The 113,521-nt window shown below is 38.5% G+C and overlaps 1 protein-coding gene across 3 annotated transcripts; it reads right to left on the reverse strand.

Moving 5' to 3' along the window:
• Positions 1-6,603: 6,603 nt before the first annotated feature.
• On the reverse strand, positions 6,604-111,934 carry FGD4 (FYVE, RhoGEF and PH domain containing 4). Of its 3 annotated transcripts, none has more exons than XM_005144388.4 (17): positions 111,814-111,934; positions 42,580-42,744; positions 35,636-35,816; positions 32,112-32,607; positions 24,298-24,387; positions 22,155-22,300; positions 17,336-17,492; positions 16,079-16,217; positions 15,078-15,136; positions 14,320-14,466; positions 12,490-12,662; positions 12,136-12,166; positions 11,866-11,961; positions 11,341-11,466; positions 9,501-9,641; positions 7,757-7,897; positions 6,604-7,577 (listed from the first exon to the last, which is right to left on the reverse strand). In XM_005144388.4, exons 3-17 carry the CDS (start codon positions 35,725-35,727, stop codon positions 7,320-7,322), a joined length of 2,292 nt encoding a protein of 763 aa, XP_005144445.2. In that variant the 5' UTR covers positions 35,728-35,816; positions 42,580-42,744; positions 111,814-111,934; the 3' UTR covers positions 6,604-7,319. The 3 variants fall into 3 exon arrangements, with proteins under 3 accessions (XP_005144445.2, XP_030900814.2, XP_030900815.2); XM_031044954.2 differs by lacking the exon at positions 111,814-111,934 and adding an exon at positions 57,268-57,483; XM_031044955.2 differs by lacking the exon at positions 111,814-111,934 and adding an exon at positions 57,268-57,482 and having other exon boundaries at positions 11,872-11,961.
• Positions 111,935-113,521: the final 1,587 nt, after the last annotated feature.

Here is a 113,521-nt window from a genome sequence, read left to right on the forward strand (position 1 = left end):
AAGAATAAATCAGATACAAAACAAGTTTATTGTGTACAGACGATAGAAAATGGAGGTAACTGCAGATGGTTCTGTCTGTTAAAGGACACTTAGAAAAGGAGTAGCTGCAGTTTAAGAGGCACTTCCATTAACTAAATGTGTGCTTAGCTAGCAAATGAATTTAAAGAATCAAAGGTGCCTATGCTTAGGATGAAGATCCAGCTAATTACCTGATCATTTTTGCGTGGCAGCACCACTTCAATTCAGTGCACGAGAGATTACACTGAGCAGCTGCTCTATGTTTGTTTCAGTCTTTTGTTCAGAGCAGTACTTGAGTAACAGCGAACAAGACATAGTGCTATGCTGACCATGTTCCCTTTCTGCATCTTTCTATGGAGGTGGCAGCACAGAAACCCATAAAGTGCTCTGATAATGTCCTGGTTACAGGAGAGAACATTATTATTCCCATTGCAGAAATCTGTATTTAAACTGTGAAGGATTGCAGAGATCACTTTATCTTCCCAACCTAAGATGTCAAAGCATTATATATAGTCCTTTATATATACAGAATGTATCTTCCACCAACTTAGCAGGACTTGCGTGTAGGCAGCACTTCAGCAAATTAGATACCAGTGTTCCAAAGCAGAGAGGTGCCTACAGTCACACACAATTGGAAATGTAAAGATTTCATTAGTGAAATAAAGAGTAGGTAGACAAAAAAGTCAATCAGCAATACTTATTTAATGATGCTTTTATTTTACAGGATACAAATTTCTTTTTAAGTACTCAACAGGAATTAAAGTGCTTAATTTTTACAATTGTCCACCCATCTTATGACCAAATATACATATATTACAGAAAATATATACAATATCTGCAAAGTCTTTACATTCATATATTTCTTGACCATAAAAATGACCACTTACATGTGCACAACTTACAACAGCATTTATATTTCACCTTTTTAATACTCTTCACTTTATTACAAAACCAGAACAAATATACAACTCTTCCAAATATTAGGGGTTTTCTTTTAAAAAGTGTTTTCACAACTCAAATCAGAAATATTTCCATAATGAAGGGGAATTAATGTGTAGACTGTAATTCTGATGTCAAACATTACAGACGATCCACTAAAATTAACGTATTAATCTACCTTGAGGGCTGCAGAATAGAAAACATGCTAATAGAAAAAACCAAACCAATACTTCTATTGCAAACTGTTCCCTATATGCAATAAATTTCACTTCTTTCTTAAAAAGACTAGGGCACACATAGATGGAAAAATGCTTTGACATAGCCCCCTCTTTCCTGAAGATTTCCACCATGAATATTTAATGCATCTACAAGGGTCAACTGTAAATAAAAAAGATTGGTGTTATGCCATGGGTGAAAACATTTTATTTAAGGAAATCTGCTTGAAGATCTTAGAAGAGGAAAACCATATTCTACATTCATTTATGCTAGGCAGAGGGAGGAGTGAAAGCAAAATGCCATAAAGTCTGGGAAGAAATTTAATCACAAGGCTTTAAAGGAGGCAGACTGAGAGCCTTGCTGAATTTAGAGTGTTTGGGGTTTTGTTGTTGTTTGGTTTCTGGGTGGATATTTTTGTTTTGTTTTTTAAATTTTACAAAGGCCAAAATAGTAAACATGCCTACTTTTGTTGATATTTTTCTTATGAAAAGCATACTCAACACAGTCAATATACAATATACATTATATTTTGAATGCAGCACAGTGTGGTTTTTTGATTGTAAAATACTGCTTGAAAACAGGTCATCTGAATAATAGTCTCAAATATATAAATACACATATATACATATACACACACATACATGTGTATATAGACACACATATACAATCATTAAGTTAATGTTACGTTGTGTTAAGGGAACAGGATTTTAGGAAACAATCTGACTGGCAGATTAAAAATCCTACCCAAGGAGATTACTTCACTACAGACCCATGGGACAGAACCAGATAGGTTAGTTTCTTTTACCAATAGGGCCACAGACTGGAGAAAAAAAAGTAACTCCGTATATTTAATTTCAGATTTCAAACAGTACACCACAGACTAAGAATGCCCATTTCACCATTAGATTTATGTTAAGGATAGTTAATTCTACCACAAAATCCTTTCTTCAGTCATTCATTTTTGGATATATACTTCCAGTTTTTACATTCACCCCTACATCAATTATCTCCAAATAAAACCCAGCTGAAGTTCAACCGAGCACTGTAATTCCAGATGAGACACCGTAAGTCAGCAGCTCTCAAACTGGTGAAATCTTGATTTTCTACAAGTGTACCTATATAATGAATTTAAATCACTGAAGGTATAATAGCTCCAGCAGTCCTGTGCTAGTTTACACCAGCTGAAGATATTTATGGAGAAAACTCCTTTTTGTCGCTTCAAATTATTTCTACATGGAATGTTTATTTCTTTCCTGAAAGCCTTCCCCTCAGTATAAAGAATCATTACTCTCTGTTCATTAATTTTATCTTGAAATGAATAGCTGACTAGCTTTTATACTAGCTGTGGTGATGTAGGTTTAAAAAAAAAAAAACCTTCAACGGACAAGAAACCAACAAACTCCAAAAGAACCTGTCAAGTGTTTCCATATCTTTACCACTTACTTTTATATATATTTGTTGGGGCTTTTTTTTTCCTCCTGACTCTACTTGCAACTCTTTGGAGCATACTTCTATAACCTCCTAAAATTACTTAGGTGGTGGTGTATTTATTCAACATTTAAGCAGTGCCTTGGCTTCATCCACAACTCAAAAAAAATGAATAAAAATCTCTTTTCTACAAAAAGAATTCAGAATCTTTGATGAGATTTATAGAGCATTTTGAGATGGTTCTGCATAAAAAGATGCCATTATGTATTATATGCATGTAAAGTGGTTTAATATTCTACTCCAAATAAAATACAATGTTTCGTATTCCCATATCTATTTTGCATATTAAAATTAAATACATGTTAGAATAAACTACTCAGTGCAAAAAGATTTAAAAGGACTAGATGCCACAGATTTTACAGCAGCTCTTCAACCAAGCAGTGTCCCTGATACCTGTAAGCAATTTTTAGAGGATCTGGAAGAATGGTGATGACATGCAGGTGCCATGATACACTATTTTTTCATGTTAGGGGAAAAATATTAAGTACTTCTGAAAACTACATTAACATCTTCCAAACATATTGATGATAAAATGAAGCCATTGTTCTAGTTGAACACAGATAAACCCACACAAAATAATTTATCTACTTTAAATTGCACAAACATCTGATCATTTCAAAATTGAGAAACAAGAATCTCTTAAACGTAAGAATCACAAAGCTTGAATAATTCAGAAGAGCTATTCACATACATTACGATTGAATGCTCAGTTATAGTTTATTTCTTACACACAGAGCTTTATGTTAAAAAATTCAATAAATTAAAAAAAAGAAACAGCTGAAGTGGTAACAGCCTATACCTTGCTAGAATGATAGTTTTAATTCGACTGCTCTGGTCATGATACTTAAACCACAGCAGTTACTACTTTGAATTCATTCCTCTGAGGTCATAATTTACAACTCAAATTTAAAGTTTTGGATGCTATAAGAGGGTTTGTCTGTGGAGAACAGAGTAAAACAATTAGAGTGGTTAAATCTAGAAGCAACATCTTCATCTTCTCATCCCCTTTAATACTGTGGGTACATACTTTCCTTACAAAATACACACAGAACCATACATTTAAGTGCCAAGACATTCTGAATCAGAAGACAACAATTCTGGCCAAGCATCTGATTATATGAACATGAAATAGGTTTCACTAGGGTAAATAAAATATCTCACGCTATCTAAACTTAAAAAGCTGAGAGCAAACATGAGGCTAACATCCAAATAAGTAACTCACAATGCTATGTTCATTTCAAATTGTTTACGCCCAAATGCAGGACTTTGTCTGAGAGATGTTGAAACCATTCAAGCAGCTTCAGCTACTCAGTACCACTAAACAAATAAAGCAGCCCAGAAATTGCTGCTTCTGATCATTTAGCTGAAATAGGTCTTCCTACTTGGCTCAAAATTAAATTTACAGGAGTTTAGAAAACAGAATGTAATATGCAGCACCAACTTGGCTGGGAGTGTTGATCTGCTCTGCAGAGGGATCTGGACAGGCTGGATCAATGAGCTGTGGCCAATTGCATGTAGTTCAACAAGGCAAAGTGTCAAGTGCGTGTGGTTCAACAAGGCAAAAGTCTTACATTTGGGCAAAAACAGCTCCATGCAATGCTACAGGCTGGAGGAAGAGTGGCTGGAAAGCTGCTCAGTGGAACAGGACCTGGGGGGTGCTGATTGACAGAGCTGAACATGAGCAGCTTGTGCCCAGACAGCCAAGAAGGCCAACGGCATCCTGGCCTGCATCAGCAACAGCATAGCCAGCAGGGCCACAGACGTGATTGTACTGGACTGCTTGCTGAATCTTGGACAGCAGAGATGTGCAGGACTCAGCACTTCATGTCCTGCACAGTATTTGAGGTGCTGAGGCCACACCTCAAATACTGTGTTCAGTTTTGGGCCCCTCACACCAAGACAGACACTGAGGTGCTGGATCATGTCCAAAGAAGGGCAACAAAGCTGGTGAAGGATCTAGAGCACAAGTGTCATGAGAAGCAGCTGAGCGAAAGGCAGTTGGTTAGTCTGGAGAAAAGGAAAAAACCTTATTGCTTTCTACAACTACCTGAAAGGAGGGTGTAGCGAGATGGATGTTGATCTGTTTTCCAAGGTAACAAGCAGTAAGCAAATAGCTTCAACTTGTGCCAGGGGAGGTTTAGATTGTATATTAGGAAAAATTTCTTCACCAAAAGTGCTGTCAAGTACTGGAACAGTTTGCTTAGGGAAGTAGTTGATGCTAAAGGTCTTTTCCAACCTAAATGATTCTATGATTACAGTGATACCATCATATTGTTTTCAGTACAGCCCAGTCCATCTTATCTGGAGACTCCTTTAATGCTTCTTCCCTTACACTCAACAACTTGAACATGAGAAACAAAGGTTTTGTACACTGGGATGTGGCAAGATGATTCTCAGATCTCACAATTGCCCTTGAGACTCTCAGAAAATACCCACTCTCAGGAGATGACCATTGAAAGCAAGCTAGCCACAAAGTTGTTCTAGCTTACTGAGTGTTCCCCCTTCCCTTGCCAAGATATACACAAGATAACACATACTAGCTAGGGAGACCTTGGTGAAGATTTGATTGTACTCACTGGTGTGAATCAAAACGGGCTTGAACTGTCTGTAACTAAAGGCAAGTACAACTGACAGAAGTAACTTAAAGAGAATTACAGAAGAGCTTGCATATCAGATAAAAGTAATAGTAGGGTTACATGCAGAATAATCTGGGCACATGGAGTACCCAAGGAAAAATCCAGAAGAGACAGGCATCAAGTCAGTTGTAGAGTTACTCTACAATGCTGTGTCCTGATAATTACTAGAACTAGTGTGAAACTTTGAAGTCTAAAGGCAGATTTGTGCAGATGAAAGCAAAATCCAGACCACTAAAATTAAGTTGCATGACATTCTTCTTACCAAAGAATGATAGACACCATTGTATGCTTGACACTAAAAACAGAGGTTACTTTAACAATCCCTTGTTAAATGCTAAATGAGCTGGGTTTGATGTTTTGTTCTTTTCCTACTGTGTGACACAAAGAGTAACTTTGGAATTCTCACTATGAAGAAGCAACAATTTAAATCTGCCCTCGTGTTACTAACAAAACTGAACTTGAAATTGAGCTTTTCAGCTTGACATGATTTAAAATACAGATTGCAGTTATATCAAGAAGTAAGACTCCTTAATGTTCTTATGACAAATTCATGATAGAAGCTATGTATTTTCTTTCCTTTCAGAGGTCAGAAAAAATAGCAATGATTTTGTTTACTTGATAGTCAATCACTACCTCTGAATTTGTCATATTTAATTCAAGGATGTTACAGTAAAAAAATTTCAGGAGGTCATTTACATGTATTTATAAAAACCCTAATATGAATGAAAGTTCATAAGGGACCTAATACCATAAGGACAACAAGTCCTTATTCCCATAAGTGTAATTCAAATAATGTTAGTTAAATGGAGATTTGAGATTGCTAACTTGATAGTTAACTTGAGGTTTGCTGGCTCAGACTTCATACTAAATTTGTACAAAGCAGATTCTACTTTACAACAATAATTCTTGAAGATTGTTGTCATAAATATTACAGTATCTAATATTCTGCAAAAATTAAAAGGCTTCAGTTGAAAATGTTCTTTTGTTCCAAAAACCATAATAGCCAAACCTCATGTTCCCAGAAGGTTACGAGAATGTGTTGCTCTTCTCAAACCACATACTGCATTTGAGTAATGAACTACTGCACTCTTAAAGAAAAACAGTGATAGGACACTGAAAAAAAGTGACTACTCTTTTAAACACAACTGGAACATATTTGTCCATTGCATGCCACTTACATTACTGCTATTTTTTCTGATGCATAAAAATATCAAGATCATTAAGTGTCAGCTATTAAAACAAATCACTGAAAAGTATTTGTTAATTTAGAACGGTGTTTAATTTCAAATAGAAAACATGCTTTTTAAATAAATTATTCACTAACAGGAACCCAGTATCATGAAACCAAAGCAATGATCAAGAATTGAACATTTTTAATACTGTACATATATTATATATTGTTTTCTTATATTTTAGGTATTCATTTCTAGATTGAAAAATCAATAGATTGTTTCCTTGTTAAACTGAAACTTTAAAAGCCAATATACCTGTGAAAGCAATTTGCATTACTTTAATTAAAAGAGACAAGTGAATACAACATATGTACAGATCTGTGGAATTCAATCTATAGACTGCATACATTAAACCAAACTGTCCCTGCATATTTAACTACACATCTATTTTTGCAATGTGGAGGTATATCTTTTATCCTGTTGCAAGTCCTAACGTGTAAGTAGGAAGCTTCAGTATTTGCATTCTTAATGAAAGTAGCAAACATTAAACCAAGAGCAACTGGATTTTCAAAAATCCAGGCTGTATCATGACAAACAAGAAGTTAGTAAGTATTTTTAAGAACATTCACATTTTTTAAAAAAGTCTCTGAAATGGACCTGTACATCACCTTTATTGACAGAACATAAATATAAGAAAAAGATCCCTAAAAAGACCAGATTTTTTTTCCCAAACATAAAGTGCTAAGATGTGTATGGTTGTAAGATTTCTTGATTGAGCAAAGAACAGTTAACACAAAGGTTAACCACAAATTCAATTGAAATCTTTCAAAAATACATGTGTTCTTGAGCTTCAGCATTCACAAGTTTTAGAAGATTCAGGTTGCTCTTCTAAATTCACTTGCAGTTCATTTTGACATTCTGGTGTCTCACCTTTTACAGCTAAATGGATAACTTTCAGCCATTTCTGTTTTAGTTCCTCATTGTCCGCAGCAAAGCTGTGCACAGACTTAGACTGGGTCAGTTTGAAGCTATGTGGGAGGTCAGCACTTCTTGGAGTGTCATCTACTGTGTAGCCCAGAAGTGGAATTGTAGCCAGAGCTTTAACATCCTAAGAAGAAGAAGAAATTCTTGATTAAGAATAGACAACTAATTTGCCCGCTAACTCTCATTTACTATACAGGTTGATGAAAACAATAGGGTCTTTCCTCTATTCCTAAACTATCAGGCTTCTCTTCCTCAGATGGCAGTGATAGTTACTAAAATCTTTTCCATTTTATCTGCACATACCTGTGGAGCACCATACATGTACAGCACAAGAGCTTCCTGCTTAGGTATAACACACCATGCTTTCTGCCAGGGCTTTGATTTTTCCATGTACTGAAGAAAGCTGCATATAACACTATTTCCAGAAACTTCTGCAGATTCAATCTAGGAGAGAGTACACAGCATAAAAAGGAAAATAAACTTTCCTGAAATACAGACTAAAACCATAGAAAACAGAAAAGGAGAACTTCATCACCATTCATATCCAATCTTGGACAGAATCTGCAAAAAAAAAACTTTGAGCAACTACCCAGGTAAGATCATGAAGGATTGGGTTTATGGAAATTACTTATGTATTACATACTTACAATCAGAACATGTACTCCCTTAACATGTGTAATCTGTGCCTTCTTTCATTGATAATTCTGGATTATACACTTCTAGATCACCCTGAATTTAATTCTACCTCCACAGATAGCCTTGCTCTGTATCTTAGTATCTACAACATCCCATTTCTAAATAACATCATGTCAGGCATTTAAGTGCTAACAACTGTCCAATATGACAACTACGCTATTTTGGCATCCAAAATATTATGGCAGGATCAGATGCAAATATATTTTTAAGAATAGCATAAGAATGCAAGCACTTAGGGAAAAGATTAGGTGAATTGCTTAAAAACTGAGACAAAGTGACTTGCTATTTGGGTTAAATAGTGATCCTGAGAAGATCAGAAAGAACACAAAACAATCATTTGTTAAAGTTGCCTTGAATACATTTTTTTCTCTCCTAGTAGTGGTGCTGTCTGGCTGCTGCAACATGGTACTAACCACTCTGCTGTCATGAGACCCAGCAAGAAGATGGACTAAGAGACTCTATAGCTCCTTAGCTACCTAAAAAAAGGCACCATGCCAAGAAAGAGCAGACTCTTGACTATAAGGTAAGCTAGTGGAGTTTTGTAGTCCTTACTTTCTCATTTAGGAGAGTGTAGTCAAACCAACATGGAATAAGACCCGTATATGGAATCACAACCTGTGTCTTATTTTTGTCTTCTTTTACTGTTATTTAGCTCAAGGGTCAATCCCTCTCTACTACATCTCAAGATAAGTATATCTTAATAAAATTAGGATGATCAGGTGTTCTGAAACGGCTTGTAAAGGGGGATTTAAGAAATGTGAAATTGGTTAATTGCAATTGTAAGGTGCCTATTTCTCCAGCAGTTATAAAAGAAACATAGCTCTTTATTGTCTGATTGAGACCTTGAATTTTTAGATGTCAAAAGGTGAGAGCAACTTGATGACTTAAAGGTACATTGTGTACACTGATCAAAACAGTATTTTACAACTCAGACTTCGAATAGCAAAATTCTCCCTTATTCCTCTCTCTTCCCTTGTCAGTTCTTTCAGTTTGGGTATATGTTCACAAAAATCATTGCAGTAGCAGTGGTTTTTATTGCTATGACAGCTTAAGTGAAGAAGAACTGAAGATTTGTAAGGAAAAGTAATGTTTTATCACATCTGCTGATGGAAAGAAGTAAACAAGCTCTAAGGCTCATCATTCCCACTTAAAAAATAAAATAAGAGCAAGAAACAATGCAGTACTGTAAAAGATTCATGTTGAAAATCCAAATATTTTGGACAGGATGAATTTGGTCCACATACCTTTTATTTCTCAAACAGAAAATAGCCCTGCAAGAATGCTACCAGTTTTCACTTACTGATGAGTTGAAACTGCATGTATGCACATATATGATTTTTAAATTACATACCTCCAGGATCCCTTTCTTCTTCTTTTCTTCACTGTCTGTACAACCAATTATAACATGATAGCAGTCTTTACAGACTTTGTTCAATTTATTGCCATCATATTCAAGATGTGCCTTGTAATCAGAACATTTCCAGCAAACCACCTTAGAAACAAAAAAGATAACTTACATATAAAAATCATGAAAACATAATTGGATTAAAAACTAGTATTATTTTCTCTACTTAGTAATATATTGTTTCATTCCACAGAACAAGAAGGATAATGCCTTTATGACATGTCATTACAAATTCAATTGAAAATAATGATTTTCCAAATCTGTGCCACTACTGCTTAACTAGCATTTTTTACTATTTACCTGATGAAACTTCATACTTTCCATAAAATCACATTAGGCTTTCACTCCTATCTGTAGGTTAAAGTTAGAAATAGAATCTAGCACAAGCCATGCTATAGAAATAAAATCCTCCAGCTTCCTGGAGGAAAATCCTTTCCAGTTTGTTAAGATGCCAACCTGAAAAGCTCCATTTACCTTCTTTCTTTTTTTTATCTACACAGCCTGAGAAATGTACAAGTGAGATGCACATTATTGCTGAAAACAATAATAAAATAAGAAATGGATATTTTTTTAACCTGCTATTAAATTTTCACTTTATAATCCATTCATAAGTACACAGAATAAGTCAACATCAACAATGATTTTATTGTGGACCGGGGTTTTCACGTACTAATTTATACCACTATATTCAGCTAGTATCTCTAGAGAATACTACTGAAGTGTTCCCAATTAGTCACTGTTGGAAAAACACAACTGACTCAATGTAATTTACATGGAAAAAAAAATAGTTTTAAAATTAAAGTGCATAAAATGTGATAGAACTACAACAGAGGGAAATTAGGAGTCTGAACAAGAGGGTGAATAAAAAGGAAAGGTGTGATCTTAAGATTAACAGACGAGTTCTAAGACAATGATCTGGGGGAAAAAAAAAAAATAAAACAAACCCCACAAAACAGATTACAAGGTATAATCAATTAAAAATTAATGCAAAAAAAGCAAAAAGCAGCACTGTGAATGGAATGAGCCTTCATGCCACATAAAAATATTATAAAGAAATCATTCAAGATAACCTGTAAGAGAAGAATTAAACCTGGGCCTGCACTACCATCTGCTGGAGAAAGGCATTACTGCTGGATGGCAAGAACAGAGCATGAGGTGTTTGCTCTTTTGTTAACTTCTGAAAACTCTCAAATCACACCACTAATTCACGGTTCCTTTAAAGCAACATACATTACCATAGCATCATACACAGAAAACAGCAGTAATACGCTCTCCCCATCCTAAGCTCTCTGCTTCCCTGATGTTTTACACATGTTCGCACAGTTACATGCTGAACCCAGCTGGGAGCAGCTCCAAGTTGGCCCAATGGGAAACTGCAGGGCTACATGATCTTTTTATGAATAGGAAAGAAAAACTAGCAGAATGGGAAGAGGATGCAGTCAGTGCTGCCCAGCATACTGCTGCCTTATTCCAGTTCAATATGGTCTTGAAAATGTTGAGATCAGTGGAAGTCACCCAGAAATAACAGTATAGTAGGTCTAGGGGCGTGGAATATTTTACAAACACATGCATCTTCTGTTGCTCCAAATGACTTCCAAATTTACAATACTAACTAAAGCAGACAGAGGATTCCTTTGTGGTATGCTATACACAGCTTCTCTCCTTTCAGCCACAAGCACAGCAACAAACTCTGCAGAATAACAAGCAGGCACCACAAGTCAAGTAGGTGCTTAAACCCATTCCCAAGCCTGCTCATGAGCTACTGCAGCTGGGGTTTTGCACTTACATGTCCACATGCTCGGCAGTGGTGTCTTCTCCTTGTCAGTGCATTAAAGGGCTCCTTGCATTTCATGCACATGGTTACTTCATTGTCTCGTATCCATCTTGGTGCTCTCTTCCCAAGCTCAGCATTCTGAATGGGGCCAGGGGGAGGGTGGGAGAATAAAAAAGCCAGTGTAAAAAGTTGTGCAATACTTTAAATAGAGAAAATTTTTATTCTCTTCCTCTGGAAGGGAAATGTTGAAACAGAGCTCAAGATGCATTTTGAAATATATACAAGAAATAACAAAGAAAATCATTATGCCTCAATTGAAAGGATGTTCTGTTACATGTTACAAATAAAAAAAAAAAAAAGGATTGTTTATAAGATTTGGCATTATGAAGAAAAACAGTTACCAACAAGATGACTACTTCATAATTCCTCTGCTATAAGAGTGAAAAGCTTGCAAACAAAGTTTCTGCCAATATTTTCCCAGTTATTGAAGAACAAAATGGGTACTAAGAAGGTTACAAAAGAATAACAGCAACTTACAGATACCTCAACAGGCATGTCTTCATATTCTTTAGCAATAGCATTTCTGAAGGTTTCATTCCTCTGCTGAAAAGCTTCTATTGTATTCTGAAGTGCCTGAGGAAACAGTGGAGAAATCCCTCAAACATATTACATTTTAAACAGATTCTCTGCATTCTTACCAGTTATTAAGTAGCAGAGGGAAGCTACAGCTAGAAAACATGAATATTACTTTTTTGATTGCTTCATTGATAAAAATGTTTAGAAAATATAGAATTCAGATAAATTTACCTTTATCCATTCTTCCTTATCTTGTTCAGAACTAAAAGAAATATTTGAAACATTAGTCCAAAACTAGTTCAGGGAACATTTTCTCACTATCAAAAACTACTTGCAAAAGCTTCTGAAGTAATTCTCAGGAATTCAAATTTAAGCAATATTAACTGTCCATCTTAAAACAGAAAACAAAAGCATGAGTTTAGGCTTTCACAAGTTTGCAAGCACTAAGGAGTGAATTCAAGTGGTAGCCTAGGCTATTTTCAAAACACTGATACTAAGATGAAGCTTCTTTCTCTAAATCTATTAGTCCACTCTTTTTCATGCATATATTTAATCCTCCAAAAGCTAGATAAAAAGACTGCTTACCTGGCCTGCAACTCCAGTGTTCGCTCTTTTCCAGACACTTGAAAAGTGTGTGGATACTCTTCATTATGAGTTTCTATAATCTTCATACCATCTATGCCAACTCTGGTTCGAACTGAGAATTTTGATCCTACCAGGCTGAATCTGGGGACGCAGTAGAGCAACATGTTGTTAAACTGGGGAAAAAGAAAAAAATGCATGGGTTTGCATTATTGCAGTGTTTCGCAAAAACACTGATAAAGCCACATTTTCTACTGACAGCAGGATGATATCAGGAAGCTAGACTTTGTGGGTGACAAAGTAGGTTCTTTCCCACTCCACTGATATACAAGAAAGCCAAAGTTCTAATGCAAGACAATTTCTTTTTCTTACTTGTTTAGAAATAAGATTAAAGGACACCTTCAGTGGATGAATGATGGTTTATGCAGAGTAATCTTCATAGCATTTATTATCAACTATTCTCAGACTGGGTATTTTATAGCACTGTACAGCTTCTATTAGAAAACCCCATACTTATGCCACAGTTCTGCAACACCTACTTTAAACTGAAAAATAAGAACTGTTTTCTTCAGTGTATATGTTTATATTTACCCTAATACCCAAATTGGGTATTAGGGTATTATCACCTAACAAGTGATACCAGCATGGTATCATCTATTTGAGCCAGGAATGGAACCCAGCCTGTTCCATCTTCCACTTTAGAGAATTAGGTACCAAAATCATTTGGATTTGTAGAAGCTGTAGCTAATATTATTTGAGGAAATTATACGTCTTTTCTCCAAGACAGAAGAACATTTCTTAGAGTTTTTATTCACTGAAACCCACAATATCACAGGAAAAAATAATAATAAAAAAATGAGCAAGACAAAGATATATTCCTTTATTAAAGATCAGAACTTTAAATAATATGTAAATGTCTAAAGCCCCAGCCTAGAAGCACAGCCATTAAATCAGATCTATAGCATTTCATTTTCTCACATTTTCCCCAAAATTAATTACTAAAAAGAGAAACTCATTTTGGTTAAATCCTAGTTCATAGAAATCCTGTCTAGCCTATTGCTTAATCTGTATCACAGATAAAGCACATTTGAACTTGTCACATCTCATATGCAGTGCACATTGTTTTAATCAGTCGTCTAGCCCCATCTTAGGTCTTACTATTCAATGGTTTCTACTTTTGTTAGAAGCACAGATAAGCAGTTGTGCCTCAACAACCCATTACAAGTCTTTATTAATCAGAATTGCAATGCCAGAGGTTTGTAAGCAGAAATGTATTAGCAGTATTTAATGCTAATACATTAAAACTGTATTAGCACACAGCTGAACTATGCAATTTTTTAAACAATGAACTATAGCAAAACTTTTGCAAGCGAGCTGTAAGGTGGTATGGCTGTAGTTTTTTATAGTTCCAAGACACAACACACACACCTGACAAGAGGATGACCTGCCATGATAACAAGCTCCCACAGGACCGTAAGACTTTACTGGGACCTCAACATACAATCTATCAGGACTAGAACATTAAGCTTTTACATTTCAGTTTCATGAGAATGTCAAAGTTCTTGTGCTCTAGGACCTGTATTTATAATCAGCAGCCACTTTAGATAAAAGTGAGCTGCTGGACACTGGTTTCATTTGTTTAAAACCATGTATTCCATTCTAGCCACTCCATTCAAGCCCTTCTGTAAGCAGTGTAAGTTTTACTCATGCTCTAACATCACTAGTGGAAGTGCACTGACATCAACTAGAGAGGATTTCCTTGTCTCTTTGGTAGTTCTTTTATGTTTAGAAAGATATACAGCCACTCCTGCAAACACAGGCCATCATACTTACTAGAAAAAGATACCGCTCTTGAGCAGATGTATTGCGAGCAGCAAGTTTAAGGATCTGTCCTTCTTTTATCAGTTCATTTGAAGGGTTCACAATGTCTTCCTCTTCTCCCAGCATCTCGTATATCTCTAACAATTTCTTTAGATTCTCCTTTACAGGGAAAATACAGTTATAAAATTAATTAAAAACACAGATCTTAAGGCATATTTAAATGAAATTATGGGAGCTTGTGTAAGCCTGGAGAATGTTAGGTTTGAAAACCATATATATACCTGTTATGTATAGTCACACATACAAGCTGATTAAATTAGTTGATGCAGTAACAAGTACTTTTAGGAATGTTACCTCCTTGGTAATTCTAAAAATGTAGTTATACATGCAGCCTGTATTATCTCTTGTCCAAAGCATCTTACATAATCAAGTGCCTATCATGCCAGCCTAATATCATAGAGAAGCAGTAACTACTCTTTACAAACACCATCCTTCCACTGATGATCAGAGATGAAACAAGGTTAAGCGTCCAGCATCATATCACCTATTTGAGCAAGGAGAGGAACCCAGCCTGTCCCACCTTCCACTTCAGAGAATTTGGTGCGATGCTAGATTTTGTCTCATTCCCAGGAGCTGTATAAATACATTAAGTAGGAGCAATCCCTTGGACCTAGGGAACCCTTTTTTGGGTAGCTTTGCATTTCACACTCCTAGCTTCACCAAATACTCAAATATATTAAAAAGTGACCAGGGAAACAAGGATAATTTACCATTTTTCTTATTGCACTATTCGAGTGACTTGCTGCAGTGGATATAATTTCCAGGGATTCTAGACAGAAGGAAAAGAAAAAAGTAAACCCAAAAAGCTGCACTTTTACATATTACATATGAGGAAAAAAAAAAGAAGGATCAATCTACAAAAACCATTTGCCATTTTTATGTAAATTACACACTATAATAAATTTTATAAGTTAGCAACAAAAAAATAACCAAGGTAAAGTGGAAAGCATAAGAAAGTCAAGTACCAAATAGAAACTATAATCTGGAAAGATCAGAAGATAATTATTGCAGATTACTTTAGAGCTGCAGCACTTAGAATCATGTTTATGACATGACAACTCATGGTTCTTTCCCCTCTTTTTACAAAGTAGTCCAGAATATCAAACTGTGTTTTTTTAGTTGAAACAGCTCACTAACAATGAAGTATTAAAAAAAAAAATAATTATCTGGCCAGTGATTTTGAACAATCATGGAAATATCAGGAACTTTCCTTGTTTAAATACAGGGAGGTATAAATTTAAAAATGGGCTGTTCCTTTTCCTACAGGAAAAAAATACAATCATGAGCATTAACTCTGTTTTTTTTTTTTACAGACACACATTACAAATGTGCATAAAGCAAACCAAAATGCCAACAAAAGCAAAAAAAAACCCAAACCAAACACCACCAAAGAAACACCACCACAACCCCTAATCATCCGCAAAGCAAACAAATCCTGTGTGCTAATCCGAACTTACAGCAAAACTTATGCACTCCAGGAGGAGAACACTAAAGGCTTTAGAACTTTTAAATTAACTTCATCCACTATTCAAACACTTTTTTTTTTCCCCCAAAAGAATCCTACAATCCTACATCCCCCCCTAAGAAAATCTGGCATTCTTTTCAGAGGGACTTTGCCTCTTCACTCTGTTTTTCCTGAGAATATCTCTAACTTACAGTATTCTCTTACTAATATCTTATTTCAGCTCTTTTAATGCTAGAAGATATTTACTTTCAGCATCTTTCCAGTCTAGAGAATCCTGAGGCAATTTCCTTAGGTAGTCCTTTAGAAGCATCTCGTAGCGTGGAATGCGTTGTACTGGTTCTAGCATGTGATGTTGCAATGTCAAATTTCCACACACTTTTTCCTTCTAAAAAATTGTAAACATATTTCAAAGTAGCAGGCAAAAATGTTATTACGATATAGTAAAATAAAAGTTATGATTGATGAAACATAAATAACGTATTTTGAAACATGCGTGATAGATCTTCTGAAAGAAAATAGAACTACTTTACCAAACCAAGTAATTAGAAATACTTTCCTATAAATAATTGTAAAAACTTTCCTAAGTATCTGAAAGATCTCCCAAACTCCAGTGTGTTTTAAATTAGGTTTGTAATGACTCAGACAAGAGAATTACTACTGAATTAATAAGAACAGTTCATGACCACCTATTGAAAAATGTCGCTTAAATGGACTGTGAAGGTGTATTTTACCTGTCTGAGGAAAAGCTTTCTCTGAGCTTCACTTATAATGTAAACCTCCTCAGCAGTGTTTTAAGATGCATATTAATTTATGCAATTAAAAGATTTAATTCAAATGCACATCACTGTCTTCCCTGGCTTCGAATCATGAGACCCCACTGAGCAGTAAAATTTAAGCAGAAAAACCTTATCCCAGCCTTAGCTGCTCAGTCTGCCCTGACACACATACCTGCCAATTCACAGAGAAACCTACAGGGAGCACTAGAGGGTACAAAAAGCACTTTAAGATTTCTGCATTGCTGAACTGCTAAGCTTTCTTTACCTTTCTTTACCATTGAGGGTTACCTACTTTCTTCCAAAGCATAAAGCTCTGTGTTAATAGCACTGGTGAGAACCAACACAGTACTTAAAGATTCAGTGTGAGGATCTATAACTGCACTGATAGGTCACTTGATACACATTTTTGTTGCAGATACCAAAACGAAATGCTGTTTTAAGGTAAATAATACAAAATAGTATTATTTCAGTCTTCTCGTGTTTCAACCTTTTTACTTTGGTCCTCTATTTTGTAGTTGAAAGTCTGGATTTGTGGGGGTATATGTGCACATATGAAGGGAGAAGGTGAAGAAGCAGAATGCAATATGAAGCAGACAAAATGAACAATCCTTCATTCTAAGGAATTTAGTATTTTACTTTCTCTTTAATCCTTTTCTCACCCTATATAAGCGATGTATTTTCATATATGCTTGTATTACTTGGAGACCTACGTTATTCTCCCCATTACCTGAATGTCTTGAATAATGAATTTGAATTGAGGTGACCGTTCAGTCCACGTTTTCACCAATTCCATGGCATTATCAAAATTCTTTACATACTCTCCATACATCTTGAGGAAAGGAGCTAACTTTTGCAGAATGTCTCCAATTCTGGGGGTGGTAGTCCTGCAAAGTAAGAGGGTGGAATCTCAGAGCAAACAGGAAAGAAAAAAGTCACACAAGGTTATATAGAGAATTATAACACCTTTAATAGAGAATCCTTCAAGCATTTAGTAGAGAATCCTTCTGTTTGGGATTGCCTGCTACAGAGTTCCAACATAACCATTAAAACTGACCAGAATTAACATAGAAAGAGTGTTTGTATCCTCTTTGGTGATGTATAAGCATTATAGGTCATGTAGAGCACTAAAGAAAGAAAAGCCACCTATAATGAAAAACTTTAAAGGTTTTGTTTGCAAAACAAGGCCTAATTTATTTTATTTGCAGTTCCTTAAACTTCATTATATTTTTTTGACCATACGTAACCCTTCAAACATCTAACCTGTGGTTTTGTTTGAGGACTAAATCCATACTGCATAGCTTCCCTTCTGTGTCTTATATAAATACATGTATTGACAGCTTTCAAAAATCATTATCTAAGAAAAACTATGAAGTAGAAAGAATTCCTTGGATTCCAGGGGTTTTTGTGAGAACTACAGAATCAGTAGAGTTGGAAGGGATATCTGGAGATCATCTAGTCCTACTGATAGCATCTTAAAATAAAACAGAATAGCAAAGAAACTGATGAGAGACACAGAGAAGTGTCACTCCTGATGCACACAAAGAAAGCAGAGCAGCATGCAGGCATCTCTGAGAACTACAATAAGAAGCAAATTTCCCATTTCATTTTCAAGAACAGACTCAGAATCTCAGTATCTCTGGATTTCTGAAAGTCTGCAAGCAATGTTGTAGTGGTCTAAAGTGAAGCAACCTACTGTAATTTCTTCATCAGTCTACTTCAACACTCAGTTCCAAAAGAAAAGCTCTGCAGAAAAGTTATATATAGTGAATATTGCCAACTGAATATTGCCAGGACTGGCAAAACCTGGCCCAGCTCCAGCTGCCTCTTGCAGGGGGAGAGGGAGTAAAGGAGGTGGAGGCTCAGAAGGTACCTGTGCAAGACCTGGCAGAGGCATGAGCTACTGCTGGGCCTGATAACTAGAGAAAGAGAAAAGATACAGTGGGAATCTGGCCTCTGAAATCACCTCTGAAGGGTGAGTGTTCTCTCCACCCTTAATTGGTTTGATGTATTCGTTCAACCACTCTATATGCAAGCAGACACATACATTTTCAAACGCAAGCTAACAATTTAAACCAAAAAACACTCTTTCAATTCACTAAATGTTATTTCCCTGGCTTATAATTTTATTGCAATGTAGCAGCCTATTTTTTAACCAAAAATAAATGACAAATCACATCAATTCCAACAGAACTGAAGGAAATGTGATCACATTTCTAAAGGTCACCAAAAAAAACAAAATTACCCACAGACATTAATGTTTTCTGATAAATTTTACAGATAAGTAATTATAACATTTTACAATTAAAAAAACCCTTAAAGCAGAAAGTCTTTTTATCCAAAGAAACTGGCACAAAAAAAGAAATGATTCCACTTAAGTGTTTCACAACTATTTTAGACAGGCATTAAAAGCAAATTTTACAACTTTTATAAACCAAGAAGTATGGACAGTTTAGTTAGACAGCTATGTCTGCTCTTTGGAACCTGTGGCTGCTCATATACACCGAGCACTGCCATTTCACCATCAATAAAGGTTAAAAAATTTCTAACTGCTTTCGCACAAGACTCTTTGATGTCCAAAGACTCTGAAGTCATAAAAACACAAATTCATAGAATCATAGAATTCATCATCATTACAGGTAAGAAAGACAAGGTCCACATCACAGAAAGAGCTCTGGAAGAATAGGGAGGACAAGGGAAGTCACAGAAAGCAGAATCTTCCTGAGGACAGCATCCTCCCTTGATGAACTTACAAGTATAGACAACTAGTTCATTCCAAATTCAAACACTACACACCATGAGACAAAATATTAAATTCTACTAAGTGTCGTCAGGCTCAAGACAATTACTGTTGGGTACAAAGATCAGAAAGAGAACTAACACCACTGACGCAAACCAGCACCACACTGCTACCAACAACAAAGAGATCATCATTACATGGGTCAAGAAGAGGACTTTATATTGTAATGTAGGTACAGAAATACAAAGTGTTTCTGTGTTATCAGACCACAGTTGTATTCACCTTTATATTCCAAAAACTCAAACGGGAAACAGCTGACTTACTAATGATTTGTAACATCTCATTTCAAACCATGGCTGCAAGAAAACTAAGGAAACGTCTGTAAAGGTGACTACGGAACAACTGCTTCCGCTTCCAATATATAAGCTAACAGGCACCTAACAAAATTGGAATTTGCAATTTCAAAGCAAAACAAATCATATGAGTAGGTCTGGTTTGCAATTGCTGTAGATTCCAAAACTTTGTGTTGAAAGAGTGAAATTATTTCTTCACACCCCCATCCTGAGGCTATCATGCTGTGCTCTTCTGTTCCTCACCAGATACATGCTCTCAGTCATCCCCTGGTACACAAGACAGAGTTAGATAGGCATTTTGTTTGATGTGGGATCACTGTTATGCTCTGTTATGCTTTTTTCATGGGAAATATGTTACAACAAGGCTGCTTCTAGTGTTTTCAAGCCATATGTTGTAAAAAATATTTGGCTCCAGCTGTTGCTTAACTCATTCAAAATGCAACCACCAGTCAATCTTATTTCTACCCAGAAAGCTTAGATTCACACTTCCTTTTCTTCTAAGAAAGAAGAATTTGCTTCTGATCTACTTTCCCAGTTGTAAATCCATATGTTTTTCATTTCAATTTTCAAAACAAACCCCAACTCTGGGAAAGTGTCAGAAATTTTTATTCAACTATTTTTAGTGGAAGCTAAAGAATAATAGAAGTGGTGCATAAATCTACCAACAGAACATGCTTAAGTATGTTCTATGTCTAATTAGGGGAACTGCTGAGGAAAGTGTACTATCTAGCAGAAGCTGTTGTGCCAGACAGTTCATAGACTGGTGATGCAGAAGGAAAGTTATCTTTCCCTTAATTTTTTCCTTCAGCAATGATCAGAAATAATTATCTTCAACTGCACCCTTTCTTCTAACTTCTCTCAGAAGCATAATGGTGTATCGACATTTAAACAGGCTGTCTCAGATACATCACAGAGGTTGTTTCCAAGCTATGTGGAAAGATAATATCTGTATGATACTATTTATTAGTTTTGCACTAATAGTAGTGAAAGCACATCTGCAAAAGCACTTTTCAACTCTTGAAACACAGAATTACACACACAGTATTAGTCAGCAATTTAGAATTTTGCATATACTTAAGATAGTGCAACCCATCTTCTGTGCTCTACAAAGTACCTAGAGCAAAATTTTAAGAATACATCACAAATTTCATTTCAAATATATACAGCACTCACATAATGTAACATAAGCGGATTTGTAAACGTCATTACATTAAGTTAAATCCACTTCTCATGAATATGCACTCTATTTTAATCTCAGTATTCATATTCCCTAACAGACTTTACAGTTGATTAGAAGAAAAGGGTGGGGTTACTTTACATGGTCATTTTGCAAGGAACATAAGGTGTCAGCCTTCCTATATCTTGCAATGCTTACATTTTATTTACTTTCTTGCACTATCAGCTATACAGGGCTATCATGTGTTTGTGGATGGTAACTATTTTCAAGAATGATTATTTTAAATGGAAAATCATCTCACAGAGTCAGGAGACACACAGCCATTGTCTAAAGCACCATTGTGTGGTTTAAGAGTTTTGTATATGACGAAACTACGTTATTTCTCAATTTTTAAGTGCGATTTTTGACAATTAAGGAGTTATAAGAAAGTGTAACTGCAAATTATATATGAACAAACACTTGGATTCCTCAAAATAAACCTAGATAACATGGAATACAGGACCCAAACAGATGCTGAGGTGAAACAAGTGGATGAATCAATATTTGTATGGTTTTGTGGGTTGGTTGGTTGGTTGTTTAATGAGGTGACCCTTTTCCCAAAAAAAGTAGGGAAGCAGCAGTGGTTTGGGACTTTTTTTTCCCACAGTTACATACAGACCAGAAGTATGTAGCTATATTTCAGTATCTCCAGAATCGCATATACCAAGGATAAAAATATTACAGTATCTTCAAATGATCATTGCACAGTGTATTTACACCTTGGCTATCATTGCTTGCTCCAAACAGAAGTCAAGAAAAGCTAGGGGGGAAATGGCCCCAAAATATACCTGACATGGCTTTTTATTCCAAACAAGAAACCAAAACACAGAAAAATAAGAATGTATCTCTTACCCTTATTGCAGAAAGTGGTAATGACAAAGGTTACTGTGCTACAAGCATAGCACAAAAAAATGTGATTTATCTCAAGTTTGTATTCTGTGCAGTGAATTCACCAGGTAGCACATAATTTCAGTCTGAACCTCTAATTCATCAAGGCATTTAATCATGAGTAATCTCACTGGCTTCAGTGAGCTACATGTCCTTTATTTTGAGCAAATGATGCAAGTCCTCTACTGAGTCAGATCATAACGAAGAGTGGAAGAGCAGATGTCCTCCTACTCACAGTACTTCCTGAGCTTGGAGCACTTAATTATGAAGGTACCTTCTCTATCTCAATCCTGTGACAGAGTTTCTACAGACACAGTTTTAGTAGTATATTAACCAGTGAATTGCCTCTTACCATTCTTGCATTCTTTTCTCGAGTTCTGGAAGTAAGAATTTACTGTGAAAGGCATTTATCGATGAAATGTTAGAAAAGATTTTGTTAATCACTTCAGCTGGAAATGAACCTCTGTTGGCTTCCTCAAGCAGTCTGGAATAGAATAGCTGTAATACAAAAAGAGAGCCCCAAGCATATCAGCCTATAATCTTTAATCAGTGAAAGACCACTTATTTATCCCTTTTATTCCAACTGAAACAAGATTAATATTTCAGTAATATAGACAGGTAATGCCAAACTCATTTACTGTCTTTCCCTCACCAGAAGTAAAAGCTTCTCCCCTTGCACCACACTTTTTTTTTCCTTGTGAGCCAGGAAAGCTCTGCAGGCAGAGCAGACATAAGGAAAGCCAAACTGAAGCAGTGCCATTCTGAATCAACTCCAGGCATCCTGTTTGTTTTAACAAATAGATCATCTCAGCTTTCCCAGTTTTCTAGTTGTATTTTCCACTCTTGCTTTCTTTTCACTAGCATGATCTCTGATCACCATTAGTACAGCCACTCTCCTTTTGCATTGTATCCCCTCATCCTTTTGAAATCAAAGTAATTGCAGACTATAAGCAGTCTTCACACACCATTTAAAGCAAAGGGATAACATTCAGATTGGATTCGATTATAATTTCTTTAAAAAAAAATTCTTTCCCTATCAATGGGATCTACCTGACTAGATGCAGCTACAAAATGTCTAGAGACATGTGCAGGTGTTAACATGCACATAAAACAGTGCTTAAGGGGAGCTCTGGTCCTTTTACCTCCCTCTCCCATGCTTGAATAGACTGCACCTCCCTAGAGAGAGCTTCAGGAGTTTGGGTAAGGGCTAGGGAAAAAAGAGTCTAAAGACAGGAACTTTGATCATCCCGACTGAGATAGCGGAAGTACGTTAAAAGGAAAAAAAAATCCATATGCATTTTCATATCCTTTAAAACATACTTGCCATGCTACACCTCCAAGAGGAGGATTAGTTAATTTTGACAAGTTACTTTGAAGACCATAAAGGTTACATAACTTTTTAACCAAGTTTAGAAATGTAACAGTCATTTCCAAGTCTCCTGGTTTCCTCTTGTTAGTAGCAGTTGAGCAGTTTCAGAACTCTGTCCAGTTAATATTTGGAAAACAGGCATAGGAGTGATGCACTTATGCTCGCACTAAGGAAAATAACTGTACGTTACCCATCAGACAAAACTATGAATTAAGTAAACATTTTCTTTTTTATTCTTAAACTTCTCTAAATCAGAGCACTTTTTCTGCAATGCTTAGTCTTTTCAAACACGCCATATATCCTTCCTAGTGTGGATCTGCTAGGTAAATCCTATTATTATTATTATTATTATTATTATATATTATTCTATCAGTTGAGACTTACTTTCCATCAACCATTTTTACAAGACTTACATGTTATACCTGAGAAATATAAACAGCAATGTCTGAGAAAAATATCATGGAGTAAGACTGCAAAGTTACAGGCATTCACATAACTGATGTGTTATGTGAAGACTTTAAAAGGAAAATACTAAAACCCTACAGACTTTCTTGTTTAAGAAGTGTCAATTTCATTCTACAGAGCACAAAAATTCAACCTTCTTCTTGCAGGAATTTCCTTGCAGAGTACTTTCTGTTCACTTCAATGAGATACAGTCTAAATATGTAGTGGGAAAGTAGTCTACTATGGGCATGTTCCCAGGTTCTTAGGCACTAAAGCAAAACTCTGATTGGGTGGCTCAAGTTTGAAAGATTTAGTAAGTTTTCAGTGGGTGGGTGATTTCAGTATTATAAAATGATACCCTTCTCCATTTCACCAGAAGCCAAGAAATGGTCATCCATCCTCTGCTGGAAGGGCTATCGGTATGCTCTACTATTGCCTATAGTGACATCTACACACAGAACATACTGCATTCATATCCACAAAATCCTAACACTTTTAAGAACACTACATTTTTAAAAGAGAAACATAGGCAAATTTATGTGGCAGGAGCAAATGATTGACCAAAAACTCGGCAAAACATAAAAAACATTCCACCTTTTATGTAATTTAAATACACACTTATACATAGCTGTTCAAGTGAATTCAAGGCAAGATAATAAACACAAATTGAAGAAAAACATACCCCATCTAGGAGGTCAAGTCGGCTGACGTAGGCTTTTTCTGTCTGCAGAAGTTCATTGGCAATTTTATGACGTTTTTGCTCATCTGTCTCCTGGAGGAAAACAAGAAGAGCTCATAGGATACTGGAGGAAATGTAATTTATTATTTAAAAGATTTGAAAAGACATACAGTTACCTTACGGTCCAAAGAGCAACTGAAATCCAAGTTTCACAGTTAGTAATAGAGATCCCACTTTGAAAAAATACAAACTCTTCAGCAGTTTAATCAATAAATACAGAAGTCAGAGGCAGGTAGTATCAGTCAAAGAGCAGAGCAAAATTCAAAGCCTAAAACTTTTCCTATTTCCCTGTTTTTACAGGGATCTTTGCCAAAGCACCACTCAGCAGATCAGCTCACATCCTAGTAATCGAGTACCACTGACCTTTCAAAGCTGGAAGAACTGATTCGCCAAGTAAGAGGGAACAGATGGGATCAGTCGGCATTTTCCCCCACCCCCATTTCAAAAGGCATTCGAACTGTGTGTTCTTTGCATGACAGAATTATTGAAAAATACCATGCAAAATGTTTATTTTCATCGATACACTCATTGCTGATTAATTGTTGACTGCAATTAGAGGGCTCCTTCGCTCTGCCTTTATGGAATTCACTTCATCTTAGGGAAAGTTTTCACTTTAAAGTCTTTCATTCCACTAAATAAGTTTTTGATTCTTCTGTTGAATGGAAACTTAAAATGTTCATTCAAATTTCAATTTTAAACTAAACATGTTTGAATATAAAATTGTGAGTTGCTGTGAGAAGTTACTTCAAAAAAACCCAAAAAAACCCCAATGAAAGCACAACCTTCTACAATATTAAAATATTACAGAAATGCCTCAGGCTCACAAGTGTCAAATTCAACAAAACAACACTTCCATTACAAGATTTTTTCTTCCAGATTTAGAAGTGTTCACATCTAACAACATCTGAGTCTTTTCCTATGTAAAGAGCAGTCTTAGCATAGTGCTTGTGGGAAAGTGGCAACTTACTAGACAAACAATGGAAAGACTTCATTAAAAAATAAAGAGGAGAGCTTGAAAGAATAATTTCTGATTTCAAACTGCACACTGCTTTCCACAAGTGTATGATAAACATTTGTAAGTACATTTATAGGGGTGGTTTGCAGAATTCTGAATACTAAAGTACAGTCTTCATTTAAGGACTTCGGTGAGGTTTTTATTCCTCTTTTTCAGTATTCAGTAAGTATTTCAAATCTGAGCACATTTCAATTCTAATCTTCAGTATTAACAATCACACTGCTACATGGCAAACCTCCTCCCTAAATACAGGCTTTCAACAGTAACTTCAAAGCTGTTCATTAAATCTGTTTAAATCAGCACAGCAACCACAGTAAGGTACAGAACAGCATTTTAAGTGCTGTCAAGAGACATTGCAGGGAGCTGGAGAATTAGCTATTAATGGCTACAGCACACAGTTTAGTGCAGCCATTTACAAGAGATCTCATATGTGGACTAGAGGCACAAAACCATGGGGGCTACTGGTTTCTTGGCTCCCTGAAGCACTGCTATACAATCAATCTCTAATTTTCAGAAGATCACTTGAACTAATTAAAAGGGGGGGGGAAATCACACATAACAGGCTCAAAGCTGTCACATAAAATGAACAATTAGAAAAATAAAAAAAGCATTTTTAATCCTCACTCCTAACTCAGAAAAATCCCTTTACCCTCCCAGTACACTCTGACCCCATCTTTCCCATTCCTCTCAGTACCAGCATTTCGCATCTTCCTAACTCTTGAACCACAGCTTTCTCTTTACGTCAATTGCACTATCTGACACAGGAATCTTTTATGTGGGCAAAAAATACACACCACGGATGATGTATCCTTTAATCACAGTCTCATGTTCTTATTCCAGCATAAGAACACCCACCTACAGGGTTAGATCAGTGCAAAAATAACACAAAGCTGTATTGACACTTCTATTTTAGGGAAGTCCTGAGTTTCCAACTCCACCATCTCAAGATTTGCCCACATGTTACATGAATTCCCAGCTGGGTTTTCTGCTACTAGCTCCAACCTCCTCACTAGTCGTCCACCCACTTCAGTGTCTCTAGTATCCTATCTATAGAAAAGCACCTGGTGTCCACAAGGTCAGTCCAGCTTGAAAACAGCACATCCGAGACTATTTTGCTAGTAGCGGCATTCACCTCCTGCAGAGCTTTTCCTTTTGGAAGTGGCAGCTGCTTGTCCTGAGTACATGGGGTGAACTGGGACCAGATGCATGAGTGGGCAACACAGGTCCTGGAGCATCATGCTACACAGTACAGCACAGTTGGTGGAAAACCCTACCAATTGCTCAAAATGAGTGCTGCAGCTGGCATACACACACGCATGTATGTATATATAATATGTATATATAGAATCATAGAATAGTTAGGGTTGGAAAGAACCTTAAGATCGTCTAGTTCCAACCCCCCTGCCATGGGCAGGGACACCTCACACTAAACCATATCACCCAAGGCTTCATCCAACCTGGCCTTGAATACCGCCAGAGATGAAGCATTCACAACCTCCCTGGGCAACCCATTCCAGTACCTCACCACCCTAACAGTAAAGAATTTCTTCCTTATATCAAGCCTAAACCTCTGCTGTTTAAGTTTCAACCCATTACCCCTTGTCCTATCACTACAGTCATAGAATCATAGAATCATAGAATAGTTAGGATTGGAAAGGACCTCAAGATCATCTAGTTCCAACCCCCTTGCCATGGGCAGGGACACCTCACACTAAACCATATCACCCAAGTCCCTAATGAATAGTCCCTCCCCAGCATCCCTGTAGGCCCCCTTCAGATACTGAAAGGCTGCTATGAGGTCTCCATGCAGCCTTCTCTTCTCCAGGCTGAACAGCCCCAACTTTCTCAGCCTGTCTTCATATGGGAGGTGCTCCAGTCCCCTGATCATCCTCGTGGCCCTCCTCTGGACTTGTTCTAACAGTTCCATGTTCTTTTTATGTTGAGGACACCACACCTGCACACAATACTCCAAGTGAGGTCTCACGAGAGCAGAGTACATATGCTTTTTTCCCTGCTTTCAGGGAATTCATCTGCAGTCATTCTGCTGCAGCACACACCGCACTATGCTGCACCTTTACCCACAACTGCCCACCCAGCCCTCCTTGAAGCAGGCATGCAGGAGCAAGCTATGGGCTCAGGAGAAGCAGACTCCAAGAAGAGGCTCAACTTTTGCAGATCTGAATTTGGCTGTTCCAAGCAGAAGCAGCAACTCTTACAACATAATTTGGAGATAAATCCTGAATTATATTTGTGACAGTGAGAATGACAGAGCCATTCGTTATTAAGAGCTGTTCAACGAAAAAGCCTTGAAAAACTTTGTAGAGATAATGGAGGAACATTCTTGAAGAAAAAAATATTTAAAAAACATTAAGTTAGTATTCAGCTTTAGAGAACTTCAGTGCTTTCCTAAAGAACAACTGTGTCAAATCTAATAACTAATAGTAAAAGGGAATTTTAATACTCAGATTATAAGTTTAGCTTTATTTTCATGTGATATAACCAGAAAACCACACTTCTCTTCACAAGCAGGGTAATTGAAATGAAAGATATGGAAACATTTTTTTCTAGAAAGCTTTCTATTTCCCTCCTACTATTTCTTTATACTTTTAGTATATTGATATATTGGTTACCAAAAAATAGTGAGACAAAAATTTACTACTAGGTATACGTGGACACATCCTCTATCACTTCATCAAAACTTGTCAATGATTTCAGGGAACATTGCAAATCTCCATGACAATCTGTAACACATGGAAACGCAATGTATAAGCTAAAGAGAAATGGCTATTGCGCTACACAGAGAATGCTCAGCTTAGAGGTATATGATTTTAACTGTGGTTCAAAATATCAGAAATGGGATAGCAGTAGGTACATCAGGCAGGACTGCAAACTTGTACCTCTATATGGATGCTTACAATAAGTATTTCACCTGGGCCTAGTTGTGTATTCTGTACAAAATTTCATGTCCTTAGAACCATTAAGTTTCCATGGATGCTCCAGAAATTCCAGCAAGTAATTTTTACTTAAACTGTTCTTGAACTCTGAAATGAAGAAGTAATATGAAAAATGCTGCTGAGAGTATGAACTGTTTGTACCTGTGCTCATATTTCCAAAAATTGTTTTTTCCATTGTCCTAAAGTTGCAAAAATATGCTAATGTAAAGCAGCCTTCACATAAGTCTCAATTCCAATACAGCCATAACTTATTGTTCAAACCTTGGTAGGAGCTGTCTCCTACCCAGAAAACAATACCTACTGACATGACAGCGATGTTATATACGATTCAATCCTATTTAGGTGTAGTCCTTGCCCCAAGGGCTTTGCACTAATATGTTACGCAACACACGATGAGAGATGTAGAGTATGAGCAAATATCATTCAATCTATGTTGTGCTTGTTTTTTTTTGTAATGCTGAGTTTGGTCTGAAGTAACATGAGCTTTTCTAAAACAATTCATGTTCTGAATGCCATTCATGTTTGCAGCTGCTTCATGACCCAAACAATAGTTTTCTTCCCTAAGTATTAGGAATATAAATGAAAATATCCAGGAGAATTTAGGATTTCCTTTAATCTCTCAAGTCCTCAGTTTCTGAAATCAAGGAAACCACTATATTTTGCAGAACTTGCAGTGAAAATCCTGAACGATACCATCACCTTCTGGCATATTAACTCTATACAACAACCCATTGCACAAATGATGGGTGAGTTTCTTGCACAGCAACCAAGAAAAACAGTAAAGAACCTGGTATCCCCAAAGAAGCAGCTCTTCTCAAAAGGATTTATGTGTTTATATTGGGTGCTAAAGACACACAGCTTTGTTCAGAATTTACTGTTGCTAAAGATGACCATAAAATTGTAGAACCAGTAGGAATTTGGAAAAACCTCTCAAGTGTTGCAACAGTAAAATGTATATTGGCAGGAGATTAACTTTGCAATAAAGTTTCAACCTGTTTTAATCAGAACTTGACCTTACCTTTAGAAATATACCACCTCCATTAGGTTTTACATTTGAAATATCAGAGCCCACAGCATTGTCATTGAAAGAAAACATCAAGCAAAGACTTCATGAAAGATGTGCAATGGATTCTTCTCCATCTGTGGCATGCCTGCAGTCTATATCCCCGTTTTCTACCAGTCTCACAACAAACACCAAAGCATCTGTCTGCTTGTCTTCAACTAGTTCTAGCAGCAGATTTCCACAAGATGTTACTCAGGAAGTTAACTGACTGGGATGTTCTCATACTAGTCAGCCTCCGCATTTTCAGCATACCAAATTTTATGACAGAAGGTGCTTCTGCTGTGAGACAGGAAACTTTTTACTTCTAATTGTCTTTTTGCTTGTGATACTAGAGGTTTGTGACTTTCAAATTAATTCGGTAAACAAGAGAAATAAAGCGTGTCCTGGTCATTTGGGGAAAATGTTTCAGAACACTGCCAAATTTAAGACATTTTGTCTCAACTTTTCCAGAGCCTGCAATAATCTGACTTTAGTCAGATCTACAGTGATAAGTGGGTGGGGGAAAATAGTTGTAAGAGCAACACTATTTCAAAATAAGCTTTCTTTTCCAAGTCTACAAAGCACTTTTTGCTCTGGTTTTGCACCATTCCCCAATTTAATTCACCATTTCCAGCAATGGACTTAGTTTATTCCTCCTGTATGTGTATTTACAAAGATATAGCACCACTTTTTTTCCTCTTCCCTGAATTAGGATATATGGCATGCAAGAGACAAGATGCTTTGCATTAGTATAAAAAAATATATTTATGATGCATAATTTAAAGTTTATCTATGACTCACATGCATCTGCTTCTATTGCTTTTACTTAACTGTACCAACACATACTTAATTAAACAGGTCAGAAAAGTGCTGTTAGCCTGTGCAGAGCAACTTCAGCTGGACTGCATCCCAGTTTTAAGATTCTTTTACTTTAGAAAATGTGGGTGCTTAGCAAAATCACGGACTGTCTAATGCTTCTACTTCTTCTATATTCCTGCTTGGTGCACAAACAGCTTAAAGCTTTAGCAAACTTTTCCTGTTCCTCTTTACCTTCCTATTACAGACAGCATGACAGCAGATACTTAGACCTCCAGAGGGCTGATTTCAAATTATAGGTTGCATTAATTCAAACTAAATCAGTGCTCCATTTTGTAAAGCGTGTCCCTTAGATCAGTCTGTGGTAGTCCCGCTTCTCCATCTCACTAGATTAAAGGGGATGTCCTTGTATCACAAGTAAGCTTGCATCTCAGGAAATACGGCTGTGACCCATTTCAGTTTTAGATTCAACTCTCCACCAATGCTGACTTAAAGAGTCTTGATGGATGGGTTTGGATTATTTGGGGTTTTTACCCTTTAAGCACCATCAAACAATACATCTAGTAGCAGTCACACCTCACAGTTTTACTCTTGGTCAGTATAGGACAGATCACGTGCGGATCCCAGCAGCTCAAAGACAGATTTTGAAGAGATTGCTGCCATTAGCATTTCCCCAGTTCCTTCCTGCACAGCAGGACTGCCTCCCATTTCTGCTCTTTCCTGAAAATACTGCCAATCCCTTACTGCGTGACTTGGATTCAAGCTTAACGTCATTGTCCACAGAGCATTCAGTATGCCTTTTAGGCACAGAGAGGGGAAACAGACACTACCAAACAGCAGACAGAAACATGAGAGGTATGGCAGGTTAAAAGTGCCTTGGATTTGTCTTGGACTCTGACTTGCCTTGGACTTGAACCAGTCTTATTTTTAGGTGGGAATCATAACATTCATTCATTACTGGCAAAAGCAACCCCCAAAATAAACAAGAAAGCCCATACAACCCATCACCTTCTTGTCAATTTCTAGGGTTCTTTACCCTATAATACGTGAGAATTTGAGGTACACCTTTCCCACAGAGAGAAATTATCCTCAAATTGTAGATATTCCCTAGCTAACCAAACTCAAGGGCTTGGAGAGGTTGGTAGTTAACTGATGCAGGTTGCTGACAAACAGAGATGAGCTTCACCAGCACTCAGCTATCTGGCTTTCAGGTGAAGAGGAAGCCAGAAGGGTCCAGCTCAGTAGTCCCTTCCTGTCATGACTTACACAGGACACAGATGGACCAGAACTGTTAATGATGTTCACCAGCCACCAACGTTTCAGTATGAGAAGACAAACTGCTTAATCAAACTTTCAGAAGTGCAAATGCGCACAATTTTTCAGCAATTAATTTCCCAAGACAGATTTTCTTCCACCCACTTATTTCCCTTAATTATTTAAAACCTTCCTTACAAGTAAGCTTAAATTCACCATGATGTATGTTCTCCTTACTAACAAGGCATATCATTATTATATTTTGAACCTTGTGTCTCTCTGATACTGAGCACACTGCCACTGCCTTTTCAACTTTTACTTGACAGCTACCCTAGGTTTAGGATTCAAACTGTAGTTCTGCCTAAGCCCTCTCACTGTAGTTTACTACACATGGAATTTTGGTTTATTGACACCATTAACATGTCCCTTGTAGTCTGGCACAGCTGACTACAACTGTACATCTGTTTCAGTCTGACCTTTTTTTAAAAACCTCAGATAACTAACGGGGAAGGCAAATAATTTTATTTCCTGTCTTTTTTTTTCCAGAGAAATAAAAAAAATAACCAAAAGATTTTCAGCTTTCTGACTTGTTCTTGGAAGCTTATTTTTTGTAAATAAAAACCTAGAGAAAATAAACACAGTAGTAATACAGCAAGAACAAAAGTTTTTTTGTTACCTTTGTTTCTACAGGTTGATCTTGCTTACTGATTTCTTCAGTTGGTTCTTCCTTCATGTTCGTATTAATTTCTAGAGTTTCATTTTCAGATGGGAGCAGTGTGTCACTGCTTGGAGTCCTGTAGCAGCTGTTAAGCATCTGTCCTTCACAGGCAGTTAGACTTTGCAGTGACTCTCTGGAAGTACTTTCTCTTTCCCCATTTATCAAGCTGCTGTTGATGGCATTATCTGGAACTGGGGTGGTCACAGTGGAGCCATAATCTGGTATCCTCCTGTTGTCATCTTCTATCTGGTCTTGTGCTACTACTCCATTGGCTGTGTGTATTTCTGCAACCTGAGTTTTGTCAGTATTACCATTTCCCTGGTTTTGTAGTGGGTGCTTTTGTTTTTGTAGTGGGAGTTTTGGCTGAGGTGCTGGTGTTAATCCATATCTTCCTTGAGATTTAGAAATGTGGAGGACAGAGGAATCTTTCTTCAAATCACTAGGATTTAATGAGCTAAAACCACCAAAAAATAAAACAGATTACAGAGAAAAGATAAACATGGTGCTATAGAAAATCCTTGGTATGGGGACTGAGAGGTGCACCATATAATGAAATCCTCCCAAACCCTTTTTTCTATGTTAATATTACAAAGTTCAGGCTATCAAGACTGAAACTGCATTATTCCATTAACACACACACACAAACATGCATTTCTTACTGATAATTCAGAGTGCCATCCATATCAATTCACTACCAATCCTCATTTGTCTTGAATCTCCTTTGTAAAATGAAAGGCAGTAAGATCAGCTTCCTGTGACAGACAATGGAACTGACACACTGAGACATGAAGCAAAGCGTCCCAGAAGATTATTGGCAGAAATGTAGAAAGACTCACAGTCTCTCAAGTCTCAGCCCAATGCTTAAATTAACAAGCAGCCTGTTCCCTAATTACCCTTTAATTACACAAAATGCATGAAAAACATCCAAGAACATTTAGTATCCCTTTCCTTAGTTCAGCATATTACAGGAAGAGCTTTGAATTCTTATCCGTTTCTTCCACCAGTTTCCTTATTTAGCAGTGTGCTTTCATCTTACTGCATCTTTGCTGGCTTGTTTTTTTTTTACTTCCGCATTTTAACTCCTCTTTAAACGTATTTTATCCCTTGTCCATACCTTTAACCATCTCTTTCTTCATTTATTTTTGAGATTTTTAATTTTAGGCCAGTGTAAGTGGTAGCCTACTCTGTAAAAGTGCCTGCCTTCATTATAATTAAAACAAAATAAAAATCGTTGGAATCAAAACAAAACCTATGCATTTTTTTGCATTAAGTACATTTAACAAGCCATATTCAACTTGCAAACAATAGCATGACTGACCTCTAACATATTGCTCCTAGTATGGACCATTAATCTTTGAAAAGATGAAGACTGCTTATAAACTCTCTGTTTACTCCTTATAGGACAGTTACAACAAATATTATAAAACATATTCTGCATATCCATATTCAGAGCTCAAAAAATATCTTACAACAGGTTCATCTGCTTCTGTCATATAAGAAAAAAATTGGATCAATTTACCTTTAGTTATGTAAAGATCATGCCTCTTAGAAAAATAAGCTTAACTCCAAGACTGAAAAATGTAAATTAATTCTACTGCCTGCACACATCAAAGAGGTTTAATTAACTTTCTGCCATACCTACATGTTTATGGGCTACACAGACCAATGAAAATAAGTTAGCATAACTGACAATCAGTTTGCTGTTCATGAACATGCTATCTAGTCATTTGAGGACCAATTATTTAAAGTGAAGTTCACCTTCACGGAAGACACATTTTTGTGAGCTGAGCTAATTTAAAAAACAGGAATTGCTTCCACAGCCACAGCAGGGTATTCCAGATCTCAGCATGCTAATTGTGGAAGTTTCTCATAAGCAGGGATCACAGAGTTGAGAATTTAATCACTGGACACATATGATTGGATGTACTTAATGGATGATGCTAGCCAAAAAGCAATACAGCTTCCCGTACTCCCTAAAACAAAATGTCCCTACTTGTAAAAGTCTATAAATAAGGAAGTTTTCCTTGCTTTCTTTATCACTTCCTTTAATTGCGCCATACTGAAGAAGTTCCTGTACAACACAGCAAGCACGTCAAGAAAGAAATGTAGTGCTCACTGGTTCTAAATTCTAAGAATTCTACATTGTTAAAAAGACTTGTGTCATGCTTTAGAGAAAAACTAGGAAACAAAGTGGTAACAGGACTAGAGACCTGTGCTAGAATTCACAGGACCTCAAGTGCTGCAGTAATTTCTTTTTCCCATATTTGAGCAGCTGCAATGACAGAGTGCAATTAAGCCCCTGATTAACGACAGAAGCTTCTTCCAGATGAAGCTCTGAAATTACTTCTATTCCACTAGACAAATGTATTTTTGCAATGCTCAGTTTCTTCTGTATAAAGGATTAAATTTCCCCTGTTGGGGGGGGGGGGAGGGGAGTGGAGAGGGGAGAGGAATTCTTCCAATGAAAGCCTTAATACTCTAGCTCCTTAGAAGGACATGCTCTGTTACACATCATTCATTCATTCCCATAGGGTTCATCCCGTCAGAACATCAGTATCCTGAGGAAACATGAGAAAGCTAAGTCCAAGACCTGCAAGGCTCAACTGTCACTGGACTGTTTCTTGAGCTGTTCCTCTGTCGTGAGCTTTCTGGAAAGTTGCTCTCTTTATACAGAGCGGATATATTAGAAACTTCAGTTGCTTTTAATGCTTGTCACATACAGCTAATTAAAGACACACAAGTAACACTATTTTGTGAAAGCCGGGTTCCCTGTGGCTCTTGTTTCCCAAAGCTTCAAATGTTTCCTGTAAGAGGCAGTACCAAAATTCAAGAATACCAAGCTAACCCGCCAAAATCACCAAGTACTACAAAGCAGTTTAGACAATGTAAGCCACATCAATGCAAATAACTTGTACAGTTCACCCTCTTCACACGAATGATCTGAAGAGGTTGAGACTGCATAAAACATCTGGATTTCAGGTTTTTCTATTTACTTGTAAAAGTAAATATTTTTTCTGCAAGAACAAAAAAAATTTAAGATTAGCTTCAATGCTTCATTCTAAAACCAGCAGTTATTTCAAATTGCTGACACTTTTCAGGATGTTTTCAAAAATGCCCCAAGTTAGTTCATGTGGGTTTTTTTGTTTGTTTGTTTGTTGCTTGGGTTTTGGTGGATTTTCTTTGTTTTGCTTTGGTTTTGGGGAGGGGTTGGTTGGTTTGATTTGGTTTTTGGTTTTGGATTTTTTTCTTTTTTAAGAAAAATTAAGACTAGAATACAATCCCCTTATGAAAAAGCACACCTTGTACAGGCCAAGTATGCAAATGGCTCACATCATTTCAAAACACACGCAGTTCTGTCATCAACTCCTCTCGCGGGAGCGTGTTTGAGCACTGCCACAGTACCAATGCTCTTCCTCACAGGTTTAAGTTCCAACAGTCTACACACAAAAGAGCAACAAACCAATTCAAATTCTAACACATACCTTCCTCCCTCAAAACGGTTGATGAGATCTGATACTTTACTGGACTTTTCCTTTGTGACACCAGAAACAGCAGCGGGTGTCTCTTCCTCCATTCTTGGTTTCTGATTTGATAAAGCTTTATGCCTAGGGGTTTGGTATGTAACAGGTGACACCTTCTGCAGATGAATTGGCTTTGGAGGCACTGCAAACAACAACAATAGTCAATAACTCAATAATTGTGTCTTTGAACTGTCAGAACACATAGGAGGTTTCTACATAAGAACATACAACAGCAATGGAGAAAATATGGCCTTGGCTTTATTTAACCTTAGAGTTGCTTTATGGGTACAGGAACTTCATATAGGGTTTTTGTGCTCTGTCTGGTATCAGGCATCATCTTATATTTCTTGGATAAAAGACAAACCATATGCTACCTTAACAAGCTAGAAAATTGAGGGGAATTTGTGTGTTTAGTGTTTTTTAGAGTATACTGCAGCAAACCCACATATGGCCTCCATAAAAGCAGGTTTTGTCATAAAAACCAATTAAGCATAATCAAAGGATCTGGTTGTGCTGTGGAGCTCAAGAGAGAGATTTAAATTGCTGCCTCAAAACTCCTGTGCTTTCATTCTCTATCTTCTCCCTCATGACCTCATTAATAATAGACAGTGGAAAAGGTACTTGTCTTTGAGCTTTCTTTACCCAATGAACCTTTGTCTACTTATACTCCTGAAAACCTGCCCCCCTGAAAGTATGTTTTATTCTTCTTTTTTTTTCCCCCATCCCTACCATAAGTCCTTCTAATTAGACTGTTAATGATCAGCCACTGTTTAATACATCAGTGACTAGAGAATGAAAGACAAGGTGACACATAAAGCAACTGGAATCACAAGTGCTGGGGATCTTTAACTTTTATCCCTTTAAGCAACTCTGCAGCATCAGTGGGCAGCAAAAGCACTTCACAGACTGAGCCAGGATGTGTTACATTATCAGAGCAGTACACCTCTGGCTTCATTAAAAAGAGAAACTTAATGGAAAGCTCCTTAATTCCCAAGAATACAACTCCACTCATTCCCACACAAACTCCCAAAACATATTGTGGGGAGGAGTGAAAGCATTTGATCTGAAATTGAAAAGAAATACTATATCTGCCTTTTATTAAAAGACAGGCATAAATTAGCAGGAGTCACAGCTGGGTCACCTCTCCACAGGTACCACAGTTGAGTGTGCCACAGGATCTTTCCCTCCAGTAACTACACAGACCTGCCACAGAGCAAATATGAAGTGAAAGAGGACAGGAATCGGCATTAGGAATCACTCCTGTAGAACTCATGTGGTAGAAAAGTAAATACTAATACATGATACATAATAAATGAATGTGAAAGTCACCCATATTCTGCACATTGCTGGCTCTAGTTCAGCTTACTGACCTGGAAAATCTGTGCACCACAGAAATTAGCTTAAAATCCAATCAACAGATATTCGAAAATGCTGTTCAAAAACTTCTTGCAAATATACTATCACAGACTGTGAAGGAACACATGATTAAAGACAACTTTCCATCTCTAGCTTGCATTAACTTATAGAAAGTAATACTTATCTGTGCTTTCAATAACCTAATTGCACGTAAGTAGGACTGTAGTGATTGCTGTGATCTGAAAAGTACCATGTGGGACTCTATCAAGAAACGAATGTACTACAAAAACCTCAACTACAACACTGATACATGAAACTATCAGGGAGAGAAGGAAGAGAACTACTGTAGATCAGATGCTTTTACTGTGTGTATCTTTGGTTCTTTTAAGGTTGATCTTATATTTAACACGAGCAAAAAAGCAAGTTTGGGGAAAGATGCAGTGCAGAAAGGATGACATAAAAGAATGCAACTTTCAAATAGTTACGATGCATGAAACAAGTAGAGTATTTAACTGTATAACTGCTTGAACTTCTGTAGTAACTAAAACCCCTTCTAGGAAGCCTCATACATTTGCTCAGCTGCAGTGCAGTGAAGCAGCTTTCCCTATATTTCCTCTTCTCAGGGAGTTCCGAGAAAGTCTGGCAGAATTAGGCCAATGGGCATCAGATAATTGTTCAAGTGTTGAATAGCTTGCTATGCCGACAGAGGTGATAGAACAGCTGAAAAAGGCAACGTAAGCGGGCTGCGGAGAAGCAGGACACATAATTGAGCATGAGCACTGTCATTCCCTCAGGGAGGAGATGGAAGGGGAAGCTGGGTGGATTTACTGACCAGCACTACACTAGCTTGTAGAAACACTTCTTGCTCTTGCAATGGATTTTGTACAGTCCGCGGTCCTGTGAGTTCTCTTATTTAACAGACTCATACATCTCTTTAATTCTTTTGTACATCTCATAAAATGTTAATATCCTCACAAAGATATATTAAGACTACTAAACTGGAGGGAATTAATGCCTACTGATAAAGCAGAAGGAATTAGTTGGAAGCTATTTTTATACTGGATCCACTGGGACAAAAATCAAATTCTAGGACATTCTGTGGAGGTGTTGCAAATTTTGCAGCTATTACTGAAAACCCCCCAGTTTAGCAGCATTGCAGTACAGCAAACACAAGGAACCTCTGATCAACTTGCACAATCCCAGTATACTGAAAACCACTGCAATATCTTCAGAGGAGAACCACAAACCAAATAGCAACGTTAATTAACGCAAGATATTTTCTTCTTTACTCTCTATGACCACCTAACAGTCAACATTTCCCCTAATCAGCTGCTGCTGTAGCTACTATAAGCTTTAGAAATAGAGCAATGGGAAAAGGACAGTCACAAGATGAATGGAAATAAAAGAATCGGTAGTTAAAAAAAAAAAAAACAACAAAACACCCCCCCCCCCCAAAAAAAAAAAACAACCAAAAAAAAAACCAACCAAACCTTGTTGTAAGGTCAGTCTTGTTAACAGCGATTATGGAAAATAAATTCTATTCATTCTCACCTCAGTGTACGTCTGTAGTGCTTTGTTATAATCAGATTATTTTTCAATGTGCACACAGCAAAGGTCTTAAAGAAAGAAAAAAAAGAAAAAAGAAAAAAAAAAAAGACTGGCCCATTGTAATACCCTGCACAATAGAGAGCTCTGTTCAAGTCTATAAACACTCTTGCCTCTATACTGTAGAATTTTGAGCTCATTAGGAGTTACGAACTGCATAGTCTGTCTAAAGAAAACTCCTCACTATACTCAGGTAGCTGCTGCTGAATAATGCTAGCCAAAAAACTTACTCAGGATTTAAGCTGTGATGAGTAATTGTGCACTCAACTTTGCACATGTACATATGGCTCAAAGGTGAAACCACCTTTGCTGACTCCAAAGCATATTAGCAAAGATCGTTTATTTCTCCTCCTAAAAAGTGTGTTCAACCTCCCTGTACATATTTAACTCCTGCTGGTCACAAATGCTCATGCACTTTGATTCAATGAAAATAGACACTTCAAAGTTCCTATGGTAAGCAACTACAACTCTACTGGCTAAATCATGCTTCAACACCTACTTGCATGCTTCATCACCTTTAGGAAGATCAAACGAGCACAGCTGGATAGATACCAAAGATTTACATTCACAAGAACAGTACAAAGTGACCTCTGCAGAAAGAGAGAAAAGGTTTTCTCCTCTTTAGGGTGCAAATTTCCACACTGGTTTTTATCATATCAGAACAAGTATCTTCCAATAATGTAGTATGAAAGACCAATATTGATCAGATGTGTTTTGTTCATTTGTCTTCTCCTGACAGATATAATTTGTGATTTAGCGTTTTGTGGTTAAAACAGAAATTATCACAGGTTTTTTGAAGTACCAATGAAATTGGAGAAATCTAGTTAGAAATAGCTTTCAGTTTTAGTTCAATTCACCTTTAATTGTAGAAATTTCATTTGCCAAAGAAGTACAGTCTACACCCCAGACCTTTAAAAGGCCTTTCGGCTTTTCTGGACCCAGGCCACTGAATACCTTGAAGACCACAGGCTGTATTATAATTGAGAAAGGAGGACAGGATTGATGTTACACAGTAAATAGCTACAAATGACTGCTGAAGTCTGTATGTTGAATGCTTTATGTCCATACCATTTTTCAGTAGCACAAACCAGGCCATCTTCTGGAGTGGAAAATTATTTCCAACCCAAACAAAAATGCTTCTTCAGCCTCAGCAGGAGACTCACAAGTACTCCTAAGCACTCATTAGGAAAATTTAAATGAGCAACTGATGCACAGTCTTGAACTGACAAGACACTTCACTGTTTTGAAGAAGTGTTGACATTTCAACATATTTTTCATCCTACAATAAAACTGCCTGGTACAGACAACAGTTTCAGTGCCCAGTATTTAGTAAATTGGGCATCATCTAAAACTCACACAAAAGGCTGAAAGAGCAGCAAATAGAAGAAATTAGAAAAAAAAACTAGTCAATTTGTAGATGTCACTCTACGTACATTCTGCTATTGCTGGATTATGATTGCTGCCCATGTATTTGCAGTTAAGGGCAAAATCAAAACTACCTAACAATTTGCTTCATCTTTCACAGCTGGTACAGAATGCAATTGGTTTTCTCCAAGGTCCTGGTATCTTTGCTTAGCATCCTTATTGACTTTCAGTCAGTTTCAGGTTTTGTCCCAAACTTACATGTATCAAACTGTATTCAACACACAAATCCAATACATGAATTGCTATATTACTGGTGGAAGGAATTATAGTGGAACAAATAGTGCTCTTTTAATGTGTATCACACAGCTAGCTATTTTGCTTCTTGAAATGCCAGGGGAAAACCAAGAAAATTAACAGTTTTATATTGGATTCTGTGCAGAAAGTTATTCACTTGATCTAGCTACCCTGAATGACCCTGTTTCTAAATATTAGAACTACTTCTCAGAGACCAAGTACAGACAACAGGTTCAGAGTCCAGGGTTCACTTCAAGTGCAAGATTGTGGACATTTTTCCTCAATATTAAAGCTCTATTTTCTCTGTTAAAGCTGAGTTTACTAAAAATAGCTGGAATTCCACTTGTAACACATCTCAAAACTACCTCTATATTTCTCATTTTAATTACATACATTCTGATAGGTTAGATGAAGGTCATTTTGCAATTAGTTCAACAATCAAATACCCTGGCAATACAATTCAGGTCTGTCATGTTGTTTCCTCTCACTATGAGAGAACACTTGGTTATTTGCATGACTAAAACAACCAGTTAGGTAAACACTTTCTGCTACAATAAACAAAAAATATTTCTGTACCTGTACATTAAAAGCTCTTAAATAAATAAGTTAGAACAATTTAACTTGCTTTGATTGTTTGGTCTCCCAAATGCCTATCTCATTCATTCTGTTTTGATTTGCTTCAACTAAATAAAAAGGCAAAAATATATACTATATAACTTCAATATGATGCACATGTTTAACAGAAATAAATGGAGAAAGACATAGGCTCATCAATGAAGTAGACAAAACATTATTTACAACAGTATTATTGAACATAATCTACACAGCTGCATTTCTCAGACTACAACATTGGCAATGTGGCATTTTATAGCAAGCAATTTTGACAAACACAGAAGTCACAGCTAGGAAAGCCCAACAGCTGTGTAACTATTTGGATGAATAGGGTTCAATAATACCAGACTCCTAATTTATCTAATAGATAACATTTATAATAAGTGGGCTGGCTTTGTTTTTGAAAGGCTTAAAATCTTTTTATTGAGTGCCCATTTCTGTTTATCCATTAGCAGATTCCCAAAATATTTTTCTTAGGAAAAATATATGCTCTCTTGTTAAATTAGCTGCAGAGAACACATTTCAGAGACCTAGAAACTGGTGCAGAAAGACTACTCCGATAAGTAATGTTTACATATGACTGATAAAAACAGTTTTGTGAGCAATACTGGCAAAAGTTCTATAAAAACAAGCAATGAAAAACCTACAGCTTTATTTTGCTAAGTAAACAAAATTTTCTTGACAACCAACAAATTTCTTCCCCCTTAACTCTAAAATGAACCGATGCAAAATTATTCAAGATACATTTCCCCAGTAAGTGATACATAGATTATTAAATCCATTATGTAATAACTCTACATGATTCCAGCTTCTATACATGATTTAAATGTAACCTAGTTTTCTATAAGTAATTGTAGTTTCTGTCATATCAGTCACATCCAGTTCACTGAGCAGGATCACAGTCTTGCTCTTTTTTTAACTTTTGAGAAGAATGAAATTCCTATTGCATGTCACATCTAAAAAACATCAGTCCAGACTTGTTTTCAATACAAGATTTCCAGAACTTGCTGACTTAGTTGTGATCAACCTCAGCAGAATCATCAATATTACTGAGAAGACCACATGAAAAACAGTTTTAGAATTAGATATCTAAAGTCAATATGTAGGTGGACCTATTGAGCTTCTAAAAGTGAAGATGCTATTTATGGACAGAAAGAAGGGAAATCTACTTCTACTTTGCAGATATTATTGGTCAGCTTTTACAGCACAAAGTCCCCATTTTTTCACATACTCCCAACAGAAGGGCCGTTCTCAAGCTCCAGTGGAACCCCAAAGGCCCTGAATATCTTTCCCACCACAACCAGCAGCCTACCAAACACATTCAAAAATTGTACCAAAACCTTCCACCTCACATACAGTAATCCTTTTGAAAGATAAACTCTGGCAATAGTTTAATACAAGCAAGAGGTTTGCATGCATTCTCCCATCTCTACCTATGAGACCTATGTGCTTGTAACACATTAGTAAGTCCAACCTTCTGAGAACCTTTTTCAGCAAAATGTTATCAGAAATTACAGATTTATAAAGCATTTATTGAACATTTTTATTTCATGAGCAAGCTTTCATCCCACTATTTTCTTTCTGACAAATACAGTTCTTTCAAGGCACTCTATTTCTCTTAAAGTCTGAGATGAAGAACAACTTCCCTAACAAAAATATTTGAAGCGCCTTACCTTGTGGCTTTGGATTTGAAGCTGAACGTGGGTATTGCTTGACTGGCACACTTCCATTTATTCCCTGAGGCGCTTCATTGTGCACATTCTGCTCAACTGGCCTGCTTGTGCCACCCGCTGTACAAGGTCTAGACAATATTAAAGACTTTGGACAGATGCTGCTGCCTGAAAAACAAATATATAGAAAACCCTTAAGAGTTAGAAACACCATTAAATAAAAGGTAGAATGACTATAAATCCATTTATTAAGTGCTAACATTTTTTCTTCAGAGAAAATTAGAATATTCATCTTCCCTTTAAGAGCGCCTCATTTGAAAAATATGCTCTGCCTTTTGCTGAAATTTACAATCTTGCTTAAAACTTGAAGAGGGATATAAAAGAATATTTCCTCCATGACTAGCCTAAGCTTCTCTATAGAAAGATCACAGTAACTAATAGATTTTTCCCTATTTAAATTGTCAATGTGCTTGTTCAACAGAGCTATGGAAAAATCAGCAGTTCTGTTCAGCAATTCTATTCCTGTAGCAAGTGTTCACAAAATACTATACATTCAAAAAGTTTACTACAGAAGGTAGCATCCAAAAAATTAGCTAAATGTATTGCAACATTTTTTGTACAAAAGGGCTCCTATTGTAAGTGTTAGAAAGTTTTTAAAAAGGAACAAAGCATAAAACCAGCCAACTCTGCTATTTCATTTCTTCCCAACAGAATAGAATTCAATATGCTGCTATTGGTAAAAGAAGCTGGAGGAAAAGATAAAGCAAAACATATTCAAAAATATAAACCAAAATACTCAAACAATGAAAACTGCAATAAAAGCACTTAATAGAATATGATTACACAAGTCTAAACCATGAACTTTTGTTCCAAGGTATGAAAACAATTGATTCTGTAAACACAATAAAAACCTTGAAAAAATAATATGAAGGACCTCGAGATCTCAGGTCAATATTTATTGATCTCTGAATCAAAAAAACACACAACTTGTTTTGTGGGGAGAAGCAAGGGAAAGGAGAAAACCCCATTTATCATCTATTGCAGTATTGTCACAATTATTTTCATTTTTAACCAATGATTTAGGGTAGAGCTTGGATAATTCAATTTATTGTTATTATTTGCCATCATTTACCTTTGCTTGCTCATACTAGGAGAAATGCAAGCATGACTGGGGTTTGCTTTGCATGTTTCCAAGAAAAAAAAAAAAAAAGGCAAATCCAAAACCCATTCAACCATTTCATAAGGTGATCCTCTGATATCTTCTGGACAACAACGGGTCTCCAGAATCTGGACCCTCTGATCTAATCCATCTCTTTCCCATGGCAAAATACATCATATCAAGCCATTCTTAGCAACAGCCAACCCTGCTCTTAAAACAGCAGTGGAAAGAGAAGCCGTAGTTATTGCTCAATGCTGCTTAAAGATTCTTCAATGTTTTGTGTATTCCAGCAATGTTTTCAAGTACCTTTTTTCCCCTCTAATTCTTAAAAGCTTATTTTTCCTTTTAACCACTGAAGTAGCCTCACACCAAGAAGCTGGTCCCAGAATGATGTGAATAATCTAGCGAGGCCCCCGACATGCAGAGTATTCCCAGACAGTTGTGATCCTAGGCAGGAATTCCTCAGCTCTCTTTTGTCAGATATCACTCCATATACAAAAAATTGTATTGTACTATGGTAGCGGGAGCTCTGTACCACACCATTCCTCAATGCCTAATAAGCTGCCTTAAGCCTTCCTTGTCTCCATCAAAGAGATGGAGGTCAGAATAGAAACGTATTTTACACACACAACTTCATCAAGGTACTTACTCCTGTTTAAGGTAATTCCTCATGGTCACTTTAAGTCAAGGCAGATGCAGAACTGCTGCCGAGAACAGGCAGCTCTGTGGCTTGCTGCTCCTCCTCCCTCCCCATCACCATCTGCTCCAGCTTCTGCTTCTGGCTACTCCTTCCCTTATGCCAACACCAGCGTTTGTTCAACCACACAGACAGGCAGCAGAAATTATGCAGTTGAAACCTAGAATGTATTTTAGACTGGTTTGACCTTATGGCTGCCCCAGCACTACTGCTGACACAAGGGGACAAGAGAGCTCCTCTCAGCAGCAGCCTTTACTTAGACTGGCAACCCCAGTCCCTCAAGCAGATGGGATTCAGATTTGGATTGTACTTGGTTTACACATGCACTAGTACAATTTTAATACAAAGTGGAGCAAAGCCAGGAACAGCTGAAAATAGACCTTTAATGCAAAAACATTAGGCTACTTTAAGCATTAATTTGTTGTCAGCATCACATGCTCTCTGCTAGATTGGTTAGTATTAGTTGCATTCAGTGGGCAAAAGCCATTTTGTAAAGCTTGTCCATTGTAAAACAAAACAGTGACACAGTCAATAGAAAAGATTGCTACTCTGTAGCGGCCTCTTTTGCAACTGCTTATGGAATGTAAGAGCTCAGAGATGTATTCTGACCCAAGGTGTGCTCTGGCTTCACACATGGAACAATTCAGAACAGGGCAGGTGCAGGGAAACAGAATGTCTTCAAATTCATCAGTGCTTTACAAGCCATTATACAAAATATTCAGCTTGTCTGGAAGCCATATTTGCTAGAGATGGACATGGGAGTGGTAAATGCTCCATCTGTGGCAGAGTTCAAGGCCAGGCTGGACAGAGCCTTGGGCAACATGGTCTAGTGTAAAGAGTCCCTGGCCATGGCAGAAGGGTTGGAACTAGATGATCTTAAGGTCCTTTCCAACCGAAACCATTCTGTGATTCTATGCTACAGACATTTAACCTGTATTTCAAACTAGTAATTCTGTTAATCATGTCACATTCTCAAGCCATGTGTTTTGAAGATTAATACAGTCAGCTATATTGAACAGCTTGCTTTATATATAAAGCTGGGAGGGAAAAATGTAATGGAAATCTAGCCACAACATACTTCCATACAAAATTGAGTAGGCAAAATCTCTGGATAAAAAGCATCTTTTAACATTCATGGAAATATGAGACCTGGTTTCTAGCCAGTGAAAGATAATACCTTCTAGATGATGTATACAAGACTGCAGCAGAAATACAGGAATTCTCACCACCGTCTTCTATCAAGTGCATTGTATGCGTGTGTATTATAACAAAAGCCCAAAGCATGTAGCTTTCAGCACATTACAAAAACACCAAATACTTGCTCCACAATGCAGCATGTATTTCAGTAAGGGCAGCTCAATTCCATCCATTTAAGTAAGCAGTAACTTAGTCGACCTTTTAGAAATACAGCTGGTGCACTGTAAGTACAACTTAAAATCCCTTCAAGTATGCAAAAGGTCAGATATGCTGCAAAAACCTGCAGCTTTTACTTGGCATGCCATTGTGATTATTTCTGACCTGATTAAAAGAAATACCTGTGTTTTTCTGCTATTCCTATGCATTATAAGAATCGAGAAATTTTACTTGAAATCAGAAATGCAATGCACAACAAAATACTACCCATCAGTTACTGTGTTCTCTAGTACATAATTAATACTACTTCTTATAATCTCAGATGATTAAATACACTGAAGAGGAAAGAAAAGTGTGGAAATGTTGAAGAAAATTTAAAACTGGGGCCAGCTAGAATGTAAGTGATAAAGAGGAGGTCATAAATAACTAACAGAAAAGAGAAATAAACACTGTAAATTTGATAAGCACTTAATTATTTTGCTTATCATCTGCAAAGAAATGAGCACTAGAATGCTCGCAAACATGCTTGCATCTGCAAGAAAGTTTGAAGCTAGGTGATGCATTATCTATTTTTTCAGAGCATTCTAATTAGAAATAACTTGGAGCTATGAACATTTAGATAAACACAGCCATCTTGAAATGCAAATAACATTGAAATACTTATTTATATGCACAAAAGATTAAACTACTGTTTTAGAGATGGATAGGTCCTCCATCAGCAGTTCCATAACCTTCAGAAAGATAATCTCAACACCATTAGGTCTTTCGTTATATTCATTTTCAGTCCTGAAAGGAAGAACATGGCAACCCAGACACAGGTCCCTCATAAATACGCAGCTGTCATGGCACCTGGCTGTAGTGAGTGCCAGAGCCTGCTGGTGATGGTTAGGTGGTGGATGTGTAAGATGCCAGCAGGTTGATGATTTGCTCTGCATGGTGGCAGAGCTACAAGAAGAGGTGGAACGGTTGAGGAGCATAAGAGAATCTGAGAAGGAAAGTGACTGGTGGACCTGCTCTCTACAATCCCTGAGAGAAGCAAGCCACCTACCCAAAACTAAAGAACTTCAGGATCCCCTACCTTCCTGCCATTGAGCAAATGGGAGGGACTTGGGAAACAGGGGAGGCTGGAAATGGGTTACACCTCAGAATAAACAGTGTATTACCCCTCAGCTCATGTCACCGTCCCAAGTACCACTCTGTGACAGAGGCCCTGGTGCTTCAGTATTAGGAAACTGAGGAAGATGATGATAAGGGATCATCCAGCCCAGCATGGGCAACAGGCGTGCCAGTAGGAGCTGTGCTTCAGTGCCAATTGCTTCTGAAGCAGCTCGAACCCCCTCAAAGTCCCTGTGGAGAGATGCCACTCTGAGTTCCTGTCCCAGAGCACCCCCATGGGGCAGGACCCATGGGTAAGGGCCTTTACTAGAAAACTCATATGGTACAGCCCTACAACTATTATCCTTTATAAGTCTTCCAAGTGGAAAATGCGGAAATATCTTCAAGAAGCCTAAGGGGGCTCAAGAAGGACTTCAGGGCCTTGAGGTGACTAGTTCAGGAACCCAAGTAGTGTTTTCTTCCCTCCTGCCAGTCCAGTCATTGACAATGGTTACATCAGAAAAGTGTCACGAATTAATTCCTGGCTCCATGACTAGTGTCAGTGTCAGAATTCTTGGGGGTTTTGACCATGGGTCAGTTTACACAGCACCAGGCCTGCTGGTGGTAGATGGTGTATGCCTGTCCCAAAGGGGGAAAAGGTGTGCCCTTCACTGGGTTCAAAAATGTCTAGATGCGCAAGCCCAAAGAGTGGTGGTAAATGGCATCATGTCTAGTTGGTGACTGGTCACTGATGGTGTCTCTCAGGGCTTGGTGTTAGGGCCAGTGTTGTTTAATATCTTCACTGATGATCTGGATGAGAGGATTGAGTGCACCCCCAATGAATTTGTGGATGACACCAAGTTAGGTGGGAGTGTTGATCTACTGAAGGATAGGAAGGCTCTGCAGAGGGATCTGGACAGGCTGGATCAATGGGCTGTGGCCAATGGTATGAAGTTCAACAAGGCAAAATGCTGGGTGCTGCACTTGGGCCACAACAGCCCCATGCAATGCTCCAGGCTTGGGGAAGAATGACTGGAAAGCTGCTTGGTGGAACACGACCTGGTGGTGCTGACTGACAGAGCTAAACACAAGCCACCTTGTGCCCAGGCAGCCAAGAAGGCCAATGGCATCTTAGCCTATATCAGCAATAGTTTGGCAGCAGGGCCAGGGCAGTGATCATCCCCCTGTACTGGGCACTGCTGAGGCTGCACCTCGAATCCTGTGTTCAGCTCTGAGCCCCCCACGACAAGAGAGACATTGAGGTGATGGAGCAGGTCCAGAGAAGGGCAAGGAAGCTGGTGAAGGGTCTGGAGCACAACTGTGATGAGGAGTGGCTGAGGGAACTGAGGGTGTTTAATCTGGAGAAGAGAAGGCTTAGGGAGGAGGACCTTATCACTCTCTACAACTACCTGAAAGAAGGATGGGCAGAGGAGGTGGCTGATCTCCCACATAACAAGTGATAGGGCAAGAGAAAATGGCTTCAAGCTGTGCCAGGGGAGGTTTATATTTGGTATTAGGAACAATTTTTTCACAGGGAGGGTGCTCAGGCATTGGCACAGGCTGCCCAGGGAAGTGCTGGAATCACTGTCCCTGGAAGTGTTAAAAAACTGTGTAGATGAGGCCCTCAGTGACATGGTTTAGTGGTGGACTTGGCAGTCCTGGGTAATGGTCAGACTTGCTGATCTTAAAGGTGTTTCCAACCTACTTAATTCTATGATTCTTAGAATTACCAAATAGCCAAATAACTTTTTTTTCCTTCTTTTAATTTTTCCTTTCATTTCCTCACTTCATAACATTTATTGCACAGAGAAAATAAATCAAGTAAGTACGGTAGGTACAAATTGTAGACAGCAGAAAAGTGTATTGCTCTTTTAGTTCAATGATCCCTATGAATGCACTCACAACATCTGAGGGAGAAGTTCAACAGATGAAACAATACTGAACTTAAAACTGGCAGACCAAACACTTGCTACGCAATACTTGCCAAGAACTAGAAAATACTCAGCCACTTGGTAGACATGAAACCTTAATATTGTAACACAGAGCAGAGGTGTGGTATGCATATTTGTGGTCCAAACTGTGGTATGTATAACACTGAGTATGTCAACCACTTGCAACAGTACACAGAGCAGTAATACAGAAAGAGAACTGAAACAAACTTCAGCTAGCTTAACAATGCACAATATACAAAAAAATATTCTAAAAGGAGAAACAACTTTGACTTCTGAAATCATTTAATTTCTAATAAACTAAGGCAGGTTATGCAGGTGTTGGTGATAGAACTCAGTGCCAAGTAGATATGTAACCATATCTGTGGCGTTTAAGATGAGACATTACTGCACTTGGTTTGCAGGTATTCACTGGAATCAAGCATTCAAAGTTGCCTTTCTTAGGTTGTGTCATTTTACAGTTTTTCTGGTTGAAAGAAACCATGCATCTTTCCCATAGTAACTTTCATTTTTAGACTGAAATACAGCTTATAGTAACTGCTTCTAAAGAGCTACAGTTTGCCAAGATCTGGATAGCACCACATTTAAATTAGTGATGTGCTTCAAGATTATGAAGCCTAAGCTTTAAGAGGAAGCAATGAAATATTACCAAAGTAAGATTTATCAATAATCTCCTGATCTCTGTCTCAGCAGAGTGTGTATCATGCAAAGTAAAGAAGTGAATGGTGAATTTCACATTCATTACAAATCTCCTGCCAATACTGTCTACAGCAGACAGACTCAGTGTGCCTTAGTCCGTTGCCCAGTCTGGTTGCAATGTTCGTTCTTTTGACTCTGATCTAATAGTTATTTCCATGCAAACAGTTCTGCACATCTGCTGTGAGTCTTACTAAAATGAATAAATCAGTATTAATGGGATTATCTTTCAACGTTTGTCTAAATTTTGGATTAGCACAACATGCCCTGCTGGTGCTGTTCCAGTACAATAAAAAGCATCATACACGACTTCACATGGCTTATTTCCCAAACTGAGCCCCAAAACTTATTTCCCTAGAAGTAATTATGTTTTCTCCAAGCAGCATGCACTGATTGCAGTATGCTCCTCATCAGAGAGGGTACATTCTGAAGTTAGGAATATGAAGACACACATGAGGAAAGGAAAGGCAAAGCAAGTAAAATAACCACCTTCAGCATGTGGACTCTTTAAAAATCAGTTATTTTGATAGAAAACCAAGTGGCATAGACTACAAATGTTAGCTAGTTGTCCAAAATAAAACAGAAAAAGGGTCAGTGGGCAGCTTCTTAAAACTGTATTAAAAAGGCACAGATCTGATCCTTCTGAGAACAACCCCCCCCCCTTAGAGTCACCATCACCTACACCCTTGCCTACTGGGCCAGCCACTGCTTTCATACTGTCATCTATAGCCCAGCAGCACCACTAATCTCCCAGTTTTCACAGGTGATGAAATTGATGCTGTGACATCTCAGTGTTAGGGGAGCTGACAGGCTGATGATGGCTAGAGGGGTGGAATTAGAAAGCACTGCTTACCACGCAGGTGGTGGAGGCTGCAAATCATGGAGAAAATACATGACAACCTTACTCCTGGCCATTGCTGCTGTGGCAATCACCTCATACCTCTTTCCCCGTTTTACAGAGGGGATGCAGAAAGCCTTCGTGCTTGCTACTGACTAAGCAGCTACTTCAGCTGGCAGGACCCCCAGTAACCTGTTGTTACTGATCCCCATGCAGAGGGCAAGAGCAAGCAGAAGTACCCAGCACAGTAGCTGAAGCGCAGCAGTGTCTCCCTTAACTGGAAAACACTGATTTCAAACAGGCTGCCAATGCACAGCTTGCGGTTTTAAAGTAGTAGCTTATGACTGAGGTTCCCTGCCAAAAACACAAAAACACAGCATCTTTTACACTAAGGTTCTTATGAGTCACCTGCTCTTACATACTGGGACAATGGCTTTGCCGATGATGGTCACTCATCAGCTAGTTAATGAATAATGGAGGTTTCTTATATGAGCAGAAACAAACAACATTCAAGCCACATCTCCAGAAAGGCATATGATTGAAGGGAAATATCTGAGTACCAGGAGTTCTGTTTACAGGAACCAAGCACCGCTCTTTCACAGACTTAGTTCCTGTATTACAAAACATTCCCTCAAACCCTTATTTTCACTTTGGCCTTTGAACGTGTATTATCAAGCCCAAAGTTGAAACAGAAAATACACAATAGTGTCCTTTTACAGACTTTTCATGGCTTGTTTTTTGTAAAATAATGTCAATATCTCTTTCAGTGTGGACAATATTTTTTTCTTTTTATTAAATCTATATATAAGACTTAAGGGTGAGCACAGTTCCTGACCCTACAAGTCATGTACCATGAGCTTCATGTAGTTAAGAGCCCCAAAGTTAACTCACAAAAAAGCCCCAAAACAAACGACCCACAAACCTAAAAATACTGAGAAAGAAAAAGGGTACAGTAAGTAGCAGCAGTTTCATCAAACCAGGATAAGGCAGTGTAAATAAATCCTGTAACCAAAGCCAGCTACCCTGCTATTGTCATTTAATTTCTACACCTGTAACTTCAGGTAATTCCTCCTTTCATTTGCTATAACATACGAAGGTAGCTTTCAGCTCAGGAACTGCTTCTCAAATGGCTGTATTTCACAAAGTCACAGGAGTGTCCTGACTATGTACGTCAATCTCTTCACCTGTTGTGATCAGTGGAACATTGGTGAGCCCTGTATGTAAGGGTCACTTCCTCTCCTCCACACCTCATAAGCTATTTACAGCTTCCTACGCACTTGATGAGTGAAGGGGTTGAGTAAGGTTTGTGTAGGTTTCCTGAGCTCCTATTGCATTAATATCCATTCTGATTATGAACCTAGCATGAGAAAAAAAATGAACAGGATGTACCTCCATCGAGTTTTCCCCAAGCTATTTTTTCCTTTTAGTTTTCTGTGTAGACCTGTGTGAGGTGAGCCTGTCAGCTATTCTACTTAACACTATGTTAAGTTTTTTCACCAAGTTTTTAACTGACACCAGTATATTTTGCACAGATAACAATCATCATTTTCTAAATGTCCTGAGCTCCTATCTACTAAATAAGACACCCAATTTGTATAAGCAGATTCATTGATCACAGAAGAACCACTTGTTTTGAGAAAAGGTTGTGGCTCTGAGCCCTGTGTGTTTGTCTTGCTTTATTTGTCAAGTGTTAAGATGATGATTTGTTTTCTTCCTGTTATCATGTGTAAGATAAACAGCATGACACCATGCTGGGCAGCACAGCCTAACTTCATATTAAGGAGCATACCTGTGCTACAAGGATTACATGAAGGAAAACCACAACTGACCTCTTCCATACTTGCTAAGCTATTATGAAATAACAACGTGGTTAAATTTTTAGACAAATACTAACAGGTTTCAAAAAACTTATAAATTTGATCTAACTGCAAATGTCACCATTTTGCTCAGTATACACTGTTCAGAAGACTAACAAGTTAGTCACTGACATTTTCATCTTCTGCTCTCCCCAGTTATCTTGCAGTTATTTCATATTCACCTCAACAGCTATTTTAGAAAACATCCATATGCTCTGAGACATGAAATCAGCCACTTCTGTTGATAAAAGGACAAAGAGAAAGAAACTCTAGAAACAACATGCTAAAAACCCCCAATCAAACAAACCCTCCCCTAAAAAAAACAAAACCCAAAAAAAACAAACCCAAACCAAATCCCCCCCTCTCTAGACACAAGAGGGAGGGAGTGGAGAGGGGAGGAAATCTAATTACAGAAGGTTGAAACTGTAACAGACCTATTATTTCAAAAGCTCTGAGCAGAAGTGGTATAAATATAAATTTCTAGAAGGCTTTCAGTGTATAAAGTTATAAATACATAATTCAATATATCCAAAATGCAGAACAGCCAAAAATCCAAACAGAAGTCAAATCTTCAACACCAGCCAATAAAACTACTGCTGATAGATGGAAACTGCTTCCCCCATCCAAGTGCTGAGGCAGTCTCTGTGTCCAGCCAGCATCTGACAACCCAAAGCCCATCCAGCAACCAGCTGTCATGGACATGTGTTATTCCACCCATGCCCCTCACCCTCCTCCTGGCTGCTGCTCCCACCACTTTCTGTGCATCAGCACTGGCATCGCATCTCACCCCAGGATGCAGCCTGGGAAAGTTAAGCCATCAGAAATGAAACCCTGCCAAAGAAATAAAGCAGCCAGTTTTACGCATTTGTTCACCTTAGATGCACTAGAGTTCTATGTAAACTTATTAATGAGGAAAGACAAAACTCCCCTTCCAGAAGCAAGTAGCCATTAGATAACATTAATTTTGATGAAACACTTCAGTGGGGTTGGAGCAAACAGTAAGTGTGTTCAGGGAATTAAAATCAGAAAACTATTCTTTAAAAAAGCATGGTTTGAAATTTGAAGTAATATACCCTAAATAAAGAACAGGCTGCAGGGTGTTAACTGCAGAATAGCATCACAACAGGCTACTGGGCACTACTCCGTGTTATGTGAAAGATTACAAGGGACTATAAAATTATGAACTTCATAAAGAACAAAGTGAGGGTGGAGAGAAACATGCAGCTGCTTGCCCCTTACAACACTGAGCACTCCAGCTGCTCAGTAGCGAATGCCTGTGGTCCCCGCCAAGCCAGGGGCAAGCAGCCCACTGTCAGGCTCCACAAGCACTTCAGTCTCCCTGCCAAGCAATTAACAACCATCATCTACCAAACACAGAAAAACAAGCAGCTCCCTGGGAATGCTTACTGCACCAAGACAGAAATATAAAGGACCCAAAGCTGGACACTTCACAAGAATTCAAGTGCTTCCTGCTTTTGACCTGGTTGGGGGGGGGGGGGGGGGAAAGAAGGAAAAAGAATAGCCACAAAGAGCCTGATTTAAGTACATTTAAGGCCTTTCTGTGAAATCATTCAAGGAACCTTCTTGTCCAGTCCTGTTAAAGTCGACCTGCTTTTATATCTTGTCCATACGGTACAAGAAAGATATCACCGTTTCACACTAACTCATCAGTTCATTATCATCCTTATGGAAAGAAGGCAAATACAAGTTGTCTGGAATACAAAAGGGGAAAAATCTTATCCCTAAATTGTCAGAGATGACCACATTTCAGGAAAAAGAAAAAAAAAACATTAATAGCACGAGGTTTGTGCAACGCATCTGAAGGATGTGCAATGTTTGACTTCACAGTCATTTTGAAAATGAAATCATTTGAAGGCCCCAGGACAGGGAAAAAAAGGCTGCTGAAACCCAAACCACAGCTACCCCAGAGTGAGACAGCCCCCCACCAAGAGAAGAAAGCTTTGCCTCCTCCATGGAGTTCTGTTCTGTGTGAGTTGAACTGGCTTGTGGATGAGACTGAAAGTCTGGGAAAGTCCTAGTGAGGGACTGGGCAACCTTTTGGCAGCAAATGCCCACTGGATCACTCGAGCAGTTCATGGAACTGCAGCCCAACAAAATGTTGCTGGCTTCTATGCAGTATTTACTGTTTTCCTTACAGCTTCACATTTTGGCGTCAGAAAAAAGAGAATAAAAATATTCATTAAAAGAGGCGGATACCTTGCATGTTGGGAAGAACGTTTTCCAAAACAGCAAATAAAATCTATGAAATTACTCCTAAAACATAATATTTGTTTAAGGCTAAACATTTCATTTCTTTTATAATACAATGTTGGGAAATATTGCAATCCCTCTCTACCTTACACGACTGAACCCAGCTGTTACCTCCCCTTCTTTTTCTATTTTTCTTTCTTTCTTTGATAAATGTCAGGTCATGATTGCAAAGGATTTTTCACAAGCAACCAGTGCCCTCACAGAGTGTTAAATATTTTATGGCAAGCTAAAGGAAATATTGTGTTTCCTAACTACCTATCCTCCTCAAGGTCATTGCCTGTCAAACTGTAAGGAATGCAAAAGCACTTAATTTCCGAACTCTTACTGTTCAAAGAATTTCATCCTTTTGTTTTGGAGTAACTATAAACCCAGGGCAGTGGGGGAGATATGGGGAAGAGGAGCATTCCGTAACTGTTTTGAATTTTTAGTAAAAACTCAACAAATTCACTGGGTTTGTAAGCACTAATATAAACCACTAGACTGTCTGTTTATATAGCACCTACCATGCAAAAGACTAACATAAGACTTGGAGTGCTGCAGTCACAAAACAAAGCCTAGTGATAGTACTAATGAAAACACTTAAATCTCTGGTGGGTCACAAGACTTCTGGGTCACAGTATCATTAAACATCTCAAAATGACATTGCTTGAAATCAGTTTTTCCAGTGATGCTTTCCACCTGCAGGGAATATTACTACCAAAAAAAAAAATTAAAAATTTAGAGTTCCAGTCTTCAAAAAAACATCAAAGCTCCTTTCTACATGTTTTCCATATTTGTTACAGACCTTCAGTACTTTGGAAAACTGCTATGCTCAGACACCTGGACACACTCTCAACCACACATTGTGATAGCAATGATTAAAATGCCATGTGAATTTATACTTTCCGATAGGCAGCATCCCTTCAGGAGTGCTATTCCCCTCTCACCTAGACCCCAGCAGTCTGCACTGGAAAGATTTCCTTCTGTTTCAGACTTGTGGCAGACAGTGCTTCAGCTTTTCCCAGGTACTATTTAGGAGTGTCCAGCGATATTTGTCAACTCCATTTCAAATCAACACAGACTGGAACTACTTACTGTCACCTTTTCTAAGCCTACTGTCACTGTCTGTATATCCATAGGTCTCCTAAAGTCTCCTAAAACATTCTGAGAAGGTGACATTAGGAGATATCTATATCCATTCCACAGACTGGTAGAATCTCACCTCTTCTTACCCTTCAAGCCAAGTATTTGTGCCATAGTCTACCCCTGTATTAACTGCTTTCATACAGCTTCTAACTGTAGTCTGGGAAATATATTGACTGGAAAATATCATGACAGTGTAACCTATGTCACCTTAAAGCACATACAAACATATTTGTACTTCACATATTTGATCTCAAAAAAACCCAAAGATCACACCTTCACCAATATGTTTAGTATTCAGAATGCACCACTATATGCAAGTATACTGTAGACCTCTGCAAACTGAAATAATGCAAAGTAAGCCAAAGGGCAAGAGGGAAGATGAGTTGTAATACCAAAAATAGTACCACATTGAGCTTCCTGAAAATTCATAGGAGTTTAATGTTACATTTACAGGAAAAGCATATGCATTACAGATCCTAGAAAACAGCTCTTAAGAACTAGATCAGTGAAAAAGTTTCCCACATCCACATGTAGATTATGGATACAGCAAAATGGTACATAAAGAGTGGGAAGAAAAGCAAAATCCTCATCCTTCTGGCTGATTATCAAAAACTAGGGAGAAAGGCAATTTCAAACTTGATCATAAAAAAGATAAGCCAAAAGAACTGTTTTAAAACAAGCATCTGTTGTACCCAAGAAAAAAAAATCAGGTGTTCACAAGTACTAAGGTCAGGAGAGCTGGGGCAGAGCAATTTGCATGCATCTGCTCCAAATTTCTCTAGCAAATCTCTCAGAGTCACTCAGCCAGTGACTCCCTTCCTCACATTAGTCCCAGAGAGCTTTCCAGAGGAAGTCCATCCCTCTGAATCTAAGCCTTCCACAGATCTGTTTCAATGACTTCTGTGTGGAAAGCTTAATTCAGAGTATTTACTATCTTATATTAATCTGTTCAGGTTGGGCAAGTCTTAGCTTAACTTACCCAAGTTGAACTTCTCTCAGAACTGAAAAATACACTCAAGTAAAGCAGCACTTTTAACAGTATTCTTAAAAAGACAGTTACAAGGATATTTGCAATGGAAAAAAAAAAATCTTTCACTGGATGGTGCAATAAAAGAAAACATTCTTTAATTCTGGAAGCTAATTCTGTACATGAAATGTAGTGTAAGCATCAGTTAAATGGATTATTGCAACAATAAAGCCGACTAAGTCAGAAGTGTGCACCAACTCCTAAAATTATGAGAGATATAATTCTTAGGGGCAATGCTTGCTTCTATAAATGTCCTAGAGAAAACTTGCAGCTATAAACAGAGCTCAATAAGCCAGGAACACAAAATACAAACAACACAAAACTGATATGCTTTTAAGAAAGTCTCAATTTGGTGAAAGCAGCAGCAAAACAAGCCAGAAGTAGTAGAGTTCTCGATGTAGCAGATGCATCAGGCAAGCGGCTCAAGAGACTGCAAGCTCATTTACTGAGAATAGGAGAAAAAAGCACCACAGCATTCCAGCTGTATTGCATCACAAGGCAGCTGGATGTTCACCGGTTTATTCGCTTCAGACTAAAAAGTTTAACTCTTGGGGGCTCGGGACACAAATATCCCCCAGGTTTTGAAGAAATTAAGGTTTAACAGAAACATCCCATTCAATCTTACCTGTTTCAGAAGTCATTGTTTATAAATATAATCCAGTACCACTGCCCGAGGAATTGATTTCACAATGGTAATAACCCTATGACAGGCTCACATATGTCCTATTTACAACACCTATAAGTTGCCAGAGAGGACTTCTCACCAGATGTTCAGTATATGCCAACAGCTTACATGCTGAGTCTTTCAATTACTTTATGCTCCTCCTCTTTGAAGGAAAACCTGTTTTGAGAGGAAAAACGTAAGCATGCAAACCAGTCCGCTTAGAGAAGTGACTGAAGTCCGTTCACTATTAAAGAGGAAAAACAAAGAAATCTGCTTATGTAACCTACAAACTGCTGGAGAAAGGAGGAGGAGAAGGAGGAGGAGGGACCACTGTAAGTTGTTTTGTCTAATGCCTCTGCTGCTACGAAAGTTTTGTCACTATTGAAATCAAAGCAGTATCAAGGTTAAAGGACAAGTTCGTAAATTTCTCTAGTTACTACATTGTTCTATTTCGCCTTTATACTGCACAATGCTCTAAATCTGTCTCATTGCATAAACTATATTTAGATTTTTGCCTCGAATTAAGTAAATACATGACACAGGATACCGGAGCAGTGATCAAAAAAGTCTACATTAAAGAATTGTCATGATAACATTATCAAATTTGGTACAGATTAAAATTCACTAGAATAATTTAAAATCTATTTTTGAATGGCATAAACTACATATTGTACTCCAGATTAGAAAACAGAGATATTAGAGTGAATTCTGAACTGTGAAAATGCACATTTTTTAGAAGATTAACTGAAATGAAAAGTTACCGCAAGTAACTTTCTTTTATTGTTCACAGCTCTCACACCACGTGATCCCCAGCTGGCATGCTTTCATCCCAGCAGGAGAAAAAATCCAGCCCTGTCAATTCGGATAATATGAATCAGAATGTAGCAGCCAACTTGTCATTCACTGCAGCTGAGGTCATTCTCAACCTCTGTATTGGTCCAAACCGCAGCTTCCTACAGCCCTTTCTACCACTGGCCACGTGTGGTCCTCATATTCAAGGCTATGTAGAAGCACAGCACTGCAGAGCTGCTTTGAAGGATAAATACCAAGGGTTACGGGAAACACACTTGCAAAACAATCCTTTGTTATGAATATCTGTTTTTCACTGAGGAGACAGCCCTCTGGAATAGGGCAGCTAATGATATCCTTTCTACTACAGATGTTGAAGAGAAGGGGTATTGCCAAAAACAATAAAAACAACTATTTTCCTCCAGTTATTTCAACACTTTGCTGTGTTTTTCTTCTTGAGATGAGCAGAAGCAAGTTTTACACATATGGATTTGAGATCTAAATGGAACCCATTTTTAGCATGTTGACCAAGATTTGCACATGCTATTTATTTTGTTTTGACTATTTAATTTTAAACTGCTGGGCTAGGAAGTTGCATTTCTCCATCCCCGATACTCTTAGCAAGTAATCGCAGGCTCCTTAAAGATGCAAACAGATTTCATTCACCCAGATCATCAACACATGATTGAAACAAAAAATAACAGTAGCTGAATAACCAGACTAAGAACTCCATGCATAGATTATATTTCTACTTTTAACTTCATCCCCCAGAACTCAAAGCTTGCCCCCTTGCTTGGGCTTCCACGTGAACTACATCTACAACAGCACCTTCTGTCCCCAGAAAAGCCTTCGCAGAAAAGATGGATTTTCTGCTCAGTTTCCCACATTTGAAACAAACCACTTTCCCCACCAGCCTGGTTTGTCCATCTGCCAGCCTTTCCTCAGCCTTGTGTGTACTCTTCCCAATCCAGGAAAACCACTAATAATGCCCTTTACATAAGTACATGACAAATTTTAAATTCAAATGGGACCAGTAATAAAGTTTGCAATTTTCATAAAAGCAACATAATAGGTTGGAAAACTAAGACAAATGGCTACAAAAGAACACAAGAAGGAATTCTTTCAGATAAGCAGCCACATAAATGGTAGTTATTGATCATTTTAAGCAAAGAGAAGGGATCACACAAGGAGAAGTAGGGGCTGGACAGGAAATCTAGTCTCTCTTCTGGGGAAATGTATATAGTAACTGTTACGAACTTTGTAACATGAGGCATGGGGGAGGGATGACATCTGACCTACCAGACTCTGCTTTCTATCCACTGCTGCCAGAGACAGGGCAAAGAATAGGCAAGATGTCAGAGTCCTGACCAGCCCCAAAAAGTTCGGGAAGACAACAGCCCAGCTTGCAAAAGCCCATGGAAGAGTAACGGAAGCTCTGCTACCACTCATGGAGAGAGAGGGGAATTTACACACATGAAAAACTATGGACTTTATTTCATTTCCGAAGGAACAACATTGAAGCAGCTAAAAAGAGGTCACCAAAGTCTATCTTTAAAACACATGCTTAATACCTCCTTTTTTTTCCTTTTTTCTATTTTTTTTTAAGAGAAAAGATTGTTTTCTCTCAATTTGATTAGCTAGCAGATAAGTGAATCTGAGAGAGATTAAATCTGATACAATGAGGACTTCTCATTAACCTATTCCCTTGGGTGCACATGAGGTTCATACTCAACTGTTTACTGTAAGTGCACAAATATGCAAATTGCACAATGCATATATAACTATATATAACTAGAATATATTGACAAATATTAGTTTAAAACTCATTGACAAGAGGTGCAGCTATGCCTTAGCTGTCACCAGTGCAAGCCTATGAACTTTAAAGTAAAGTTTATTTAAAAATAGAGTTAGTTTTAATAAATTTCTCTAAAAAGCAGATGAAGAGGCATTGATAACTAGTTAAATAAAATTTCCATTAGTGGGTAACTAAAATCACACTACTAAGATCAGTAGTTACTGTCATTTAGTATGAATAACGTAACTACACATACTAAAACCACCATGTCTTTAGTCCAGAGACTTGCACAGCAGACTAGTTCTATGAACTTAAGTTAACTTAAATCAAAATTATTGGGTCATACACGACTTCGTCACTCCCATAATTAAAATCTTTTTACAGCCATCTCATAATAAGTATACTATATAGCAGTTACTTTGTTTTCCACCTCCAAGCACTTTTAAAACTAAATATCATTTGCTTTCTCTCAGTGCTTCCCATATTTTGCAGATAAGAGGACTTAAATTATGTACCTGACTCATTTGAATATTCTTAATGTGATATAGCTGGAGTTAAGAAGGAAGTCATTTGAGTACTATTAGGAAACCTGGAAAGCATTACTAATACTAAGTGTTACAGAGCTCCATGGGCAGCATGTCACACTGACACACACCCCCAAAACCAAACTAGCTCATGTGACAATGAATCACAGGCTAGCATTCAGAATGGCTGTCTTTAGCTGGTTCCTTGTTAGTGCAGACTCACTTCAGGCACAAAGTCTTTGAAGAAGTTTGCTGGGATGCGGCATAAGGACATGATATGAAGTTTCTTCAAGCCAGTGAAAGAGAATGATTTTTGCCCCATCCAAGGGACCACTAATACTGACTGTTCATGATCAGTAACATGTCACCGTGGCACAGAATGCAACATAAGCACATTTGTGCTTATAAATTCAATAAATTGGTGCTCCACGCTGAAAGCATCCCCCGACATTTTTTCCCTGTGAGAGATCTTTAGACATCTCAATGAGTCCAAGAGAGATGTAAACCACAACTAAAAAGGCACCTTTCACAGGGCTACCATAAAGTAGGTGTTTACTCACACTGCTTCCTACCCCTCTCCCTTCTTTACACCCCTGTAGTTCAAAAGCACAGCAGTTAGGGCCTGAGCAAAAAAGAAAGCATCCTTTGTCCTTATCCCAAAATAGTTTCAGGTGCTACTAAAAGTCTCTCTCAGAAGCCCAGCAGTGATCTGCAGAGGGGTTCAGCTTGGCTCCCAACTATTCTTACGGCAATGTGATTAGTTACTGAGACACCACACCCCCTGTCCCAAAGGGACCCTCACTTCTGTCAAACCTTCTGTGTGCTCTACTGCTCACAATTCTTGGGAAAGTCTAAAATCAGTAACAGAAGGGTGAACGGATAAAAAACACACCTTTACAAAAATAAAAATCCAAACACACAACTCACTAAATACTGAGGTTTTGAACAGATACTTCTGTAACAATGAAATAAAACCCCAAAATCTGAAAATTCACTTGGGGTACAAGCAGGCACACAAAACAAAGGACACCTCTGGAACTGCAGACATGCAAAATATACAATGGTCTAGGTCAAAATCTGTGAGAAAGCTGCACTGCCCCAGGCATGCGAAACAGGAAGTGACCATCTGTGCTTCCTACCTGTACCTTTTTGCTCTACTGAAGCATTGACTATCCTCTACTCTCTTTCTGAGCGTTGTGCAAAAACTCAAGAAAGGCCTACCATGTGGTTTTCTGTGGCTTAAAGTATTTCCCATACTTAAAAATAATCCAGGAATATGTGGTTCCCTTTTCAATTAATCTTCTTTGGCAAAGAAAGACTGGCAATTGTTAAAGGATTTTTTGCTTTTAGATGTGGGAAGTGGTCAAAGTCTTTGCTTCTATTAACTGGGTTTGATTTGCCAGTTCTCTTTAAAAGAATGGCTTAACAGTTCACTATTTCTTATATCTCCTTTATATTCATATATAGATAGACCTGAATATATAGATAACTATATATAATTATATATGTAATATATAATTATTATAATATAATTATTATAATTATATATCGGTTGATACGCTGGAGGGAAGGAATGCCATTCAGAGGGACCTTGACACGCTTGTGAGGTGGGCTGATGCCAACCTCATGAAGTTTAACCATGACAAGTGCAAGGTCCTACACCTGGGTCAGAGCAATCCCAGGCACAGCTACAGGTTGGGCAAAAAGGAAAGTCAGAGCAGCCCTGCAGAGAAGGACTTGGGGGTGTTGGTCGATGAAAAAATTAACATGAGCCGGCTTCAGTGTGCACTCACAGCCCAGAAAGCCAACCGTATCCTGGGCTGCATCAAAAGGAACATGACCAGCAGGCCAAAGGAGGTGATCCTGCCCCTCTACTCTGCTCTCGTTAGACCTCACTTGGAATATTGTGCACAGTTCTGGTGTCCTCAACATAAAAAGGACAAGGAACTGTTGGAACAAGTCCATAGGAGGGCCACGAGGATGATCAGGGGACTGGAGCACCTCCCATATGAAGACAGGCTGAGAAAGTTGGGGCTGTTCAGCCTGGAGAAGAGAAGGCTGCATGGAGACCCCGTAGCAGCCTTCCAGTATCTGAAGGGGGCCTACAGGGATGCTGGGGAGGGACTATTCATTAGGGACTGTAGTGATAGGACAAGGGGTAATGGGTTGAAACTTAAACAGGGGAAGTTTAGATTGTATATAAGGAAGAAATTCTTTACCGTGAGGGTGGTGAGGCATTGGAATGGGTTGCCCAGGGAGGTTGTGAATGCTTCACCCCTGTCAGTGTTGAAGGCCAGGCTGGATGAAGCCTTGGGTGATATGGTTCAGTGTGAGGTGTCCCTGCCCATGGCAGGGGGGTTAGAACTAGATGATCTTAAGGTCATTTCCAACCCTAACTATTCTATGATTCTGTATAGAAACAATACAAAACTGAGCGAAAGCTTCATGTTACGATATAGGCAAGAGGAAATTACTATTTATAGGGGTATCCATTCTATTACACTAACACACAGTTAGCAAACAAATACAAAGAGAAGACCCTCTGGTCCTGTAGCTTTGCCTTTTGTCATGTTGTCTTCATTGTTTTCTACTTCCCATGCTTTCCCCCTTGAGGAGGCAGCTTTTTCAAGCCTCCTGCTTCTGCTGCAGCTGCTGCCTCTTCCCCAGTGGCAGTATTACCTCTGACTGTGACATTCCCGCTTGCCACTGCGCTCTCCTGCCAGACAGGATATACATGTAATCCAGCAGAGCCCACAGTGCTAGGTCAGGAGTCCAGCTCTGGTGCCCACACCAGTTAGGGACCATGTTGTAGCTGTTACCACAGAAACTTATACTCTTCTTAAAGGAAGGGTGGAGAAAAGGGGAAAGGAAAATGCTTGTTACCTACCCTGACAGTGTTGTGCCACCCATCTTTATTCCCCTTCACCGATTAAATACATCACTTATTTAACACCTTTGCAGAACAGCTTAAAAGCACAGACTCATTTTCCAGTTAGAATATATTTTGGTCAAACACATACAACACACACACATATCCCTAAAAAACCTCCACAACTCCAACCAAGGATGACCACCACACAAATTTTCCCTATATGCAGCAGTACAGCGAAAACCTGAATACACAACTTAAAAATTACTCCTGCTACATTAGAAATCCAAACAGAACAAAGACTCACAAGTGAAACAGGTCGGAGTGCATGACCATGATTTTGCTTTCATATAAAAAACAAGATTGGGCAGTGATTGATACTAAAAGCTAAGTACAAATTATCCTGATATGACTTCATAAACAACAACATGGAAGATTCACAATAAGCACCAGGGCAGACTACATGAGTACATCACACGCTCTAGACAAGAGCATGCAAACCATAGTCAGGGGAAAAAAATGTAAAAAAAACCCAACCAAATAAATAAATAAATTCAAATACCCTGCTTTCTAAAAAGAAGCAGTAGCAAGTGTTTGTGTAACCTACACAAACCTACAGTAATCTACAACAGAAGGCAATAAACACACAGTGTCCGCAGCTCCGGCATCAGATTTAGAGATCACCCATGTCAGCAGATGCATTTGTGCAACCGTGTTCTACCAGCTACTGGAAAACCTATTTCACCATGAATTTGTCGAGTCTTTTCCTGAATCCCACTTATATTTCTTTCACAGAATATCTGACAGTATAGGCACTTTCAATGCATTTTACCTTAACACTGAGTCCATGTTTTCTCAGAAAAAAAACTTGATGGCATGACACATATGCCTTTCCCCTTCTGCCCTTCTTCATGCCCCTTCTCACATTATAGAAAGCATCAGATTAACTCACTCCAGAACACATCAGTTCCTAAAATCATAGAACCATAGAATAGTTTGGGTGGGAAGAGGCCTTTAAGATCATGCGGTCTAGCCCCCTGCCTGAGCAGGAACATCTGTCACTGCATCAGGTCTCAGGACAAAAAATTCCACTACCCTTTTGTGACTGTTTCCTTCTGCCTCAAATACACAAACATCTTTAGTCTCCTGACTTTGTCCCGCTAGAGCCAATTTAGTGTAGTACTTACAGGATAGTCAGGAAACTGGGACAGTCAGTACAGAGCTCCTCCCTACCATTAATACTAGCTTTTTTCCAGTCCATCCAGCCTTGTGTATTTCAAGCACCCAGAGAAAAGTGGCAAAAATGAATTCCTCAAATCAATTAATTAAAAAAAAAAAAGTAGCAATATAGACAGTGGTGACAAATAAGAGAATATATAAGTTTATTTCAGCTTTTGGTGCCATAAGAGTACAAGATCAGAGACAGCTATGACTCTGTTTTACATAATGAAGGTGTGTGGATGGTTAAACACAGCCTTCACAGAGACTACATCAGCACTAATGAAACTATAATTTCCTCTAAATTATTGCTATCCATACCCTAGACCTCATCAGCCAGACAGTAATAGCTTTTCATCATTTATTTTAACACAAAAGCAATCAATAAGCTTTTTCCCACAGTCCTTTTACTGCTGTCTATGAACTCTGAAAACCTAGAATCGGAGATGCCAGCTATAAAATAGACACAGTCAAGTTTCATTTTTGTCTTTCCTACTGAAATAGATTCTACAATGCCACCCAATTTTGTGACAAACTGGATTAAAGTGGTTTCAATGATCTATAAAGAAAATCTTTATCCGTCAAAACATTACAAATAGACTACAGTATCAAAGAACTGTAAGCAGATCACACTGAATTGAGTGGCTTTTCCCTCTCATCATGACTGTGTCCTGTGCATTGTTTTGCACTGAAAATGTGTAGTATCAGATTACAGGAATATCACACTTCTGTTACCTTTGTGGATCATTCACACAAGCTGAGGACATTCCATAGAAGCCACATACGTACACAAGACCCCCCAGTTCAGTTACCAACTGAAGTTTTACTCACAAGTTAAGCAGCAAGCAAAAAAACATTCTATATTTTTCAGTTTTTCAACAATAAGAAAATTTTGGAATATTCTCAGTCAAGCCAGAGAAACATCAGCAATAACACAAGTAAAATCAGCAGGAAGACAAGTCTGGAAAATCCAAGTCAATTGTTCAGAAAGACTGTATTTTACAGTCAATAAAATCAGCTTTATAAACACATGCACAAATACATACACAAAATTTGCAAGCAGTAATTATTCTGCTATTGCAGAAACCAGGCCACAGCTTGCAGAACAAGTGGTAAAATGTGGAATAATTGGTGGGCAAGAGGCTTTAACTACAGTGTTCTAGACTTGGTTTTTAAAAAGACCATTTACCCAGAATAACAAAACACTAGCAGAGGGGTGCAGCACTGCTGACTTTAGTAAGGGTTATATTAGACATTAGCAGTTGTGTTTCAGCTCTCAAGTAAAGCTCTAATTCCACCCCTAAGTATTCCATTTTATTTTGGCTTATCAGCTATCTTTAAGATTTGCTTGTGGCAGCTTCCACAATTCAAACTGACTTATATACAGAAATCTTTACAAGCCAAGGGACTAAAACACTTGCCAGTTGCATTATAGTCCTTAAGCGGGTGTCCAAGTCAAAACATTAACATAGGGCTCAAAGCAATGGTATGAACAAGAGAACAAACATCAGTATTAGTCATGGAAACTACCTTGGCACATAGACCTGCCAGAGAACTATTACAGCTATAAGGAAAAGTGGCACAGGATCTTTAAAGAAAGGCAGCGGGTAATCTTATATTAACCTTTGAATCATTTCAATATTTCAGGGAGCTTAACAATACTCAATCGTGTTAAATGCAAGTAAAATTAGCATCAAATTATCTTTTCTAGTTAATAGATCTCAGTCTTAATGTAACTGCTATAAGCACAATATAGGAAGCCATCAAAGTATTTGGAATTACAGAAAAGATACTTTATGTTTTCACTCATCTTCCTGAACATCTGTGACCTCCTTAAGAAAGAGAAAACAAAAGAAAGCAAAATAAAACTACTTGTGTAGGAAATGGAGCGGGGCTGTAGAAGCAGACAAGAGATGCTATGATTGCAAAGGAGATATTAGGAAGAAAAATTTGAAGTCGTGCCCTGCAGGAATAATATTACAGAATCAACTTGTTCTTTCAAGTAATATTACAAACTCTTGAGCTAATTTCCCCTCTACTACTCAAACAACAGCTATCTTTTAACACCACTCCAGGGAATACACCACACCACCCATGGCACTACCCAGTGCCCACAAAACAAAACCCTTAACTGCAGAAGAGACTGGAATTCAGGTCTTCTGAAGCTTCAATCCCTGGTTCACAAGCCTTTGGTAAGAAAGCCTGCATAGTACTTAGTTTCAATCTTAGGTATCAAATCAAAACCAGATACTCAGAACTATAGCAACAACACTACTTAATTGGGCAGCTGAACATAGATATTTTTTTCCCCATCTCCAATAAGTGCTGCTACAAGTGTAAGTGGAACAGATAAATTGAAACACTGTTTAATACCAGGTTTAGTTGCATCTGTATGAACTTCATGAAGATAAAGTGCTTCTGCAATGGTGGGAAAACCACAGTATCAAAGTACAGTCCAAAGGATTAACAAGTCAGTAGATGTCTACAGATAGTCAAGGACAAGCATAAAAAAAACCTGCAATGAAGCATCCACCAAAGATCAGCAGTTGTAAACGCACTTCTACTAACCACCTGCCAGGACTAGCAGACAATTCTTTACTCTGATTCAAAATTTGGCTGCTTTGGGTTCCCTTTCCCCTGAAGCACTGGAGACTGGTTGTGGCTCTGGAGTCCAGGTAAGAATCATGCTACTAGTAGAGTTCATTTGTCATGTGCCTGCTTAAGCGTCCTGCTAAGAGGAATTGTATGACACTGGCAATGACTTCAGTCTCTCTTGCTTCAGAAATTATGCTTCAGAAACTGACCAATGTTGGGTTTTGGTCATTTATCACAGTTAAATGTTTTGTTTAAAGTTTGCTTCTCATAGCCAGTAACAATCTGTGATACTCCCTGTACCAGAAAAGTCTATTGAACATCTCAATGAGATGCAAGTTATATGGCGGCGTGTGACTAGGGCTAAGGGGAAAAAAGCCCCTCAGAGACCAAATGGCTCCTTCCAGTCCTGATCTTCACATTTCCAAATATACTCAAGTACTCACTTTGCTCAGATATTCATCAGAAAGTAAACAGTTCCCATATCCCTATCAGTCCAAGTATTTTTTTTTTACTTAAAATGAACAGCTAATTATTACATATGGTAAGGACAACTGGATGAACTTGGGGAAAAAAAAAATCTATATACCCTCAACAACTTAAAAATAACTCCACTTCAAGCTATTCTGTTGCTGGCATACAGTCATCTATCCTTGCCCTGTTCTTTCTCCAACTGTGAATAAGGATTACTTCGGACTGTTTTCTGAAATCATTTGCAGAAAAGCTCGGAGTCTTCAGGTTCTTCAACTAGACACCTCAACCCGAAAGGACAAAAGTACTTCTGTACTAATGCAAGCACCTCTAGAAAATGCTTAAAAAACCTGCCACAATTCATAGGTTTATCATCAATCTACAGATTGACAGTCTCTCACATATAACTACTCATCGTGTCACTGCAGCAGTTTAGAATGGTGAACTGCTTCAGAGCAAAATCAACAAATTTGATGTTTTCTAAAATGTAGTACAGCAGTTTCTAGCATTGTGAACAAAAGTGTTAATGCCTGCATTTTATCCCCACCCATACAAAGCATAAAAGACGCAAGAAATTCCACATTACTAAGGCCCAGTGAACAGACCAACAGCAGCAGTGCCTGTGTCAGCAGGTTTATCCTCCCACATCCAGCGCCCCGAGGACTCCATTATTTCACAGGAGCTGCAAAGAGAACAGTTTGTAAACAGGCACCCGGACTTTGGGGAACAGTTGGCCCTTCAGAGAAAGCTGCAGGCATCAACCTTGAAACAGCCATGCTACCATAAGGAGAAAGTACAGAGCCTGGGCTTGCTTGTTTGTTTTAATATTCGGAATACATACATAAACAGCAAGAAAAAAGTGTATTGAAAATTAATCATATTTTAAAACTCTGCCAAGTAGCAGCCTGAATACAATGTATAAATAAGTCCAAGTCATGTCAAACAGCATTCCACAGTCATGTGTCAAGTGAAAAGCAGAAAGACTTGTCTGTTTGAAGAAAACAATTGTGATCGTTTATATGCGAGCTAGCTTCCTATAAATTCATTCAGGATTTTACCATTTAATGGCAAGTTTCCTGAAAGCTTTGTATGTACAGACATTATAAACAAGATTACCATAAGCCCACTGTTTATTAGCTTGTATTTCTAGACACTACTTAGAATCATAGAATCATAGAATAGTTAGGGTTGGAAAGGACCTTAAGATCATCTAGTTCCAACCCCCCTGCCATGGGCAGGGACACCTCACACCTAGTTGGGTGTTCATTCAAAATGCCTTTTTTTGCTAAAATGATGTACCTGAATTGAACTGTGTCTCTTAAAAAAAACCCACAAGTCACTACTCAGTATGACCCCTTACTTCTGCTGGCTCCCAAAGCTTGCATTTTTGAATAAATCTCCTTCAAGAGATCATGTAGCAGATTATACTGACCCTCATTTTTTTGCATTAAGCATAAGCACCAGAGCCACTTGTAATGATCTACCCAAGATTAAAAAAAGCCTGTTAGAAAAATAATCACTGATTTCAAACAGACATTACACAGTTCCTGTTACATGGAAATGTGATGTCTACTATGAAAGGCCAGATGCTCAAATGGATTAAAGAATGTCTAGCCTTTAAATCCTGCATCCGTAAATCAACACTGACCTAGTGACCTAAAGTAAAATTTAATAAGAAAAAAAAAGTATTTATCAACCACCTATAGACCATTCAAGAAGGAAATTAAAAAAAAAATAGTTTGCTCAAGACTATTTGGACATTTACACAGTGCTAGGCAGGGAATATACTAAACTGGAGAATGCCAAGTGTAAAGTCCCTTATTTATCCTTGAAACAGGTTTAGCAAAGTCAGTAGAAAAGCAAGCTTCTCAGGACACCACCGTCTAGCAACCAGAAGAAATCACCTCTGGAAGGAATATAAAAGCCATTGCCTTTATGTCAATATGATTGTTGCTGTCTGTGAAGACTTGTCAATGGGACAGTAATTCATGTCCACAGCAACAGCAAATCCTTCAGGTAACATCTACTTTACTAAAAAGAGACCAGGAAACAGAAACACATTCCATACTAACTACAGAATAACCTTGGGGTGGTTGTCCTTCCCTCCAGCAAGATCCTGCGCAGCATCTGAAAGGTGAAAGTCTAATCAAGCACAAAAGCCAATCTGCCTCCTGCACTCTCTTTAACAATGCAGTTACAGACCTGAAATTTGCACATGTGAACAAGTCCACTGCAGCCCATTAAAACCAAGTTTTGCACGAATCTCCCACTTGAATGGCAACACAATACTTAAATTCTGGAGAAGGAAGGGGTTAAAAAACCCGATCCTTTTAATTACAAGATGATACATCTTTCATTAAGAGTGCTCAAACAGTTCCACCAATGTGCAAGTCTGAAAGGACTCTCGGACATATACCAGTCTCCCAGTAGCACAAGAACAGCCCATACACCACAAACAGTTAAAATACTGAAAGAAATAAACACCACCTCAACCTCCCACACACACTTGTGCTAGGCACCAAGACTTGGAAAGCATCTCCTAGGTTAAAAATTTATCCTAGTCAAATATGTTGTAATTGTGACTTATTAACTCCATTGGTAACTTTCCTCCCAGACTCCAAGATACTGGCATTTTCAGTGCATAAAACCAGAGGGCAGGTATGTGGAATTAAAACTGACACAGTTTTAATTTAAGGCCTCTAGTAGTGTCCTCCTCCGTACCAAATAAAAATGGCAGTCCTGGCAAGAGGAATGCAGCATAAGAGCTTTATTTGAAAAGGGAAAGCCCATACATGACTAAAAATATCTGCTGAAGTAATATTTTGTCTGTTTGGGGTAAAAATTTGTTTCAATGCCCCTCATTAAGTACACACAGACATTCAGCATGTATTTACTATGAAAAACATGTAATACTCCTAGCCCCTACAGCACAACAAATAATCTGTTTTATAGGATACAAAAGCCTTACATGCATGCATTGCTAATTTTATTTTCTCTTCCAAATGAAATCCTGCCACTAAAAAACAGTCACGATATTTGCAGAGTATCCTGAAAACTCATGTGAAGTCTCCGTACAATTAAGCTCCATAAGAGAAAGTCCGAAATGTTTGCTTAGTTGGTGAGTTGGAAAGAGGGGCAGAGGGTGGGAACGAAGAGTGGAAAACTGGCTCCTGCATTCCGCCTCCCGTACACTGCTTTCCCTGAGCAAACTGCAAAAAACACCCTAAACATCCATTGTATTGCCAGCTCCGTTTGAACATTTCCCCCTCCTCTCACCCTTCATGCCAGTACGAAAAACAAACACATATTACATACAAAAAGAAATCACTCAGACAAAAAGCAATCAGAGTGAAAAGGCATGTAAATCAAACAGATTTGGCAGCGAACAGCATTTCAGAAAGACAAGAGATACGAATTGCTCCATTTGTGTCAGCTTGCCCAGTTATTGTTCTGACTTACTACTTTAACGACCCCAAATTAAACTGCTTGAACTGAAACAGACAAACAAAGATCTTTAAAACACAATTACACACACACACATACACACCCTCTGAACAATAAGCCTTATTTCTGTGGTGCTACCATCCTTAAATCAAAAAGCCACTGCACCAATTAAAAATTACATGCATACATAATGAATTTAGGACTGACCTTGCAAAAAGCTTACTCCTCTTGGCTAAAAATCATTAATAGTTTTGGTAAAATCCTTTTATGTGCTTCTCCAGCTAGCTAATTCCAGCCTTCCATTAACGCACTCCATTGCAGATAATTGCCGTCAGCACACGCTCCCCTGCTTTTGCTGGTTCCCAACCCAGCAAGGATAATCACATTCCAGCAGGGAGTGAACAGATGGCAGCCTCCATGGTAACCAGTCCTCCCCAGCTAGTGGTAGCACTGGGAGACTCCTGGGGACTGGGCAACAAGCACTCTTTGTGCTTCAGCCTTGTAAAGCCTCAGTGAAGGGAAAGCCAGCTCCTAGTGCTCACTGGGCATGCCTAGCAGGTGCCCTGCCTTCGCCAGCAGGCAGAACACCTTAACAAAAGCTTGCAACCAGGTTTAACCTTGAAGCTGCCTATTCCCACGTCACACGGGGGCAAGACACACGCTAAGATGGAGGTGAAGCTCCTGAGAGTTTTCATTTTCTGTTATAACAGGGGGGACAGAGAAATTAGCTGAGGCTTGTTTTCCCCCTGACAAAATCATTTTCTGAAGATAGGCTTATTTCACCTGTATGGGTTTAATTTCAGCACGATGGGAACATTTGCTGCGTGATCTCTACCCCCTAGATCTTGAAAACGCTCCCCTCAAGAACACTGTAATCTCCCAACGCAGCTTTTCCTTAACAACTACACAAACCCTTGCTTTTGGTCTTAGGGCCTCTGCCAGCTTATCTGCTCCACATCTGCTGAGACCAACGCTGATTCAGCAGCAGGCAAAACCACCCCGTCTCTGCTGCATGACCAGGCTGCCAGGGGGGCGTGTCTGGAAAAGCTGTTTTTTGCTTCAATGCTGTGCCTGAAACTACTGCTGTCACTCGGCCAGATCCTGCACAGCCACACACCTACACCAGTGGTGTGCAGCAAAATTCCCGCCAGCATTATCTGGAGGGGAAAAGGAAGTGGCTTTTCAAGACCAAGTGATAATGATCTTGTCTGCAAACCAAAAGGAGCTTTGAAATAACACATGAAAGATTTAAATACTGTTGAGTTAGTTCCACAGGATCAGATCTCATAAATACTTCAGGCCTGAAACACAGGGTGTACAAAAGAATGTGGCACAGTAGTCCATGGACTGACGACGCATTCAAACTTTCTCTCCCTCACTCTCAAAACTGTGCAGTACTTATGACTAACAGTGTGTCAGAAAATTGTGGGTAATTTTACTTAAAGCTGAGCCAGATTTGGAAGTTCCTACATGCTAACTTAGGTCTAGTGAATTATTCTTTTGAGAAAGGGAAAATTATTTCCCTTCTCCCTTAATGGCTTCTTTGATCTTGTAGCTGGTCCTGCAGGGCAGCATTTGTTCCTGTAAAAGACTGAAAAACCCTGTGCTGGAACCCAACATCACAACAAAGCCTGTCTTTTCATGAGAGTGGCTCCAGGCACAGAGCTCAGTAATTTTCTTCCACCCCTCCAAATTTTCATTTTCCAACGTCCTCACTGTATAAGGAAGTTAGTTTTGTTTCACAGCAAGTGCAATGAAGTTGTTCTCAGAATCATCTAGGTTGAAAAAGACCTTCAAGATCATAAAGCCCAACCACTAACCCACGACTGCCAAGTCTACCACTAAACCGTGTAACAGAGCCTCATCTACATGGTTTTTGAATACTTCCAGGGTGATCCTACAACTTTCCTGGGCAACTTGTTCCAATGCCTGACTGCATGTTCTTACATTGGTAAGAGATACCACTATTAGACTGTCAGCACACCCTGGAAGCCTCTCAGATTACTGCTGACAGTGACAGTACTCATAAGCCGTACAAGAGTCCTCACCATGGAAAGTGTGGCAGCTGAAGATGATCCAGACTTCGCAGAGCTCACAATACCAGTGACAGGCATGGGACTAAATTCAGGTCTGCCAACTTCCTCTCCAGGACCAGCAGATCATTCTGACCCATGCTGTTAATTTCAAACCATTTTCTTCCTCTAAAGAAGCAATATTGACATAATCAAAAATTTCTTAAGCAATCATGGACACCACATTTAATCATCCACCAGCAACATGGGTAAAATAACGGAAGGAAGGAAGATACCCAATTATACCCAATTTCCTACTTAACTTGACAATGGTTAATAATAAAAGCTTTTCAGTGTTTAAGCATTATGAAACACATCAAAAGCACTTCTTGGTTTGCCTCTTAATAGAAAAGACTATGGCTCAGAAATTAATTTTTATATAGGAATAGATTGTCTGCCTTGCTGGAAAAAACAACCCAACTGTAGCAATTACAATTCTTGGCAAACAGAATGACTTCAAAAGTACAGGGATTGAAGTTCAGTTACAGTCTTTTTTCTTTCATGAAAGAGACCTCCTACAAAGTAATTTTCTAGATTTATGTAAATTCTAACTTTATATTTTTAAAAAAAAATTATGTTTACTGAAATATTACAAGCAATTTTGGCACTGGAAAACTTGTTCCAAACACAGCTAAAACCCCTTAGACCATCTGTTCTTGAACAAGCACTAGCTGTACCTATTATAGGAGGACTGCTAGCAGAATGAAAGGCATTCAGAACCCCTTTCATCTTTTTATTTGGAATTTCTTTACTTTTTAAGTCTGATTTTACACAGATACAATGCAAAAATTTGAATAAACTACATGGACCTGCTGTCACACAAAGAAAGGCACAATGGGATGCACTGCAAATTTTGATGGAAGCAATAGCTAAGTTACATGGAGCAACACTAAAAAAATATCCTCTGTACAACTAACATGTTTTATTCAAACTGCTTGAAAGGGAGAGAGCAAAACAACACATGCAAAGTACTGTTGATGAGGGGTGGACAAAAGAAAAAAAACTTAGACCTCTCCCCTTATTCTCTGGCCCAGTCTAAGCCTATATGGAGTTTAAGAATAAACCAGTTTTTGCTGGAAGATATTAATGAAAAATAAACATCATATTGACATCCTGTCTTCTGAATTGATTCCACTGAAAGGATTGTCTTTTATAATGATGACACCATATGCTTCAGCTTTTTCCATTCATAGCTCTTATCTGATAGACCAAGATTTGGTATTTTACTTGAGTCACAGGATACTCAAACTGGGCTTTAGAAATGTGTGGTTTTCATATTGGATATGTTGGGTTTTTTTGTGATGAACACTGAAAATCTGTTCACCCAAGACAAGTTATGTGAGTTTACAATAAAGCATATTGACAGAAGTTAACCTCTATTCTATGCATGAGACTTGAAAACTCAATTTATAAAGCCAAACAATTATAAAGCATCTAGGCAATCAACACCAGGCCTCCCCCATACACGCTTTTGAACTCATGCCCATTTCTCATACCTGTTTTTAGAATTCTACTAAGACAACCCTGTAATTCCTGAAAAGTGTACCAACTGTACATTACTGACAGAGATAAAGCCATACAATAAACCATTGATCCGCTTGCTCTGTTACAGTACCACCTTTGTTTCTAAAAAGAAAACAACTTTAATATAATATGTATGCTTTTCTTTTAATACCATTTTGTATTGAGGAAGCTCATTTCAAGGGAAACAGGATGCCTGTATTTTTAAGAGTATAAAAAAAAACATTCTGAAAGCAATTGTAAGTGCTGAAATTTGCAAAATCTCAAGATTTTTTGTGATAAGCACAGAAGAAATAAAGCTTCCATACTTTAAGATCCCTTTGTATGACAGAGATGGTCTTACAGTCTTACCTCAGTTTTCCTAAATTAAAAAACACAGTACTTTGCAGAAGGAAAGCAATGAATTAAGCCCTGCAGATAGTAAATGCTTCCTCAGGTCATCTCCACAGATATAAAGCAAATGAAGACCTCATGCCTGGTGAGTTGCACTCCCATTACTTCCCAAACTTTTTCAGGCCCCACAGTTTTGCATTAGCACATGCTTCTTCAGCATCACATGAAACAAGACTATGGAGTTTCTTCTTCTTTCACACAGTGCCCATATAGCCTGGGAGCACGCGTGTGCTAGGCATGGGAGAAGCACCTGTTTTGCTCTCACTCTCACAGCCACTGTTTGATTAAGTGATGTCAATGAGTGATAAACCTTTCCCTTCCAAGCTCTTAATGCTTGCAAAAGTGGAATCATAGCAGGGAGATGAGCTATCTCCTCAGCAGTTCAATTACACGGACTGTCTTCATCCATTGCAGCAATCATTCTTCCAATATTACAACAGCTGTTTCTGTGGATATTTATTTTTTGCACCATCACTAAAGGATAATGAAGGAACACAGATGGAGCTCATACTGGACATCTTAGTGATATAGTTATCCTTCCTTGACAGGCAGTTCTCCAGAATAACTTTCAAGTTATGAAATTAAATTTCTTATAGAACTAGAAAAAACAAGACTTCTACTGTTAGGTCTCCAAAGAGACTTATTTTCATACCAGGAACAGCACCAGCCCAATACACTCAAACACCTACTCCATAAACTGGAATTTAGTTTCCAAATACTTTACAGCACCTCACCCACTGAGCAGCATCAATAGTGCCTCCAAGTTAGTAACACCTGCAGGAAAGGACACTGTTTTCTCTTTAAAGCAAATGACAAAATATATCTAGAGTTATTCAGGCACATTGATTAATATCATTTTAAAGTAAATTATGTAAAATGTAATTTCAAAAAACTCCATCCATCCACAGGCCCTATATTAGAACTGCTCTCTCTAGTAAAGAAAAGCCTCTTGGAAATTGCTGATCACAGAGAAACAGGTGGTTAAAAGTACTTTTTGTAAAGACAATTATTTTTATGTCAATAGTAAAATGTAGTGTACAGAAGAATTGTTAAGTAAAATGGGGGATAGCACAGCCTCCCTGAGGTGGGTACAGCAGCTCAGGCCTTGGACATAAGGCATGAGACAGCTCATATTGGTGGTAGCTATCCAGAAGCAAGAGGTCTGGAGCTGCTTTTGCAAGATGTGCATCCAACCCTAATTATTCTATGATTCTATGATTCTATGAACAGAAAGGGAGCGCCTACATCAAAAATATCAAGGGGCTTATGTTCCAACAGCAGAATAAACTGACACTAATGTTTTTCAATCCATCTGCATTCAAAAAGAAAGGGCTGCGTGGAGACCTCATAGCAGCCTTCCTGTATCTGAAGGGGGCCTACAGGGATGCTGGGGAGGGACTATTCATTAGGGACTGTAGTGATAGGACAAGGAGTAATGGGTTGAAACTTAAACAGCAGAGGTTTAGATTGGATATAAGGAAGAAATTCTTTACTGTTAGGGTGGTGAGGTACTAGAATGGGTTGCCCAGGGAGGTAGTGAATGCTCCATCCCTGGTGGAGATCAAGACCAGGTTGGATGAAGCCTTGGGTGATATGGTTTAGTGTGAGGTGTCCCTGCCCATGGGAGGGGGGTTGGAACTAGATGATCTTGAGGTCCTTTCCAATCCTAACTATTCTATGATTCTATGAAAAACAGAGCTGGACTTTAGCTGAAAACTCACTTTGTCAAGGTAGGACAACTCAGTTCAGTGTATGGAAGCATCCAACAATAGGGCACAGCAACCACCAGACATGCCTGATTATTTCTGCAATCACACAGAGTGTTTCCATGGAAAAGCTGCAGCAACCTAGGTTTGACATTCAGTTTCTGACAGCTGAGCCAGCCCGAGCTGAGATGCAAGGCTCAAAGAGGAATCGTAGACAGCTCTTTGGATGTGGTTCTGAGCAATGTAAGCGTAAATCCAGCTCTGGGGGAAAGCCTAACCCCAGGGTCTCCACCTTGTGCTCTTTATTTACCAGTTAGGATACCAATGAAAGCAGAATAGACATCAGAGTAGCACATGGGTGGGAACTGTGACCACAGGGCTTTCATTTCTCTTTAGGTTTTGCTAAGGAGTTTGAGAAGTCTGGATGGGAACTGCAGGACTGCCGCTGGGATAGACAACTCCTGACAGAGTTTCCAAAAAAAAGAGAGAAATTGTGTCTCTGGAAGAAGAATAGCTTGCACATTCCCTCCTCTACAGCATAACCTTCAATGAAAACCATCAACAGTAAGAGGGTAAGAAAATGTAAGGAATCCAGGTAACCACAAAAAAAAATCAATGTCTTCAGTGTGCTGGTCTCCTCCATGCAGATACAGAAAATTATTGTACTTCATCAACTAAACTTGGGAAGAAAAAATAGATTTTATAATTCCCAAATTTAAATTCATGCTTCACAGAGGTAATCTGAGGTACAGCAGGAGTGGTGGTATTTGAGCTGTCCTAAATATTACGTCAGCATCTTTGTGCTTTAGCCTGTTGCAGGTGGTTAACTTATTAGTGGCAAAGAACACAGAAAAATTCTTAAAATCCATTTACCAGAGCCACTTATATAATACACACTGATTTGGTCTAAATTCCTCTTCCAACTCAACAGTCACTGATATCTAAGATCTAGGAACAGCTGTCAGATCCAATACAAACACTTTTCTGAGCAGCCTGTAACAGTATTCTGACCAAAACAACAGATTAGTTTTACAAAACACCTTGCCTTTTCCTACTCTGAAGCTCCTTCAGCAGACTGACAGATCAGTCTGCAGTAAGCTGTCTAAAGAAACCAGGCTCATGTATTTGAGCAGGCAATCATGGAGTATGCCACATCCATGCCCACAACTGACAGCTCCACTGCCAAGTGGAAGGAAAATCAGAATTGCAGGATATACCGGTAGCTGCCGAGACCACAGCACAAAAGCTACAACTTCCACCTACCTCCCATGTTAACTCACCCAAGTGAGTTAGCTTATTTACAACCCAAATTTATAGTTCCACTTAGGCCAACAGAAATTACATGTTCCACTAGGGTCACCCTATATATTCCTGTATTTATTTTGTATATATTTTCAGTGGCTCAAAGTTCATTCTGCAGTCTAGCTCCTCCCACAAGGATGAGCAACCAGTTTCACAGCTGAAGGAAAAATAAGGTTTTGGCAGAGACCATTCACAACAGTCTGATGAGTACCAGGGGTCACAGCTGGGGCTTCCAGGTGGACCCATGACAGATATATGACATTAGAGGCATAGAGCACAAAACCATAGTTTCTCTCTTTTTCAGATTATTTTCAAAATAAGCAGTAGACCCAGTATAGCTTATTGTTGTACAACATTTTACTTACAATAAGAATATCATGGAGAGTTGTATTATCATCATCATACAATACAGCAAAAAGAGAACCATATCTTTGAAGGATGTTATTCTCTTGCTAAAAGGAGAAGGATATTAACATATGGGTCACTCCAGTACCTTCAGAGATCTAGACTTCTCATAGTTTTGTCTTTAAATTGCAGAAGTACTTACAACACATAAGGATAAGGGCAAGAAAAAACATCAGCATAAATCAAGAGATACCTACAGACTCCTCCACATTCTGAGTAATGACTGACACATATATGTACAAAGTGAAAATAAAAAACCTGATCTTCCTCTCAAAAAAAAAAAAAAATTTGGACACACTTCTGAAGTTCTGATTGTCTTTGCTGGTGAGCTCACCAAGCCAAAATCATGCAGTACAAACAGGGATAAATATTTACCAATATTTCTGTCCTTTAAGTAAGTGTATTCATAGTCTATAAATACACTACAGTGTCCCCATCCAGTCTGCCTTTACTTACATTTTAAACAGCCAGAATATAGACATGCTAGTAGAGATAAGTATTAACTAAGCTTTACTTTCAAGAAAACAGAACATTTGGTGATGCACTGCTAGCAGCTAATGGTGTGGTTGGACTGTAGTGACATGCACCACCTCCCTCCCACCCATAAGTCTCAAAGATCATCACTATTCTCAGAATGCATGTGAGAGTAAAATAGGAAGGAAAGGTTAGGAAAGTGTCAGAAAATGAGTTCAAATTTGAGCATAAATCCATAGTGTGCTGTGCAAAAGGTCACAAGATTCAACTTCTCATTGTGGGGATAGCTGCCTTGGATCAAGACATGTTCTGCTTCCGTTGCTGCTCATCCAAGTGATGAGAGTTCAGTTCAGTAAAACTGCCCTTACACCCTGACAGATGACTCCTCCTTACTCAACGACAGCAAGAAACATGCTTTCTTGTTGATATTATCAGAAAAACTAGATCTAGACCATAGAATGCATTCCTACATAGACAAGTTTGGTCACAGGCTACTAGAGAACTTACTTGATTCTTGTTGTCTATAAGCATATCAGCCACAGGCCACGATGAGAAAACTATGTCTATCTGTATTTTCCAAAGATTTCTGACATGCTTTCACAGGTCATAAAATGACTTCAAAAAAATAAAATGATAAAAAAGAAAACAACAACAAAACCAAAGGCAAAAGAATTCTACTTACAGCTGCCCATGCCTTATATAGAAATGTCATCACTGTGAGCAGAAATCTTTACATTCCAATGTGTTTGTGCAAGTAACTACCCATCTAGGAGACAGATCTTAAACTGGACATAGAATGAATATTATCAACTCATTATATAGCAACGGAAGTTCTGAATTTCATAACAGGCTGACATTGCTCAGGAAATAAGCAACAAGAAATATTTCGACACATACCAGCAGAAGATCGTGAGAGTGGGCACTTAAAGAAGATGTTTTAGGGTTTGGGGTTTTGGGGGCTTTTTTTTTCTTAAGAAATAGAAACTTTACTGTCAAGATTCGCTTGACTCAGTGCCATCAATAAGGAGAACATTATAGTTATGTTCTGTTCCACATTATATAAGCTATATTCCAGTCACATTTTTAAGACCTTTTAAGAACCTTCACTTCTTAGGAAAATAATGGGCAGCTCTGGCAATGCAGAATGGCTGTCACTCAAAAAGAGTGAAGAACTAGAAACACATGAATAAATTCAGAGAAAAGATTTGCCTAAGTTGCTTCCACTTGTAGTCTCATTGTTTTCATAGTACTAAACTGTCTAGTAGTGAATTATTTATTATCTTCCAGTAGTAGGAAACTTGGAAACACATCAATCCTACAGTTGCACTTGGTGCTCTTCCATTTTTGCTTCTCACCTTTGTTGTCTTTATACCCAACTTCAGCAGAAGGCCACTGAGCCTTCTACTGCTCATATTTGAGCCATGCAAAATTCAGCATAGAAGCATATAAGCACTGACTGCCAAAACCTTCTAACTATTCTGCATTGACTTTTACTTTTACTGAGGTGGTACTACAAACTTTTCAGGCAGAATAAGACTGGACATTTTCCAGCATGCCATAATAACAAACCTGTATGACAAAATCCCCTGGCAGGTAGAGGTGATGCCAGCAGCTTTCTGTAGGAAGTTTTCTAGACAGAGATACTTGCCTGTCACACTACCCATTCCATGCAGCTTCTTTAAAAGTTTCTGAAATATTCCATTGCTCATTTTAGGTACATTAAATACAGAAAAAAAACCCCACAAAAAAACCTATTCGAGCAGATTTCCAAAGAAATGGGGTGTAAGCTGTGTCATACAAACCACTATGTGTCTCTTATACTCTTCTTCCTTTCAAGTGGCAATGTGTGAATCCCTTTATAAGCACAACTTATAGGCATCATCTGTAGAAAATAATTACTTGAAAAAAAAAACCCAAAACAAAAGACAGATAGAATCATTATCTATCAAATATATTAGAAGTCCCAACTCTTGGCAACAGAAGAATAATTATATCCAATCTAAGGTGCCACATGAAAGAGTTTCATAGCCCTCATATTGGAAACAGTTTAAAATCAAGCAAATAAAAAGGCAAACTCTTTTACAGTGTATTTGGGGGTTTACTTTTTTTGGTGTTCTTTTATTCTGAGAAATTACTGAAGACTTTATTAACATTCATAATAGTAAGATACAACGATAATGCAAAGCAGAAAAGTAAAACTATAAATGCTTGCAAAGTCAAAATGAATTCCCCATACATGCTAATGGTCCTTGCAAACAGTGCCCTTCACAAAAAGCTGCACTAGGAAAACTCCAGTAACACCCACAGGAGTACCTCTGCCTCAAACTGATTTTTTTAAAGACAAGAAGCACTATGAGCTAAAACAACAGATGGAGCCTGTCTCTACTGCACTATTGCTTCATGAAGCATGAAAATTGTAATCTAATGATCAATAAGACAGTTCCAGAAATACATGAATTGACTATACAGTCTACTAATAATTTTTCCAATACTCAGCCCTGAAGCCCCTAAGCCTAGTCTGTCCTGGGAAGATGACTGTGAGAAGACATCATCATCATCAAATACACTACACCTACCACAGCCTAAAAGAAGACAAAGAAAAATACAGTGCAGCCAGACAGTTCAGCTATTTATGAAGTTTTTTAATGATTCATCCCTAGAAAACCATCTGATCCTACCAGCATAAGTCAATCACTCTCTCATTTCCTCCTAACTTCTAACTGGCCTAAGATCCTCATGATTCCCAGAGAAAACGTTCAACAAAGAGAAGTGCAAGGTCCTACACCTGGGTCAGAGCAATCCCAGGCACAGCTACATGTTGGGCAGAGAAGAGATTCAGAGCAGCCCTGTGGAGAAGGAATTGGGGGTGTTGGTCAATGAGAAAATGAACATGAGCCAGAAAGCCAACCATATTCTGGGCTGCATCAAGCAGGTTGAAGGAGGTGATCCTGCCCCTCTGCTCTCGTGAGACCTCACTTGGAGTATTGTGTGCAGTTCTGGTGTCCTCAACGTAAGAAGGACATGGAGCTGTTGGAGCAACTCCATAGGAGGGCCAGGAGGATGGGGACTCAAGCACCTCCCATACAAAGATAGGCTCATAGAACCAGGACTGTTTAGCCTGGAGAAGAGAAGGCTGCATGGAGGGGCCTACAAGGATGCTGGACTATTCATCAGGGACTGTAGCAATAGGACAAGGGATGATGGGTTCAAACTTGAACAGGGGAAGTTCAGGTTACATATAAGGAAGAAGTTCTTTACTGTGAGGGTGGTGAGACATTGGAACAGGTTGGCCAAAGAAGTAGAAAATGCTCCATCCCTGGCAGTGTTCAAGGCCAGGTTGGACAGAGCCTTGAGCGATATGCTCTTGCATGAGGCATCCCTGCCCATGGCAGGGGGGTTGGGATTAGATGATTTTAAGGTTTTTTCCAACACAAACCATTCTATCATTCTATGAAAACAGACCATCTCTAATGCTGTCCATTATCTCACCCAGAAATCCTGCTCACCCTTTCCTTCAAGCCCTGTATCTGTAGGGGCTTATAATATATAGATATAATAGTATCTGAAACACATAATAGTATATATTCAGTATAATAGTATCTATTATATATCAGTATAATAGTATCTATTCAGTATATAATAGTATCAAGCTGAGTATGTATTAGAATTATCTTTTTTGGCCACGTTGCTTCTACCAGCCTCCTGCAACTTTAACAGCAGACACACTGAATTATCACACTCCCTTCCTGCAATATCAGTTAATAGAAAGCTGCACTTCAAGGCAGGGAAGTTTATCTTTTTTATTTTTTGTGTGTGTGTCTTCAAATAGTCTATTTCTGTTGCTTCAGTAAAGTGTAATCTAATTGTAAGACAATCCCATACTATGATGGGACAGAATACAGCAAAATCTGTAGTCTAACAGGTTTCAGATTCAGCTATTAGTCAGTCTCTTCCACAAAAAGCAAAGACTTAAATAAGCTTTGAAATACATACATGGAAGCTACAAAATGGAGACAGAGCATCCTATAATAGAATTTTAACTCAGCCCTACATTGTCCAAAACAAATAATATCCAAAATGCATCCACCGCTCAAGTAAGGAATATTTAGCACGTCCAAATTTAAGACACTCAGTTGTCAAACCAAAGGCATCTATAGCTGAGATTTACCAAAAGCAATGCTAAAAATGGATTTAATACTTCAGCTGACTCAACACTACACAGAGGCAGTGGAAGGCAGCCAAGCTGAAACCAAGTGTGTTCCTGTGAACACAACATACTTCCTGTACATTTACCACCTCTCTCTAAAACAGCAGTTGGCAATTAGAAACACCTATGTTGCTTACCGAATGCAGGGAAAGACTGCTCAACATTTTATTTCTAAAAGGAAAATCCAGCCATTTTGTGTTCACCAAGTGCTCAGGAAACACTAAAGAAATAACTGAAAGATACTCTAGTCAGAGTTATTTACACTATGAATAGACTGTAAACCACAAGAAGCCTCACAGTCTTCCTCAGCAATCTCTCTGGAGATTTGAGGGATTATGTTGTTTAGTCTTGGAAGCAGAAAGATCTGAGAAGTTCTCTCAGGATACACAGGAAGGCTACGTAATTACAGTACATGATGGCAAAGACTGTTGCTATTTTCCCTTCTGCCTTTGACAGCCTGTACTGAAACTGAATATATATTCACTGAATGAAACTAAATTCTGCAAAGGGCCTGTATTTTAGGAAGACTACAAAACTCTAACCCAAAATAAGCAAAAATGTTTTGTGTGTTCAGATGAATTTTTCCTTTTTCACACCACAGCCTCTCCCTTTTGCAGTGGAATAACAAAACAAAAGCTATGTTTGATTATATTCAATAAACATTTTTAGTAAACAACCAAAATGAATAAGTATTCCCTCTTTAGATTTTGTTGCTCAGACACTATGTCACTACAAAGGGACAAAGCTTTAGGTATTCTGGAAGCAATGGCTTTGCAGAATTTTAGACTCATCTACTCAGCATCCAATTTCAGTAGAATAGCCAATAGGTAAAAAATTTGAAGCTCATCCAGTCTATAATTTCACTCATTTCTTGCAAGCAAGAAAGCTAAAGAGAAGCTGCTAGAGAACACAGGCATGTACATAAGCTCAGAAGTTTCTTTTCATTTCAGAGAAAGAGAAGTTTGATTGGTTGGTTTTTAAAGTTGTAAACAAGTCAGGTCCTGCAGAGTTATTATTAATCATGTTCAAATCACATCAGGTTGTCAACATCTGATTGTCCGTAGAATTGTACATTCCGTATGTGTCCCTCTGAATTAAAATGATTAATTAATTAGCAGTGGCAGCTCATAAGACTTTCATGAAGAAAAAGCCATGTAAATTGGAAATAGGTCACAGAGCTAAACAAACACAAAGGCTCCTTAAGTTTCCTTCATGCCAAAACTCTTACACTATCTACAGTACTATTCAGCAAATGCAAATTTGTTTTAAATTTATTTTTTAATACAGAAGGGTTTAGGTGATCAATACCATAAAAAAAAACCCCAAACCAAACCAAACAACAACAAAAAAACCCCACCAAAACAAACAAAAAACTCCATACTACAAAAAGAAAGATACCAAATTCCATTTGGGTCCCTGTCCCTTTACAGCTGATTGTGAACAGCTGCCCTGCATTTTGCCAAGTCCATGGCCACATACACCCATGACTCTGACTCACTTTTAGGGTGCAGACATTGCTACTTATTCTTTAGCTGCTTCCTAATGGTTTTATGGTTTAGAATATCCTCATCATGACTCTGAAATCAGTTACACATGGAAAGATATACTGCAGCCAGAAGATCTCTGTGGTATACACTCACACCTTTAAAAAAAATTAAAAATAACTTTACAAACCACAAAAAATTCCCAACAGGTCAGCTTTGCCTTTTCCATGGATTTACTTGCTTCTTTTACAGGACTCAAAAAATATTTATGTCATTGCAATATGTCCAATGCGTTTGTCAGAATAGATTGCTGAGCTTTTCTATCAACTACCATGACTGATGGGAAAGGGGGGAGGGTGCATGGAAATGTTGACTCCAGGTTTTACAGAATTGAAACTATTTTTCTGTATGATGGTATTCTCATAAAAGACTTTCAAAGCAGAGGCCTGAAGCTGGGCCATCAATTAAAAAATCAAGCCACTAAATACCCAAACTTAACAGGTTTGTGTTTGCGGATCCTGAGGAGCCCACTTTTGCAAGATTTAGATTCTGAAGTGCATCGTCATCTTACCTGGCATTTTGTTATATATCTGAACACCTGGAAAGAAAAATGAGAAACTGACTTTTCAAGAAGAAATTTTATATTGCGTCTGCAGTTCCTTCAGGACAGATGATCACCGTAACCAAAAGACCAAGGAAGATATCTTAAGGTATAATAACACATACTATATTATATTTTCTAGGAGTATACAACTGAATAACTTCCTTACAAAATGAAGATACGGAAGGCAAATATATCCACAGGAGAAAAGCTCTTGCAGCTTATGTGCTGAACTAGAGATAGCATGAATCATGACCAGAACACTGCATGGTTCCTTTTGCTATCCAAGGCAAAAGAGTATGTGGGGGTTTTGGTGTTTGTTTTTTTTTTTTTTTTTTTTTCTGTTGGAAGCAAAACTAGTACTTTATCTGCCTTACACAGGACAGCAGCAAACAGCAAAGTTTTCAGTGAGGGCTTTTTCAGGGTGACCCCCTCCCATAATGCTGGAAAGGAAAACATCTATATGCTTACTGCAGACTCAAATTCCTCTTTTTCAACTGCCTGTTTCTGCAGCACTGCTCTCCAAACACCAGCCTCTTCTATTGCACAGAGATTTTACAACTCAAATACTCAAACTTTCATTTGCCCATGGTGGAGTGCATGAGGTTTCTCTCAATCTGTTTTTCCAGCCTGACAAAGTCCTTCTAAAAAGCATTCCTATCCTACCCATACCTATTGCTCCCACCCCATTTAGTATCATCCACAGACTTGTTTGTTTCTGTTTTCCAGACAGTTAACGACAATATGGAACAATATCAACTTCAATATTAACCCAAGAAAAAAGGGAATTTCTCTCCTTTCTCTGTGTTCCTAGCAATAACTGTAATTTGGCCAGCCTATCAATTGACCAGTGTCATCCTGAGGACTACTATAATTGTTCTGGGAACCAAAGCCATCTCCAGGATCACTGTCTGACCATCCTGTCCCTACCCAAAGGGCAACATTCCAAAAAAGTACAGCAGGATTACATGGCTCCTCCTCCAAGCTCAAATACCACAGTTTAACACTGTGCAAATTGCTTTACTCTGAGTACAAAGTGCAAGAATGTAATCAGTAACTGTTAGTCATTATATTTCTTCATCTGCTGAGTTTCAAGTGTTTTAGTTTTTCCCTGAACTGTTTGTGTACATGACAGAAAGAAAACATAAACAAGAAAGAGCCAAGAGCTTTGCAAAAACTGGTTTTGTGGGTTTCTTTCCCAAAAGGTCCTTCAAAGAGTTTAAGAGTTCAGTAACTTCAGAGAAGAGAAAGAATTTTTACGTATTTGGTATATGAAGGCATGGCACAACTATTTGTAGAAAAGTAATTGGCATACTGAATATCAGACTAACATGTCAGGTTCGGGTTCTAAGATAACAGAAAGATATCCAGGACAAAGTTTTGATGCACTGTAATGAGTGAAGGAACTACTGTATTATATAGTATGAATTTAAAATGTCATATTCCATGACAAAAGAGAAAAAGTCTGATAGTAAGCTACTGAATTACTTTAAAAAAAAAACAAGTTTAAATACTTTGGCTCTAGAATGAATCCTTAACACTCCATGCAGACTTCTGTGTAGGTAACTGTAGCATTAATATCCCACTGAATATGAGTGTACAAGGAGGAAACAACCATTAATTACTTCAGGCTGTGGAGGTATTTATAAAGCAACAAACCCACACAGTCCTAGATGGCACTTGCGGTGTTTTTAAGCAGATACATGAAGGGGAAAAAGAACTAACCCAGAAATAAAAATAAAAGTCAGACTTTGTTCTAATATGAGATGGAGGAAACTGCTTTCCCACTACAGGACAAATAAGTGCCATCAACTGCCCGACACAAAAGGGAAGAGGAAAACAACAGGAAAACTTGCCAGCTGGGGAAAACAGTAGTGAACTGCCCAAGATCATTTTAGGGCTGCAGCTGCTTGTCTCTGCCAAGTTTAAAGAGTTAGCTATTCTAAAAGTATATTTAAAAAATGCCACTAGGGAGTTTAAATACTGACCTTGTAAGGAAAAATTCCATGGGGAAGAGAGAAAACTTCCAGGATAACAGGGTTTTCGTTAGAAGTCACCTCGTGATTTCCCAGGTTCAGCATCAAACCAGCTATTCCAAAAATGCAACCAATGTTGCTATTTTCCTGCTCACATCCCTACCCAGGGAGCTGCCAGTCTCCCATGTGCCCATCTGAATTCAGCTCCACACATCCCACTCCAAAGGGAGTAACTTCTAGACTGAGAATGTTGCTACTACTGTATCATCACAAATCTATTTTTACTGAGTGATGCATGGTGTTTCTGGGAAGACAGCAGATACAAAATTTCTCTCAGTATTTTAAGACCATTCATTTACAGGGCTCTCAGCAACATTATCTTTTGAGATTTTAGAGACACACTAGTGATAAACATATTTCCAAGTATTTTAGGACGTAAAAGTGTTAAATATAATTAAAAAAAAAAAAAAAAACAAAAAAAACAAAAAACCAAACCAACCAACCAACACAACCAATCCACAAAACCAAAACAAAACCCAAGAAAGTATCAAGGTTTTCCTCACAGAACAGTGTGCTTGCAGCTAAACTATAAAGTATTACTGTTTTCAGGGGTGGGTTGTTTTGCTGGGGGTTTTTTGTTGTTGTTTTGGTTTGTTTGGGAGGTTTTTTGTTTTGTTTTGTTTTTTAACAAAAAAAAATCTGTCTGTATGGCATTGATATCAGAAGTGACATGAAAGATGATCAAATCATCTTTGCAATATTTCTGAGAGTTTGACAGCAACAGGAACCCCCTCAAACAGATGATGGAGGAAGTGATGTAAAGGTCCCCGAACAAATGAAAAAAGGGATTCACTATATAACATCTGCACTTAGGTTTCAAATATATCACACACATCATCAGCTAGAAAAAAAGGCAGCAAAAGCAGGTGCAGGAAGAAATCCAGATCCCCAAGCACAGTGTCATGTCCTTTAACACCCTCAGACCCAGCTGACACTTACTTTAACCATTCAAGACAGGAAACATTTATTCCAGCCTTTAAACCTTCAGCAAGAAGTTCTGCTACCCTTTCTCTTGAATCAGAAAAAGCTGAATGATCTAAAATTTACCAGTTTTGAGGGAACAGGCAGATGTAATTTTGATCCTCTGCAGTTACAATGGTGCCCAGTGCCCAATGTGTGTGGGGTGCTACTCTGCATGTATGGTGATTATTTACCAGAAGATCAGATGACTAACGTTAGATATTGTTAAAAAAGCTTAAACATCTATGTAACAAGCATGGCAAAAGTAGAAGCCACTGGAAACCACCATTATACCAAAAAAAGGGCAGAATTCTACAGCTACTTGACAGTTCATTATTTTATAGCATTTCCCTCCACCATTATCACAACAGAAGTAATCAAATCATAGTTATTGTATTTCACTGCTGTTTCAGAGGCATTAGGATGGCTGTTACTTTCAGTGACTGTCACACAGATCTCTAAGAAAGTGTACCCTTCCTGATGAAAAAGCAGCCAGCAAACAATTTACTTTTCTATTTGTGGAACAGACTGGCCCATGAAACAAGAACCTCAAAATCCTATTTCTGCCTAAAGAATCATATCCAGCAATGCAGAAAGAGAGAGAAAAACGAGACAGAACAGGACACCAAAGATGTTTGCTATAAGTGCAGAGTGGCTTCACAAAATTTAAGAGCAATTTTAAAACACTATATAAAACAAAAGTTAACATTCACACTGTACGAGTCAGATAAAATAATGCCTTTCTAAACAAATTATGTGTTTCTTAGTTGATCCTTTCCTCTGGTACAAATACATATACAACAATGATATTTAAAAGTTCCAGTGTCAAGATGTGCAAAAGCTCAAAGAAAGTTTATCAAGTTTAGAGTTATTGATCAGACTGCATCTCCTGGAAGTATAAGGATAAGAATACGTATCTGAAATACATTCAAGACAAAGAAGGAAGCTTTAAAAATAAAACTAATTACACACACTGCCATTGGTTCACCAGTTTAATTTTTACTATTACAGGGAAATAAAGTATGATTCAAGAACATTTACTTACTTTAATGAATAAATAAATAAAAGGACAGAAATTTGCTTTCAGAAAGAAATAAGCTGTTTTCTCATAACAGGTGATTGCTCGGAGCCTCCACTACCAAGGACTTTATCAGAAATAACTGGCATTGCAGTTGCAGTGCTGTGTATCACAGTCTTTACACTTCACAAATTCTTACAGTTACAGTGCAGTCTGAAACAAAGACGTGACTGCGAGCTTTCTCGGGCGATGTCATTAGGATCCTAAAGCCAAAGACAAAAACTCACAGGAAGATCTTATTGCAGAAGGGAAAAGAGTACAGGGCTAGGACTTCATGAACTATGGCAGACAATTCATATAAAAGGACTTCCAATAGTCCCAGGAGACCAGCACCACCTTAGCAGACTGACCTATCTGGAAAGGATACCACTGGGGGGGGATTAGAGGGCCATTAGCTGCACCATAGGTAAAGTGCACACCTTCTATAGCAGCCTGGGGAATGGCTCTGCAGCAACTGAGGTGAAGTACAGAAACTGAAAGGTATTGAGCAGCAAGTCTCAAAACCAAACAAACTTGGCATATTTCCCATTGTGTGTAACTTAGCTAGAAACACAAGAATGTTAGACCCCCCACATGATTTCTTTGGGTTCTGGTAACAAACAGTATGCAAGCACATTTAGCTGCTGCATTCATTATGCTTGCTTTCAAACCAGACTTCAAAGGAGAAAACTTACTCTATACAGAAAAGACAACCATCAGACTATTTACCTTCTTACCTACTCCAATCATGCTATCACCTCACATTAACACACACACTACATCCTACTCACATCACAACCTCCACAGCTTACCAGTCCATGGAACAAGGGATGGAAGAATTACGGTAAAAGCAACACTTAAGCCTCTTGAGAAGTTCTTGCTGAGCAGATTGCAGAGAGTATCACCCCCAGTACTACGCAGGACTCTTAATTTACAATCTACTTAAAATCTGCATTGAGGTTAGAAAGAACCTGCATTTTCCCTTCTTAAAGCACACGACGACTGCAAACTCCAGTTAACAACTGTGGTGTTTGCAGTTTTACCTGAGACCACAGCAAGCTCTGCAGTCATGTACCCGCCCAATGCTGAAACAGTATTTCTGGATTCTCTCTCAAAGTTAATATATAGTTAAAAGGTGCTTATTAATAAGAACTTTGGAGTCCCATTTGATCAAGTTTACAAAAGAAGTGAGTATAGGATCAGCACAAGTAGACATTTTTACAGTTTTTTGAATGTAGGTGGTGGGTTTATCCCAGTTACTTTAGACACACAAGAAGCAGCTTTGGAAGATGGGAAAGGCTGGGGTTTGAGGTTGGTTTTTTTTTCCAACCACGCTTTGTTTTTTGGATTTAGAAACCCAAAACTGAACTCCTTCTCCTCCCCCTATGGCTGACTTCTGCAAAATATACAGAACTGGAATTAGTAACAGTTTTCACATACTTTCTTCTAAGCAGTGCTATTTCATGCTCAGAACATGTTTTTTCTGCTGTGTTTCCAGAACCCCTACAAGAACAGAAATCCTGTTTTTAAAATATCATTTTCTTCCCTCCATTTTTCAAAGCCCTGTAGAAATAAAACGACTTCATGGTTTCATCAAGGCAGCAGAGACAAAGCATCTAAATAAAGCTTTTCATCTGTCAAACAGGACAGATAGACCCAATAGTTCATTCATCAGTCATACAAGACTTGTGCTTTGAGGTTATGCTTTCCCAAGCAGCTGAAATTCTAGTTCAGTACTGTAAACAGATTTACCAGACAGAGGGAAAGATAAGCCTGAACGGCAACATTCAATTTTGGTGAAATTCAGTGTACTCAAAAGCTTGACTTCCTACTCTTTTTCTCTCTCCAATTGTACCAATGTAAAAGATACTTCTTCTCCTATAGCCCCCGCCTGACTGACCGCATTACACTCTACCTATGAGCACAGAGCTGTTATTTGGAGTAGCCCCCACATTAGGATCAAGATCACATCACACGAAGTTTAGTGCAGAGAACATAAATGACTGCAAACGTCAGAGCATAAACCATTTACAAAGAAAGCCATTGAGAAACACAGGTCCAGAGCAGGTCAACCCTGCTGAAGTTTCTATGGCAATCTTGTAAACACCACAGCAAGTAAGTTCTAAATGCCTGTCAGATTAGTCTGGCAATCTAAAGCCCACCACCAGCACCAATGCTCTAGCACCATACAACCTTGCAACTGTTAAGTTAGAGCAGTCATGGTAAGTCACTTCCAAAAAGTCTTCCATTAAAATACTAATAAGATTTTAAGTAGTCACTGCTGTAAGGATTGAGAAATAAAATATTTTCAGTATCTGAAGGTTTTTTAAAGCAGTGAATCCGTATATACATCAGCATAGTCTTGCAAGTGGTATATTCAGTAATCATGAACGTTCTCAGCCTGGACTGGGCAGAAGGAAGGGACATTTTGCTTTATGTCGAGCTGCTCTGGGAGTACTGTGCTATACTGTGACCTAACCCAGCATGTTTATAGGACGTTGTAGGATCTTCTGAGAACAGCCTTAATCACTACCAAATTATGCTGAAAAGCATAACAAGCATAAGTTGAAGAAACAAAACTAGGGCCTTTTACTAGTTTTTCTTCCTCATGGCAGCATACCTACCCTGAATAAAACTGGTTAAAATTATTCAGTAATGCTACACAGAAAAATCCCCAAAAGTGTTTTCGTTCATTTACCTTGCTCCAAAAGGAAATAAGTAGTATTTTTCCTCTTTCATGGGAAAATGAGCAGCTCTCCATCTCTGGTACTTTCTTCTGTAATTGTGGAACTGAATAGCATAACAGAGACTCCAGTGACATGTTCTTCATCTTAAGCCAGATTCAGAATAGCCTTAAAAGAAATGCCATGCAAAGATCCATTTTCTAATAGAAACCCTTTCTCAAGCTTTGATCCTGGCAAATTCGCTCTGACAGCTCCAATAAAGAAGAGGTTATTGCAACAGGCAGACTATCCTGATCACTCCTTAGAAGCTGGCATCCCAGGAAAAAAGTGGGAAAACAACTCATGGGGAAAGAAAGGAGTGGCCAAAACGCAAATTCAAGGGCAGTAATATGCCTGGCTACTGCACAGGCATGCCATACAGTTAATGGAATTACACAGCAGTCTTTCTCAGAGTCCTTTAAATCACGCAAAGAAGAATTTCTTAAGCTTGTCTGCCAAACACCTCATATTTCATTTATCCTTACACAGCAGCAAGCCATTCAAAAACTAAATGCCCCTCCTTCAAGTTATGAGAAGCAAACCCCTGCTAGAGTGATCTATTTAAGAAAAAAATCAAAGCCACATAAAAAAAAGGAAAAATTGTTCCTAAAAGGCAGCTACTGGGCTTTTAAATGCCACCAAAAAAAACTTTGTAATTGTGCACCCAGACATAGCCCCTGCAGTCCTAAGTGTTATCAATTTTTCCTGAATAATTTCCAGCACTTTTGGAAAATAGGTTATTTATTCTTAAAGAAAGCATGCCAATTACTCTATGGATGAGATGAGCCATGTAAGCAGAGAGCAGCTGCTGTAGCAGGTCAATAAGGCACCACAGGAAGGGCAGCGTTGGTTTCCTCCCCTTTCAAAGATAGATCACAAGCACTGCCTTCATTAACAAGTATTGACTACCCTCTCTAATTACTGCATTCTAGGCCTCACATTTTCACTGCAGCACAAACCTCAGCTGTCTGCAGATGCCATTTGCCCAAGTTAGATTTTTGCTTTTACTGATAATTTACCATTCTGAAAAGGGGCAAGCAAACTTTTTTTTTAATAGATTATGTACTTCTGTTGGATTTCCAAAACCAGCCACAATTCCTAAGGACATACTTACTGATATAATCTTTCAAATTATGTACCTGAATGTGTTGGTTTGCACTCCTAATATTAGAAATACAACTGCAGGATTTAGATTCGTAAACTAGTGAACTGATTTTCAGAAGAGCTGAAACTCGGAACCTCAGAAAACCGGGTTATTTAGCTACTACAATTGTACAAAAAATCCTGGTGTAGAACAGAACACTTTCAACCCTGCTCTCACAACGTTCTGATTAACTGCACTAAGCAATACTATTGCTTTCCCTAGGCATGATTCAGAAATAGATAATCAATCCTAACTCACTACAGGCATAAATTTAAAAGGCTATTTTAATTCTGAATAATATCGCCAGCAGAATAAAATACAGCTTAAACCCCTCCTCCCCTAAATGCTCATAGATAAACAAATCCCCAACTATTTATTTGCTTAAATATCCACTACATTAGCTAAGTCTATGGAAAATTGTGACTCTTGTATCATACCCTTCTATTCTGAAGCACTTTTGTCTACTTACCGCATTTATTTACTTACCAGCGAAAATCTCTGACAGCATTTGTTAAGAAATTATGGATTCACTTCTCCTTAGATCGAAAGGTATTTCTTTCTACGCCAAGCTGACTTCCTGCTCACACCCTCAATGCTGTCACCCGAAGTGGCTGCACAATCTACATGCTGAAGAGCTCAACATCTTTCATTTCCTTTTGTGGCTTTCAAGGCCAAAACAAGAGGGAGGGCTTTTGTCCACCAGAATATTGCTCTTTTCAGTTACTTTATGAATACTGGGTTTTCAAAGTGAGAGCTTTAATCTTCCCATCTGAGATATCCTTTCAGATTAATTTGCTCCTATCTTGGGTTGCACAGGAACATGGCAAGACCCAACACAAGTTCAGAACATTCCTTCTTTCTTACTGTTGCACTGTGCATGAACAACACATACTCCAGAAAGCAGATACTTAAGTGAATACTAAAGGCTGTCTGGGTTAATTAAAGTACACTACTGTACTTGCCAGAACATGTTGTTGGACTGCACTTCACCATTCCTTACAGAATAATTTCATTGCCTGCTGAACATTACCTATCATATCTATAGGAGAGCTTGAGTTGACATCAGTAACAAGTGGTATTTTTGTCCCTTGTACCTGAGGGCAATGTCTTTTAAGATGTCTGATCATTGCTAGTTTATCTTTAAAACAAGGAATCCACACTGGAAATGCTTACAAGATTGTCATAAATATGCCTTATCTTACTCCAGTTATTTGACTCAAGAAAGAACTTATTTCTGGAGGAGATCCAGGGCATAAAAGAGATCACAGATTTCAATAATTTTTTCAATAATTTTTTCAGGTCAGTGTTTTGAAGAATGTCTCCTTAACACAATGCTGTCAAAGCAGTCTCAGTATCAGCAGAGCAGTCTGAAAGTGATAGCTAGCTATGTAGTTCCTGTTTCTCTAAACTTAATAGTCTGTGGTGTGAAAGCACCCTAAAAATATATATTGAAACATCACATTCAGTCTTGTGCACCATATTCTTTGCATAGTTTATACAGCAATATGAAGCTTTAACACTTGTCCAATAAGCTACAGGTATCAATTAAATACAATATAGCAGCTGCCTCCTGTTTTTTTAAAAGAGAGAGAAGGCTGCTGATCCTTTAAGGTTTCTTTTGCATAGAAGAGAATTCTGGAGACAAAATTATATTCATCATACAGACTATGATAAATATGTAAGAAAAACATTTTATCAAAGGAAATATTTGAAGAAAAAAACTTTGCAGGTGGATGATCTGCTCCTGAGATGAGAAATACAAATATGAATGAGAACATACAAAGGAAGACATCCCGGTCTTGAAGAAATAAGCTGTACAGTGTCTCAATCATTTCAAAATTCTATTACAGCTATTCAGAGCTGCTTAAAAATAAAATCAAAATTTAGATATTAGCAACAGACACCCGGTATCTGACCAAAATCTTGGATAATTAGAAAAAGTTGGTTTGGTTCTTTTAAAAAATTAAAGTATGAAAAAAATTGTGTTTGGAATATCAGTACTTTTATCTTAGTGGGACCAAAAGTACTGGTTTTCTATCTCATGTGAAAAATACCCCATAGTTCCCACTTAAAATCACAGAAATTTAACAGCAGCCAGCCAATCTCCAACTGCAGACAAATAGAAAATTTCAGTCTTGTGAAATGGTCAGCCCACGGTGCCACTGATCTCAGATTGTTCCATGTCACCTAGAGAATTACAGTCACCATACTGAGGGCTACTGCTGATCGCTCAGGGTGATTATCTAGTAAAACCAAGACTGACTTTTTCAGTCAGGTTTGAAGTGGGCAATGAGAGAAATACTTGGGATAGATGAAGTACAATTTTTGAGTAGCTTTAGTGTAGTGGCATGATTAATTCAAATCCACGATTCAGATGGTTTGATTAATTTTGGACGTGATTTAGTACAGGATCCAGTGTTTTGGCCTACAATTTGACAAAACAGTCCTTGGGATCATTTGTTGTTATTCAGATGGAAGCACACTTGGCAAGTACATCTGCTTCTTATGTCCAAACAAAAAGAGAGCCATTAATTTGTACGTAATTTCTTGGTAGCTGCTCAGTTGTAAGGAGGGACAAAAGAGAGAGTTGCTGAGACATTTATTTTGCCAGCCATCAGCAGATTCACTGACAAATTCAGAGCAGGACTCACTAAGCTTTCAGTGCAGTCTCTAAAGGCAACTGTGAAGTACTAAATTACACAGAGGCTAGGAAAACGAGGTGATTGCATTCACACTTGCTTTTTTTTTTGTAAAGGCATCTATTGCACATAAGGAGAAAGCAAAACCAAGTTTCTGTAAGGTTTCACTATTCAAGATAAATGACTGCACTCCAGACATGAAAAGGATAATGCAGGAACTATAGCAAAAGGAATTCTGACCACTAAAGGGTAAAGGGTCTTTTACCAGCAATAATCATCTTTACTCATTTCTATAGGCAGTTTATCATCAATTCCAAATTTTTGTCACTGATCTCCAGTTCCACATTAGCTACTCACAAAGAAAGAAATATACAGGTGAACTGCTGCTCTTGTTCTAGAATTAAAACTCAGGATAGAAAACTAACATGCTAAATGTAACCATTTTATCGCTAATCACAGATTAACCAGTAAAAGAAAGAAATCTTTTTAATTAAGTCTCTGGAAAAAAAACTGTGTTTTACCTGGTCATATTTCTTTCACCTTGAACACAGAAAAAGAGCAGGTCTGATTAAATATAAATACATAGCTGATAGTGTAGAAATTTGCTTACTTTTCATATCACATCACCAATTTCCTCATCATAATTATTTCTACTAAATCATGGCATTACCAGGTACAGAGTATTTGCAAATGATTCACAGTTAAAGTAAACCTTAAAGAAACTAAAGCTAGTTTATTGACTGTAGGTCAGTACTCAAGAGTTCCAAAGAGTTCAAAAGAGTTCAATGTATGGACATTCACGTTGAATGCAGTTCTCCATGTCAGTCAGCTGTCTTTGTCTTGTTAAAAACTATGCTGAGTGAGGAGCTTCATCTCAACATACATATAAGATATAGGGAAGTATGCAAAAGAGTCTGATAACACAGATGGGATGATATTAACGCTCACAGATACATGGAGCTGTTGTAATCCATTAGAGAATATGTTCCTCCATAATCACAAGCACTCCATATACAACCAGCATAGTTACGAATTCAGCTTTTTTACTGGGCATAAAAAGCTCAGAACCTCGAAGGAGTTTCTCTGTCATTTAAAATGACGCCCCTTGACAACTGCTATATCAAAATGCAATCTGTAAAACAGGCCCATAATCCCTAACCAAAAGGAGAAAACAGACCAACTTTGCTAATCACAGCCAACTGGAAATACAGCAGTAGCCCCTGCTGTCAGAGCACAGCACTACCACAGTGGTGACAGCAGACACCCCATGGAAGGAAGAGCTGTAAAAATGTGACAATACAACCTGAAGCTCACCTTCCCTATTGCTTGGTGTGTGTGCAGCTGCTGTGGTGAACATACTGAAGAGAGAATAAACCAGACTGCAGCCTTTGCATTCTGGTTCCAGCAAGGAAGCAAGTTATTATTCTTTTTTTAGTAGAAGCTGGTGGAGAATTCAGGGAGCTGTCATGAGAGAAATAAGGTCGTTTTCCACTAAAACATGAAGTCAAAGGAAGTACTCCACTGATTTTGCCTGTCTGCTTTAAGCATAGTAAGTGCAGGATCCCTACCTAAGTTTATGTACTGATACTGAATTACATAGTTATATCAAGACTTGCCTAAATACCGTTGGATCTCGTGCAATGTTTTACTGATATTTGTCAATAAAGAGCAATATGCAGCTGCTTGTATTTTAGATTTCCATACACACCATGTACTAATATTGAATTTTCACATTTCCAACACAGCCAGGCACAATTCTGTGTGTAAACCAAAATGGTTGAAGTTTTGAAAGATACTCAAGTTGAACAAAATTACTGAAATATAAATTGTATTTATGTTAAAATTACCTTAACTGAGGTTGAGTTAAATTCAGATTTGGATTTCAGAACTCATGGTTAGCATAAACATTACCTTCATTTTCACCTCTGAGGAGATGTAAAACACAGGCATGCTTTTTTTTTTCTTTTATCCAAACACCTATATTAGAATTAATAGAAGTCCACAACTGCCTCCTATTTAATATAATAGACATTATATCTATTTCAATATATCCAGTTGAATCAGATAATTTAATTAGAAGGGACATGAAGACACTCTTCAACAAATCAGGAAACAAATGTTATGCATCTTTTCAAAAAGATGTTTTGCCTGTATCTCCCTAAATGTGTCTGCTAAGTACTGATTAGGGAACAGGATAACATTTAAAAACCAAACAAACCCAACAGAATAATGTCACCCCACAAGCCCACACATTTTCCAAGTTAGTAAGGAGAAAACAGTGAAAGAGTAGGTTTTTTTATGGTGTTTTTGCTAATGAAAAGTAACCATAGTGAGCAATGAGTTGAAGAAACAAACTAGTCTAAGGTCATATCAAAACCCCCTTCATTGACTCAGTATGCTATGCAAAAAAGGCTCTTCAATTTATTTCTTTTTCATTATAATGATTATGGGAGTGAAAATATCAGAATTAAAAAAAATATATATAAAAAAGGCAGCCCTAGAGGAGTTTGCTAATTGAATTCTTGGCAGTAAATTCTTCCATAATTTCTGATTGTACCCAAAAGTATCTGTGTCTCATCACGCTATCTAACATAAGCAAAATGAGAGGTGTTCATTCTGCAAAACAGATTATTGTATTTTGATTATTCATCCCACTTGTTCAGAACAGAAGGAGTTTGTTTTGTTTCTACTGTGCTGAGGAGGCTGTGAAGAAAGTGCACAGGAACAGGAGAAGAATCTTGGCAGACAAAGCTCCAGTGTCACACAAACTGCCACCTTACATGCTGGCACCTTGAGACCCTGCAGAAGGCAGCAGCTGAGGCAGCCACTGTCCTTCAGCTCACCTGCAGAAAAACCATCCAGAGAGCACACTACCAACTGCACAGCACTGATAAAAGCACCGCTGAGGCGACCATTTGGAAAGGGAAAACTTCAACTTCAGACAATGTTTGAGGCTCTTGATATATTGCTAGATTTGATTGCTGTAGTAATAGACAAATGCAAGTCACTTTGCCAAGTTATCACAAAGAAGTCAGGCAATCAAAACAGATATGAAATTCTGACTGCTAGAAACTTGCCTATAATCTGAGGTTATTTTACAGTAGCAGACACATAAACTATTAATTTCAATGTACAAAATTCACTCAGTTTACATTTTCTACATAAATTCAATATGGTACATTGATGTATAGCCTTATAATCAACAGGAAATATTCCAAATCTAATACTGAAAAACCTGGTGACTTGATTGTGTCTGTCTACTACCCTTGGCCTCGTGCTTGCAGCAGCCGCTGTGCTAACAGGGTAGGCAGGCAGCACTTCTTAAGCATACATGAGGGCAGATAATCCTGGAGAACCACCTCGGTTTCTGCAGACCTTTTCCCTGTTACTCCATAGTTGTGCAGGCAACATGACTATTTCTAATGCAAGATAAAAAATATTAACTGAAAGCCTCTGAATGAACTGGAGTTAAAAAAATCAAGTTAGATGTAGCTAAGAGACACTGCTCCTGACCTTTACTTGCTAACATGAAAAACAGTAAAACAGGAAGGGGGAGTGAGCGAGGGCTGCATGGCTGAGTTGCCGACAGGGCTTAAACCACAACACAGGCTTAATGTCAGGAGACAAAAACTAAACAAAACACCACAAACACAAACCATTAAACAATTGAAGGTTTAATACTTGAACTATATCCAAACACTTATGTCCAAACTGTGTCCATACCAAATGATATCCTAAAGCTCAGGTTCAGTACAGTCTACCAAATAACATTAGTGCTTAGATTGACCACCGGAGTGTTATATGCAGAAAATACTTTTTGATTATCAATAAAAGCACCTTGGAAGAACTACCTATAGTGCAACAACTGCATGACAAAGCCAATGCATTGAGAAATCAGTCCCTTTGCTACAATAATGCAGCACCACAGCTGTCTGAAGCAGTCTGCACAGCAAGAGCATTGTGAGCTGGCAGACACCTAGTTTTAGACACATTCTTTTCAGAGACCTTTATGTTTTCTTATTCACAACTTTTAGTTCCTTATTTTCTACTTCAGCTTTTGAAGGTGTGCCTGATTTTCCAGGAACTTTTACGTAATATTTGTGTAGACTGCCAGTATATCCCAAATGGTTAAACACTGCCTCAATGTTGTTTGTAAAAATAATGATTTTTAAACAAATTAATATTTTTTTCCCTTTCAATAGTTTGTCTGTGGCTAACCACATATAATCTTTTCAATGACAACAACAAAAAAATCCCCAGTACATGCATCTCAGACCTATTTTACATAACACTGAGGTCTCTCAAATCACCTGCAACATCAAGGTTACAGTCTCTCACACTGACCTCTAATTTGCTAAAAGATTTTAATTCAAGGTACTAAAAAAAGGTTTTCCACAAGAGGATTAAAAAATAAAAATCACAACCAAAAGAACACTGAACCAACATACACCAACAGGAACCATGCTGCAGTTAAAGAACACACTCTCCAAATAATAAATTATAATTTAAACAGCAGATCATCCAATGCTATAACATCCACCTATAGACAAAAAAAGAAAAGGGGGGGAAGAAGACAGTATGTATTCCACACAAAAACATAGATTATTTGCTTCTAATTACTTAAATATTTGTCATTCAAGAGCTTATGGCAAAAATGGAGGTTCTTTATCATCAGCACAATCACCTAATTTTATTCTATGTGGCTTATTAGTAGCTGCTGTAAAGCACTTCATAAGTTTCATTTAAAGTTCAACATGCTTACCAGCTGTCAGAATTCTCCTGCCTTCTCTCAATGTAAGCCCACACACCACAAAAATTGAAAGAGAAAAAATCCTTAGGATAAAGAGTCTTTTCAGCACCATGCAGTCAGCTTGTAGTCCTCTCTCCTTACTTCCAGTTACTAAATAGCTTCTCCTTGTCTAACCCCTTGTGTACTGCACCTGGAAAACACCCTTATCAGGAAGCTGATTCTGCTTCTATGCCCTAAACCACTGCAAACACCGTATTTTAACTTCAAACAACCCGTGCTTCCACATCTACCAAAAGAAGAAAAAAAAATAAAGAAATCCAACTGTAGTACTTCACGTATCTCAGCTCTGTGTATTTCACTTGCCAGCTCTGGTAGCCTTTCCCACATTTAGCATTGCCTATCATCTCACTGACTATAGTAAGCACACAGTCCTTGTCAATCTTAGCAAAGATGATATATTCTCACTTTTCATAGCTGAAAAGCTTTTTTTTTCCCCTGAAACTGAAGCTAGTTCATGACAGCAAACAGCTGCTTTGCTTGTTTTCTTGAGGGAGGAATAATACTTAGAGAAATGCCTCCATTTCCACTCCAAGCTACAGATTCAGCGTGGTACGTGGCCACAAAGGCAGCCCAAATATTAGTGACATGAAGGACTACCTTAGAATGAACGTAAGGAAAGGCCAGAGGGGCAGGAATGTTTTTTTACTTCCAACACATACTTCCGCACTAGAAAACAAAGCCCGGTAGAACACTGTGAAAATAGAAGACTACTAAAAATATGCACTACCATAATCTTCACAGAGCACAAGTCACCTATTTTTACCTAGGTTTCTAATCTCCTTCCCTGGGATGAAAGGAAGAAAAAAAGCCAGCATTACTGTGAGCAATAGTACTCTACAGCACAGGGCACAGAGGCAACTGAATTTTTTTCTGCAGCAACCTCTCCCCAAAATGTCATCCTATATAGGAAATATCTGTAATTCTTTCCTAATCTGCAGAATATGTCCTAAGAACCTCCAGGCAAAAGGAAACAACTGGAAAGCTTGATGCTGCAAAGGAGCACTCACAACACTTTCTGGGCCTGAACAGCATAACTTCTCATTTGCAGTGCTGTACAGTTACTTCTCTGCAAGTGAGGATTTGGAATCTGTAACTTCACTATAATTGAGTATTCATCACAGCGCAACTAGACACATTAACTGGAACAGTTACATTCATCTGCTGTGACACAGAACTGATCCCCATGCAGACACTTCAGCAGCCTTACCAACCCAGTGTCTTCCAGACACTGGCCATTTTTCCCTGCCAGCTCTAAAACCACTTTCTTTTTCAAAAGGACTACCTTAATACTCTCTCAGAAAACCATACCAAAGTAATGAATTTTAGAAAATAAGAGTGAATTGTTTGCATCAAAGAAGTTTTGGAAGACTGTGAAAGCTTTCTGATGTCTCATAAAAGAGGCTCACGCTCCTGCTCACAGTTGTCAAATACCACATGCTATTTCAGATGAATGCTGAATGTGTACACCTTGACCCCAGTAGAACAGAAGTGATCAATAAAGGCTTGCCCTTTAAACATTAGTGTTTAAACCTGAGGGGAAAAAAGAAAGTAATCTGACAATCTGAGGCCCATGAGACCTCTAGAAATATATTTCAGCTTTCTAAATGCTGCAAACATTTAAATCAGCAAATCACAAGAAATGCACAACTAAATAATTCCTTCTTTGTTTCTCCTTTTTCATTTAGGACCTATCACCTTCCTATCCCAACATCTCCTGTAAGTTTTAGGAAGCACAAAAACCAAATAAAGATTAGTTTTAATCAGGATCCAGTCCCACACAACTGCTGAATGGCATTTAAGAAATAACAAAGAGGATGCAATATTCACGGTACATTACATACCACAAATATCCCAATATTACTCAGATTTTAAAATGGTAAGCCCCAAAACAAACAAACAAACAACAAAAAAGGGATTTTTGTTGCAGTTCAACTGCAATTGCTGCAAACAACTAAAAAACTCAATATAAAACTAATTAACTACACAGCTGTTATCAGCCACATGAGAAAAGCAGAGATTATGCTGTTAAAAGTTAACAGTTGTTAAAATCAGGAAGTAATAATTCTGCACAATTAGGATGAAGGGACATTTGTTTAAGCTCTATGGAAATCCTTGGAAGAGCTAACTCATTTGGGTTCTGAGGTTCCTTTAAATTCCTTAGTAATACACACTGTTAATATTGTTCTCATTTCTATGAGCAAAAAGCTTTTAATACATCCTGTGCACTCACAGTCCTTACACAGAAAATAAGATAAACACTTAAAGGGGCAATTATCCACACTGAAGTTGAACACCAAGGGCAACCCATGCCAATAGCAGCCAGGTCTCTTGCTGACTATACACAGCAGATAGGATGACTATTTTCCCCCACTTTGCATGTCAGTAATGTTATTCTGACAATATCCACTGTGCTTGCTACATTACAATGACTACGTATAAGGAAGTTTAGAAATAGATTATGTGCACAACCAAGCACTTGGGTGATTGTGGCTTGATTTGCTTATGCCCTTTCCATTCAACTTAACCACCATGAAACACTACAGCAATTATCTCCTGTTACCTTACTTAGCTTGGCAGTGTCCAAGCAGCACATTAAAAGTCAACTCAGGTGTTAGTATGCTCTTTGTTTGTAAGCCTGGTGTGTGGGTATTTGTCCACTAGATCAAATATAGATTAATAAATTGTTGAGAACACTGTTTACTGCATTATCATAAATAACTCAAGAGAATGTGAAGGTAATTACAGAACAGTTGGCTGAGATTACCAGAACTTCATGAAAGTCAAATTAAACTTTTGTATTAACAACTGCTCTATATTTTAAAATGGACAATTATTTTTACTAGTAAATACATGCAACTTGCTTCCAAATTTAAAATACATCTTAATAAAATTCATAGTTCTATATTTAGAATTAAAATAAGCCAAAACAGAAATGCTGAATAATTTTATGCATTGATCACAATTCTCATTTAATTGTATACACCACAAAAATTGGGTGTTTTGTGCCACAGAATAGTATTTTCACCCAATATTTTCCAAGCTTTGGTTTTAAATAGATAAAAGCCCTCTCTTTTAAGAATTAAGAAGCTGTAGGCTTTCAAAGGGCAAATAAGAAAAATCCCCAAGAACTCTTGAAAGCCATCCTCCGGTGTCTGTCATCTTGCATAACTTTCCTGAATGCTATATATCATTGCTAGCCCATTGTAGAATAGTTCAAGTACAAAAGGATTCTACCCTCAGAGATGACAGGTAATTTCTTGATGACAAAAGTTAGTGTCAAACTGAAAAGGAACTTACAGTATGCACAGCATGTACAGTTATTAAGACGGGACTGTTTTGGCAAGAGTCAACTGAAGAAAAGGCGAGCAGCATAATTGCATAAAACTGAAAAAAAAATTCAATTTAGTCAAAAAGAGTTATTTTTTTTTCTGTATCAGTGTCTTTGTTTTGATTTCTTAAATCACTAATTCTGAAGATGAATGTAGTTAGCCAGTAAGTTTAATTTCCTGCTCCTGATGTTAATACAAGTAATGCAGATTTTAATATTCAATTAAGAAACAGAAGTGTCACAGACAAGATAGGGAATGGGGGTATATGAGAGCAAAGAGGAAATACATTCTGATTACCCACTGCAAGAAGGTGTCATCAAGGCCTTCTGATACAAGACAAAACACTGTAAAAGAAATTTACCTTCAAATATTATTAGCTGTGATTCAGGTAATTTATAGGGAGAGGTTAAGTCAAGTCTGATGGAGACTAACTTTGATTTTTTATTTAAAATAACCTGTTTCATGGTGGAAGAGAACCTAAGAGGCTGAAACAGTGACAAGTCAGGTCAGGATCCTCAGCCAGAAGCAGCAACAGTGTCAGGGACCTTGACACTCCCTCCCTCCCTTATCTACCTCAAGAAGCCACCAGGTATGGGCAGGAGGATCTGTTTTACAGATTGAGGTCTCTCATGCTTCACAGAAACAGAAGACATATCCAAGATGCAGTTAGAAACTCCTCCATTGACTTTCACCTCAAATGCCACGAAGTCCCCAACGGGATCACACAGAAGACCCCCAAGAATCCAGCTGGTCCAGGGAAAGCCTGCAGCACTAAACCAGGGCCTAGGCCAGCTGCCTGCAGCAGGGCCACCAGCAGTCCTGGTACTACAGCACTAGCCCTCAGGGACAGATCAGACCTCACAGGTTTCAAGTATGCAGGAGACAGAGAGAGTTAAAAGGTAATGATACAGCTACAAGGGTGGGTGCCATTACAGTGGCTGGAAGTCCCTACCACACAGGGTATTGCAAGAGCAACCAACAGAACCAGAAGCCTAGCACAGAAACATCACATACTCAACTAATAAAAAGCCAAATCTTTAAAAAGGACAGAAGAAATTCAACCACTGAATCAGTCAGAATTATTTTTAATCACTGGTCACCATTATCTCTCCCTCGTCCTCATCTAGGCATACTACATCTGGGCACACTAACATCTGTTTGAGAGGGATGGTTAGACCTGGAAGTCAGCTGCATTATCATCTCTGCTGCAAGATGTCTGTTCAGAAGTCAGGAATATACCACAAGATTTCACATCTTGCATTACAGTTCCAACATGTCTTTCCTTCTTTCCAGCCTATTTAACCTATTTTACATTAACATCTGTGACATGCTTAGCATTAATACTTTGTAACAAACAGTATTTCATTACTCTGCCCTCCCTTCCTACTCAGTGTCTTTCGTCTCCAAGTTTAATCCATTTTATGTTCAATTTTACTGAGTTTCAGTGTAATCAGAGGCATCAAATTTCTCTGAAACTTGTTAAAAATACATTTATTTAGATGTCTGGTTTTGCAGACTACTATAGCAGTTAATTTTTTCTCCTGCTTTTACTAATTTCTCCATACCTTCTGATACCACCTTAATACTGTGTACTTGCGCACTAGGACCACATCTCTGATTTTTACTTGGTTTGTCAACATTTCAGTAAAGTCCCATCCTTCTTCCCTATATTCATTTCAAAAGTTGTTTCTTCTGCTAAAGTCATCTTTGTTAAAATGCTACTGCCAATGCAACTAGCTAAAAAATTCCTCTTTCAATTTCCTCCTTTTACTTGCTTGGGTTATTGACAAAAGTACTGCTCTGGGAATATCCTCTCCAAAGGAAAATCTCTCTCCCCTTGTCAGAACTACAGGAGTTTGTGGGTAATGGCCTGAATACATCGAACTTTCCACAGCAAACATTTGATTAAAATGTTTCAACCATCAAGAGCTGGAGGCAGTTCATTCAGAGATTTAACATGATGGAAGGGATCATTCTGATCATCTATGTGTAACTATTCTTCTTGGATCACCTTATATTCAAGAGAGGTATTACATACAATATCCCATATGGGAACAGAAAGCTATTTCACACACATACACACCCCACAGAAAAAGGAGTCTCAGATACTAGATTCACAGTTTTTTATTAAAATATAGAACTGGCAATAACATTTTGAAGAAAATCTATTCAGCATTTACAGAACTAGAGGGAAAAGCTCACAAGCATCTTAACGTTTGCTTGCTTCATATTTTTCTTTTTCCTCACACAAATTGTTCATCCTGGAAGATAAATTGTCCTATGCAGCAAACGCATAACACTGCTTTTAAGACATAACAGTGCAAAATACAGCAGTTGTAGTGCTTTTTCACAGATCACACTGTACCCGAGACATACTGACAGCCTCAAATATTGCCCAGTTATGAACTAGATTTTGACTGAAATGCTGGGAGATAAGATAGTCCTTCAGTATGACTTAAGAAGTGGGTGAAAAGTCTGACAACTGGAGTTTTAAGCAGCACAGGTACTGACAGCCAAGGCACAAAATAATAGCCAAGGGCAAATCATAACTTCTTTTTTTCTTTTCCTTTTAACAGCTTCCTTTCTCAATACTTGTGTTTTTCTGGTTGCCCAAAAACAACACATTCTTCAAGCAAGCTCTCCTTTTTCTAAGCCAGAAATCTCTGAACCATATTTATTAACTTACCTGCAAAAACAGCCTGTTCCTGTGATTTTGTACAGACAAACTAATTCGTATTCTGTGTGCAAAGTATTACTTTCCCAATTTTAGCTATGCCTAAAAAGCATTTCAGGAAAGGCACATACTAGCACCTCCACAATTTTGCCCTCTCAGCGTATATCCTAAAGAAGCATCTCCAGCAAGGATCAGACTTATGTTATTTTCAGCAAATGCATGGCAACTTGTAACTCTTCTGTGAAGCCTTTTGTGTATTGTCACTAGCAAGCCAAGCAGTAAGTACAAATTCTAATTTATTTAAGGAAACCTCCATCCTGATCACCAGGAAGTCAGTATTACTAGACCAACAACAGCTACTGGGTAAAGTAGACGCAGTTAAGCAAGGGCCAAATAGACACACCAAGCCAACCCAAGATACACATATAAGTGACTTTGATCCTGGATAGTCTATGAGCCAAGCAGTACACTCTTACTGGCTTTAAAGATATTATTTTGGTCCTAAATAATTGGGGGGAAGTGGGGCAAGAAAAGAATAATAAAACAGTAAAATTATATTCAGGATATTAAGTTCAGTTTCCTGGCACTTTCACGTAACATATTTGCTTCAATAGAAGGCACATGGAATTAATCTGACACATAGAAACAGCAAGCTTTCTAATAACAAGACAGGAAAATGTATTTTCATGCAAGTTCTGCATAAAGCAATTATTTATACCTTCCCTCATTTCTTAAGGGAGAGTAATATTTAAAAGCAGTTTCCTAATATTCACCTTCCTCTCTTTTTAAGTTTTTAGGATATTTTTTAGGTATCAGCTCTCCTCGATAAATCTCAACTTTAGAAATAAACCAATAAATAAATCCTTGCTTTGACCAGGAAAGCATGCAAGGCAACACGTTTTCTTTTGCAGTGGTCTCTAATGCATCTACAGATTCCAATCACTGCTTAGATTAGCCCTAGCGATCCTATAGGTTTTCCATGAGCACACTGTATAAACAATAAGATTTTCAATCACTGCAGACCAGTCAACAGAATGCAGCGGGTTACCCAAAGCCAGAAGCAAGGATAATGGCAGTCCAAAATTCATTGTTCTATTTTTAAAAATAAAACAAATCCAACAACAATGAAAAAATGTATCAGGCAGGGCATAGCTGTCATCCCAACTTTTAAATAACTCCCTGAACAATAAAGACATTTTTCATAGACTAGAGCAGCATGCTATTAAAGCTTCATTTAGTTATTTCCCACTGCAAGATGGAAACCCAAAAGACTACTGAAGTTTTGTTAACATAATCCCATAAAATCATATCCATTTAACAGGCAGAGATAAAACAGTAGCAGTAGAGGACTTTCTTTTCCTATCAGTGTTTGCAGACACCTTACTGCAGTGAATGCTGTCCTGAATGCAAATTACCTCAGCTCCCCAAGAGGCACACTGCAATGTCGGAGACTGCCAACATATGGTACAATGCCAGAAGACATACATTTAGGAAAAAGGGAACAAAAGAAAAAACAGTCCAGAAAGGGTGTAAATTTGCACCTAGGTGAACAAAGGCAAGGAACCAGTGCAAGATTTGAATTGCACAAAAGTTAACCTACTCTATGTGCAGTAAGGACAGAGGTGAAGGAATAGAATAACAGAAAGAAGCTATTTCTTGCTATGAAAGCACGTTACTGTGTCCTTGTGTTGAGCTATGTCTTCACAGCTAAATCAAGTTCACTAAGAAGAGATACAACCTTTTAGGATAGTTTAATTCCATGCAGAATCAAAGTAGTGCTGTGCTCACACCTTGCAGATCTCTTGGCTTATGAAAGATGCTGAACAAGCAAGCAATAACCTGCAGCTGTTTCTTGGTAGAAAGTTGATTTTGAGTTAATATGCATATACGCATTTGAAGTAAAGATTTGTTCAAGTTAGTATCAACTCTGAATTCTAATTTAGCAGAAAAAAAGAACACTAAATCCACATTAGTTATTCCCTTCAAAAGCTGATTAATAATCATGCCACTCCACTCAATGCTCTTCTCCAAACTGTCTCCATGTATCAACCTTAACATTTTCCAGCCATTTCAAAGTATCTCTGAATATTCAAGCACTCTTTTGTCCAAACCTTTAAATTGACGTTAACTTCTAATAGGAAATAATTCTTGCTTTGTCCTGTTGATAGTTTAACATACCAAACTTTCTCAAATTCATATTTTAACAAAACTCAATTGCAATTTTGCACGTGATGATGAACCTGAATGATTTGGACTATAGTATGCTGAAGACCAGAAAGATTCTTCTATTAGAAGAGATGGTAATTCACAACAAAAAAATTATGCTGAAAAGGGAACTTACATAGCTCATTTCAGCATTAGAAACATTTTCTGACAACACCAAGAATGAAAATACTCCCTGGACTTCTGCCTCACAGCACAGAAAACCTGTGACATTCACTACTTTATCAGGCCAATGTCAAAGGCTCTAAGGAAACTCTTGAGTGTACAGGAGTTTTAACAAGTCTTAAGTCTTTGCACTGAGTAGCACACAATTTACTAGTCTGAGATCTGATATGCCTACCATACACATAATCTAGATTTTTTTCTAATGTATTTGTAAGCAAATATAGCTCATTTAAAACATCTAGTTTCTCCAGCTGCTTTCCAAACACAGATCTGAGACAACTGCCCAAGTCCTGTTCCCAAGCAGTAATGTAACTAACTGGCATATTTCACAACACAACCATTGGAGATATGTGGGCTATACTAACTCTTCCTTCTAAGCAGGTTTTCAAGCAGGTCAAAGGTATACATCAGAAAACCTGTTTAAAATCCAGTTACATTTTGTAAGGCAAAAAAAAGTAAATGTCTGCTGTTGGTTTTTGGGGGGTGTTGGGTTTGTGTGTTTTCCTGATAGAAAGAACACACCCAGCTTCATGTTACAGCTGGGGATTAAAGCTCATACTTGCAGAGAGAAGCCAGTGCAGTCATATTCTAACTACAAAGAACAGAGAGGGAGGCTATAAAGCTATCCTGGATTTACAGGGTGCTGGAACACATGCCACAGTGTCCTTTGCTATCAGCAGGAGCACATAAGGAGCCAAAGTCCCACTGACAGAAAAGAGATTGTTTGTATACACAAGGTTTCTTCACCTCATTTTCTAGGAGAAATGGACTGTGAATTAAAAAAGGGAGGATTTATGTACCTACATGAGAAAGGCTCCAAATCATCCCCAAACCTCCTTTTTGTTTCCTATATCTTTGGGATTCACTTCCTTACCTTAATTTTGTGAGTTTTTCATCTTGCAATTGTATTTAGCAATCATGATGCAGGAAAGTACTATGAAGTTGATTATTGCAGTGCAATTGATAAGGGGCATGTTGCTTTTCCTGCCATCCAAAACCCACAAGAATGCTCACACTGAAAAGCTACATATTGGGCATATGTTTAGTAAATACAAGTAATCCAGTGAAGGTGTGTGCACGGGTGAAAAGACTGTAGTGAGTAAGAAACTGTTACACAGAAGTCTAATGAAACTAACATAGAAACTAACAGAAAATATAGGAGCCCTGTTGTAAGCATACCTCTATGAGAGAATGAAATCCATTAAGTCTACATACTACAAATACTCCTGTCAATTCCTATTTGCCAATATCAACACACAAGTAAAGCCTTGGGGGGGGGGAGGGAGAAATCACACCACAAATAAGAAATTGTGTATTCATATACATATCCAGAGCCACTACACATCAGAGCTAACAGAAAGCACACTGTGAAGACCATCATGATAATCTGTTCCTATATGCGCATACTCATCATCAAATTAAGCAGGCCTTTTGCCTGGTAATTCATGAAAACACAGTCCCCAAGCAAAACACCCCATCTTTGTATTTGACATATAATCGTTCCCAACATCATAACAAGCAGATATCAGAGACTATTTCACCCACTGTGTCCTTCCACATGCATAAAACCAAGCTGCTGTGATGTCACAAGCCTGAGCACAGCATGTCACATCTGCTGTCATATCGCAGTTTAGACGTATGAATGCGTGTGTGCATTAACCTGCTTGAAAGCACAACCTCCTGAAACTTGGATTTCATGATAGCCAATTTTTACAGCACGACCAAGGCAACACAGATAACCAGCCTAGACTGACAGTCTCTTAACAGTACAGTGTTAATGTTCTAGCAGCTGCCTCCTAGAGCAAAACGTGTCAAACAAGTCTAACACAAGTCTGTTGCTCAAGGCAATAAAGAGGCATTGGGGAAGGGCAGGTGTGAGACATGGGTCTGCCAAAGGAGGGAAAAGTGTTTTCCTGGAGCACTGCATACAGCTCTGGAGCCCCCAACACAAGGGGGACATGGACGTGTTCGAGCTAAGTCCAGAGGAGGGCCATAAAGATGACCCGAGGGCTGCAGCACCTCGTGTACGGTGACTGGCTGAGAGTTGAACTTGCTCAGCCTGAACAAGAGAAGGCTCTGGGGAGACCTTAAAGCAACTTCCAGTACCTGAAGGAGGTTACAAGAAATCTGGAGAAGGACTCTTTACAAGGGAATGCAGTGACAGGACAGGGGAGGATGGCTTTAAAGTAACAGAGGGGAGATTTAGACTAGATATTATGAAGTTCTTTACTGTGAGGGTAGTGAGACACTAAAACAGGTTGGTCAGAGGAGCTGTGGCTGCCCCATTCCAGGCAGCGTTTAAGGCCAGACTGAATGGTGCTTTGACCAATCTGATCTAGTGGAAGGTGTCCCTGCCAATGGCAGGGGAGTTGGAACTAGATGAACTTCAAGGTCTCCTCCAACCCAAACCATTCTAGAATTCCTGACAGTCTAAGAGCTGCTGAAAGTACAACTTAAGACCATTCTATGCCGAGATGTGGGCAAACAATATGAGCTCAGCTGCAGTTACCCCCAGCTCCGAGGGCCAGGATTGCTCTCCCCCGTGAGGTTCAGCCTCACCAAGAAGTGGCTCCACCACGGCCGCTCACCGGGCATTCAAGCAAGTCCTGCTCTGCGGCGTATGGGCACACACAGCAAAAGTTGGTTAAAAGTGAGCCTCCTTCCTGCCTTTTGTTGAGGAAACACGACCGTGTATTTATACAAACGGCCCGCTGTCAGGCGAACAGACAGAAGCCCGTAGGAGCTGGCCACAGGAGCCAGCCCTCACGGAACCCACACGGCAGAGCGACCCTGGCAGCATTGGCGCTGCCGCTGTCCCCAGTCCCGCCCGCTGGCACCCCGGCTGTGGGCTAGGGCCGAAAGAACTATTAGGGCCATTACCTGCAGGCGTCCTCGGAGCGGCCGGCCCCGCCGGGACGTCGGCGGGGCAGGTGGGCGCTGCTCCGTTGCAAGCAGTGTCCGGGACGACAGCGGGGTTGGATTTCCTGCGGATAGCCGCCCGCCTGAAGCGCACACCCTCCGCTCTACTCATCCTTAGGGCAGGGAGCAGGGAGAGTCACAGTAAGGGAGAAGCCACGGGATCCTCAACGCTTCTCCCGCCCCAGGGACTGCGGGGCCGGCACAGCCCAAGGGCAACACCGCCCTCCCTACCCGCCTGCACCGCCTCCGGGGCCGGTCCCTCACCTGCAGCCGCTCCCCGCCCCTCCCCTCCCCGGCAGCACCTGCCCGAACACCTCCTCCCTCCGCACCGTTCCATGCTACCTGCCCCACGGCCGCCGGCCCCAGGCGCTGTCTTCAGCCTGCATACCGAGACCCTGACTCCGCCGCCTGCCCCGGGCTGGGCTGCGAGGCCTCTTCCCTGAGCCCAGCGACGCGGTGCAAGTTCTCTCCGCGGCCTGGGCAGGGAAGTGGGTGCCGCTGCTGCCGCACTTGTTCTGCTTCCTCCCGGCCGGTGCCGAGCACCGCTGGCCCCTGTCCTGACTCCAGCCCTGAGGGTGCCTGCCGTTGGCTAACGCCGCTGTGCCGCCCTGCCCCACAGTGTTCTTATGCTTCCTCTGTACACTGGTCTCTCACTGTTTACCTCTGGAAACTCCCTCCCTGGAAGAGGAGGCCCAATTCCAGTAAGATTCATCAGTGTATGCAAAAGAAGTTTGCCATAATGCAGTCCCCCTCTTTCAATGAGAACATTCACAGAGGCATCCAATTCTGAGCACTTAAAAGTCAGTTTTGATGCCAGGAATTAAGCTGCAATACTGGCATCAGTAATAATTCCTGCTAAAAAGGTGTGTGCAGGCCAAAGCTGTTGAGCCCACCTCTCTCTCTAAATTTTAATCAATATCTACTGAGAAAAGTAACAAAAAAGCTTTACTACTGTGAGACCTGGGATTAGGTTCATTTATAACAACAGCTCTGAAAGCATCTGTTTAACTGAGACAGGATGTTTAAAAGGCAGAACATCTCCACCTGTACCACCTTGAGAGTGGTTTATGGCAGTCACTAGTAGGCAGGCTGAGATCTTTTGGGTCTGTCAGGGAGCTTGGTGTGGTGAAGTTTGAGGCAAACCAGTTACAAAGTGGTGGCCCCACTACACAGGGATTTTCTGGGCTTTGGAAACCCCAGGGTTTAGGCTTTTAAAAGATGGCCTGTTTTGCAACATGCTGCCTCATTTGCCATCAGCCATGCATGGAGGATTTCGTCATGAAAGAGAAGGAATGAAGTCAGATATACTCAGGAATATTCTCCCTTTGTCAGTGGTCCCATTGGACAATCTTTAGTTGCCTGGAAGTCCATGAATTGCTGGGTCTTGGAAGAATATTCTGGGGAAGTACCCCTCTGCACTTGCCCTGCTCCTATGTTTTTTCTTGGCACCTGTCAAAGAAGTGAAGTGGGTAAGAGAGACCTTTCATTTGACCCATACAGCCATCCTTATGCTCTTACATCCTCAGTAATAAGATTTTATGGACTGCTCAGGCAAGCTGCTGACTTTGGAACTTCCTTGTCTCCTGGAGGACAATGATACCTTCTGTCAGCACCTACAGTCATGCATGCAACACATCTGCATGGCAAAACCACGTGATGCATTGGCGCT

The sequence above is a fragment of the Melopsittacus undulatus genome, chromosome 5 (assembly GCF_012275295.1).
Source record: "Melopsittacus undulatus isolate bMelUnd1 chromosome 5, bMelUnd1.mat.Z, whole genome shotgun sequence".
Lineage (NCBI taxonomy): Eukaryota > Metazoa > Chordata > Aves > Psittaciformes > Psittaculidae > Melopsittacus > Melopsittacus undulatus.

What these genes read in the sequence shown, in the direction of transcription:
- FGD4 (XM_031044954.2), bottom strand. An exon ending in AGACTGGAAAGATGCTGAAA is followed by an intron (nt 15,137 to 16,078) that starts GTAAATATCTTC and finishes CCTTCTGTCTAG; the next exon opens with AATCCCTGGAAATTATATCC. An exon ending in AGAAGAAAGGGATCCTGGAG is followed by an intron (nt 7,898 to 9,500) that starts GTATGTAATTTA and finishes ACTCTCTCCTAG; the next exon opens with ATTGAATCTGCAGAAGTTTC.